The sequence below is a fragment of the Fundulus heteroclitus genome, chromosome 9 (assembly GCF_011125445.2).
Source record: "Fundulus heteroclitus isolate FHET01 chromosome 9, MU-UCD_Fhet_4.1, whole genome shotgun sequence".
Lineage (NCBI taxonomy): Eukaryota > Metazoa > Chordata > Actinopteri > Cyprinodontiformes > Fundulidae > Fundulus > Fundulus heteroclitus.
The window spans coordinates 19,464,642-19,608,820 of NC_046369.1; the positions used below are offsets into that span (position 1 = coordinate 19,464,642).

The following is a 144,179-nucleotide window of genomic DNA, read 5'->3' on the forward strand; positions in this document are numbered from 1 at the left end:
CTTTATAGTTGACAGTTTTAGCTCCTATTTTAAATGTTACAAAGAATAACTTTTTTTCTTCTTCTTTTTTTTTACCTGAAGAATATCACTAAAGTTCAGCTCATTCTCTCTCGAGCTATTGCAGAGGTTTTAATAGATGCTTAGATAACCTTCAGAATAGATTACAGCAATACTCTGCTTTCTGGTCTTCCCTTAAAACAAGGTCTGCAAAATTGTAGGTGGAAATTCTCACGAAAACCAGAGAGAAGGCTCTCAACCCTTTTTGAAATCTCTGCATTTGCCTACCCTTGCATTTTAGAACTCATTTAAGATGATGTGTTTAATGTTTTTTTAAAATCCATTAATGCCATTTAACTGTCGCCGGTATTTGTCAGATCTGCTTTTATTGTAAAAATCCTTTCCGGTCCCTCTGGTCCTCTGAAAAAGGGAAATCAACCTGTGGTGAGGGGTTGTTTTCTTATTGCAGCCTTCAGCTTTCTAAAAAAAAACAAAAAAAAAAAAAAAAACTTCCTCCTGAAGACCTCAGGGCTGTAGAGACTATTAATAATTTCAAAAGCAAGCGTATATTTTTTCCCTTGGTTTTTAGCAGCCCTTGAAAAATCAATACTGTTTAATGTCACGGTATCTTAAAGGTATAGCGCACCATTTTTTCCGGAAATGTTGGTAAGAAACACCCTAGAATCTCCCAAATACACTGGTCTTATTTATTTTCTTCTGAGGCCTTAATCTTCTCATAAATCTGTAAGACAGTTTGCTTGTCACGACTCTCAGCCATTTTCAAAGTATACGGTGAGAACAGCGGAGCTACAATGAATGGCTAAAATCAAAGCCAACCGGATACATAAACGCTAGAAGTGCCCCGGAGCTCGAAGTTGAAAGATCGTCCATTGTACCTTTAAGTTAATCTGTGCTTTTAGCTGCATTTCAAACAAAGACGCTTAGCCTTGTTTAGCTCATTATTTCTTTCTTCTGTTTTTAATTGCTTCTTTTTCTTGCGTTAATAAAACCATTTTAGCTTACCAGTACTGTGTCTCTAAATAGTGCTATATAAAGCAAAAGTTACTGGTTAATTTTTATTTTTTCAATAGTAAGGTAGGTATATTGTTTGGTTGGTTTTGTGAGAATAGTCTTTATTGTGGCAGAACCAAATTAATTGCAAATGTAGGTAGGGTCTGCCTGGACTCCTCGCAGACATCTGCTTTCTTTACACATTTTTTCTTTCTTCTTTTGTTCTGACTGTAGAGTAGAAAAAAGATCACATTATTGCCCCCCTATGGGGCTGCAGTCAAAGCTATGTTAGTGGAACGGTGAACTTTAACCGAGATGGTCCCAGTATGGGAACGTGCTTGTTGACAAGGTCCAAGCAGTGTACGTTATGTCCACCCTAAGCCCGAACGAGAACAAAAGTTTACTCTTAAAGTTGTAGACTTGTCAGGTAACAGGGGAATTCACTTTTATAAAGGGAGCAATGTAATGTTTTTTGTCAGTAAGGCCATTTGGAAAGAAACCATCTCAAACCGTGGCTTACGGCACACATTTGACATTTACAAACACAATGAAAGGAACTGGAAACCGGAAACTCTTCTAAATAAAGGTTTATGGACGTGACAAACCGCTGCTAGCCTACCGGTTCAAATAAACAAATAAATAAAAAAACGATGTGCTGTAATGCTGACTGACAGAAGGCTGATAGTCATCATGTAATGTTCTGTAATGAGAGGAGAGATGGAGACGGAGGGGGAAAAACATCGCTCCTGACCTCGCTCCCTGTCAGCATATAGAGCATTACACGGAGCCTATTAGAGAATCAGGTTCTCTGGCACACGGCTATCTCGCCGTGTCACCGCCAGTCTCTGTTATTAGCACTGATATCGGATATCATTTACTCCGCTGCTTGCCGAGGTGGATGTTTTATTGCATTGTTCGGCTGTCGTATAAAAGCAGTGGAGTGAGGAGGTGAAGCCACTAAAGTGTCTTTGCCGAATCAGTCTGACGCGTTTAATTTAAACGCCGCGCTGCACACGTCTCTAATGACTTGTCATACGCGCAAGCGTCACCTGCAATCTTTGGTGCTTTCGGGTTTTAGTAACCTAAATTGTTAGCGCGTGATAGATTTGGTGTGGCACAGTTTAGCTCGTCATTATTTGGCACGCAGAGCAATAAACATCCTTGTTGATGTCCCGAAGTGCCCTCTCCTGCGGATCCACCAGGGGGAAGGAGTCGGGGCGGGGCGGGCTCTCATCAAAATGACTTTAGTGTCAGTGCAGAGGGGATGTAACAAAGTCATTCAGGGCTTTCAACCTTGACGGGGTGGTCCTGTAAGTGGTTTTGATTTCTTGTTCAAGATAAGCCATCAAATATTTATCAACTGTTCATCTATCAGGGTTCGGTCGGTGACTCAGGGTGTGGGATTTATTGTCCCTTTTTGGCTCGACGGCGCAGACACCACAGCAGCCTATCAAACATATGTCTATTAACTTGTTTAGAAGTGCTAAAAGGGGGGAAAAATTGCTGATTCCAGTTGGATTACTGGAAATAAATCTGCTGATCGGCGAGGGAGGGAAGAAAACAGATGATGCCTCCTTTTTTCTCCCTTAGATGGATGTCGTTTGGTCAGACGTGGGCTGTGGCACTGCCTACCCTACCCAGAGGCAAGCTTAGTAGTTATATGTACTGAAGAGGGCACCTTCACTTCTACAAGGTGAAATGTCTGGGTTTAGGGCATGGCTTCTCCTTTGTGTTTAATGCATGCTCAGGAGTCTAACTGGTGGCTTCTTTAGCCTCTTTGGATTGGAGCAGTCAGCAAAATGATTTCACTCTCTGTGCTTGAGTCAGTTCTTTCCCTTTTCTGGTATTTTAAAGTTTGTAGACTGCATTTTCAAGGCATAACACCCTCATACTGTATTTTTCAATCTGTGGGTGTGGTGTATGTTTTTTTTTGCCTCGCTGACTGAAAAGCATTGTTTCACATCCTGGCTCAGGGCTGCTCTGACGTTTCAGCTCGCTTCATTTTACTGTCTGCAGGAAAGTTTTTGACTTTTAAATGCTGACTCTGGGCTCTCTTCCACCTTGGTTTTCAGCAAGTGTTGTGTGGGCAGAGCATGTAATATATATGGCCTCCGTTCTGTCCTGGTGGACAAGACAGAACGGCTGCCTGATGGACAGAAAGTGCTGCTGTCTTCTGACTTCAGCACTGCTGACATCGCCGTGTGTGTGTGTGTGTGTGTGTGTGTGTGTGTGTGTGTGTGTGTGTGTGTGTGTGTGTGTGTGTGTGTGTGTGTGTGTGTGTGTGTGTGTGTGTGTGTGTGTGTGTGTGTGTGTGTGTGTGTGTGTGTGTGTGTGTGTGTTCATTTCTTCTTCATATAGTCTTGTGATTTCACCCCCCTCGGGATTATTCTCATCTTCTTACCTTCACCCCCACCTGATTGATCCTATCTGACCCTTCGTTCTTCCAGTAGCTAGACTTCAGGTGTTTTCTGACTACAAGCATAAATCATGGGGTGTTTAGGATTCTGCGAGCCATCACTGTCCATTCTACCCGTTCTCTCTCTTACTATGGCTCTGACATAACTTTTGACCATGCCTTGCTATTTCTTACCTCGTCGCTCATCTGTCCTCCTCTTATCTTTAAGCTTGATTTGTGGGTGTGGCTCAAACTGTGAACTGCCGAAAGGGGGAAAAAAATGCAGTTGAAGCATTGCGGTTAGCAATACACACAGGAAAAAATGCTTTAATTTCTGGAGAAATGTCGTCTGGTAACAAAAAATGAAAGTGCCAAAATAATCATTGTTCTATTTGAAATAAATGAGGGGGGGAGCTTAAAAGTCCCTTTTGTGGTATATGTGGCAAAATTTGTATCTTTTGATATAGGTAACCCTGGTTTAAATCCTGGCTTCTGGCGTGAAAACATTGCCAAGTCTGTGTGCAAGTTGCAATGACTTGCTGTGGTGATCCCTGAATAAGGAAGCAACTGAAAGCACTAACAAGGGGGAAGCCTACGAGCCTGACAACACTATGCCAAATGCATGGGGGCTGATATCACATTAGGGTTTATTTATTTTATTTTTTTGCTGGAATGGGTCTTGTGCACTTCAACAAATAGTTGAATACTTAATACCTGAGTTCTGCTCTGTGTGTTCTATGTTATTCCTTTAGGTCAGTATTTGCCTATTCCCCCTTGGTTAGTAGTTTATCTAGTTCAGATCCATCTGCGTTAATTAGTCCCCTCAGCTTCTGTACCTTTATCATAATTAGTGTATATTTATAATTAATTCTTACATTAATTTACATTTAATTCTGTTCCACATTTCTAATATTAGCTCTTCTGGTTCCTTTGTCATTTTCCACCCATGCAGCGGTGTTTAAGCTCCTGGCTTTTTAAGATAGTTGCTAGAATCGGCCGTTATTTTCTCCCGTTACGATCTCCCTTACTGTCCATTACACTGCCCAGTTTACAGCCTGTGATCTTGGTCCTGTTCTTTCTACTAACCCGGTTTCCTTTTTATCATGGTACAGTCTGCCTCTGCACTTGGGTCCTTCACACCTTACTAAAAAGGATGGAACCATGAGTACCATCGGATTATAACAACACTCTTCAGTGTTGATGCTGTTCAAAGTTCACTCTTTAAACTTTTTAAAGAATGCAAAATAATATGGGAGGAAGCAGAGAAATGTTAAAAGATGTTTAAAAGAACTCTGTAGTTTCCATGGCCTGTAAAACATGTCTGCATTTCAACCAGGCTCCAAAGAGAGCTCTAAAGCTTTTAACAGGTAAGGGAAAGACTTGACAGCAAAAATTGCTAAACTTAATATTTTTGATCCTTTAACACCTGTTTGTCACGATACATAGGGCTGGGCAATATGGCCCAGAATCAATATGGCAATATATTGAACAGTTCACCTCTAACGATAAATGGACAGTAAACCATTTATATTTTGGTTAAAGTCACAGTAAAACCTTTTTTTAAACATAAGGCTCTCACACAGTGTGACATCACCTCTGCTCCTAGTATAAGAAATAAGCGCTCACAGCAGGCAGGATAGGAAACAGCGTTTTTATGTCTGTTCTCAAGGAGAACAGTAATTTCCCTCTGGGATTATTAAACTATATCTGATTCTGAGAAGTCAGAATCCTGTAAAAATATGTCAGCGGGTCAAAGCTTTACAAAAACTAGAGTGTGGAAATCAGCCACAAACCTCTGACTGGTGCATCAGTTCAGCTGTCTTTGCCTTTTGATCTCATTTTCTGTACACAAATAGATTTCTCCCACTCACTACTGACCTGCTGCTTGTGAACCAGTCTCCTTTCATCCTCATCCTTGAGTGAATATTTTATGTATGGGATTTGTGAATTAAATATAGGGCGGATATGATTGGCCTGACATTTATTCACAGTGACTGGTGGGACAGAAGGATTTTTAGTGCTGATTAAAGTGATGATCTTGAACAGGACACAAAGGTGGGTTTGGTCTTCAAGATAGAAGGCTGAAGGTGATAAATGTCTTGCAGGTCATTGTAGATTAATGCCTGATGAGTCATAGCTATACCCAAATAATCATGATTCTATTAATTAAGTAGTGCAGTGTAAGTTTTGACCCAAGTATTATCTGTAATTCAGATATATTGAATACATTTTCCTGTCAATATACATCACTTGGTGCGTATGGATGCTCAGTGCGAGCTGCCGGTCTCAAAAACTCGCCTATACAACTTGAGAGCTGCGGATCTGGCTCATGCGAGCTAACCTTAAATGCTTCTACTTCTCTCATCCTCGAGTCAAAGTTTGTCATGGCCATGGTTATTATTACAAAATACAGTAAATATAGTTCACAAACCTGCATTTCAGCTGTTCTCTGAAGTTCATGCAGCCTTTCATAATTAGATGATTTAGCCCTTTGTCTGCCCAGTCTATCTCTTCCATGGCTACTGGAGCTCCCCCTTCCTCTCCCACGCCCTTAATCTGGCTCTGTCTTGTCCTCTCCCTGTCCGTTTCAATGGGAGACTGAGTATAATCTAGATGCCTTGTCTTTAGAATTAACTCGATGACTTCTCAATCTGCTATTCCAAAGTGGTCTGCTAACAGATTCCAAAACACGGAGTTGAACTGTTTTTAATTTTATTACAGTGCAGTGTTGGCAGTGGCTTTCAGCAGCTCTAAACCTGAAAGTTACAGGTCTAGTGCCCCTAGTGGGTAAAGTTACACGTTGCAGCTTTAAGTGTAGCACTTCAGCTATGTTTTTTTGTATTTGCAGTTTGAATATTTTCAGTGACATTTATCGATAGGCAGAGTTACAGGAAACTCTGTGGATACCAGACATAAATCTTAGAAAACCTGAAATCATGCTGCTAAATAAATTGAAGATTTCCAGGATCCATTTAACTAAAATTGGGATGAATTAAGCACTTACTAATTGGTCTGGCTTTTTGGTTATTTTTGATTACAGCCCACCATCAGCTGCTGAAATATGTTAGAAATCAGAAATGCAACTTTGCTTATCTTAAATAATCCCCATAACAGAGCCCTTAAAGTCAATAAATGAATTACAAATAAAAAGTAGCAAAAAAGGGTGCTGAAGTGAGCACTGCCCCTGCTGAATCTATTGCTTTGTACTGCGAGTCAGCTGGCTGGAAAAGGGTTTACATGTTCTCTTCACTAACAAAAAATAACAAATTCAGCAGTTTGGATGTATTTTTGGGCTGCTGTCAAGTTCAAGATATAAAGGCTGACGTTCGTGCATGTCTTTTACCCAATATTTACTCTACAAGAGACCATTTGCTTACATGTAAAAGTGGCGGTCTTGAAGTTGTCAGCCGGATTCACACAATGTACGACATGAATACGAAGGATGGTAAACGTAATCATTTATAAATCTTTATTTCTTTTTTTCATAAATATCTTTGTCATTACAACATGCATTCCACTGAAATTCATCCTTGGCATTTAACTAATCCCTACGGGAGCTGCTACTAGGCAGTTTCTTTCTATTTAGGAGAAAGCTAGCTGTTTTGTCCAAAAATAATCTTTATCTGGAATATTGAGTTCTTTTCCCAGTTGCTCCTGAGGGGCATTCGAGTAAACCTCTAAATATGCTGATGAAGACAAAAAGTATTCATCTGGGTTCATCTGTTAAAATGATAGATTGTAGGCACCCTGAAGATGGAATTGCTCAGCCACGCTCACGCTGTTGAATATCACAAGGGGCTTTGCACCCCCCACCTCCCCCGCTCCCTCCTCTGTTCACTTCTCAATTTGTCTCCCTCAACAAGGGGCATGTAAAAGTTTAGGCAACTCGAACAAAATTCTAGTAGTACAGATTACTTACTATTTGTTTGTTAATAGTGCAATTCTTCTGTCTTATTGATCTTCATCTTAGATTGTTAGTAGCAAATCTAAAATAAATATAGACTTTTTTTTAGCATTTAAGGAAGATTTGCGCACAATTTTAACGTCCTGTTCATTTTCATAGAAAGTACAATAAATGCAGAATCTGATCAGATCATGATAGAAACACAAGAAGAAGGTGTTTAAAAAGCTTGCAAATAAAAACCCTAGTGGTGTTTTTTTTTTTTTTTTTTTGCGACAACAGAGCATCTAAGGTGAAATGAGAAAAGGCAAAGAGCTCACTCTTTTTCCTCACCACCTTTTTTATGTGGGAATCCTGAGAAGCTGCATCACTTCTTTGTGCGGCACCTGCAGTGTGACCGAAAGACCCTGAAAATGTGCAAGAATGGTTGTCATGTTCTCACTGCCCTCTATGATTGCAATAGATGTAAGATTTCATGAAAGGAGAACCCTTCATCTAACTGTGGTTTGGTTGCTGGTTATCTGAAGAAGTTGGTGGTACGGGAACATGTAATACAAGAAAAACACAAATGATTTCATAGATTCTGAAAGCAAACATCAAGAAAAGCATTAAAAAAGTTTTCCACATCTGAAGATAACTTGTAACTCAAGGTCGTGCTGAACTCTGCCTTCCTCTGGTTGATAATACAGCACCATTATGTTCAAGCAGAAACTCATAAAAAGACCTGATAAGTCAACGTAAGCAATTGTAATGTCAACAGTTTTTGCACATTTTTTGAATATTTCCTAAAGGCTAACAAATGCATAGAAGTGAAAACTACACTGACAGAGGTTAATCAAGACCCGATCATATTTGTGATCTGCTTATTATTATAGGGGAAACAAAATTATTTCATGAATTGTGAAACATTTTTGTTCTGAGCATTGACCATTAATCCTGGATGCATATTTGTAGCTTCCAGCAATGCACAAAGCTGTATTTTTCATGAAATGTGTTTAAATGTGAATATTTCCACAAGTAAATCTGCACTCTCAGCTTTGGAGCTGCAGTCTGCCCTATTGACTAATTCATTCCTTGCATCAAGGCACATCCATGGCTAAAGCTACACAATGTATTGAATTGCAGTATCAGGGCATGCAATATCACAATAGGAAAGGACTGTTTGGTTGGATCTTAGCTGCCATGCTTATGTGTCCCCTTTTTTGATGTGGCTTATTTGTCAGCAGCATCTTGAACATGTTTTTTTTAATTTAAATTTTTTTTTTTTTTGCTTTTTGTCTGTGCAACCATGCTTAGTGTGGGACTGCACTGCATTTATTCAGCACCTGGATTTAGAGAATTTCCTGGTCGGTATGGTCTTCTCATGGCACCATTAATGCAAGAACCTCCACTGCATTTGTTAGTGTTTAGCTTGTTGGCTAGACTTTCACTACCCTCAGTGCCATTGCTTAATGGATTTCAGTATTTTAGATTCCAAAAATTCAGTTTTATGCCACAGAGCAGTGAGGAGAGTAGTGTGATAAAGTAATAAAATTTCTAGATGCAAAACCTTTGTCTGTTTACTGACTGCTCCTTCATGGCACAGGACTAAATATAACTGCAACAACATATGTGCTTGAATTGTTAAGTTATCTGAATTTCTTTCACAGAAAGGCTGTCAAAAGGCAATTTTTTTAAAAGAAGTTTTCTCTTGCTGCTGATTTTGTTTACCAATTATGTTTTTTCAGTGCAGTGTGGATGTGACAATTCACTATCAACACAACAACGTACAATGACAATCTTTGCTTCAATCTTCTCAATATAAACTCAAATATGGCTGTAAATCTAAGGCATTTTAGGAATCTCACAACTCTCTAAGCTTTTCACACATGAGAACAATAATCTCAGCGAGACAGTAATTTAATCAAAAATTTTAATTAAGATATTTACTCCTTATTTAGTTTTTCATCATTCAAAAGATGTTGAACAGTATTTTCAAGGACATCTGGAAGATATGCAACGTTGTAATGCTTACAGTAACAACAGGAACTTTACATTGTGATCTCTGGTTTAACCATTTCAGACTATCAAATAATTTTCTGCATTTGTGAAGGACTTTTTTTTCCAAGAATACTTAGTAATGAAATAAAAAACATAAAGTCAATATGTTTTTTAGAAAACCGTAGTAGTATAAAGTCAATCGGATATTAAAATAAGTGTCAGTAAAGCACTGAAACTAGAGAAGAATCAATCCGATCCAATTTTGCATCTTAAATTTTTGTAAAGCGTTGAAATGCCCTCCCAATCTTGGCAAGTCCTATTTTCTTAGGAGCTAAAGCATAAGAAGATATAAAAACAGTATTCTCAATTTTCTCTTGTTGTTCTGTAGTTTATATTTGGAGATGACTTGATGATGCAAGCATGTGCTATGCAGCAATATCTTACTATTCTATAACGCAGACAAAATGATAATGGAGTTAATATAACTGGGTTTAGCATCTTATTTCAGTGATTTTTTTTGTGCAGCCTGCACTAGGAAATGTAGATCCTTACTCAAAACATTGAGATTTTTTAACTGCCAACATTTCCAAATCCGGCATGTTCCAGGACAGACAGGATACAATAGAGCAACTTTGCTATAGTCCATTCAGCCTTCCTGTTATGTGCTCCAAGTTTAGCTTTTTATAGCAGCCCTGATGAAATGGAAAAATATATCCCAGAACACTGGTTCCCAAACTATTTGCCCCTGACCCATAAATGAAAGCGAATAAGACTTAAGGCCCTGACTAGTCAACAACTTATTATTGTCTTGTCCATTTATAAGTAATGTGTTTTTTTTAATCTGTTCCAACACTTGGACCATAAATATTCTTTAACATTTCTGAAAAGTATCACAAGACCCTACACTTAATAATTTGCAACCTCTGAATGCCCCTTTGGGAAGCACTCCAGTAGGAAATATGGTTTCCTTTTTAAATGGCTTCTCTACAGCCTCACACTTCACTTTTAAACTCCCCACTGCTTGGAAAATGGCTTGACTTTGTGTTGCTGAGTGAAAATACTCAGTCTACCAAAGTGCGTTGTTACCATGGTCCATTAGCATTTAAGTACGGCAGGTTCACCGACTGGAAAAAAGATAACATCTTTGAATTTCTGGTCTCCCGTTTATGCTCAGGACCAATAAAGCTAAAAAAATAAAATAAAAAAAAATGCACCCAATCCAGGTTCATGTCAATTTCCTCGTGCTTCTCTAATTAAAACATAATCAAATAAAGCCAAAGCCAAAAACACACTAAGAAGTGACAAAAACATAAACAAGTTGGCTTGATATATTCTGCTCAACTTATATTCTACTCAACTTTAAACAAAAAGCCAGCAGTGAGAGGGACTGGGTGAATAAATGGTTTTCATGTAAAAGCCACCTTCATATGAACTGTGTGGTTGTTAACCTTTTTTTTTTTTTTTCAAAGGTCCATAGTGTATAGCATTTTCTTCCTGCAGCGCTGTTTCTCATTTGCATGCATGCTCAGTGAACGGCTCATACACAAGCACACACCTGTTCACACAAAGTTGCACTCGCGGTTAGAGCCCACTGGCTGGCAATCAAATGCTCAGCATATTTCAAATACGGCCAGACTTTATCACCCCTACAGTAGCTTCCAACTGTCTGACGGCCTAATTATGACCAGGACCGGCTGAGGAATGGGTTAATGGTGACGGGCCAAGCGGACGAAGGAATAATGTGAGTCCATCTTCACAGCTGTAGGAAATACTGGTTATGGTGTTCGGACAAGAGTTGTTATATCTATCTGAATACTCTTGTAATTACAGTTTATGTAAGCATTGTGGTTAGTATTAAAAAAACAATTGTTGTTTCAAACAGCTCAAGGTGACCTGGTCCTTGTTGTCCTCATTAGATTCAGAAGCACCGCGGGGACCAACTCCCCGAGGTGGCAAATGAATCAAGACCAGCACAAGAGGGGAAAACAACATCTAATATATCAATAAGCATTATGACAGGTTGTTATGTTTCCATGAGGGTCTCCCCTCTGTGTCTGCGCAGTTGCTGTGCTCTCATGTCCTCTGAATGCTCCATATTTGCCTCCTGAGCTGCATGACTTTTGTGTGGCTGTGTTGGGAAAGCCCAGCTGAGCTTGTGGATCGCACGGAGCTCCCCCCTCTGCCTTTTCTCCAAGTCCGCTTTATCTTTACAAGCAACAAATTGAAAAGGGTTAATTCAATTCCCCGGGGGCGGAGGCTGAGAGGAACATTTACCATCTCTGTCGCTTTCTCTCCCCACTTGTCCGCTGATGCTCTTTTCCTCCCTTTTTTTTGTTTTTGTTGCTAAAGTCTAATTACTTTTACAAAGCGGCTTCACTCGACCTATAAATAATAACAAATCGCAACTGCCTGCTCAGAGCAACCTGGAGGCGTTGGCTGTTTGCACTCCTAAAGCATCATCTCGCTAATGTCCTGCCAACAGGATGACGCTGGAGTTAAATATCAGATCTTTGTGATTCTTTGAAGTATTTTAGAGATGTAATAGTAGCAGTAGTCCCATCAATGGCTTGGTCCAGGAAAAATGACATAGTGATACTTTCTCTGTGAAGGAAGAACAAAAGAAGAATTTTATTTATTTATTAATTTATTTATTTTTGATTTTTCAAAACTGCAGAAAAGAATTCTAACAGCAACAATAGTTGGAACACCCACTCATGAAATAACCCCCCCCCCAACAAAACATCAACATGATGGAAATGAACACCGGTTATTAATATCGGCCGAGTTTTATCTTGAACGATGGGATATTTGGTAAGATATATCAGTCATCAGGCATTCACTCGCTGCATTTCGATAACCTGTCTGGAAAGTTGGATAAATGGTTACTCCTCCTAATCCTCGCACCAGATGTAACTCTTTAGTGTCTGAGATGACAAAGCTCACTGAGTGAAGTTATGACTGATCTCGAAAACGAGATCAGTCATAACTGATATCTTAAATGCAATTGTCAGCAGTAGTAATTCGTAATTTTGCACAGCTCAAATTTACACCATCTGGTATCAGGAGTCCAAAAATGCATGTGATGTCACGAGGTGAATCAGAAATTGCATTTTTGTTTTCCATACTCTTATTTTTATAATGGTGCACATTTAAAAAGTTCAGCATTGGCAAGTAAAAAAAAAAAATGCAGAATATATGCCGCATTTCACTTTATCTTACAGCAAATAATATGATTTGCATTGCATCTCTACTTCGTTTCGTACCATTTCTGCACTTGGCTTTGTGATTACGATGCTGTACAGCAGTACCGCCTCTAAAGAGTCTAAGAATTGAGTTCCAAGTTTATTCTTTCAATAATAGTTGGTCTTCTGTATGAAAAAGTAAAACTATTTCCTTCATAGTTTGTATTCTTTTTTTTTTTTTTTTTTTATGCGTACCTCTTAAGACTTTCTATCCCGCAGGGCTGAAAGTCAGTGGAAATCTGGGGCCGGCTGCACGTAACGCAGCAGGTCTATTTTTGCTCCAATGCAAAAGTTGCACATTCATTCTCACGGTGAGTGTCTGCTCTCAGGTGTGTCATCCTGCTGCCAGCCAGCCTGGTGCAGAGCAGACCCTGGAGACTCTAGCTGATGAAGTAGCAGACAGGAAACCTTTGAACTGAACACGGCGCAGAGCGTGTGTGTGTGTGTGTGTGTGGAGAAGGCATTTTGCCATGGTCGTGCAGAGGAGAGTCGGTGCAGACCGTGCCAGTGAACTTCTCCTCTTTCCTCTGAACTGCTGCCCATTCGCCGCAGGAACTTCTCTTCGTGTATCTTTAGCTCATCTGCCTGTCTTTTAACACCCGCCCTCCTCTGCTCTCCTTCTGCAGGTTCCTCTTTCACTTTTTAAGACACGTCGGTCATGAAACGAAGCCCCACACGGAGCGCTGGCTGTGTTGCGTTACATTTGTCTGAACAAATGGCTCAGTCATTGCTCTGTTCAGACCGGTGGGCAGGTGTAAATGGTTTGCGTATCGCATTCCTTCAATGATTCGAAACCTGGTCCGCCGCAGGTGATGTGATTTATGCATTATTTATAACAGCCCACAAGACTTTGTCTTTCCATCTGTAATGTTGCCAAATATACAAAAGGGATCAACCAGGGAGCCAGTGCTCCTCTTTAACAATGCGCTGATAAATGGGAGTGAGGTAATGGGGCTTTGTTTGTAATCATGCTTTCATTACTGTTAATGCGGCCGTAATGACACCATAATCAGCTTCCTAATTGAGTGTCATTACAGGGAGTGCTGGTGCTGTGCTCTCCACGCAGCTGGTTAATGTCACTGTTGCTCAAATAGCAGAGGGTCGCCATAATCACACAGTATTAAGAAACGATGAGGAAATTACTTCATCGTCCGCTTATGGATCGCATTAAATCCAGTCAGAATATATAATTTTTTTTTTATAGAGCTGATTTGATTGTAAATTTACAGTGTGCATAATTTATACGGTAAATTTTAAGAACTGCTGGGTTAAACACAACCCATTGTTGGGGACTAATCCATGCGTGGCTTGATCGAGCCTTGGGTTGACCCAGCATTTAAATTTTCATCTCAAAACATCTTAATGTGACTAATATCTGAACATTAAGGCTACCAAAAAGGAAGCTGAAGAGAGATACTATATTCTGGAATACCTTAGGAGTAATTAGATCATCAGCAAGTTAAGTTAAGTTAAATATATCAATGTATATAAACCAAATCAGTCTTGGAATGTCAAAAGGTTTTTGATAGGTCACGAGCAGACGATGGATGTCTGTATTTTTTGTCAGACTAAGATTTTTCTTTTTTTTTTTTTTCAGCATTCAGTCTAAACATTTGCACCTCAATTACCCAACAGAATCTTGCCAGCCCTGGTTCTTTTTGTGTCTGTATTTCAGAACTCCAGTATCTCTGCAGGAGCTACAACTCCAGGAAAGGAAAGGAGACACCACAAGGGGCTGAGATGCATCACGCTTGACAGCAAACAATAAAAATTTATAATTTTTTATCTCCTGCGATAGACTGGTGACCTGTCCAGGGTGTACTCCGCTTCTCGCCCATTGACAGCTGGAGATGGGCACCAGCACACCTCGAGACCCTAATAGGGATAAGCGTGTAGGAAGATGGATGGAATTTTTTTTTTTATCTCCTACCACATTCTTCAGAGGAGAGAGTTCAAAAATCTATCATTAATTTTTTTTAAAATACCCTTCTAAATAAATCTCCTGAAGGAAGGGTTTTTCATATTCAAGGTTTCAAACATCATACATTTGTGTCCACCAAAAGCTGTTGGGCATTGGTGAAGGGATTTGGCAAGTTTTTCATGTATGCAAGTCACAGAGTCAGCCATGCTGTTTACACCACACATGTGTTTTCCTTTTTGAAATTTGGCTTTAAATGGGAGTTAACAGGTTTTCCAGTATTATATTTATTGACAAGAAACCTTATAACAAAAAAGTAGTAATAAACCCTATGTAGACAAATTCCCTTATGGGCTAATTATGCAATACTGCAATGCCATCTTGTAGTTATTTTGTGAGTAATGCGTTTGTACAATGATATTATTCTGAATCTATTTATTTATTTATTTTCCCAGTGTCTTGTCTAGCAATGTGGCAATAGGAATTGATGTCTCAATGCCAGATAGAGCTCGACAGATTTTGCTTTGACAAGTGGAGCGAACAGCTTTCGCCATAGTGCTCCAGTTGATTTATGCTTGTAAATAGTTTTATTATGATTCCTGCAATTTCAAATTATATGGACATGACAATGGGAGAGTAAAGGAAGAACTAAAAGTGAAAGAGAAAGAAAATAAAAAAAGAGTAGAGGTGAAAGAAAGAGGAGATAAAAGGGAGAGAATAATAAAACCTTCTCCGTCTGCTCCGTCACCTGGAAAGAGAGATGCAAAAAGAACAGCACAACCAACAGACATAAAGCAACAGATACAATCGAATAACACGTAGATGCCATTGCTAAATCATATATATTATTATGTAAGCTGACATGTGTAATGTGATACTTGAAAAAAGAAAGTGAAAGAACATAAATAAATAAATTATAAGATTACTGTATATAAGTGAACACTTAATACCTGGGACCCAGGACCTGTGGGAGTTTGTGAGAGTGCACTAGTTTAGGTGAAAATTATCCAAAAGGAAATAGCTTGATAGTGATTGTGGAGAACCGAAGACCCACCTTCCCCGAGCACAGAGGCAGGCGTCAGGGGACCCGTAACCCTGGACTCCCAAAGGGGTCCCTAAAGCAGGTCGCCCAGGAGGGGCCGACACAGGATATCTGCAACCCCCCCCCCCCCCCCCCCCCCCCAAGGAAGGAGCAGAGACGACCCCGAGGAAATCCCCCAGCCACCGCAATGCCGACGCCCTCAAGAGCCGCGGGGACAAGCCCGTGGGCTCCGCCGGCAGCTAGCCCCCGCTGAAGTGGTCCCGGCCATGGGCCCTGAGGGCCAGAGGCCCCAGGGGCGCCCCCGCCCAGGCCAGGCCCCACGAAGAGGCCGCCGGGAGTGGGCCGGCGCACGCCCGGGAACCCACCCCAAACCCGAAGCCAACCAATGTGCCAGAGGCCCAAGGCGCCCGCCAACGAAGTGGAGGAGGGCAGGACGTGGGGGGATGGGCTCCGCACCTAGCGGAGACTTGAGATGTTTTTGGGAGGGGGAGCGGACCACACCCATACCTGGGGAGAAGAAAAAAAAAATGGAAAACTCATTCACACCATCCCTCCCTTTTGCCCCACCCTAAATCGACTGTACGACTGCTTGTGCCTGACCCCCGGCCCCGGACCAGACGCCCCCCGGACCGGGCCCCCCCAAGAGGGCGGGCCAACACGACCCGCACGAGCCACCCAGCCAGAGCCCCCCTCACCCCCTAAATACCTAATAAACCCCCTCCCTCCCCCACCTTACCCTTGCCATCCCTGCCCCCCGCCCCTCCTGGGGGGAGCGGAGGCATCAGCCCCAGACCTGGCAAGCCGCTGACTACGCACCGCAGCCCCCCGCCAAGACCCCGGACACAGTGACCTGCACCTCCTCCAGGCCCCAGACTCCTTGCCGCCATCGGAGAACGGGGGTGTGCAGAAGACCCCGATCCTCCCTACGCCTGCTCAGATGTTGTGTTGTTGCATGTTGTTCTCAAGTGCGTTTAAAAACTGGGAGCGCCGAAGGGGATGCACGGCACAGCCCACCCCCCTTCCGGAAGGAAGCTGTTGCCAGCGCACCCCCTCCGGGCGACTGCCCAGAACCCTCAATGTCTAAGTGGGAGAGGAGGTGAAGGGAGCCGTCCGAGGTGAGGCTCACACAACATAAGCCCCCCCCCCACCATGGCCTACATGAGTGTGCGATGTGAAAATGTTTGAAGTGAAAGTGTCTAAGATGCATGATAAAATTGAGGTGAGGGGTGTCACCAGAAAGTGGCAACCTCCAGTGACGCCCCCTCCCCCAGGACCTACATGTGTGGCGGCGTGATGGAGCAGGCAGAGGGAGGAGTCCGAGGATGGGGAGCAAATGACTGGGAAGCTATCCCAGGGAGCCAGCTCCCCTACTGACTCCAATAGGCACCCCCGCTCCCCGAAAGCCCCACCCAGAGAAGGGGGCCTCGCCAGCGGCACCATTGTAGCCCGGGGGCCAGGGAGAGGCCGCAGGGCCCGCCAGCCAACCAACACCAGGACCAACACCTCAACCCCCCCCCCCCCCCCCCCCCCAGCCCACCCACCAAGCCTACTGGCTTCCCCCCCCCAAAAAAAACCTAAATAAATAAATAAACTAATAATAATAATAATAATAATAAATAAGGGGGGGGACCCTGGCCAGCCGGCCCGCACGAGCCATCCCAAACCCAACCCCCCAAGCGAAACCCGCACCGGAAAACGACAAGGACCAGGACCGGGACAGGGGGCCGGACACAAGCCCACCAGAACGTGCACCCCCCCCCCCCCCCACCCCCCACCCGTAGATTTAATCCCTCCCCAACACTAACGTTCAAACAACTCACCATACATTCAACAGTAGACATCCAGGCTGGGTAGGTCCCTACTCCCTCTCCTTCCCCCTCCCCCCACTGGCAGAGTGCCTATCCAATGAAGGAACTATGGCTTTAGTGGAAGGATGCAAACAAACAAGTGTCAGGAAAAATCCTGCTTGAACAGCTGAGCTTTATTTCAGTTTAATTAGATTCAGATAAATCTGAAAATATTTTGAATAAAGCATTCAAGTAAGGGTGTGGAATTAATGCAACTAGGTTATTGTATTTTTTTTTTTGGTCCACCCCCCTTAATACATTTGTTTGGTTTTCTCTTCAATTGTGCAGAGTATATGTCAAGGTTTTAAAATTATTTACCAAAGTAAATCACAAAAACCTGCTGTCTTTACAAGGGTATGCACTCTTTTGACCGCCACTGTTTGTTTTCTGCGCTAAATAGAGGAGTAAGGACTAAGTTTAAATAGGCTTTTATAGAGAATTTTATGAATGGTCAGGATTTGGAAGGTAGTATCTTCTCCACCTCAGACAGCCAGGTAAAGGTTTTTTGACCCAATGCTTGGTTAAAACTACCCAACCTCTGTCCCACAGGTGTAAACCCAACATTTCACTTAAAGGCCAGGCTTAAAACCTATTTATCCAGACTGGCTTTTAACATTCAGGAGCACGGTGTCATATTTTGGATATTATTTTGTAACTTTGGTCACCCTGTGTTTTTAAAGGGCTATATAAATAAAGGTTGATAAAGCAATAAGCCCTGCAGTGTTTTTGTGTGTCATTATAAAGTTGTATTTGAGTGACTTTGCACAAATTGTAACCAGAGGATTCTGTTATTTTCAGGCGAGAAAACCTGGCCAAGCTTCACCCGGAACATCTGATGGCAATTCGTCCGTTAACGCTGCGCTGACGGCTACTGCAACGAGCGTTTTCAGCGGATTCTCCTTCTGAAAACGTTTTCTGCCTCTTGTTGCCTCTCTACTCGACACAAACGGCACTTTTTGAAACAACCGTCCGGAAGGGGGAGACGGCGAAAGGAACTTATTTCGATATTTGACAGTACTGACCCACTTTTCATGCTCCAGCTAGCTGGGGGCGAAGGGGAAACTTTGCATCGAGCAGGCGGCAACAACAAATAGGGCTGTGGAGCGTTTAACATTCAGGGCCATTAATCAAGTGACCTCCAGATCTAATTAGCTGCATACAAAACAGCCACACACGTACGCAAACAGTTGCCCCTGGCTGCTGAGGTGGTCTGTTAGTAACTCGAGCTCTTACACTAGCCGGCCCCGGTCAGGTGTTAGATCCCCGCCTGCACTCCATCATCCCTTTTGGACGACGCTGCTGACCTTGGCCGAGAACAGACATGCTTGTTTGTGTTTGTTTGCATTAGCGGAAGATGGCGGCACGCCCCGTGTGCTATGACTGAGAGTGACAGAGACACCTGATGGTGGCTGCGTGGCTCTGATAAACAGAGGGGGAAAGAATTAGTGCCTGAGGCACGGACGCTCTAATAAGAAAGGTGGCTGAGCATCATCAGACTTGAGTCACATCCTCAAATAAGTGGCACACAAAACTAGTCTCCGCTAATTGAAAAGTGCACGTGTGCGTCTGTCTGACACGTTGTCTGAGCAGATTAAAGTCAGACCTCCTGTGGGTCATGTCGCTTTGACTTACTTAGATTTGACAGCGACAAGTGGTCACCGGAAGAAAATGTGACGCAGCAAAAATAGCAACACCTTTAGTCGAAAGCATCGCATCGGTCTGCCCTGCCCGTCAAACATAAAAGTTGCATGCTGACTTCCTGAACACCCCCCCCCCCTCATGAACGCCTTCCCCTTCTTCTCCACGCCTCAACCCAACACACCCACCATCCAGTCGGTGTGTAAGCCCTGTCTGCGGGCCCCGTGGAGAATGAACGATGTGCCCACACTCGACTACGAGTCGCTGCTGTCCCCGGCCAGCTCCTCCCTACCCAGCGGCCCCGGCGGCGGCGGCAGCAGCTCGCCCCTGGCCCTGGTCGCCGTGGACACGGAGCAGCGTACCGCCTTGGCCTTCGTAGGCCTCCTCATGCTCTTCCTGGTCTTCCTGCTGGTCAGATGCTTCAGGATCCTGCTGGACCCATACAGCCGTATGCCCGCGTCATCTTGGACCGACCACAAGGACGGCATAGAGAGGGGCCAGTTTGATTATGCACTGGTGTAAGAGGGACAGATTTGGTGTTTATTGCACACAGACTTTGTAGTTTTTCTCAGACACTGATACATGGTGTAATGTTGTAAATGCACTAGAGGATGGGTAAACCTTTTTGTTGGTGTAAATTCAATGCTGCAGGACTCCATATCTCCAACAGATGTTGTTCAGCACGGGGCTCACCTTGACGGGCAAACGATTACAGTGCTTGGAAATGGTATTTTGTTTCCCCTCGCAAATTGAACCTCTTTGTTTTTGTCACACTTAAATGTTTCTGGTCATCAAGCCAATTCTAAGATCAGGTAACCTGGAGAAAAATACAAAATAAACTGTTTTCAATGTTGTTTTAGAGGGAAAAAAAGCTGTTAGAAGTCGTAACTGGCTCTGCTAGCCTCGGAGGCAACCACTGCCACTGAGCATTAACGATAACCAACAACGAGTCTTTATGTTGACCCATGCTTTGCCGAATTGTTTTTATTCAGCCACACCGGCGGGTTTTCAATCATGAGTAGCCTTTTTGAGGTTGTGCTTGGTTGGTCATGTCAGAGGAATTTAAAATCCAGACCCCTTTTTTGTTTGTCTTTGGAGCCATTCAGAAGTGGACTAGCTGGTGTTTTTCATGCCATTCTCCACCCAGGTGGCCCACACCATTACACTACCGCCACCTCATTTGACTCAGTATGACGCTCCTTCTCTGAAATGCTGTTTGTTTTGCACCAGATGTAAGGAGGTGCACACAGGGGCGGTTCCAGACAGGGGCCAACAGGGGCCAGCGCCCCTGTAGAACAGGAACCTGATATTAAAAACATTTCTTACAATGATACATGCTGACAAATATACCATAACTGATAGGTCACTTGGACCAATTGTATTTTTTTTTTTTTACCTTTACAGTTTTACTCTAACAATAGAATAAAAATGAAGCTGTTTCACGTTTAGCTCCAGCCGTATTCAGATAGGATCAGGGACCTACATCCTGCAGTTCTAGAGCCACATTTGGCTCTTTGGCTCACTCAATATATTAAACGATGAAATATTGACCTGTTTTGGTTTTTCCCCAAATCTTTTGTTCTCTGCTACCATGAAAAACACTGGCCCCCCCACTAAATTTGGTGTAGAACCACCACTGGATGCACACTTTCCTAAAGTTGGGTGTGTAATTTTTAGTCAGTAGGAGTTTTGTCTTGGAATTCCTCCATGGATGCCATTTTAAAGACAGTCTTTCTTACTCTTAAATCACAAACTGTTACCTTAACTAAAGCAAGTATGGACTGTGATGCGTTAGATGTGGTTCTGGGGGAACTCGTGGAGGACTTGTTTGCTCTTGGAGTTTTTTGATACTCGGGTTGCTTTAGAGGTTCCTAACCTCACCATGTTTTCTCCATTTGTTGATAATGGCTCTCACCGTGGTTTGCTGATGTCCCAAAGCCTCAGAAATGACCCCTTCCAGACTGAGAGCCCTCAGAGACTTGCTGATCTGTTCCTGAATTCCTCAGATTGGGGCCCATTGTGATGAGATTTTTTTTTTTTTAGTTTTGAGAAGAAAAAAAAAGGTTAGTCATGAGTAATTTAAGATATGAAAGTATGACGGATAGGGTAAAATACTTTTTCACATATAGGACCAGGTTGGTTTGGTTAGCTATTTTTCCCTTTAAAAACAAAATTGTAGTTTTTTAAAACTGATTAAAGTGTGACAATAACAAAAAGCAAAGACAAAACAAATCTGTAAGGTTTTTTTTCACAGTACTGTAGATGCAGGATTTTGAAAGACAGACAGCATGATCTGCACGGCTGCCTTAACATGATCTACTGTACCAGTCGGCGACACACTCCTACAGCAGCATTATTGTTTTGATCAAAGCCCAGAGGTGCTTGCTAGTGAGACACAATATGACTTTCCTTCACAAGCTGCATTTTTAATTCACTCTGTGCTTCGTGCAGGCAGATAAAAGAACTCAGGTGTAGGATGGATGTAGAAGTTTATTGTCTAGCAGATGTCCCTTTAATGAACTAGGTCCAATATTGTGTCCTAAGTTTTTAAATGCTGATCCAGGAGCTCATCTGTGCCGATTCTGACTTCTCAAACATTGCTGCAGCTCCACTTGCTTTTTAAAAGTCCACGCCGATCGTTTCCATAAAACCCTGACAGTGTATGTTTTATTGTCTATATTGTGTCTATATTGAGAAGCCATATTAAAACAACAACAACAAAAAAAAACTTCTTTGTTACTGCAAGCAGAGGGTTATGTTGACTGGTTGTGCTCCTCATTTCTTTGGTGGCAATGAAGCAAACTGCATTGTTTAGAATGAAGATTATTTTTCTATTCTCGACTCAAGTTTTGGGGTCGTCTTTTTTCTATGCTTTTCTCTTCCTCCTAATATGCCAATTTTTAGACAGAAAATTTTATGGCTCACATGCAGCCTTGTTTTTGACTGAGGCACAACTAACAGCTTTGCTTTTTGTGACGGTGTTTTTGTGTTGTATGTTTATTTTTTGTTTTTATTTTTATTTTTTCCTGACCGCCTGCTTTCTTTATTGGTGCTGTGTCAAATCAGTGCGATAAACTTTCTTTCTTGCAGGATTAATATTTACTGATTTTGGCTAATTACTGGAGATTTCAGTCAATGTTGGGAATAAAATAAATATTTCTTCAAGTTCTCTTTGCTGCTTTTTCCCCTGTTGTTCTTACCTTCAACTTTTTTTTTCTTTTTTTTTAACACATGTTATGTTGCAACTACAAATATCAATATGTTTTAATGGGGTTTTATTTGCTAAACCAACAGAAAGTAGTGCATGGCTGTGAATATTTCCAAGTTGTTTTACAAATAAAAACATAAACAGTAGTATTGATTTTTAAAATGATTGTTCAGGCCACCAGTGTCAAATTTTTTGTGGTAGCATGTCCCACTTGGGGCTTCTAATTTTGTATATCTAGACTAGAGAATGATTTTTTTTTTTTTTCATATTCTTCAATGCAAACTCAGATGGATTTGATGGCTAGCATCTTTTTTTTTTTTTTTTTTTTTTTTTTTTTTTTTTAGCATATGTTTCAGTTTAACTATTCCAGTGTATCTCTGGCTATATGTTTAATATCTGGTTGAATGGTGATTATTCATGCAGGTTCTAAGTATTTTACCCTGGATTTAGCTCCATCGATCTTTCCTGGCCCTGCATAAGAAAAGCTTCCACTCAGCATGATGCTGCCACCACTATGTTTCCCTGTGGGGATTGGGTTTTCAGGGTTATGTTCAGTGTTGATGATGTTTTGCTTCCTTTTTAACAATTACTTTCTTTTTGCCACTCTTCAAATAAAGGCGAGATTTGTTTTGTGGCCAGTAAGCAGGTTCTTGCTCCTGAGCTGTGGATCTCTGCAGTCCTTTTTCAGAATTTCTATGGGTCTCCTCTTTTCAGAATAGCAATCGCCTTGTCTGGCCTGTCGGTTTAGATTTACCGCTGTGTTCTGGTAGGTTTGTGTCATATTCTTATTTTTGGATGATGAAATAAACAGTTATCCATGCTCAGGATTTTGTTTTATATCAAAACCTTGCTTTGAAGTTCTCAACAACTTTGTCCCTGACCTCTCTGCTGTGCTCCTTGGTTTTCGTGAAGCTGTTTGTTTGCTAATGTTCCCCAACACACCCCCTGACCCCTTCACAGATCAGCTGTTTATAACTAGATTAAATTATACATCCTGTTTACTATCTAGGTGACCTTTGAAGGCAACTAGATTTCATTTTGGAGAATCAGACTTAAAGGAGCTGAATCGAAATGCAAACCAGAATTTTCATTTGTTTTAAAAAAAAAACACACACATTGAAAACAGTTTTTTTTGTAGCACACCAATGTCCTTCTTTATGTTGGCTTGTCACATAAGATAGACTAAAGATGAAGAAATGAGGAACAATTATGTTTATTCTGCTGGAGTTTTTGGTGTGCCGTCCTCGAAACAGTGTCTCCCACTTTGAAAACTTTAAAGGGGGGAATAAAAGGAAAAAAAAACTGTGGAAAACTTAAAAAATATAACAACATTTTATTGCCATGATCGTCACCGGACAAAAGGGTACAATGTGAATAATTTTTCTTTTTTTTTCTCACACCGGTTGTAAAGAAAATTCTTTGGTTTCTATCGTCACACAATCATTCAGGACATGGACAGTTCCTCCATCAGGACTGAAAGTTGCTGTAGGTGCGACAGAACGATTGTCATCAGCTTTTAGTTAAACTTTTCCATCACAGGGTCTCAAGTTGATCATTTTAAAAAAAAATATGAAAAAAAAAAAAGAAACCCACCTTCCTGCTGCTTAATCTCTTTTTACTAAAAGGGATGGTGATGGCAGTATTCAAGTTTGACATTGAAGATGTGTGACAGTAAGCACACACCGTTTAACAATCAAAGTAGCAAATAAAAGAGGAAAAAAAATTACAGACAGACAGTAAAGATACAAAGTATACAGATTTTTTCCAATTAGAAAATGGTTATGTGTTATAAACATGGGTTTGTTGTTAGCTGTGGTGGAGTGCAACAACCCTGAATGTTTAAAGAGAAGGATTACTGTAGCACCAAGTAGATCCCAGCATTGCAAGTTCGCCCCATCCTCTTTGGCATCAAAACAGACAGTTTAGGTTTAGCGAAATTACAGATAACAATAAAGTTGTTAATCACCGATCACCGATATGAGAAACGATCATCAAATATTATGCTTTTTTTTTTTCTACCTTGCTTTTTTTTGGGGGTGGGGGGATTTCCTTCCAAAATAAAACAGACCGTCACAGTCGCTTAAAGCCTTCAATGTTTATGTTGCTGCGTTGACAGTATTAAAAAAAAAAAATCTACTTTTCATTTAAAATATACAATTTCATTTTCAAGAAGGATGTTTGATAATATGTTTGTCAAGACATTTCAAAAGGCAGACACGACAAAACCTAGTTTAAAAAAAAAAAGTTAGCAGATTCAAGACTGCAATTACTTTGTACAGCAACACGGATGGCATATTGTAGCACCTTTTTTCTTTTTTTTTTCTTTCAGAGACATAACATGTATGACCTGACAGATATTCTTACTTTTTTTTTGTGAGGTTTTGTGTTCACCTGTGTGTGCCCATCCTCCTCTCTAAAGCACTAATTTACAGTGTTGTGAAAACATTTTTGCCCCCTTACAGATTTCTTCAGTTTTTACATTCTTGTGAAATTTTAATGTCGCAAATAAACAAAGATGACCCGAGTAAATAAAAACTCCAGTAAAATGTTTTTAAAAAAATGTTAATGAGGGAAAAAATATTATCTAAAACTAATCAACTTAACCTTGTGTGAAAATACTATTGCCTCCCATGTTAAGTGATGAATTAACTGGGATCAACCACGTTTTTTTTTTTATTTATTTTTTTTATTAGATTTGTCAAGCTACACCGAGGCCTAATTACTACAGCACCATAGAATCATGAAACCACTTGAATAGCATGCCTGCCAACATGAAGTAGGATAAAGGACCTAAAAACCAACACATCAAGCCCTGATTTAAAGCCCTGACATCTATTAATCCAGAGTTATAGGTTATAAACCATTACTAAGGCTTTTGAGCCCCAGTGAACCGCAGTTTCTGCCTTTTATCCACAAAGGGAGAGAACAGGGGTCTGTGGGGAACCTTAATATTAACGATCACCCTACCAAATTACTACAATAGTGCATTGATGACTCGTCCACTTATCATTTTCTTCACTTGAACCCACTGTTAATAATCGAACAATAAGAAGGACACTGGGCAGAAATGGGCAAATAAAGCTCTGTCTCGCACGTGCCATACATCTAGACAAGACTTTGCAGGAAATATTCTATGGACTGACGATACAAAAGTGGTACTGGTGATGTTGGTACATTTGGCATGAAACGAGCACAGAATTTCAGAACAAAAATCCACAAATCATACCAACAGTGTCACGGCCCGGGGCTGTTTTGTTGCTTCAGGACCTGGACGACTTGCTGTAAATTATGGAACCATAAATTCTCCCTCTTAATGGCTAAAAGAAAAAAAAAATGCTATAAGGGAACATGAGCCCAAATCCCTTCATAGCGGCATAAAAGGCTCCCTACAAGTTATTAGAAACGCTTGTTTTACAAACACCTATTCAGTGTTTACTTTTTTTGCGTGGGTCTAATGTGATTTGCATAGATTTCTGCCTTAACAAATGAAATCATTCAATACTGATTATTACATTTACTCAGGTTATCTCTGTTAGGAAAATCTGTTTTTAGTTATTCTAAAAATTCAAGTGTGACAAAAAAACAAAAAAAAAAACAGAAGAAATGTGTAAGGGGACCGATGGTTTCCCACAGCATTGTATGTTATAGCTGTCATGTACCTTTGAGATGGTTCCTGCTGCGTTGTAAACTAGGCTCAGCCTTCAGACGTCAAAGAAGTCAGATAAAGTAAGCTTAAGTTCAGCTAAAGCTCCTGAAGCACTTCAGGAGGCTTCCCACTCGACGACAAAGCGGGCTCTCAGGATGAGAATCAGTACACCTGAAACAAAGATATATATAAAAAAAAAATTCGACATGATCTACCTTCTTTAAAAGCCTACGAGCTGCTGTTTCCCTGCCCAAGATGGATGCTGAGGGACGCTAGCCCCCTCTTTTGTTTCAAAGTCAGCATTACGGCAAGGCGTCCACAATCCGCAAGAGGTACTGAGGTAAGCAAACATGACAGCACACACACGCACGCGCAAACACGCCAATCCCTGCTTTTGCTCTCGGCCCGCGGGCGCGAGCAACGACCGGCCGCGGTCGGAGCAGAACGTAGCTTCCTTGTGTCTGCATCCGAGGACCGGTCGACACGGGGCAGCAAAGAGCAGAGTGCTTTGGACGTATGAACCTGAAATGCTGTGTAAATGTTGCAGTCCTTCGTGGTGACATCTTTCCAAAAAAAAAAAAAAAAAAAAAAAAAAGCACAAATACAAAAAAAAATGGCACACTTGAATACTGAGAGGGGTTAAAATGTGGCAAACCTTTATCCCCAGTGTTGTGATTTCTGTTTTTTTCTTTAGATCCCAAAGAGGACAAAGAATCCTAGACCAGGTACTTTTACACGATTGAACAACAAAAACAAAAAAAAAAAACAAAGTTTTAGCTGAGCCTTTGAAACATTAAGACACTGTGAATAAAAAAAACCTATCTAGCCTAAACAGACCTGCTACGCTTTCTGTATGGAGTGGCAGTGGTCCGAACACAAGAGCACCTCTTTGCCATCTTTTCTCCGCTGTCTCTCAGCGGAGAAATGAGTGCTAGGTCAGGTAGAATTACAGTCATGGTACATAAAAAAAGGAAAAAAACAACAACAACACATCAACATATAACTTGAAGAGTAACAAAGTGGTGGTAGAGGTGGGCTTATTGACTCTGAGTTTTTAATGGCCCGTCATTCTCCCCCTTATAGTCTGATGGTCCTTTCATGATAGTGGTGGGGAGTTACTTGATGGTTGAAAAAGAAGTCCAGAAAAAAAAAAAAAAAAACACATCGCGCACACACACAGACTAAGCTCAGTGCAGGTGAATTTGGAGCTTGATGCGCAGAGCATCTCCCAGCTCCCCCTGTAGGTAGTCGTAGTCGTGCTGCTCCTCCAGCTGATGTAGCCGGCGCGGTCCGAACAGAGGCAGGCTGGTGATCTCCAGCCGGTAGGACCCTGGCGGAGGCGGTCTCTTCCCGAGCCGCAGGACGCTCTTTCCGTCCCGGCGCTCCACGAGGCGGAAGTGTTCGCCGCTGTTGCCGTGGGTTATGATGTAACGCACGTGATGCTCCAGGGGCTCCAGGGCGGGGAGAAGCTCGAGCAGAGGCTCCTTGTTGAGCAGCGAGGCCAGGGAGAGGTTCATGGGGATGGAGGCCTGGGTGTCCACGCTGGCCATACTCACAGCCGGTTCCTACAGGGAGGCGGGCAAAGTGATTACTTAGATCAGGGGTGTCAAAGTCATTTTGGTTTAGGCGCCGCATTCAGCTTAATCTGATCTCAAGAGGGCCACACGAGTTAACTCATTGCAAGATTAAATAGAACTAATAAATGTGGACTTGTTGTTGATTTTTATATTAAATTAATTTCACTTTTACACAATATATTATGAATAACCTCAGCGTTTTTAAGAAAAGTATGTGCAATTTCAACAATACTTTTACTCAGTTAAACATTTACTTAAGTGCATTATGCATAAGAACTGATCACAGTGATTGTACAATGTTGAAAAACATTTATTCACATTTTTTGGAACTTAAAAACACTGTCCTGCATGACAAAATACATCAAACAGATAAAAATTAAGAAATGATTTAAATTTTTTCACACCTGAAGCTTAATCTGCTGATTAAAACACAGCATGGACAATTTAGGAACTGCAGATTTTCAATTAAACGAAGTACATGTTTTTTTCAATAATTGTTTTATCATTCTCTTCCTTTTATCTCCTCTTCCTTTCACCTTTTGTTTTTTTTCTTCTTGTTCTTCCTTTCCTCTCCTACTTTCCCATTGTAGTGTCCATATCATTTGAGATATTCCCCGCATGAATCATAATAAAACTATTCACATTCATAAATCAAGCGGAGCACTATGGCAAAAGCAGTACTGCTCCACTTGTGAAAATCAAATCTGATGAGCTCTTTTTGGCATTAAGACAACAATTCAACTAATCACTTGAATCGTTTTGCCAGACTGGACACTGTCTGGCAAAAAAAAAAAAAAAAAAAATAAGCATTTTTTTTTTTTAATAATAATATTGCATTTAGCCACAGGGCCGGACTAAATTGTTCGGTGGGCCGGATCCGGCCCGCGGGTCGTATGTTTGACACCCCTGACTTAGATCGTCACTAAAAGCAGTGGCACGCATTTCTAGAAGCTATTGTACTTGTTTTGCCCACGCTCACTCTGATTGGACGTCTGCAAACAACTATTTTCAAGTCTTTTTAAGTTACAGATTTTTTAGATGGATTTAGGTCTGGACGCTGAATGGGTCATTCCAACACTTGATTACGCTTTGATCTGAGTCATTTCTGGATTTAGCTCCATCCATCTTTCCTTTAACTCTGACCAGCTTCCCTCAGCATGTCCACGGCACGACGCCGCCACTACCATGTTTTATCTTGGGAGTGGTGTGTTCAGGAAGATGTCCGGTGTTAATTTTTGGCCTCGCACGGCATTTTGCATGTTGGCTAAATAACCGCATTTGGTTTTCTCTGACCAGTTGTTGACTGCAGCACGTATAAAAATTGCATTACTCTTCTTGTGCTTCTGCTTCTTGGATTAATGCGCTTCTTGCCGGTTTAGGTGGACAGACATTTATGTGTATTTGTGCCATAAGTTTTTCATTTTTAGAAAATGGATTCAAAAAGGCTCTATTAAATGTTCAAAGCTTGTGATTTAGTTTTTTTCTCTCCGTCTATTTCTCTACACCCCTGTCCCTAACCTGTCTTATGGGTTCCTTGTAGACTTGGTTTATTTATTTGGTGACTTCTGAAGGGAATTGTTTGCACCCTATTTTATGGATGAGTTGCTGAGTAAAGCTGAATACACATCCCTGCCACAGATTTTAATTTTAAACCTTTTTCACTCATTTTCCTCCTACCTCAGAATTATATGTTAATTGGTGTTGGTCTACGACATAAAATCCAATTAGAAATACATCGGTGCCTGTTGTTGTAACACAGCATGTAAACTGGATCAGGGATATTAATAGTGTCGAGTCTTTATGTCGTACGTACCTGATTCAGTTCATTTTCATCGGCGCTGCGCCTGTGCCGTCCGTTCTTTCCTCCGCCGTTGATCTTGCACTCATAGCAAGCTTCAGGAGACAGGCTGTCATCATCCTCGCCATCACTGAGCTGGCCTGGGAACCCTGAGCCTGAAACACAGTGGCTGCATGGAGACAAAAAGAGAAATCCTCTCATGACTTTTTATATCAAACACATTGAAACACGGTCGAGCTTTTTTCCTGATGACGTAATTCCCTCACCCCTGTCCGGCTCTGAAGAATCCTCCCGGACAGCCGCACAGGTAGCCTCCGTCAGTGTTGGAGCAGCCGTAGATGCAGGGGTTTGGGCCCGACGTGCATTCATTCACATCCTGGCAGCCCCCGGCGTTCTGCTCAAAGTCGAAGCCCGAAGGACAGACGCACTTGAAGCTGCCCAGGGTGTTGTAGCAGGAAGCGGAGCCGCAAACAGTCCCGCCCTGACACTCGTTTTCATCTGCAGATAGAAACACCCTTTTATACTTCATATGGTGTTTAAGGTGATGCTGTGTTACAGTTAATACTGAAAGTGATTACTTTGCAGTTATTTTCTCCTGAGGCACTATTCTCTGAACTTAACTGAGGGGGACAAATTTTTAGGACTTTATTGTTTTGCAACCTAATGAAGACAATTCAAATTCAAGCTTCTGGTGTTTTATTTATTTAGCACAAGAGAAGTAGAGAGACAAATCAGAAAACGTCATTAAACACAGTAAAGAACAGCAAAGAACTGGGGCCACACACACACACACACACACACACACACACACACACACACACACACACACACACACACACACACACACACACACACACACACACACACCTTGGTATATACTTCAAAGCTGTGTCAGTGTTTATGATTTCTTGAGATCTGCATTTGCACTTTATTTTCGGCACTATGATACCATGTGAAATGGTGGTCAAATCTGGTTAAGAAAATGGCAATCTATTGGTTATTTTTATGACTTTATGCTCCGTTTATACATAAATTAACTAAACTAAATACAATTAATTAACTAAATTGATTAATTCTGAACTGATACTGATTTCAATATTAAAAACAAGTATTTTTAATGCATTAATGCAAGTACAAGAATAAAAAAAACAAGACACTGACTACTCATAATTAAATCACACAACCTCGCGTCAAAAGAACAAAACTACCTCTCTCTTTTTTTCTTTTACAAATAAATCCATACTTGTCCTAATCTTGCCAAACAAATGAATGGAGAAATGTGCTAAATGAAAGGTCAATGTTAGAAACTAAGCTCTAATCAGATAAACAATGGGTAAACAGTCAAAAAGCTCAGTGTATCGATGTATAGATGTTAAGCTGATGTATGTGTGCATCCCTAAAGTTACATCATGGCTACAGAGGCACTCAAAACTCAAATGGGGGCAATGCTCAAACTTATTTATCTACACCCAATGCCCACCTGTCACAGGTCGCAACCTTTGAATTGTATTATGGCTTTCACTTTTCATGCTCCCCCACAAGATTATCGGTGGATTACAAGAGTGATAAAGACTCTTGAAGGCTTTCAAACAATTTCCTCCTTCTGAAATGCTCCTTGTGGAGTTGCTGTACTGATGGCCCTCAATCAGGCCAAAAGAGCCGACAGACTTTAAGGCGCACGGACTCACCCACACACTGGTTCCACTGGTAGTGCTGCACGTAGCCCTGAGGACAGCCGCAGCGGAAACCTCCCAGCATGTTCTGACAGCCATGCTGGCAGCGGTGGTTATTGCTACACTCGTCCACATCTGAGGGGAAAAGTCAACTTGTTTAAGTCAGTTATTTCACATTATGTCGGCAGTAACACCAGCATTAGAGTTCTCAGTCCAGAGTTAAATGATTCAGAGACGAACAATGAATTTCCTTCTGATTTTGCATCTGTTTTCAAACTTGCAAACACATTCATGGATGGGGGATGGATGGATGGATGGATGGGTGGATTGAAGACTGTAGGAACTCCTGCACCAAGAATGATTCCTTCAAACCCTTAGATTTCAAACAGCTTAACCTCAACAGATGTTTCCATCTAGACTTAAGGAGCAGAACAGGACCCATCCCCTCAAGTTCAACTGTGCCAAATGAACTGTACGCATATTCTGTGTCTGAGCCGGCTCTACAGGACTGTCTGAGAAAATTAGAATATTGTGATAAAGTTCTTTATTTTCTGTAATGCAATTAAAAAAAACATGAAATGTCATACATTCTGGATTCATTACAAATCAACTGAAATATCGCAAGCCTTTTATTGTTTTAATATCGCTGATTATGGCGTACAGCTGAAGAAAACTCAAAAATCATATCTCAAAATATTAGAACATTTCCTCAGACCAAGTAAAAAAAAAAATTATAACAGCAAAACAAAATCAAACATTTGAAAATGTCCATTAATGCACTCAGTACTTGGTTGGGAATCCTTTTGCACAGATTACTGCATCAATGCGGCGTGGCATGGAGGCAATCAGCCTGTGGCATTGCTGAGGTGTTATGGATGCCCAGGATGCTTCAATAGCGGCCTCTAGCTCATTTGCATTGTTGGGTCTGGTGTCTTTCAGCTTCTTCTTCACAATACCCCACAAATTCTCTATGGGGTTCAGGTCAGGGGAATTGGCAGGCCAATCAAGGACAGTAATGCCATGGTCAGTACACCAGTTACTGTGAGAATCTTATGTCGTCTCTTAACCACTACCATACTTGTGATTTAGTTTACTGAACCAAGCTGAGTGTTTTTCAAGGCTCAGGAAACCCTGTAGTGTTTCGAGTTAATTAAACGATTCAAGTGATTAGTTAAATAGCCTACTAGTATACTTTTTCACGATATTCTAATATTTTGAGATAGGATATTTGGGTTTTCTTCAGCTGTACGCCATAATCAGCGATATTAAAACAATAAAAGGCTTGCGATATTTCAGTTGATTTGTAATGAATCCAGAATGTATGACATTTCATGTTTTTTAATTGCATTACAGAAAATAAAGAACTTTATCACAATATTCTAATTTTCTGAGACAGTCCTGTATACCCAACCCTGCCTATAGGTGAGATTTTCTACTGTGCCTCCTTCCATCTGGGATTATACTCTTACAAAAGAAATTGTCCAGCATCGTTTTTACCCAATTTAAATGCTTCACAAATTAGAGAAAAGGTCACACTCTTCCCTCCCTGAAAGACCTCTTCAAAACTCGCTGTCTCCAAAGGGCAGAGGCAGCTTTCTGAGGGACTGTACACACCCAGGACACCGGGTGTCTGAGCTGCTGTCCTCGGGTCGCAGATGCAGCCTGCTGAGGTCACGCACTAATAGACTCAGGGACAGTTTTTACATTAGTCCTATACCTCCAATCAATACCTCGCTTCTTTGAAGTGCACCATGAATACACAAGTGCAATTTTTATTTTTCTGATTTATGACTGCACTATTTATGTATTGTATTTTTTTTTCCTGTACATACAGTTGAAACCAGAAGTTTACATACTCTATAGAATCTATCTTTCCTGTCTTATGCCCCTTAGGACTAGCAAAATAATTTATATTTTTAAATGCCAGAATAATGAGAGTCATCATATTTTAGTCATTGTTTTATTACTTTCTTGAAGGTCAGAGGTTTAGAAACATTGTTGTTAATATTTGGTACCCTTCCCTTTAAACTGTATGACTTGGGTCAAACGTTTTGGCCTTTGCCTTTGTTGTCCTTAGGCCACTTTGTAACCAGTTTGGCTGTTTGCTTTGGGTCATTGTCCGTTTGGAAGATTAATTTGCGCCCAGGCTTCAACTTTCCTGGTGACATCTGGAGATGTTCCTCTAGAATTTCCACATAATGTTCTTTATTCATGATGCCATCTTTTTTGAGAAGTGCACCAGTCCCTCTTGCAGCCAAAGCAAGCCCACATCATGATGCTGCCTCCAACATATTTCATAGTAGGGATGGTGCTCCCCGGCCTGAAAGCTTCACCCTTCTTCTTCCATATGGTCATTGAGGCCAAACAGTTAAATTTTATTTTTTCAGACACCAGTTTATATGGTGTATGTAAACTTCTGGTTTCAACTGTAATTTTTTTGTTAGTTTCTCTATGTATCTGTCTACATGGGTCAGTGGAGTATTTTTGTTGTTCCACCACACATTGTAGGTCAGTCCAGTGACAAAGATTTATCTTATCTTAAATACAAACAAAAAACTGAAAAGCAATATACACACTCTTAGCACAATATAAAATTCATGTAAATAATCAATAATAATAGTAAATTATACATACAACAATCAACAACAGACATAAAATTTCATAGTACCTCTAGTATTATGTACTAGAGGTAGATAAAGCACCACTAGAGGTGCTTTATGTGCCTCTAGTACTATGTATCTTTTGTACTATGAACTAGAGGTATATAGTACCTCTAGTACCATGTACTAAAGGTACATAAAGTACCTCTAGTGGTGCTAGGCATTGCTTTACATTTAAATTTATTTTAGATATTTTAAGAGATAACAGTAATAGCTAATTTCAATATAATTACACTGAAGATGAGTTATTTTTGTCGGTTTTGTGGCACCTGCTGGAAGCCACAGCGCTCTCAGCGTTGCCTATATTGCCTAATGAGCCAGCTGGCTCTGTTCTGTCAGCTTACCTTCACACTCCAGGCCAGAGGTGTCCAGAGAGAAACCTTTAGAGCATTCGCAGTTAAAGCTACCAGGGGTGTTGACGCAGGAAGCTCGAGAGCCACAAACACTGTTTTGGCCCGTGCACTCATTGTTATCTGCAAGGAAGAGAAAAAAGCATGCGCTGAGAAGTGTATTTCAGTTGTAAATTACTTTGATCAGTGTAGAGAAATTTGCACATGAGCGACATCGCCCTGCAATGAACCGGCCATGGACTCACCAATGCAGGCGGTCTGATGCTGAGTGAAGCCAGGAGGACACTTGCAGCTGAAGCCTCCTATGGTGTTAACGCAGAGGAACTGGCAGTTGTGCTGCTTGGTTGAACACTCGTCCAGATCTTAATGCGGAAAAATGAAAGCATGCAAACTGATTGAGCTTAAAATATCCAACACAGCAAAATATAAGCATAGCATCAGAGCAATATTTAATTCATAGGATTAAATATTAATCATATTTTTTAGCAAAGGAGGCTGCCGGATTTTCATAGAACGTCTAATTAGCTGCAGAGGCTTTACTGGCTGATAGACACAGCTCCAGAGTGCAGTCACCTTTGCAGGTCTTTCCATCTGGTTGTAGGCTGTATCCTCTGGGGCAGGAGCACAGGTAACTGCCTTCAGTGTTTTTACACAGGAAGTTACAGGGCTTCGGAGATAAGGAGCATTCGTCCACATCTGAAATACGCAGCAAAGTTACATGAAGACAAACAAACTTGAGTCGGGATGCAAAGGCAAATCTTAGTTAAAGTGGGGTAAAAACTGCAAATCGTCTGGCAGATATTTATGTTTTTTTTTCTGCATGACGCTGTCAGCAAATGGAATGAAAATAAAGCAGGGATCGGCCTTACCAACACAGGAGGTGCTGGTGAAGTCAGTCTTGTATCCTACATTGCAGTGGCAGCGGAAGGATCCTATAGAGTTGATGCACTGACCATTCTTGCACAGATCTGGCAAGACCTGGCACTCATTGATGTCTGGAACGACAAAGATTGTTAAAGCATATTCTTCTATTAGAATGGTGCGGCAAAAGCCTAGAACTAAATCCAATAGAAGATCGCTGACAGGACTTCAAAGTTGCCATTCACAGATGCTCTCCATCTGATCTTACTGAGCTGCTTCACAAAGATGAATGGCAAAACTCTGAATGACCTGTGGCCTGTATGGGTTTAATACATGCATGCCACACTTTTCAGATTTCTAAATGTAAAACTTTTTTTAAAAAAATCCTTCCGACATGCTTCTTAGTGTCCATCTTCTATGTAAAATTCACATAAAGCACATTAAATACATTCAAGTTGGATGTTGTGTGAATACTTTTGCAAAGCGAACACGTTGCTCCAATCTTTCTGACAGTGAGAGGTCTTCTTTTGATTCATCTATCCTGTTTCCAGGTAACATATGGTGAGTGCAGATGCAGTTTCTCACCTCTACCATCTGTGGTGTAGCCTGGTCCAAGAGGGCACATCTTCTTGTACTGCACTGTGCCCGGTAGAGGGCACAGCTCACACTGTGACCCCCAGCCTCGACCCGCGTTGCAGCAGCACTCGGATTTGGTCACAGTGTTCCTGTTGGTCGACAGCTGCTGGCACATCGTCTGCAGGACCTCTGTGTAACAGAAGCCCTTTCTGTTGTCTGAAAGAAAAGAGAAGTTTGTTTGGACACGCGAATGCATTTATTGGATTTAGGGTTATCGATGGTCGAAAGGACGCAACAACTGTGGTGAGGTCTCAAAAGTCATAGGGGTTCATAATAAGAAACATAGAAAATAACTGCCATTTGATTAAAAATTGACTTAAAAAATGAGGCCATGTTTACATAAAATCTCACAAAAACCTTGAAACTAAGACTAATTGGTGTTAACAAATTGATGGCGCTCAGAGGAGGTCTTACCAATACATTCAGTTCCAGATGAGCTTGGCTCAAAGCCGTCGTTGCACTCGCAGCGGTAGCTTCCCACCGTGTTGATGCAGCGACCGTTCTTACAGATTCCTGGTTTGGCGCGACACTCGTTCAAGTCTGCAGCAGAACACAGAGATAGAGGGATGAGAAGGGGAAATTCTGGTGCATCAACCGGATGGATGGATGGATGGATGGATGGATGGATGGATGGATGGATGGATGGATGGATGGATGGATGGATGGATGGATGGATGGATGGATGGATGGATGGTAAGACCAATGGGTGACTTGGTGGATGGATTGATAGAATAGAGTATGGATAAATGATAGATTAATGCATAAATAAAGTTATTGATTGATGGAAATGTATGGCAGTGTAAATGAATACAACAGTGTGATGTGTTGTTTTTTTAAATAAAATAACCCATTTCATTACTTGTTCCTAGGTCACCAGAATAATATTTAACCAATAAACCTTTAGAGGGGTGTAAAATTGCATACATCTCAGTGTTATCAGTCAGTAATTAACACTTTGCCTAAAACATCAAATTCATGTCTTAAAGTGCAGATGTTGTCAAAGAGGAAACACACACCATCTTTACACAATGCACAACATAAAATCTATTTATTTTTAGTAATTTGGATATTCTCATGTAAACCACGGGGCAGGGAATTGTTACCCATCCAGATCCTGATTTTGAAAACCCTTCAATCAAATCCCACAGTTTTCCAGACCCTGTAGGAACATGGTAATTTACAACCTGGAGCTTTTTTTTTTCTTTTTTTTTTTTTTTTACTGACCCATGCATCCCTCTCCATCTGGTCGGCGCTGCATGCCAGGAGGGCAGATACACATAAAGGTTCCAATCAGGTTCTTGCAGGTCATGCCTTTAGAGTCACAGTCATCCAATCCCTCTGAACACTCGTCCTGATCTGTTGAGGGATGATGGGAAAATGGCAACTGGTTAAAATCCACTGTTATAAAGTATAATTGCTTTTTTATACCATGCAACAACAACAAAAAAAATACAGAACAGAGACGAAGAGGTAAACACGAGATCATCATCCCTGATCTGCTGTGCCATCTCACCTCTGCACATGCGCTGGTCATCTCGCAGCACGTACCCGGCAGGACACATGCACTCGTAGGACCCAAACGTGTTGACGCAACGGAAGGCACAAAGGAGGGGATTCTGGGAGCACTCGTTGATGTCTAGAGCCAAAAAGAGGCGTAGAGAGTCATTACAAAAGCTTAATTATCTTATAATCCTATTAAATGTTTTTTGGATGGGATCCACTGACCTTCACAAGTCATCATGGGTCCGGGTTCAAAGCCCTCCTGGCACGAACACTCGAAGCCTCCCACTACATTGGTGCATGTCCCATTTCCGCAGGGGTTTCCAATGGAGCACTCATCCGTGTCTGACAAAACCAGAAAATAGGGGCAAACGCAGACAACAGAAACAAGTTAAAGCTTTATAATGAATTGTTGATATTGCAAGCATAAATTAGCACTCCAAAAACCTACATTGATCACATATCCATGCAGGGAAAAAGTCTACAGCAAAAAAGTAAAAAAAAAACAACAAAAAAAAAAACAGTAGTACTAGTGATTTTAGAAATGTTGTTTGTTGGACAAAAGCACTAAACGTCATGGCTCTGTCCTTTGTCTTATGAACTCCACATCCTTTAGTGTGAATAATAAACAACTGTGAAAGAACTTTACACCACAGATGACAAAAAAAATCAGCGAAAGCTGGAAATCTCACCAACACAGCTGACTCCAGTGTAATCCAGATTGTATCCGAAGGGGCATTCGCATCGGAAAGAACCATCTGTGTTGATGCATATTCCATTCTGGCAGATTCCAGGATTATCCAGACACTCGTTCATATCTGCACGCGGCCAGGAAAAACTAGCTCATTTAAACAAATCTGTAAACTATTTCCCTCGTCACCAGGGCATCAGCTCACAGTCGGAGCCCTCACCTTCTCGAGTGTCACCCAGTCCAGGCAGGACTCCGTGGCCGTAGGGGCACAGCGCGTTGAAAGCGGCTGGTGAAGCATCAACAAAATGTCAACGTTTACGGTTGATTCTGCATAGAGATGTCTGTGTGAGTGTGAGTATTCATGTTACACACCATCCGTTTCTCGTGGACACAGCTCACAGGGAAGTCCCCAGCCCTCTCCGGCCATCTTGCTGCAGCAGCACTTGGCCTTGGTGGTGTTGTACACTTTAGGGACTGAGCATTTGCCCGCCTCGAACTTGGTGAAACAGAAGCTCTCTCTGGTGTCTGCCATAAAAATAGGAAATCATGTATTTTGTAGCTATCGCCACACTGCTATCGTCTTCGGCACGGCGGCGTCTCATACCGTAGCATCGGCGTTTGTTGTCTGAGAGTACAAAGCCGGGTTGGCAGGAGCACTGGAAGCTGCCCGGGGTGTTGGTGCAGGTGCCATACTGGCAGATGTTGGGTTCTACCTCACATTCATTGATATCTGGCAAGATGATGTGCAAAGGTAACAAATAAATTGTAAGTGAAAACGTGTTTTGTTAGTCAGGATCTAAGCACTTTAAATACACAGCAAAAAGGGAACAAAAAGTAAGTTGAATTTTCTTGAAATTAGTGTAGTTGTCCTTGATTTGAGCATGTAAATAAGATTGTTAGGCCCTAAAATAAGATAATTAGACATCCTGCACTTGAAATAAGATGATGGAGATGAGCTTCTCCTATTTTAAGTGCAAACAATCTTATTCTTATTAGCAGATAATCTTGTGTAACTGCTCAGATCAAAGACAAATACATTGATTTCAAGAAGATTTTACTTACTTTTAGTTTCCTTTTATCAGCATATAGGCTGATATAATATTTTAGACTTTTTTTGGCTGTGTCTCCTTGTGCTAGCCTTTTCATTTCAGTCATTTTTACATATTTTTAAAAAAAAAAAAACTTGTTTTGACTATATATAACTATTATTAGCTGCAGGTCTAAGCCCACCTGAAAGAAAAGAGTTCCCTTAAATGAACCTTTTGTATTGCAAGCAGAACATTCAGGATGTATTGAAGTTTTTCTTCCTGTTACCTAAACACTGGTCATTTTGCACCTCGTAACCCGGAGGGCAAATACATCTGAAGGATCCATCCAGATTCTGGCAGGTTCCGGGAGAACATGTTCCAGGTAGACTAATACACTCATTGATATCTGTGGAGAATGGAACATTATTTTATCTCAATGTGTCAAACGTTCAGAGGGAGTCCTAATGGTTTACATTTATCTTACACATCCATTATGACTTGGGACTTACCAATGCAGTTCTTTCCATCAGGGGTGTTTTCGTAACCCTCGTGGCATAGACATTGAAAGGAGCCAATGCCGTTGATGCATTGTCCATTCCTGCACACTTGGCCCTGCAGGGCAAAGCACTCGTCTATGTCTGTGAAGGAAATGTGACGGTGATAAGGAAAAACAGTGTGCAGAAAAGAATGTTGACAAAAATAAAAGAATGACAAAGGTAAGCTGAATTATTTATTTAAAAAGAAAAGTGTAATTGCATGTCCAAGTATTATTTTTTCCTCTCTGGCTAGACACAATTTTTTTTATTAAAATATTCACAACAAGACGCAATCTTTAACAATGTGACAGCTGCGTCCATTTTGTCCTCTAAAAGAAACAGCTACCTGCTGTTGGCACTTTTCAAACAAAACAACGAACAGTTCCTACCCATGCAGTCATTGTTGTGTGTGAGCTCAAATCCTGGGAAACAGAGGCAGTTGTAGGATCCCACCGTGTTTTTACAGGTACCATTACCGCAGGGCTGCCTTTCACATTCATCGATGTCTAAAATACAGAAAATATTCATTCATTTATGAGAAGCACCGTACAACACTGTAATTAAATCATTAAATGTTTTAAGATTGCCCTCTTTACCCATGCACATGGTCAGATCAGCAGTGGCCTTGAAGCCGTTGTGGCAGAGACAGCGATAACTGCCCTGAGTGTCAATGCACTCTCCGTGGCTGCAAGCATTAGGAATCTCCTGGCACTCATTTCGATCTGCAAATAAATTAATTTAAATGTCACAGCTGCCATATAATGCTTGTTAACATTTTTGGGGCTTGCTTTAAAAATTACTTGTCCAGAACTATTAATATTATAATATCAGTTGCACCTCTTATCTTAAATGCGTTTCAGACTAGGTGTGTATTATGTTTGCATTGGCACACACATCTCTTTTTCTTTCATATTTAAGGATCACATTACAGTCTGGGGTTGAGCGTTTAATCGTCTATACATGCCCCCAAGTGGTCCAATAATTGCTAAATAGAAGAATTAGAAAGTTAATTGGATCAGAAGGAGCATCTTCGAGCACTCAGCATAGCGAGGTGAGTGAACCTTGATCCGTGCAGATGGAGCATCTGCATAGAGAAGCACGAGATTAAGCAATGTTTTTTTAGGGTCATTTCAGCAACATCTGAGTAACACTTGCGTAACACTTCCTTATTGATGGTGCATATCTGCTGCATACACAGCATGTCAAAGGGGTGAACTCGTTTTGTTGCATTTTTTTTCAACATAACCAAATATTCTCTGGCAGCATGACTCAGCTGGTGATCACAGTGCATGTGATACAGTATCAGATGTGTGGGAAAGTGATAAAGGCGCATTGTTTATCTAAAGAAGCCCTTCCTGAGCTATAAGAAAAGGAAAACATTTCATCTCGCAATGATACACATGTCATATCACGCTATACATAATTATTCACGACAATGCTTGTATGTGTTGATTTATTATTTTCCTTCTCCTAACTTGACAATAAACTATCGGATGTTTTTGTCCAAAATTATGTGTAGGCTGTTTATGCCAAATTAAAGTGAACATAGCTGTACATCAGTTTCCCTGATCAAGTTTGTACATATTTGTTCATTTAGAAAAAAAATCCTAGCAAATGTCTTTATACTTTGCTCCTAAAGAGTAAGAACTCTTGTAAGATTTTTAAGTGGTACACAAATAGTTTTCTTTTTGAGTAATACAACTAGGGCTGGGTGATGCAACTTAAAAAAAAATAAAATCTCCAATTTTATTATATTTCATATTTTATTATTTTTTATCTCATGTCGTACGGGTCACGCCTCCATCTGACTTAAAAATAAAATCTCCAATTTTATTAAACCAAATCCGATTTATTTCTCAAATTTATTTCTCTAATAAATTGAATTTGACGTTGGGTGGTTCATGCCTCCACGTCGTCCATTAATTTCTGAAAATGGAGGTGTCCATTATCCTTACTTATCGCCCAGCCCTAAATACAATACACAAAACCTTTTCTGCATAAACACAGTGGTAATGTATTTTTACTCCAGGTTTTCATACCATGCAGATTTCAGACCCAGCCATGCCTACTGGTAATTTATGAAGATAAGCATCGGCTCAGCCGATCAGAGAGGCAGGACTCACCCAGACAGGCCCCGCTGGGGGACAGTTTGAACCCCGGGGAGCACTCGCAGCGGTAGCTGCCTGGAATGTTGATGCAGTTTGCGTTGCGCTGGCACAGGTTGTCCCCGCTGTTGCACTCATCAATATCTGTGATGGAAGCAGAAAAGCACAAGCAGTAGACATCAATCATCAGCTCTATAACTCTGCTCAGATTTGGCTGTGAGATTGTGTACAACAGGACACGAAAAATATTTCAGAGTTCTGGAGATCAGGAAGCTACTTTCAGTGTCTGAGTGACTTATGGTTTTGTCTGGCTTGTTGGTCTTTACAAGAACATAATTCATTATAATTAAGGCAGGAATTTAATGGGACGCTTGTAAACATCTCTCTTAGCCAGAGAGGGAGAGTTGCTGCAGTTATGTCCGTGTACCTGCATGCTTTAACTGCGAGTGTGCTGGTATGATCTGATTAATCACTGACATATTAAAACAGTACTGCTAGAGGGAGTTCTTTGTATTATATGTAAAATGCATTAGTGCATCTATTTGTTCTGTCAAAACAGGAATGATCGTATGGGAAGGTGACTGCATGCACACAAGGCTAATATAGTTACGTCTTCTGACAGGAATTTACACAAAAAAAAGCTCTTTAATATCAAAGTGAAAATAGTGCTTTATTTAAATTATGGCAAATATTAAAACGTTCACCCCATTCGTGTCAGTGTTCAGTAGATGCTTTGGCTGAAATCCCAGTACTGAGTGGATGTGCTTCAATCTGGCTCATGAGGACGGTGTCGTTTATCGCAGTGAAACATCTCAGCCTGTCAGTGTGATCGGGTGTATACAGCTGTTTACAACTCCAGGCAAAAGTTATCACCAGAGCTGAGATGTGGGCTTTGATTAGGAGCCTCCAGAACATTCACAAAGTTATCTTTGGACCATTACGGTGTCATTTTTTGATGCATGCTTGTGCCTAGCTTGAAAATATATCCTCTCCAAAGTTGTAGTTATTCACTCAGCGATGTATTGCTGTATTTATGTTCCCCTCTACATTTACAAGCCTGTCAGGCAGAGCATAATGCTGCCACTACCATGCTTCCCAGTGGAGACGGTGTGTTTTTGTCTCTTCAGACAAAATAACTGTCTTCATCTCTAACATACACTTAGTTGAATTCCAAGCAATATTTCAAATTAGCTTTTTGTTGCCCTTCTCTCACAACTTTGAATGGCGAAGCACCTGGACAACAGCCGTTATTTGTACAGTCTCATCTAAATCTAAATCTAAATCAAGCAAAGGTATTGTAACACACATCAACTGCTCTCTAATTTCCATTTCGCTAACTCTGACATTGCTGACATCGATTAGCTTCTGTCACTTTAAAAGGGACAAATATTTATGCGTATTTATATACGGTAATTTTCAATAAATTAGAATACGTGTTACAATGAGGCTCCTTTGTCAGTTTAAAATTAACTTTGGAAAACAATAACCTTTAAGCAGGTGTTGAAGCTACTTTCCACGTGGACCAAATTTCTGGATGAAACGGTTGTTTTTATTGACCTGATGTAATATTTTAACCTTAAATGTTGCGTTTTCATTAGCTGCAAGTGAATACATCATCATAATGAACAAAAGTAAATGCTTGAAAACATCAGTATGTGCGTAATTAATCTATGTAATGTGTTTCACTTTGTGAAGTAAGTTATCACAATAATTTTTTTTCCAAAAATATTCCAATTTATTAAAGATTCTTGTAAAAAAAAATAGGCACCTGGGTTTTTACAGCACTAGTGGCTCACTTTTCACACAGTCGGCTGACAGGAAAGGAGGTTTGAGAGAGAAGAAGACATACGGCAAAGATCCTCTTGGTATTTTGTCCCAAAGAAAATGAACAACGCCACTGATGGAGGGATGAAAGAAGGTCATTTCTGAGCTGAGACTAACCTTCACAAATCAGTAGTATGTTGTTGTAGCTGAAGCCCATTGGACATTCACAGCGGAAACTCCCGATCTGGTTGATGCACACGCCGTTGGCGCAGATACCGGGGATTTCTCTGCACTCATCAATATCTGCAAAAATAAAACACAACCAACTTTGAATGTGAACATTTGAAAAAGTCCCGTTGGCGTCCACTGCTGGATTCGCAACCACTCACCAACTGGCTTGCCCGTTTTGATGTCGATGATGAAGCCAGGAGACAGGTTGCCGCACAGCGTCCGGTACGCATCTGAAAGAATCAGCGCAGAGGAGACTCAGCGAAACCTAACTCATCAAGTCGCGTTCCAAGCGTCCGATTCAATGCACGTTGCTGGGATTGTGTTGCAGCTCACTGGTAGCAGGCGTGGGACACGGCTCGCATGGCTTATTCCAAGCTTTGCCCACGTTGTAGGCACAGCAGCACATCTTCTTGGTCATGTTGAACGACAGCTCGTTCTCGCACGTGTCGTTGAAGTTGCGGTAGCACACGCTCTTCCTCATGTCTGCAATACCAGGCAGAAAATGAGGCGTTTCTAACGCTGTTTTGCGGCAAAGCTGTTCGTTTGAAGGAGCTTCTACCACTCACCCATGCAGTTGTTTCCTCCATTGACCTGCATGTATTCGGGGGGGCACACACAGGTGTAGTTGCCCAAAGTATTGTAGCAGGTGCCAGGTCCGCAGATCCCAACATGAGTTGTGCATTCATCAATGTCTGGAATCAAAAAAAAAAAAAAAAAAAATCACATTAAAATAAATGAACATCACACAATCGCATTCACTTTGTAATCTCTGTGACAAAAAGGAAGAACAGTTACCTTCACAGATCCGCGTCTCTTCATTCAGATAGTAGCCCGGTGGACACTCACACTGGAAGCTACCGAAGGTGTTAATGCAGTTTCCGCCCTGGCAGAGACCTGGTAGCTCCATGCACTCATCGATGTCTTAAAAATGAGTCAAGCAGAGAGAGATTTGTGTTAATTGACTGCTTCCTCTCTGTTGAAGTGCATTTCCCAAACATGAGAACGCTGTGTTTTACCTTCCAGAAGAACAGTGATGGGGTTGGGTCTAAACCCCTCCCCTCCTGGACAGAGGGTCTTGTATTCGGCTACAATGGAAAAACAAACAGAGAATCCCTGTGACTTTGGGAAATAAAACTGTAATTACAGCGCTAAAGAGTGGATTTTTGGTCCTGGTGATGCGTACAGGAATTGGAGGCAGGGCAGAGTTCACAGGGGCTTCCCCAAGCTCTTCCATCGGAGCAGCAGCAGGAAGCGCGTGTAACACCCACGCCGATCTCCACGCTGCAGGAGATTCCTCCGTCACCCCGGGGAAGGATGTCCAAGAAACAGTTGCCGACACGGGTATCTGACGAGAGTGAACCCGTACTGTTAGGCCTAAATACGGTTTAGACATATTCAAACTCCAAACACCACAGATCCTAGAATTTCTTCAAGTCTTATCATATGTGGTTATGTGACGGGATATTTTAGCAACATAGTCGCCTAAACTAACTAAGGAGCAGGTAAATAACTTCCTTCTAACATAACTGGGTCGGTCTGTGTTGGTACACAGTAATAGAAAAAAATATATACATATATATGAGCAGAAGCCGAATCAGCATTCAAAGAGTTTCATCTTTATTATTGTCTTGAGCAATCTCACTGCCTAGCTTGTATAACTGGCCCTTTCTGGTGCCAATCAAACATATCCTATAGAAATCTTTTGAACTTCCAAAACTCTGACCAATGTGTCCCACCGCCACCGCTGTGGTGACTCTGTGGGACAAACAAATAATACCTAGCACATATGATTTGTGTTGGTCTTGGTAAGACCTAAGTGACAAACAGGCTTCCAAAATATGCCAGAGTCCATCAAAGGGTACCTATCATCCCTGATAGGGGATGATAGGTCCCTGAATCAAACAGAATGCACAATAAAAAAAAGAAGAAAAAAACGTGCTGCATTTTACTTTCAGGTATTACTTTACTGTGTTGTCATGAGAGCTGCAATCAATGTTATTCAATGATGATGCCCAAACTTTATATTCCTCACAGATGGTATTTTTTCACCCAGGATTTCCTTATACTTCATTGAATCCATCATGCTCAGAACGTTTGCTCCTTATAGCAGAGGAAGCAAAAATAAATCTCCAGAACATCAATGAGCCACGGCCGCAGAGTTTAGCCCTTCCGTGCTAGCGTGTACCTTACTATGGAAACGAATACTTCAGTGGTTCCTCCCATCACGTCTTAGAGCAAGTCTTTTAAAATCAGTCCCTTTTTTCTTCAGGAATATCACAGCAGCTGCTGTGTACTTCCTTTTTCTGCCACCGAGTGGCACACTTTAAAAGTGTGAACTGCACTTCCAACTGCATCTCTTCAAGCACTTTAACACGACATAAAATGTCATCATCAGCACCAGCAGTTTTAGGTGATCTATCTGAAGCAACTAATAAAGCCCCCCACACCTGATTTGCAAATGTGTGCAACACAAAAACGTATTCAGGAGGCTGAATAATTTTAAGACTGGAGTACTGAAAGCAGAGTTCAATTTTGATCAAACTAATGTTAGTTTTATCTAGCTATTTAAACTGTTCTCGTATCTTTCACTTATTACAAACGAGTGAGATTTCTTCTTTTCTTTTTTTGCTCATAAACAGAAGTTGTGGTTTGGGTTGAATAGCCAGCATTTCTGCGCTCTTTTAATGTTAATTCACTAATTCCTCATCGTATTGGAAGATCGCACTGGCAGCACGACACGGTTGTCCGGATTCAAATCTTCCTTTTCTGCAGAACGGCTGAGTTGGACTCACCCACACAGCCCACCCCGGTGGGGTTGAGCGTAAACTCAGGTGGACAGTTACACATGTAGCTCCCTGGTATGTTCACACAGATTCCATTGAGGCAGTTCACATGGACGGCACACTCGTTGATATCTGCAGGACACACAAGGAGAACTTGTTTTTGAAAGAAATACAGACTTGATAGATTGCATGGAGAGTATTTATATCTGTAGATTTCTCCCAATTATCTTTATTAAAAATCTTGCCATGCATCTAATAATAATTTATAAAAAAAATAGTTGTAGAGCACTTGCTGTAATGTAGACGACATAGATTGTTTCATTTGGTTTATTACTAATCTTATTAGACTTGGTCAAAGAACACCATAAATATAATCTGAAAAGTAATACATGAAGCTCAATATCATACTGTGCATATAAACCTACGTATGAAAATAACAAAAGCTCTATGGGCTGTTCTTCAGAGTGACAATTACCAGTGCAGTTCCCTCCACTGCGGTCTAGTTCGTAGCCTTCATCACAAACACAGCGGAACATCCCTGGAAGGTTCTGACAGGTTCCAAACACGCAGATGTTCTGGAAATTACACTCATCGATATCTGTGTGGGAAAAAAAACAAAAATAAAGGCAGGGTTACATATATGCTAGGTTACTTGAATGCAAAAAGAAAAAAGAATAAGTGCTGCACCCTCGCAGGCCTTGCTGTCCTCTGTGGGAGTGAAGCCCATCTCGCACTCGCAGCGGTAGCCTCCAGGAGCATTCAGACACTGCCCGTTCTCACACAGGTTGACGTTGTCCGCGCACTCATCCATGTCTGAAACAGTGCAAACAAATCCATTACTGAATATCATTACCAAAATGACTAGATTTAGGTGAACTATAATTTATTCCTTGAGCAAAAACATGCATATTAAAACCATAAAGTGCCTTTCACATTGAAGTTTGCCCTAAAACTATTTTAGATTAGTCCACCTTTATTTTCAACAACAACTGAAATCCTATTTTTTTCTATTCTTCGCTTCAAAATTTTCATATCATGCCTAAATATAAGTCCTTTGTGGTACCATTGACGGAAGTCATCTCATCTTCCAGCACTATGATAAAATTTACAAAATCTAATAAAAAATAAGAAATATTTTACTTAGATAACACCTTAAATTATAAGACCTTACAATATCCCTTGTACAGCCATAGCCCTCACAAGAAATCCCAAAATTTGTTCATCTGAAACTGACTTCTCAATGTTTTTCATTGTAAGAGTTCTGATAAAAACAACCATGTCTGGCTAAGCACACTGGTGATGGATGCAGCAACAGACAAAACTTTTATTTTTATTATTATTATTATTATTATTATTATTATTATTATTATTATTACTACTACACTGGATGGAAGCCATCCGTTGTAAGTACTACATTAAATTTTTTTTAAATTCTGCCCTAATAGAAGAATAAAACATCTCTATCTGCATCAGCCACCTGTGTAACATTTGCATCGTTCTTGGAATTGCTATCAGCGCTGCAATAGAAATCTGCCCAGTGGCCATAAATGACTCCTGGGCCGCTCTTTGGACAGCCCTGATTTAGAGGTATAATACTCAAATGCATACTTTTTGTATTTAATCAAATTCAGATGATAAGTTTCTATCTGAAACGGAGGTACACTCAGGTTTGCCTTTTGTGTGCTGAAAGTCGTCCAAAGATTTCCATTAGAGACACGTGAAAATTTATTACAAAACCTACTATCTAGTATGAGCATCCATCACATATACGTAGTTTTCATACCAGAGCATGAAAAGCCGTCTCCATTGAAGCCTTCTTTGCACGTACACCTATGCGATCCTGGTGTGTTGACACAGTCTGCATTGGGGTGGCAGCTGTGGTCCTCTGAGAAACATTCGTCATAATCTGAAGGGCAAAAGAGAAAGGTTGACCAAAACCGTTCTCGATTTTATTAAGAACAAAACAGCTCTAGACAAAATAAAGCAAATAAATGACATTTAAAATAAATAATTGGGGAATTAATCATCGGATTTTCAACTTAACTGAGTAGCTACTCACCCACACACTTGATGCCGTCTCCCACCCAGCCATCTCTACAGCGACACTTGAAGCTCCCCGGCACATTAATACAAGCGGCGTGCATGTCGCAGTTGTGCGCTCCAATCTCACACTCATCAATATCTGGAGGGGAAAAAAAACGACACAGTTGAAGAGCTGAGGCCATAAAAGTGACTTTTTATTTGATGCAGCTTTGCAAAGAACTACCACGAGCACGGGCATCAGTAAAAAGGGGATCTGACGTTTTTGAAGGCATCAGCAAAAACACTGAGATGAAACGTGCATCTGTAAGGGAGCTTTATTTGATTCTGCTAAATGTTGCAGATCTACTTTAATACAGACTAAACCACTTACACCACCGCCCCCCCTCCTAAGGGTCACATACAAAGAAAATATTTTCCTAAATATCGTAATAAAATGTTTAAACCACAGAACTGTTAACAGAAGCAAGCTCCTCATTTCAATCTTTTAGCTACCTGCGACTATTATACCTCTGTTTATTGTGTTTATAAATGTGTCCCATTAACTTGTATGGTTTTCTTATCTCTTTTACAAAGAATAACAGTTTTTGGTAAAGAAAAGGAATTACTAGCATATCTGCAGCGGCTGCTCTTGCTTCAGGAAAATCATGTGTGTGTACTTGTACTTGCAGCTGGGTGACAACATTTTTTGCTCGTTTTACTAGTAAAGTGAGGACTTTGATATAAAATGAAGATCTTTCTCAGGTCCTCACTTTTTTGGCGCAGGGGTTACGAGGTGTCGATAGGTTTAGGTTAGCTATATACTGGAGGGTTAGGCCATATAAACAAGGATGTGTTTGCGTGTGTGTGTTTGTACCTGTGCAGCCTGTGGATCCCTTTTTGACAAAGTATCCCAGTTGGCAATGGCAGATGAAGGAGCCTTTCGTGTTCTCACAGTCACCGTGGAGACAGATGTTTGGGTTCAAATCACATTCGTTCACATCTGGCCAGACAGGGAAGGATAGAGACCGGTCACACGAGTATCGCTTTCTCAACAGAGCTTAGGGTGATATAAAGCGAGTCTGACAGAGAAGGTCCCACAGTTAACTAAAACTGAGTCATAACATGTCTGAATCTATATATAGGTCAAAAAGAAAATAAATAATGTTGCAGAGAGGAAAAAAAAAAATAAAATGACAAAAGAACTTTAATGTATGATCCCCTTACCGATACATGTCCTCATGTCCATGGAAGCCATGAATCCATCAAAACAAAGGCAGCGATATTCCCCAGGAATATTGGTGCACTGGCCTCCATCACAGACATCTGGAGTCTCTTCACACTCGTCAATATCTATCAGACAGCAGGAATACTTTTCTTTACTATGTTACAAGTAACCACACTGATAGTGGAATATTTCTAACTTTAGTAAAGCATCTCCAATGTTTTATCACCTGCACACGTCCTGAGGTCCGGCATCAGAGCATAGCCCTCGCTGCAGCTGCACTCATAACTCCCCTCCGAGTTGGTACAGTGAGTCTCACAACCTCCGTTCATGATGGTGCACTCGTCAATATCTGCGAGAGGAGGTCATCGTTATAAAAAAAATGCACACACACACACACATCTCAGTCTCAGTGAAAAAAAGAAAACAAATGCATAAACTTGTACTTCAACTTGTATGAAAATGTTACTCAATGTCAGAATGAATTTTTGCACTCACCAACGCAGCCCTGTCTGTCAGGTGTGGCCTGGTACCCGATGTTACAGGAGCACTGGTAGGTTCCGGGCATGTTGACGCACTGCCCGTTTCTGCACAAGTTGTCACTCAGCTGGCACTCATTCATATCTGAATAGGCAAGCAAGTACAAACAGATGCACATTACTGAATGTAATGCTGAGAAACAACTTGCCTCTGACACATTTGTAACAAATTCTTAAGATTTAAGGATTTCCTGATTATTTCTAAATCCTTCATGGGTGCACATTAGGTTAAATTTTAGAACTTTATTGAACAAATAAATGGCCTCTTGGGCAATATTTGTATACTTTGTGTGCATTTCCACCTACCTTCGCAGACAGATGCGTCATTGCTGAGCACATATCCTGTGGGACATTCACACTCGAAGCTTCCATCTGTGTTCAGACAGGTTCCTCCGTGGCACAGCAGGGGGTTTCTCTCACACTCATCAATGTCTGTCATTGATTAGAAATTCCATTTTTAAAAAGAACAGTTAAAAAGGGGACGTAAAAAATGTCAAAATGAAGGTCAAAATGAATGTCAAAATGAGCTCTGTAGTTCAAACTTACCCATGCAGTTTTTCATCATCATGAAGCCACTTTCATAGCCTTCAAAGCACTCGCACTCAAAGCTTCCGGGGGTGTTGACACATGTACCGTGGCCGCATAGGTCAGGGGAGATTCGGCACTCATCAATATCTAAAGCAAAGGCACAAAACAGAAAAGAAAACGTTGTTTTTGTTTGATGGACTAATTGCATTTTAGTTTACATGAAAGTCACAGCCTCTGCCTCCGAGGTTCTGACCTGTGCAGTTCCTCTCTTCGGCCGTGAGAGCAAAACCGTTGTTGCACCGACACTTGAAGCTGCCGATTGTGTTTCTGCAAGTTCCATAAGTACACAGGCCCTGGAAGACTTTACATTCATTCACATCTGTAAAAAAAAAACACACATAAAAAAAAAAGCATTGACAAAGTGATTAATAAATAATTCACACTGTTGGACCAAAATGAGAACAGATGGTTCTATCACAAAGTAGCTCAGTTCACCAAATAGCATTGAGTACCTTTGTAGAAGGACCTGCCGGTGAGAATATCTCCTCTGTTGGCAAAGCCGCGACCTCTGGGACAGATGGTGCTGAACTCAGGTGTCCCTTGTTTAGGACATTCCTCACAATCGACCCCCCAAGCAGCGCCCACAGAGCAGCAGCACATGTCCACGCGGTACCTTCCCGGAAGGGGCTCACCGCACTCATCCTCGTGCCATTTCTTATAGCACTGCTCGCTGCGCATGTCTGGAGAGAGTTGGCAAAAACAAACTGATTCATAGTTCTGCAATCAGGCATAAGGAAGTTAAAGCCTTATCGCCCGAGCTCCTCTTACCCACACATAAGCGACCACTGCTGTCCAAAGTCAGGCCTGCAGCGCACTCACAACGGAACGAGCCCTGGGTGTTCACACACCGGCCATTCGTGCACACTCCAGGGAACACTTCGCACTCGTTAATGTCTGCGGAGGGAAGCGTTTAAGTTAGATGTGAAATACGTGCATAAAACATGCAAACTTGAGGGTCATTCTGTCTCCTTAGGGACTAGGGATGGAACCTAGCACTGGCTACAATCTTGAATATTTACCTTGTGCTCATTATCTCTTTATAAACAAATAAATACAAATACAAACTTTATTCTCCAGAACAAAGGGAACTCATAATACTGTTTACGACCATCAGTGACAGCTAAAGGGTCCATACAAAGTCATCACACCTCACTGTGATATGAAATATACGCACCTTCACAGACGAGGCCATTCATGCGAGCAAATCCTCGAGAGCAAGCCGTGTCTGAAGAAAAAAATACGTTATACTTCTATTGTCCGTATATATATAACGTATACATTTGTATTTTGTTAATAGTTACACCAATATGGATTTACAATATTTTATAATACTTCTGGTTGTAAAACATTTCCATACACTGATCCTTAATGTCTGAGTGAACGCTGATGGGGGACTAGCCAGCATTATGGACAGGACAACTGTCCTTTGTTGTCCAGCTTTGCGCTGTGCTGGGTTCTATTCAGGTTCAAAAAGGACCATCAATAGATTATCAGGATGGACACTTGGTGTATATAACCTTATTTTATCATGAGAAAATGGTTTTTGGTCTTTATTTTAAAGGCATATAATGTGGCTATATACCTTTAAGAGGCAGATGCTAGAAGTCATTGTGTGGAAGGGACGTTGTGTAATATAAGGAAAGACAATTTTCCAGAAACTGAGGGTTAATAATTATTGTCATTTGCTGTTGCAATTTTCAACAACAGAATTGGAAATGACGATTTTCATGAAGCCCTGCTGCTCTTCTGAATAAACCAGTGAATGTCAACTTTACACCAAATCTAAATAGCGTTGAGGGAGACATGTTGTATGAATGAGTGAACTAACCGATCTCGCAGGGTTCACAGGGGCTGCCCCAAGCGGCTCCCAGCGTGGAGCAGCACTCCGACTTCAGCGTGGCTCCGTTGATGTTCACCTCACAGCGGTTGTCCTGTATCGTGAGCCAGCAAGTGCTCTTCATGCTGTCTGTGGAGCGGCAGTGCAACAGAGAAGGCTTCATTTAAAATGTCCCAGTGGGGGTTTTTTTCAGGCAAAGAAACTGTTCTGTTTACACTCAGCATTTCCCAACCAAAAAAGCCTAAACAACAGGCTAACAAATGTGGTGAGAGAGCATTTTGTAATCCAAACAAAACGTTTGCCAAACCAGTTTCTCTCTATTAAACACATGTTAGTGGAACACAAAATATAAACCAATCTGCTGATTAAAAGATTATCCTGGCACATCAACATTATCACATAAACTTTCGCAACATCATGTTAATTCTGAAACTAATTAACCGTTCCTATTAGACTCTTAAACGATAACAATTTATCTCTGAGGCTAAAGATTAAGCTAGGTAAACTCCATAAATCAGTACATTTAGTCGTGATCTAATCCCAGACTCCTGCCTCCCTTCCTCATGAATTGAGGGAGTAACGATTTTCCACCAAATCCAGAAGACCACCCAACCACAAAAGCACACTTCACTTCCCTAATCTTGTTCCCCTGGGAAATATAGAACAGGAAACAGCAAAGCCTAAAGAATCTGTAGACCTCTGACTGAGGCAGCTCCTGCAATGTGTGAAATTTATGACTAACATACCAGTATGTGGCAAAATCTCTGTTCTAGTTGCATTCCCTGTCAGCCACATAGAAATTGATTACCTTAAAGTAGCAAACCGAAAGAAATGACATTTTAACTTCACAATATAATCTCATATTTCACTTCATGTTTAACCTGTTTCAGTTAATGCAATCTCCTTGTGAACCAAGGCTAAACACGGAGGAGTTCCTCTAACGAATGAAGAGGGTGTCTGCCTGTGCGGTGCCTCTTTGAAGCGTGAACTGCTCCACTGCTTGCTTACAACTTTATTAAAAAGAAATGTATTAAAATTACTTGAAAGAAAAGCCTTTCTGGTAATTCGTTTCTATGGATATAATTCACAGGGCATTTGCTATTAGAGAGGCACAGATAAATACCCACAGAGCTTCTTAAGACCCCAGTTTGCTCAATTTTAGGCTTGATTGGCCCAGATTTGGCCAGAAAGAACCAAGTTGTACTGAATACTACACTGATCAGCGTGGAAGTTACTGCGGGGATAACAAAGCTCTGGGGTTAGCTTGTGAAGTTTTAGGAAACATAAGAAACTTAAAAGCTATTTAAAAGGGAAACTTTATTTTCTGTGCGTTGAGGCCTGTCTGCTTTTTGTTATGGCTGCAAGAGTGAGAAGGAGCAAGAATTTTAACAGATAACGGGAACAATGGGTTAAGATACTTAAAATGACTTTAGGAGAAGCACAAAAGGCTATAAGTAAAGTTTCTAGAAGGTAAACTTTATTTTCCTTTGGGTTACTTAAAACAAAAACAGCTGTTGAGATGATATTAAAAGCCTCATCTGGTGATATGGCGCATTTTTAAAATTCGAGGCGTGCAAAGACCGAGGAAAATTTAGGGAGCTATGACTCTTTCATGGATTCCACAGTGCCACCATAATTTGCATTAAATGTTTGTCTTACCAACGCAGATGGTGTTTGTGGAGTCCAGCTTGCTGCCATGGGCGCACTCACAGTTAAAGGACCCGGCGACATTGCGACATATTCCGTTGATGCATGGGCTGGATTCACACTCGTTGATGTCTGAGACATGCAGAGACACACTTAAAGTCAGGGCGAAATAACCCCCAGCTTTTAGCTCGGTCAATGTGTGTGCACTTTTTTTTTTTTTTTAATCAGAAACACATCTGACTGTAAATCAACTCAACACATCTGTTAGCAATGCCGCCAGCAAATGATCTCCATAAATAGAAACAAAAAAAAAGATTAAAAAAACAACAACAAGACTTTAGCTGTGTGAGCGCTCACCCTCGCACGTCTCGGAGTCGGGTTTGAAGACGAACCCTTTGGGGCAGGAGCACGTGTAGGAGCCGGGGGTGTTTCTGCACAGCCCGTTGTCGCAAAGCAGTCGGTTCACCAGACACTCGTTGATGTCTGCCGACGAAGAGAAAACTCACGTTAACATCAGTATGATTTCTTTACATTGTTTGCTCATCATCACCACCCCTGCTCGTCACTTCAAACTTATTGAGACCCATAGTAAAGATGCTGGTGAAGATTCTCAGTCATCCAGGTCATGGTCAGTCCAAAAAAAAGTAAAAAACAAAGCAACTGGACTTGTTTTTCGTAGTTGAAGACGTATCGCTTCCTCTCCAGGAAGCTTTCTCAAATCAAAAAGTCTGGAGTAAGGTTACTCCAGACTTTACTCCAGACTTTTTGAATTGAGAAAGCTTCCTGGAGAGGAAGCAAAACATCTTCAACTATGAAAAACAAGTCCAGTTGCTTTGTTTTTTACTTTTTCAGGAAAGTAGTAAAGATGCGTATTAAGACTCACAACGAATCCATCTTTTTTGAACTAACATAATCTCACACTTAAAAAAGTAAGAAAATGAAACCTTGATTGGAAGAATTTTAGTCTGTGGGAGAAAAAAAAAAATCAAACGTTAGGAAATGTTGTTCCCCCGAGGCCCCTAGTGGCCATAAAATACGTAGATGTAACAGAAGTGTTTTTCATTGCTTGCTTTTCTTGTTAAAACTAAACCCCAAGTTGTCCTAGGGTATGAATATGACATTGAACTTCACGTTCAAGTTAAGATGTGTTGATCTTAATTGGTCATGAAGTAGCTACAAGTAGCTACACATACCTTGTTAACTTAATTTTCTAATAGCTATTGTGTAAGGAATATTTTAACAGTTTAAAACTTTTAAATTATGTCACTGTTTAAATTAAGCAACAGTGACAAACAAGGCTGGGCAAGGACTCATATTTATCTTGTGAGAAAGATGGTCAAGGATCTAAAAAATATCCAAAGTTCACTCCACTGTGCTCTAAAATTGCAGCAATCTTTTATATCTTGCAGCAATGAAAGATTTTATGAAGGCTATTTAAGCATCTCTAACACATGATTGTGATAATTACTTGCAAACAATTAATAATCACTTCTAGAAAAACCATAGGTCCATTTTGAGATGGTATACAATATAAGATTAAAGACTAAATACAGTGATTACTAAATCCCCATGACAGTCACATAACTTACTAATTGTTTACAATGTGCTGTCTACAAATTTCACAAAACAGTCATCTCCTGATGGTAACGATGTACCCAATTACTAGTTTTTGAGGTTCTGAATCTGCCTGAAATTCAGATCTCCATGAAATATAAAAGGGAAAGAAAAGGAGCCCCTGAAATGCTTTAATAAGACAACAATATATTTGCATTCATAGTGCCTAAAAGTGTTCATACAGGGGCATTTGTACATGTCTTCAATGTTTAAATGAAACCTAAACCGTTAAAAACATGATATATTTTTTTTCCACTGTAAAGTTAGGCACTCATTTCTGCTGGTTTGTCACATAAAGTCCCAGAAAATTAAAGTTTACAATTGTAAAGTAAGAAAAATTCAAAAGGGATCCAGGGGTTTGAATAATTTTGGCCGGCATACAGCTGTCCGAATGTGCAAGTCACAGACACAGCACTTAAATGGACCTAAGCAACGTGACTTTGACTAACTTTTGCAGCAAACAGCGGCTCTGAAACATCTGTGAATCCTCCCATTACAGGAAGAAATGCCACAACCTCGCCATCCAGTTCGCCCTCTGAAAAACAAACACAGACTCACCAACGCAGTTCTTTCCACTCGTGTCAGACTCGTAGCCAATGTTGCAGATGCAGCGGTAACTTCCTCTGAGGTTCTCACACACGCCGTTCTGGCAGATATCTGGGTCCAAGGCGCACTCATTGATGTCTAAGAGACCATCAAATGCAATTCAGACGATGTTGGAGACAAGCACGAATGAGGTAATGAGCTTTCAAAGGAATACGGACTTACCTCTTCCATCGGTTGTGATACCAATCCCACTGCTGCACACAGCCTGGAACTCAGCTGAACAACAAACATCAAACTGTTTAAACAACCTGATTTTGTGCTGTTTTTTTTTTTTTTCATTTCATTTGGACACAAAGATCCAACCTGAGTTTCTGGATGGGCAGGGTTGGCAGGGTTCTCCAAAGCCGTGCTCGGGATTAGCGCAGCAGCACTCGGACTTGGTGACTGCTCCCGGAAACGGACGCGAGCAAGTGCCCATTTTTATGGCCCCGTAGCAGGTGGTCCTCATGTGCGTGTCCACGCACACCCGTCCGTCGACGTCGACGGCCAGGCCCGGCGGGCACTCGCAGCGGAAGGACCCTTCACTGTTGATGCAGCGGCCGTTCATGCAGATGCCAGGTGTGAGACACTCGTCATTATCTGATGGTGAGAGGGTGCATGGGAAGACCAGAACATCACAACCACAGTATTTCATCATTTATACCAATAAATTGGCATACATTTATTTAGACATCCTTTTTACAGACAGGATTTGTCATATTATTTATAACTGTAACCACAACTGTAACTATAACTGTAACTGTAATAACCAACGTGCAATAACTAATGTGCAATTCTATTTAATACACTGTGCAATAAAAGAAGTGACTTCTGCTGCTATTACACCCGAATATATGTCAATACACACGCGTATAAGTCACCGTGAATGTACAGAAGACATCCTCTGCCTTATTTCTATTTTGTATTTTTATTTTCTTATCTACTTCTTTTTGATCCACGGTATAAACGAGGACACACTGTATATACCTGATGCACCTTGTCCTACTTTGGCACCTTCTTCTGATTACTGAGCCGATGTGACATGTGAATTTCTCCAATGTGAGATCAATAAAGCATATCTTATCTTATCTTATCTTATCTTATCTTATCTTATCTTATCTTATCTTATCTTATTTTGTCCCAACCTACTTTCAGATCAGAATTCTAGGCTTCTGGTTTTGTGCCAATGTACATATGCATGTCATTTTATTTCCCCTGGTAATTAACGTATTTCAGAAATCAGAACTTCAAGCGCATGTTCTTTTTTAAAAGAATGGTAACATTGAGATTTTGGCTAAATTGTTTAGGAACAAGTTTCCACCACTTCATTTCTCCTCGCTAAGTCGTACCGATGCAGTACCGCCCGCCCGGTGCCAGAGAGAAGCCCGGCTTGCAGATGCATTTGAAGCTGCCGTCCTCGTTGATGCACATGCCGTTGAGGCACATGTTGGTAGTGGCGCACTCGTCGTGATCTACCGGGACCAAGAAAAGTTTGGTGATTTCCATGAAGATGATTTTTTTTTTTTAACATGAAGCACAGCCTTGTTTTTTTTTTTGTTTTTTGTTTTTTTGCATTTGCTCCTCCTTACCAACGCAGTTCTTCCCGTCCGGAGTGAGCTCAAAGCCAGCATGGCAGATGCACTGGAAGCTGCCCTCCGTGTTGACGCAGCGGCCGTTGCGACACATCATTCCGTTTACGATACACTCATCGATATCTACACAGAGGTGAGGCCGTGTTCTGGTTGTGTTTGTGAAACATTTTTTGATCTTGTATCAATTATTTGTGCATGCTGACGGCATTCTCAGACATACCAATGCAGGCCTGTTTGGTAGGGGTGCCCTGGTATCCCTCGTGACACTTGCAGTGGTACGACCCAGGTGTGTTGACACAGTCGCCATTGATACATGGGTTACTCACACACTCATCCACATCTACAAGTGCACAGTAAAAAGCAGGAAGAAAATCACCACGACCCTAAGTAATCGACCAGGACTGTGATTAAGTTCCTCAAACTCACAGGAGATGGCAGTGCAGTGCACAAAATAAACTTCTCACTTTTGATTGCTTCGTGTTTGGTTCTACTCTTTAGTGCAGAGTGTATGAGCGCGTCTCTCACCAATACATTCCCCGCGGACGTCCTGATTGTATCCCATGTTACACTCGCAGCGGTAGCTCCCGCGAGTTGGGATGCAGCGTCCATTTAAGCACAGGTGGGTGAAATGTTGGCAAAAATCAAGGGTCTCATTCAGAGAAGCGGTGCCTTAGAGAACATAGCAGACACAAAAACACAAAAGAACAAATAAGAAACAGTTATCACAGAATTTAAATTGTGCAGACACAAACTTTTCTATTTCGCTTGATCACACATGCTTAATCGGATCCCCTGAAGCGACTCACCGATGTTCCGGTGGTTCGTGCCTCCTCCGTTATTGTCTCCGAAAGCCGTCGCCTCCTCCGTTGGTGTGTGGCTTTCCATTCCCATTACCATGGGGTATAGTGGGGAACTTGAATCCATAGTTTCCATTGTTGCTGGGGAAGTACCCGTTGGGGAAGGTGTGAGGGAGTCCTTGTGGGACACCCACGATGCACAAGCGCCTGAACTCATCTGGTAAAGAAAGAGACAAACAAACATTAAGTCAGAGTTTGCTGTGATTGTTTTGTTTCGCTCAATACAGGCATGAAACAAAATGTTTCATGTAAATCCTTACAAAGTAATACCAACTAAAAGTGTGATTAATGACTCAGAACAGTGGAGAGCTTAGTTAATGTTTAATTAATGTTTAATTAATTAATTAATTAATTTTATGGCAGCCAAAACATTTAATTGTTTAGCCCTGAAAAATACATAAAAAAATTAGACTTTTTTAGGCCACAGATCCCATCAAAACTTCCACACAACTCCTTTGAAAGTTTGTCTGCCCCTACCACCTATTTTTTTCTGCCACAACCTCAGTTGGTCATATGAGGGATTGCTGCAAAGCCATCGACAATGCAGACGACTGTCCCTGTGGCTCTACGCTCTTTCATGATGAGTGAATGCTGCTTGTCAAGACTTGATGCAATCTGCTGGGTTTCCTTAGATAGGAAAGTTTTTGACCAATCTGTCTGTATGAAGTGGCTTGAGATGACGTGTTGTGAATTTGTGCTATATAAATAAAATTAATTTGAATTTAGACGTCAACAGATGTCTTTCTGCGGATGTCTTTTTAACCTTTAATTTTTCAACCACTATTTTATTTTATTCAGACAGAAAGGCAACATCCTCTTTTTTATGTCTATTCACCAAAAATCTCCTGTGGTGGGAATTTGGCAATTTAAAGTAACATCCACTGTCTGATGATAAGAAATATACATATAATGTTCTGATTTGTTCAATAGATAAATCATGTCCTCCACAATTATTTGTGCAGGTCTGTGCAGTTTACAAGTAAAACAGGTTGTGTTTGTTCTCCATTTGGAATAATTGAAAACACAGTTTTAGGTGTGAGACAGTCTTGCTTCAAATTCCTGCCTAAATGAGGAGATGATGGGTGTCTGAATATTTTCCATCTCTCTCTCTTTTTTTTTGGACTTTTATCATGACATTATGCTTTTTTTTCAGGTTGAGTCAATGCTCCAGATCCAAATGTGCTAAATCTGTCTCGTCTCATTTGACATTAGTGCTGTTTTGGTTTGACCTGACAGCTACGGCAGCGTCAAGTCAGAGAAATCTATTATGGAGGAAAACCAAAGAGAGTTTGTACTGTCTGTCAGTAGCTGTGCGTACCTTAGCCTTAGCATAATTCATGTTCTCTCTTCTGTGTATGGCTCATACTCACCGGAGCCCCTGACAGGACACATCTCGGGGATCTGGCCCAAAGCCCAGCAGCGTCCTGTTTCACAGCAACACTGCATCTTTGTGTGCTGGCCATTCAGCTCTGCTGCACAGCGGCCATTAGCAAGAGCGGAGAAACAGGTGCCCACACGCTGATCTGGGAGCAGAGGAAAGAGATTAAATAGCAAAATTACTGAGCAGACCACTGCAAAACCAAGCAAAAATAAAGAAATGCAAATAAAATAAAGGAAGTTCATTTAGAAGTAAAGATTTCTTAATCCATAACTTTGATCATGTGTGAAGTTCAGTTTTAAAGAATGAGAAATCCTTTGTGAATAAGAACCAGCAACTACCGGCGTGTCCGTTGCAATCTTTTTGGGGTCTAGTCTCAGTTTCTGCTTTTATGTATCTAGTTGAATTCAGTTGCTTTTTCCCAGGTTTAAAAAAAACAATACAGCAATCAAACAGGCACACAGTGACCGTTACGGCACGTGCTTGATTAATTTTAAGGAGGTACACACAAGCCTCTGCACAGGTAAAGTAGTTAATTAGCACATGTTTAGGTGCCTTGCAAAAGTATTGATGCCACTTTAACCTTTTCACATTCTGTCCTAATACAACCAAAAATGTCCATGTAATTTTTGTTGGGGGAGGGAAAATTAAACAAAATTTTCAGGTTTTGTTTTCTTAACAAATAGAAAATCTGAAAAGGGTGGCATGAAGAAAGCCAATGTCGAAAACCCCCCATAAAAACAGTCAAATTTTTAGTTACAGTCACAGAGAAGACACAGTAAGACATTCTGGTCAAATAAGACCAAATTTGAACCAACTACGAGACATCACCCTGAACCCACCCTTTCCAGTGTGAACCACAGTGGTGGAAGCGTCATGCTGTGGGAATGTTTTTCTTAAAGCCTCAGTGTGTAAGATTTTCACACCGGCACACCATCTAAATGAATTACAAACGACTTTGCTGTAATAGCTAAGACGGAAGTGTGATAATGTAACCATGTCCTCGATGTATTAGCTATTGCTGATAGCTACAATCACTGTGTGAAATGGTTTTTGGCATTGTTGCCAAGCCTGCTTGTTATTTTCTAAAGTCGCTTGTAAAAAAACTTTTGGGCTCGTTTCTGAACGTGCAGTCGCTTATTTGGACTCTAAAATAAGCGACTATAAACAACATTAAAGTAGACCCAGCCTGTCGGGTTGCTGTACTACAGGCCGATATCCCTCTGCGTACTGTACATACATTCCCTTCCTCTGTCTCTCTCTGAGAGGGAGAGAGACGAACAAAACGACCTGTTTCTGCCCGGGAGGACAGAGTAGTTGCTGGACTACACTGTCCTGTTTCTAACAAAACAGCAAAAATAAACTTCACCGTTATATTAAATTAAGTTACCTGCCCAGCAGAAAGCCTGCAACCTCCGCATCAGTTCTGAGTCCCCACTCCCTCAGAATGATCTCGTTTCCACCTGGTAATAATAGCTACGCCAATATAGACTCTGCTTTTTTCCCGATTATTCATTTTTTTCTTGGTTACCCTCTCTTCCCTCTCGCTGGGCAAAGAGTATGGATGGTCCTCTATTTAAACAGAAAACAGCAAATAGAATGATCTACGGCCGTCTTTGCTTGTTTATACTCCTCCACCGACAGCATGTCTTTGAATAGAGGACAGATAAGGGAAACGCGTATGGCCGACAAGTTTGTCCCCTTTCAGCTTCTGAAATCAGAAATGGCGACGCAACATGATGCCTCCCAGGGGGTGCATTGACACCTATGTATTTATAAACTACTAACTCTAAGTTATGAGAACGCTTTCATTTTTGATGTGATGTTATTAGACTTTTCCAGAAAATGTATTTATGAAAGCAATACTTGATTTTTGCTAATTCAAAGCTAAATTAGTTGCACACTGTTTTTTCTTAAAGCCTCAGTGTGTAAGGAAAAAAAAACGCAGGTAATAGTTGATGGAAAGATGGATGGAGCTGAAAACCGGGTAATCCAGGAAGAAAACTGGAACTGGAGCTGAGATTGACCTCGTAGCAGGAAAATAACCCTAAATATCCGACTGGAGCTACAGAGGCATAGCCTGGAACAAATGTCCTGATGCATCACAAGCATATTTATGTAAATATTTCTGGTGAAATCGCTGCTGCATCTTTATCCTGAAATTTATTGCAATTTACTGTGATATTTCGAGCTGTACGCAAACTAAATTTTGTTCTGTACGCACTTTGTGCATGCAAAATGACAATAAAGTTGTCCAAGTCTAAGTCTATGTCTAAATGGCCCAGTCAAAGAAAAGATCTAAATCCAATCCTGAATAAAAATTCTCAGTACAGGTTTCACTTATGTTGTAAAGAAACATTTTCAACCATTTTCCTTCCACTTCTTAAGTATGTACCACATTGTGTTGGTCTATCACACAAACTCTTGATAAAACGCAATGAAGTTTGTGGTTGTAACATGACAAAATGTGGAAAAAGTTCAAGAAGTATGAATGAGCTTGCAACATACTGTTGTGAACCTTGAGTCACATTCAATCAAACACCTAAAAGAAAAGGCAACTAAAACTATAAAAACCCTAAAGGTCCTCTGACTGGCTTGCCCTCTCTATGGACCCAAGAAGGAAGCCTTTTTATGGGCTCTCAGCAGGAACGGTTGCTTGGGGCCTCGCCTAAATACCAACATCTAAAGGGCCCCCAAAAAAGGGGTCGTATTTGTTACGGTTTTCCAGGTCAGGGTCAGAGGGACAGGAGAGGGAGCTGGTGTTCAACAATGTGAATTAAGTAAGTAGAGAGTATGAACTTGAGTTGGTATGTTTGGGCATGGACAATTTTTAAAGAAAAAAAATGTAAAGTTTAGCAGTGAACATGTGGGTATTAACATGGAAACTGAAATAAAGTTAAAAATGGAGAAGAAAAACTAAAAAGAAGAGTGAATGGGGACAGGAGGGAGGGGCACAAGTCGATTAACCCACTAATGAGCCAGCAGTCTGGAATTAATCAGCTCCATGTGGAGCAATTCCTGCCTATTAGATTGAACATGAGGGGCTGTGCTGCTGTGCCGGGGAGCAGTGCACGTACACATGTACAGGCGAACCGGCGTTTGGGTACGCATTCCCCATATGCATCCACCAGAATGTACACAGACCACAAAATGTCCCAGAGGAATGACGGAGCTGTGGGCAACGGTGGAGGACAGGGGGAACAGAGGAGGTGAAGCTGTGGTCGGTGGGGTTTTCTCATGAAGAGGATTATGACTTCGATTAAATCCAGACCACCGTTTACTCCTTTTGTGTTACTCCGTCACATAGGGAGATGCTTTTGCTTGTGTTTTTAAAGACTGACTGTCTGGACAGGTCTTCCCCCACCCCCTACCCCCCTATCCCCCTTTTATCCATCCCAACTCTAAATAGCTCCCACTGGCCCACTTCAGCAGAGAGCAGAACATCCCTAAAAACACAGAACACACAGAAACATCTCCAGGCCAGAACAAACTTCCTGCTTCAAAAACAAGAGACGGAGAAAGCCACGAATCAGTCTAATTTTTTTTCTGTTTATGTAAGGATGTCAAAAAAAAAAGGAAGAGGACTTTCAATAGGAACCAGCGTGCATTATCTGCCATCAACTTCTTTAGACTCCTTTTAAATGCAGCTTTACGGTGTCTTCCAAACTATGCAGACCCAATTAGCTTTTCTCACGTTTTATTATCACAAACTTCTGTGTATTTTGTTCAGGTTTTGCCATAGATATCCAGATCAAGTTAGATTTCTACTTTGATCAAAAATGCCATTCTTACACATGACTATGCACTGAGGTAAACCACTCCATTATAGCTCTGGCTGTATGTTTGGTTTGGACTGTATGCTTTTCCCTGTTAGTGAAAAGTTGCTGCTTCTCAGGTTAACACATCACTGGTCCATAATTTCATGGCTAGGTTTGCAGCTGTGCCATATCCTGTTTTAACACATGTATATTCTTTCTAAATGATAAACTGTAGCTTTGGTTGAAGGTTTGGTCTTTTTGTGCTGCTGGAAGGTGAACCTCCTCCCCGTTCTCAAGTTTTTTCTAGTCTCTAACTAGGGTTGGGCAATATATCGAGATTTAAAACATATCGAGATTTTTAAAATATTGAGGTATTTTAAAAATAGATATTAGATGAGACTGATTTGATTCATGGATGCCACTTTATAATTACTTTGAAAAAAAAACCCCATAATGTTGTATATCGCCATTGAGGCTAAAATGCCGAGATATTATTTTTGGTCCATATTTCCCAGCCCTAACAGCTTCTTTTTTTCCAGGATTGTTATCTGTGTTGCTCTATCTGTCTTTCCATCATCTGTCACCAACATAGATGTGGGCCAAAACGTTACATTTTGGTTTCATCTGTCTAAAGCATATTCTTCCAGATATAATAAAATACCTTGATGTTTATAGTTGTAAAGTGACCAAATGTGGTAAAGTTAAATGGGTATGAAAGCATTTGCAATGGACTATAGCTGTCATTGATTTAAGCATTCCTGTGTATTATTATATATTATTTTTCTTGAACAGTAAGGTAAAGGAAGACACCTGTTTAATTCCCTAATAAAATTGTATTTTCTCTTTCTATTTTCTTGGTTGCACCAGAGCTATCCAGAAAAGAAAGAAGATAGAAGATGGAGAGAAAGCAAGCGCGAGTGAGCACTGAACAGACAGACACCAAACATTAACTCAGTGGGAGATTGTGAGAACGTTTCAGTTTTGGAGGCTAAATGCAGCACGGAGAACGTAAAGGAGATGGAAATTTGCTCATGTCTGCAACGAACAATAGCACTCTCTGCTGTAAATCACTTGAGATGTTCACAGAGGGAATATTTTGTTGCTTTCCAAATTACAAAGATTGGAGCAGAACGACGGAAACAATTGACAGAAATACATCCACCAAGGGAAAAGACAGAAAGAAAAAACAAACTATCATAGACCTCAGTCAGATACAGAAGAGACGCTTTAGGTAGTTTTATTTCAGCTCTCCTTTCATTTCCTTTGAACGATCGACTATTGTATTCTTCATCTCCGACATCTCTAGATCTCCTGTAAAGGAAGCTCTCTTTAACTAAGTCCAATTAAACTGCTTAAACAGCCGAAAACCCAGCTGGCAGCTAAAAATCTTGTGCTGGTGTTGATCACCAATACCAAACATTCAAATACCGATTTGAATGTTCATCAACAAAAGCTGAAAATAACCATAGATCAAACTGAAATAACCTCTTCCATTTTACCAATATACGGAGCATATAATCTCCTCAGTTGTTATGCTGGGTCTGCACCGGTGTCTCCTCTAAGTGGGAAGACAACCTCTAAGATAAGACATCTGAACCGCCTCATGTGACCCCTTCGGATGCAGAGAAGTAGCGGCTGTACTACGAGTTTGTCCCAGACGATGGAGCTCATAAAATTATCTCTACATGGGAGAAGCCTTATTTTAGATGCTTGCATCCAGGGTCTTCTTTGTCATGATCCATGTTTAATGACCTTAGCTGAAAGTCAAAACATTTGCAGCCTGGGAAATCTAAAACAAAGGTTTCAGGGCTTAATTTATTTAGATTTTGCTCATATAGGAACTGAAATATTTCAGTCAAAATCTCGAATCTGAATGCTATCTTTTAGCCAGTATTGCACCGTAGTGTCAACACAGCATTAATTTTTAATTATTATAACGATTGGTGCAGGCTGTTTGACCTTTATGCTCTTCTTTCAGTCTAAACAAATTGCAAGAAAAAAGTAACATCTGTTGTTAACAAAAATGAAATAGCTCTTACGTTACCCTTATATCCTAATTGAGCTTTTGAGGAACACTAGTCCCTCCTGACTTCTCCTTCTTTCTCTTTCAGAAGATTGAATTGCAGAGTTCTTTTCTCTTTTTCTTTCCATTGTAATCTATGCTACATTTCCCAGTTTTTGTGTGAAGTTCCTGCAAGATCTTCATTTTTTTTCTGCCACTTCTTGGACCTGTGCTCAGGGTCACTAAGTACTTTTCTTTAAGGGCGGTTCTGTGAGTGATCTAAAGTGAGGAACCTCCCGACATCCAAATCCTGGGCCAAGGCTGAGTTTGTTGAAGCAGAAAAGCTGACTTTCACTGCTGCTGAGAGAGACAGGGGTGGTGGGAAAGCCTGAGAAAAAAATAAAAGCTGGTTCTATGAAAGGAAACGGCCACATCTGACCCAGTAAACCAAACTTTCATTTTATGCAGGACGTCATATTCCTTTCACCTCTTCGACCAAAGAATAGATTAGAAACAAAATTATCCTCCAAAAAAAACTGTTTCTTTAGACGCTGATAAAACACTGATAAAACAGGTTTGCTCATTAAGTTGTGTGTTCAGGAAAAAAAAAACGGTGAAGGTAAGTTTCCGGCCACAGGAAACGTACAACAAAGAGCAAGAAGTGGTTTAGAAAAACCCGTCATTTGATGGGGGACTCACCCACACATCTGGAGCCATCTGTGCTGGAGATGTAGCCTCGTGGACAGGTGCAGACGTAGCTACCAGCAGTGTTGGTGCACTCTCCTCCGTCACACACACCAGGAATGGTGCTGCATTCATCAATGTCTGAAACACAGAGTTACGTGGTGAACTCCTCGGTTCGTCCCAACATAGGACAAAGGGTGTTCATTTAAAAAGACACAGCAGCATGCAGCCAGAACTATTGATGGACGTTTTATCAAATCAACCAAATAGATACACTTTTGTGTGGTTCTTTATGACACATAAAGTAAAGCTAAGTATGCCGCTGGGCATCGATGTCAGTGAATGGATTAAAGCACAAATAGCAGAACACCCGCTGAATGTCTGGTGTTAACAAAATAATCAGGCAAAATAAATTAGACAAACATTACTGTATGATTTACTTTGTATTAAATGGTTGTCTGGGGAAAATGTAAAATAAAAAAAAATCCTTGTGACATGAAGGCATGGGCCAATTGCTGGTATCAAAGTATACTAGGGGGCCAACAAATGCTGACATTCTCCATCATACTGTTCCTACACTTTAAAACATTTTTTCATTGAGATGCTAGAGGAAGAGCAGTTTTCTTCAGCCATATGAAGCACAGAGTAGCAAACATTTCCCCTATACCACCCATTCATGAGCACTGCTGGCCAGCTGGCTGTAAGCAGGTTCCAACACGTTTCCCTCATTTATCAAAGGACAAACGTGGCTGTTTGGAAATATTTCCCATGGCTGTTATAAAATTAACCTTAGGATAAGAGCAGCATGACTGTTAAAAAATTGACAACAAGCTTCGCATGAGCAGATGACCTGACAAATACCCTTTGGGTTCGTTCCTCAATAAAGGAACGAACAATAAAGAGAGATAATAACCTACACAGTATTAAAATAAAAAATGTAGCTGGTGCTTACTTAGTATCTTTGCTTTAGTATTGTATTTATGTAAAAAAAATTAAATATCAAAATATAAATGTTTCTATATATACATTTTATGTTTTTGTTCATGTTAGTTAACATGTAAAGTAAAAGTAAAGTAAAAAAAAAAGAAATGTACTCATTTTTGTTTTGGCGTAACGTTCTGCCTTCTGGTATTTACATATTATTAGGTTGGCACAAGTTTCTAAACGTGTGCATGACAGAAGCCCACTCCGAAACAGGTCAGCACGGGATACTTAAACAACACTTTCAAAAGGCTCTGTCAACAAAAGAAATCAGTCTTGGGTGTTATCCTTGTCTTAATAAATACCCAGATAACAATCTAATGGGATACCAGTCCGAAAAGACTCCAACCCAACATTAAAACCATTAACATGTATGACATCTCAGGGCCAGACATTTAGCGCATTTGCAGGTTCTTTGTTTGGGTCACAAAGGATCAGACATGTTTCGGTACATTTCTCCAATTAGGTCAGCACCATTAATACACATGCCGTAAGTTTTAAAATGAGGTGTGACAATAATCCGATTTACAGAGCGAAATGGATGAAAATATTTCCAGAAAGAAGCTATACATACTGTAATGCTAATGAAGTTTCCTATAATGAGGAACATTTTTATCAAATTTATAAACCAGATTACACCCAGCGTAACATTTTGAAAGTCTAAGACTGTCTGCACAGTTCTTGGCAGGGGCCCCCTCTGTGCGGCGGGCTTTATGACGGCATCGGGTTATATTATTCTGAGAGGGGGTCTTCATTGCTCCACGATGTTTCAAGTTTCCACAATGTGTCCTGTGTTACTGCTGAGCCACTGCTGAGCACAATTGCTCAATTGGTAACGCAGATGAGGGCGTGCCCCGAGCGTTTAGCCTGAAAAAGGAGAACGGCTCCTAACGGGCTCTCTCACTAATGTATATCTGCCTCTGCATCCTAAAATACAGTAACGGCATTTACGTGAAGCGAAGAGGGTTTTGTTCCCCCTGCAGACTCGTGACTGACAGTAGCGGCAGAAGGCCTAGGTAGAGCTGTTAAAGCACAGCCAAATAAAGCCTGTGTCAGCAGCAGCGCCAGACATTACTCCACATGAAGGCTGCGCCGAGGGACAGTCAGGGTGCACAGGCGGAAACGTGTGCCACCTGCATAAATGTCTACAATCACTTTTCTATCTAAAATGAACGTAGATTAATGAAGCTGTCGGCGGCTTTGTCTGTGCGTTTAGCCTGTATGTCAGAACCAGAAAAGTCTGAAAAGTGTCAGCGCAACAGGGAGGTCTGTGTGTGTAATGGTCTCACAGAGGCTTGTAAGTGTTTCTTTGTTCAGCACCAACAGCTGCTTTAAAAAGTCATTATGAGTTCATGGAAAACTGGACATTTTTAAAAAAAACACAGGTGACTTGTGTCCGAATCGTTCAACACTGACATCTCAGACCGCGCTTTATCGTAACTGCTCTGAAACCTTACTAATTTCACAGTAAGCGCTCTCAGTGAGGTTCTTTGTGCATTTGTTGCTGAAAAACAGACATTTCAGTGAGAGCTTCCCCCAAAGGGCCGATGGTCTGATTGTTTGCCGGATTTCGTGTAAAATGGGTTTCCTGCGCATACGTGAGCTTAGAAACAAATTACAACTGCGCTTGTGTTTATGCAGCCTTTAAAAACACTGAACCCTTTCTGCCCTCAGCTGCACTGGTTAAATGAACAAAGAAAAAAAATCATCACTGCTATTTATATTTTCTGAATATAAATAAAGAATCAATCATTTTTAAATCAAAATAATTGGTTCGTCAATCCTCCTCCCAAGGTTGTGAAAATATAAGTTTTCCCTTGTTTTGTGAGGCAGATTTTTATCCCTTTTGAATTACAGCTGATTGCTCGAGAGAGAGAAAACAGAGTCACTACTGTTTTTAGAAGTATCAAAATCACTATTATTTAAAAGCAAACGCTACAACACACATTCTGACACAAAGTCAGAAATGCATTTTCCTTCAACAACCTCTGGAAAACAAAAAACAAAATCTAAATGAAATTACAAAATATATTACAAAATGCTACACCACAAATCAAATGAGTCAAGAACTAATTTTTCAAAGATTAAGGAAATTAATATTTTTCATATTAATAATCAGAAAGTTCAAGTAATTACGATCAAACACATTTATTCACATTTTAGTACAGCTACTAATTGAAATAAACATTTTTTGGCAACAGGGTTCCGTTCAGTGCATGTTATGTTTTTCCAAGAAAACTTATGTTTTATTAACCAAATTCATTGCAAAATGAACAGGTCATGGGTAGAAATAATGGTTTGTACTTAAACTTTGTTCTCATCAAAGAATCCTCCATTTGCAGCAATTACAGCCTTGCAGACCTTTGGCGTTCTAGCTGTTGGTTTGCTGAGGCGATCTGAGGAAATGTCACCTCATGCTTCCTAAAGAACCTCCTACTAGTTTTATTTGCTTGATGGGCACTTCTTATGGTCAAGCTGCTCCCACAACAGCTCAATAGGGTTGAGATCTGGTGACTGTACTGGCTGCTCCATTGCAGACAGAATGCCACACTGACAATGTCTAAACTGTATTTCTGATTAATTTAATGCCATTTTGATGGAAGGAAATGGTGCTTTTCATTAAAAATATAAGGAACATTTCTAAGCGACCTCAAACTTTCGAGCTGTAGCATGAGTCAAAACCCACTAGGAGGAGAATACGTTTGAATATTTTCACAGTCAGAAATAATCTTTTTGTGGAACAAATACTCTCCGTTTACTAGGTCCAGATAGTTTTTGAACCTGAGACTCAAATGTTTCATATTTTCCTGAAAACTGCACATCATATTAGACATTTTAGATGTACTATGACAAATATGGCAGTCTCTTCTCTTTTTTAAATAGCACTTGATCCAGAGAGTCTGTCTGCCCTTTATGATTTGTTCAAGATCAGCTTCCACTAAAGGATGAAGAAACTACTTCCAAATTCTGTTCAAAGAGGGGATTTGTTTTCCCTTTACTGTGAATCAGACATTTGAGAAGGCCCCAGAGTTCCTCACGAAGATTGTATTTCTGTGGAAATCAGGGCTATGCCAATATTCAGTTATAGTTTAGCTCTTTGCTGGCTAGTCAGTCAATGGAGCACTTGGACGCCTGTGATTTAATTCTGTCTTTAATAACCTTAATAGCCTTCTTGATTGCTGTATATTTCTTTCTTCAACACATCTAAAGAAAAGTTTAGTTCTGGGATTGATTCGGACTTTTTGCAGCACAATGTGTTAATCTCTCTGGCACACAAAACCAATTTCCTTCCTGAAAGATATGATGACTGGAAATTCCCATGGTGCTTATAGTTGCAAATAATTGTCTGAAACAAATGAACGTGGCACCTTCAAACATGTGGAAATTGTAACAAAGCATGAAGCAGTCTTTCCTTGATATTGTGACTGATTTCTTTCTGTTGTTCCTTCACGCAAGGAAGGAGTATGTTGATGCGTTGCCTTTAATTAAAGCCACCGGTGTGCTTCAAATTAACTTAAATGCTGTGAATTAACTTATGCACAAAGCCATGGCATCATTATCTGGGTTTCCTCCGAACTGTTTAAAGGCATAGTAATCTATAAGTTTATGTAAACGTCTAACTTTGAATAAACAAATCAAATTTCTCCCTTTCATTATTCTGGCATGGAGCAAACAGAAATCATTTTGGTAATTCTAACCGGTCAAAAGCATGAAAAGTTTAATCTGATTTAATACAAACCAGTGAGCAAGAAAAAACCATGGACATTTTAATACGGAGTATTTAAACAGCTCCTTTCAATATCATCCCTATAATTTATAATAAATATCTCAAAACTCAGAAAAATAAGCTAATATGCAACTGTTTAAGTTAATGGGTAGCAAAGAGTTTATTTATGGGTATGTAATGAAGAGGGATTCAATGACATGGCAATACATACGAATTGAGGTTAGAGACTGGCAAGCCTTGAATTGACCCTTTGAGTCTCAAAGTTTCCATAGAAGTTATTTTGTTTCTGTTTAGCTGACTATAAGCTCATCACATAGCCATTAGCGACACCCTAGAGAAGTGGAAATGTTTTGTTATTACAAGGAAAGGATAACAGCTTCTTATCTTCTCTATTGTTAACTTGTTTCAGGCTTTACTTGGGGTGTTATGCTACCAGCACATCCACACCCAAGTCTCACTTAGCAGAGCTCAGCGTGTCTGGAAACTGTCATCCAATCCAAAGCCACAACTGAAACCAAGACTCTGGCAAATGCAAAGAAGTCATCCTCCCAATTTACTCCTTTATCCGGAGACATAAATCAACCCTGTTTGTCAAAGTAATTGCTTCTCATCAATCTAAAAGGTGGAAACACTATTTCACTGCAAACATGAACATCCTTGCTACAAGCCAATAAAACTCACATTGGGATAATAAGTCATTACTAATACACGGATACAATACAGGCCACCAATTTTTCCAGCAGGCTAAGAGTCATCAGACTGAAACAGTTTAGGAGCTCTCTGTAATCCTCCCAGAAGATTAAGAACCTACTGGTCTCAGTCCAAGAGACTCCAAGAGACTGAGACCAATAGGTCGACTCCTTCCTGGAAAATTATCAGGCTGTTTAGTTTTTGCATTGTTTGAATTCCATCCAATCAACACAGAGTAATGGGAACCCCCTCTGCTGAGAGCAGACACTTTCCCCCGTGTTTTCCTTTAACTCCCAAAACGTCAAATTTGAAGCCCCGGTGAAGATTTGTCAGGCTGGGCCCAGGAAACACGGGGCCTTCACAAAGTGAACAGTTCAAGAATGTCTCTCTACTGAGTCAATAAAGTTGAAATGCTTGGCTGATTATCCATCCGTCTGTCCGGACCATCTACTGTCTTTCGCTAATCTGAGACTGGATTGTGTGGGGGAACAGGTCTAGGAGGTACTTGACATCCCAAGGCGTTCCCAGGTCAGACAAGATATATAGTTACTCTGAGGGATTCTGGGCCTTCCCTACAGTCTCCTCACAGTTGACCTCCCTCTTGAAAACCTTAAGAGGGAGGTGCCGAGGGGACATCCTGATCAGATGCCCAAACCACCTTCACTGACTCCTTCCAATACGGAGAAGCAGTGGCTCTACTTTGAGCTCCCCCTGGATAACAGAGCTCCACACGCTATGTCTTAGACTGAATCCAGCCACCATCCAAAAGAAGGTTATTTCAGCCACTGGTATCTATGATCTTGTCTTTTGGTCCTGGTCCAGATCTCACAACCATAGTTGAGGGTCGGAATGTAGATGGACTGTTAAATCAAGAGCTTTGCTTTTTGGCTCAGCTCTTTCTTCATCACAATAGACCAGAGCAGCTCTGGCATCACTGCAGAAAAAAACCCTAATCTGTTTGTCCATGTCCTGTTCCATCCTGCTACTTCTTACTAAGATACTTAAACTCTTCCACTAAAGACATAGACTGGCCCCCAATCCAGAAGGGAAAGTCCACCTTCTTCTGGTTGAGGACCATGACCTTAGACTTAAAGGAAAAAAGTCTTACACCAACCACTTCACACTCAGAAGTAAACCGCTTCACTGCACACTGGAGGTTATGACCTATGTAAGCCAACAAAACCATATCATCTCCTAAAAGCAAAGACGAGATCCTGATGTTTCTAAACCAGACACCCTCTTCTATGCCTAGAGATCCTGTCGATGAATACAACAAACAGGACTGTGGCCACTGGCTCACTGGCAGAGTCCTACAGACACTGGGAACAAGCTCGACTTTGTGCTCAGAATGCGGACATAGCTCTTGCTTTGAGAATGCAAGGCCTAAATAGCCATTAAAAGCCCCCCAGATGCCCCATACTCCCACAGCACCCCCAGAAATTACCTTGAGGTAATTTCTGGGGATGCTGTGGGATCCACAAAACAAATGTAGACTGGAGACGTAAACTCCCAGAACCCCCTCAGCAGTTCCAAGAAGGTTAAGATCAGGTAAACAGTTCCCAATCAGGACGGAAGCCAAATTGTCCCTTCTGGATCCAAGGTTTGACTAATAGTGAGAGCTTTATCTACAACACTCCAGAGTAAACTTTCCCAGGGAGGCTGACAAGCATGATACCTCAATAATTAGAATACACTCTCCTGTCCCCTTTCTTAATAATTGGTACTACCATCCCAGTCTTGCACTCCAGCGGTGTTGTCCCTCCATCTGACATTGATGCATTTGTTGCATCAAATGCATAAATGTGTGTCTACCAGGACACACATTGATGTGTCTACCAGGACAGCCCCGCAATCTCCAGAGCCTTCGGAAACTTGGACCAAAATTCATCCGCACCTGGTGTCCTACTACTGAGTCCCTAAAGGGACATTGACATGAAATTAAAAAAAAAAAACATTTACTTCCTGGTGTGCACCAGAAAGTATTTTTTCTCTTGAATGTGCCTTTAGGGGCTCTGTATCTGTAACACCAGGGAGTTTCTTTTAATTACGATGGCGACATCTGCCACAGTGATTGCCACAGACATGTAATAGTGATGTGTAAATGTACATTTGCTGCTGAGATGAGACTCACCTTCACATTTGTGGCTGGTTTCACTCTGACGGTGACCAGCAGGGCATTTACATTCATACGATCCGACAGTGTTGATACAGTTGCCTCCAGAACACAGGCCTGGCACTGCCTGGCACTCGTCTACATCTAAAAGAATGGGAGACAAAAGTTGGTGAACCAGCTGTATAGTTACAGAGTTTGTCCATAAAAGATCTACTTCAGATATACTTCAGCTGTCATTTAAACAGAAAATGGCATTTTAACAGAGTGTTTTCCCCCAAAATCGTATTGTGAGTCACATATTAGGGATTTGTAAGTGGAAAAGTTCTTGTAAAATTGTGGATACTTCTGATTATGTCAACAGTGAAACACACAGAGACACACAGCTGGTTTGTGTTCAGCTCCGCATCAGTTCGGGATCAGGATCTTAACTTTTCTGAGCTTTTGTCTATCCTGTCAAAACTGTTTGAAAGCGTTCTGCATGCAAGCAAAATACACAGTTTAAACAGCCTGTTTCTAATCATTGAAACTATAAATTAGCTGCTGATTGTAACAGCTTTAAGCAGTGTCCAGTGTTTAAGAGGGTTTCTGTGTAAGAGTCTGAGAGGGAGAGAGAAGAAAAAGAAAGAAAGAAAGAAAGAAAGAAAGTGACTTCTGGCCAACATTCTGATGTGGAGCCCAGACTGGAATCCGTACATTTGGATTCATGGTCATGTGTGCTTTGTACTGCTGCCAGAGAGACGTTGCTCTTGGCTCTCGGGTGATTAGGTGTCTTTACTGTGTGCATGTGTGTGGAAGCACATGAGGAGAAGAGATAGAAAAAAAGGGGGGGGGGAAAAGACTCATATTCAGAAACACAAGAAAGAACAGATTGTGAAAAAAGACCTTAGGTTATGGGTGTGTAATTGTTTTTAATCATTATAAAAAGCTTTATTTATACAGGTAGCCTCACTGAGACAAAAGTTCTCATTTACAAGAAAGACGTGTAAAATTAGTATCACATGAGCTGGCCCCTGGCAACGCTAACAAACGGAGAATTTGACAATATGTCCAATGAATTACCTTTTATGCACAGTCTCTGCCATGGTCCCTTGTTAGATTCACGTTCAGTGTGCTTTGTTTAGTCAGAATGCTCAATTTTACATCAAGAAAGGTAGATGTTTTCTAACAAAAAATATTTTTTCAAGAGCAACGGGTCTTCATCAAAACGAAAAGACCTAAAACATTAAAAACTTGTGCTTTAAGGACTAAAAAAAAAACATAAAGTCGGCAAAACCCACTTCAAAGCATTATCCATTCCATAACCAATTTTGATTTGTGGCTGGGATCATTGTATCGTTTGAAAGCTGCGACAACCCCTGGTTGATTCTACCACCACCGTGTTTGACAGCTGGTAGGTGTTCTTTGGTTATAAAATATCACACCTTTACTCTTGTGGCCATATAGCTCAGTCTTTGTCTCCTCTGAGCTTAAGATGCATCTGTAGAAGGCATTGGACCGTCCATGGGGACAGCTGCAAACTTCAGTTAAACTTGAAGGTGTCGGTTTTGGAGGAAGAGCTTTTGGAGCAACACCCAAACAAGATGTAAAACCTCCTTCACGGTCATCGGGGATGTTGGTGTCCCAGTAATTTCCAGTTAGCGGCACATTTAAGCATCTGTGGGTTTTAGGTGGTTAGTGGTTATTTGTGGTTATTCCTGAACTTTCCTGAACTTGTGTTACTTCCCAATTTTCTTTCGTCTGGGGGGGACAGTCTGAGTCAGACGGTTGAAACCTTGACAAAAATGGGTGTTGCAAAAGATAATTATGCCAAACACTCATCAAATACTTGTTTTTTGGCACGGTAAGCTCCTAAAATGGGTTTCCCAAAGCCCAAACCCATGGTAAATTAATCAGAATTGCCTTTCTACATATCTAGGTTAAAGCAGTGTTTGTGCAAAAAAAACTAACCAATATAAAGAGACACTGCCAAGAAAAGGGGTCAAATATACAGATAGTTACGCCAGAAGCTTGCTGATGGCTACAAAAAGCTTTTAGGTGATGTGCAACGTGCTAATTGATATGTATCCAAGTACTAGGGTGGATATTTGTATTTTTAAGCCTGTGTGTAAAAAGTGCCAAATACACATGGTATTTAAGTCCCATGTAGGGCTGAACGATTTTGTAAAATAATCTAATTGCGATTTTTTTCGTAATATTGTGATTTAATGCGATTTTTTTTCCAGTTTAATTTATCATGTGTTTCAAAATATATACAAACAACAAATCAATTTGTTTCCTCGCCATGTGGATTAGTTGCTAAAAGACCCACAGCATCTAAACTCGGACCAGTAATTATTGCGTTCTGCCTACAATATATTTCAATCAAAATTGCAATTTTGACTTTTCTCTGCATTAACCACATTTCCACTCTAAGCCACTCTTCTTTATGAGTTTGATTATACAAACTCTAAAACAAGTAATGAAATTAGATTATCTCACTGCTGCAACTGTCTTCCCTTCCATGTGGAGGCAAACCCACTTCAAACATTTTACTGACACCTAATGGACGTGTCTAATTCCCTAAATGTTACAATGTTATAATGCAATTTGGAAATTGCATTATTTTAAATCACGATTATATTGAAAATGCGATTAATTGTTCAGCCCTAGTCCCATGTCAGCCATTCACCCTGATACGGTAATCCTACCCCAACGTTTTATGTGTTCATGCCATAAGTAAGGCTTTTCCTGTCCTTGTTGTCTGGTAACATTATTTAAAATCTGCTTTCAAATGAAGAAACATAATATGTGTATGTTGTTTTTGTGTTGGCTGCTACCTTCCACAGCTTCGATATAATGTCTAGTTTCATATATTTTGTTTAGTATCTTTATCTGTTCATACTTTTTTAGATAACTTTTTCTCAACTGAAATCATTTTGTTGTCTTAAGGACCACTGTAATTTCTATTTTTTGATAAAGTCTTACATATTAGTTTTCTTATTGGTGCGGACTGTTTTTGACAAGCATTAAGAAATCTATGCAGTAACTAGTAACTAGTAACTACCTAACTACAATACTATTTACGGCTCTTGTGTCTGTTTCTGTACAAGAAGCCAACAACAAATAATGATGTACAATGTTGTTGAAATAATTTGTCTTTTTGCAGAGGACGATTTGCACACATTTTTCTTGTGACTTTATTAAATGAAGGACCAAAGCAGGGATAGACCTGAGTGTAGGAGGTCATACTACATTATCTTTCTTGTTATGAGAACTTATGTCCTTAACCCTCATAAGGATACAGTCAAAAGAAATTGAGAAGAGTTTCAATTCAGTTCAGTTTATCTCTATGCCTCAACATCGTAACAAATATTGTTTAAAAATTGTGTAAAACAAAACATCTAAATTACATCTGCTAAAAATAAAAGTTAAAGGTTAAAAGAAGTTGGGTGGAGGCAACAAATGAGCCGCCTGGGATCCCTTAACCAGGGACTTGACCTTCACATGTGGCATAAATTAATTTAATCTTACGCCTTATTTTGGTCAGGGTCACGGTTTATTGGAGAGACATGCTGAGTCTCGAGTCTGCAGATTTCCTTTTTTTTTACTGTTTACATATTTGTAAAAGTATATGTCATACATTGGTGTTGTTTGGGAGGAGGAGTCTTTATACTGGTGTGTTTTATTACTGAAAGTTAAACAGGTGAGTAAAGAACAAACGAGGAACCCCACTGTGAGCGACTAGGAAGCTGAGGGAAAGGAGTAATACCAGTAATCCACTAAAATATAAGATGCTACAAACTGAAAAAAAATACCAAACTAACTTGAAATCTAACAGATAATGACAGCATAGGAAAGATTGTGTAAACACAACTCCTTTACAGGTGTACTGGGTTAGAAAATAGAAATAGCAGGGGGATTCCCTCAGGAAGTTAAAGCTTTCAACACACTGCATATCTAATGTCCTGCATTGAATCCACATATTTGAAGTCCCTGCCTGCTACGCGCCATCTTCACTCTGTAATTTTGGTTTTCTGTTTAGACTTTGGGGTCACCAAGCCACCAAAAACAACCACAACAGGAATGAGGTGATGTCGCTCTTACTTTACAAAACCATTTTTATTGTCTAACTATGACTCCCAAGCGGTCTAACAAAAATAGAATCTGAGCTGGAAAGGAAGATACCAGTGAGTTTATATGACATTATATACCAGCAAGTAGTTCTGAACAGTATTTGATTCATCAAAAAACAACAATAAATAATTCTTCACTTAAAAAACCCCAGCTTAGAGTTGTGCCATGTGCTGTAGCTCCAACAAAGAAGCACATATTCCTGATGCCTGTTAACAGTTTTCTGGAATACGAGATCTAAACAGGAAATCACAGGTCCGTATCTGGCCTGCCGTTTACATCAGCCTTGTTGACACTAGTTCTAGGATGTTATGCAGCACGAATCGCAGCTGAAATGATGATGGATAAAGTAATGGCTAGAATGTTTACCCTGGTGGCGGTGTGCAGTCGTGTTTGTGCTTTTCACCACGTTGTTGACAGGAGGTTAAAAATAAAAGTCAGGCGTGTAATCATGAAGATCTGACCTTGGCAGGCCCCGGTGCGGATGTTGGGGATGAAGCCTCGTCTGCAGGGGTGCGGCTGGGCGGGGCACTGCTCACAGGGGTGGCCCCATGCTCGGCCAATGGTGGCGCAGCAAAGCGTTTTGGTGCAGACAATTCCACTCAGCTGGCCCTGGCACATCTGGTTGCTCACCTGGGTGAAACATGGTCCTGTCCTGTAGTCTGTGGTCAGAGAGGGACATGGTTTCGGTTTTAGGCAGCTGTTGATTTAGCGCTTGATTAATTGCATGAAGAAGCACTGATTCATTTCCTTATTCACATCTGGTGTTTCTTTAAACAAAACCAGATTTGAAAAGAGCTAAAAATAGGATTTTCCTGCAATCTGCATGACACGTTCGGTTTCTTTTTCTTTTTTTCAAGTTTAACAAGGGCTTTGGCAGAACAGAAAGAGCTGGTAGCTGAATTGCAGGTAATGTCTAACATGTGATTTCAGACCTCATTCTATGAAAAATGCTCAGATTAAACTGCAGACCTTCCGCGTTTCGTTCCGCAGTAATGCAGCAATAGGGTTGGAATAGCTCTATATTGATCATCCGTGCTTATAAAAAGCTATTTGTTCCAACGACAACCTTGCCTTGAGGATTCACAAAAGCCTCGGGATCATAATACAAAATGGTTACCAGTCGTAATAACGGTGTTGGTTGCTTCAGGAATACACATTATTTGCACTGCTGTGAGAAATTCATTTGGTTTTAATTTGCCGAAGAGGGGTATTGTGCATTAATGAACATTTTTGAACACAAAATGTATCCATCCTAATGAATCAGACAATCACAGAACTGTACAGCTTGAATCAATTAGCATGTTTCTACGGTTCTAAAATGCCTAAAAGGAAGAAGCATTTCCTTCTTCCTTATATGTCATTAAGAGCATGACCACCAGACACGCTCTCTGTGATGCTATTCCTTGAGTTAAATGAAACACAGGATTAATATTAGCATATATGTCAGCAACTACTTACTGACAGCAGAGTGATGCTAAAAATAACAGGTCTTGATTTTATTTTTTTATCTTTTCATCTTCATTTAAATCTTACAGGGAAGGTTAAAGTGTATGCAATTGGTTATCAAACTCTCATTTCGTACGTCACAAAAAACAAACATTTTAACAGGGGTGTGTACACTCGAGAGTCACTGCAACTTTTTTTAATGAGTTATAAACATGAATAGTCATAAATTGCTTAAATAACAGGTACAGTATTTTCTATTTTCTATTTGTTTTTGGTTCTGACCTCTGTTTGAGCCAGCTGAATTAAATTATGACCCCTGATCAATACACAATAACTGAGTGATCACCTGGAAGTATGAAATGGAGGCTTATAACCACAGTTCCTCTTGTAGGCAAATGTTTTTTTTCAGTCGTGAGTTCTATAACGGGCCACAAAATGACACATGGTCGGTATAAAATGTCCTTTGGCAGGACCCTCTGTTTCTTAGCTGCCTTTTTCAATTATGAAATGACCAAATCCAGCACCCTTTAAATAACTCTTCAATTTGTTTTAAACCTCTGGACATACTTAGTGCACTTAGGTACTTTTCAATGCAACACATATTCAGTCTTGTGTTCATCAGTAACACAAATATCTTACTGACATCAAGCAGGTTTGTAAAACTCCTCATCTTTTTCCGTAAAAACAGCTCAAAACATGTGGTTCCTTTTCTTTGCAACAGACTCTGCATGAAAGCACGCGCAGGAAAAACCAAAGTGCATATAAGTCCGGGATCACCTCTCCTTCTTGCAACGCTGCTGCTTGTCAGTGAAATTGTCAAAATGATGTCAAATGCACTTCACAAATCAGACATGATTACCTCATGCTGAAACCACTTCAGCTACAACAGTGTTCGTCCTTTCAAATCACACAAGACCTAATGATATCATCCCCTTGTGGGGAAAGACTTTATTAAATCCTCCAGTGTAGCGCCAAACCTAATATAGCCTTCATTAAAAAAAAAAAAAAAAACAGGATTGTTAGATTGACTCAGTAGGGATAAAAGGTAAACTTTATGCTTGGCTAGCCAAGGTCTCAAAAGCCTACTCAGCTCCGACGGGCAGAGTGAGATAGAAAGATAGGAGTCAGCAGTGGTGTCTGATGGGAGATGTTTGCTGGACTTATTGCCCTCATTAGTTCCTTCTGGACATGAAAGAGGTCACTGTGGATGGCGCAGAGAGCAAGGAAGGCAAAAAGAATAAAGAGGATTAGAGAAGAAAGTAGGTCAAACTGAGCATGCAGAAAGCAGGCTTAAGCCAGTTCTCCTTCCCATCCATCTGTCTTCATTTCTGTCCACTTTAGGTCTTCCTGTCTGCCTTTTGACTCGGCTTGTCTGTCTGTCAGCTGCTCTCTGATCTTTCATCCTCGTGTGACCTGCTTGACTCCACGGAGAGCAGACTTATTCATACCATACCTACAATATAATGTGCACCCACATATATAAAAAAAACAAAACACACCCGAGTCATTCTGCTAAAACTTTCCATCCGTTTTAATCTAAAAGAAACCTATTATCTTAAACTGGCTTTTTAGGGCCAACCGAGACAACTATATGTAGAAGGATGTTTTGTGATTTAGTTTTGGAGCTGATCCATATTAGTTTTTCTAACCGTAGCTAAATGCGTTTAACATTAATCACTTAGACAAAATAAAAAAAAATGTCATACCTAAATCACACAACAACTTTAATGGTTAAGCTTAAACAAAAATAACAGAAAAGACCAAAAAAGTTATAAACAAGAGAACCCCGAGTTTAGTTAGTACTATAGGGAGAAGATTATCCCAGAACTCAGAGTAGAAGCCTTGGATTACTGTGAATGGCTCCACCATCAACCCTGTCCCACATTGTTCTGAATAACCACTGATAATCAGTGATTTTGTCACTGTTTTTAAAATGCCATCAACCCGTTGCTTTATTGTGTCCAAAGAAAACAGATGTAGACCACAGATTTAGTACAGATCTGTACTTAGGAACAATGTGCTCACTAGATTTCATGTTATTTAAGATTTATTGAGAAGTGATCATGAAACAGTCAGGAGTTCCTAATGGACACGGTAGAGTTATTGACATCAAGGTATAACCAAGGTTTTAAAACGTTCATTCGTAACATTAATGAGATGCCAGAGAAAGTGTCGGAGTGACTGGGGTTTTGTTTGGCCGTGAGGATTGCGGAGTTATGCACAGCTGACCTGACCCACCTGTTGCTGCGTATTTCACTTTTCTACCCTTTACCGTCGCTCTCTGGAAAGATAAAGTTAGCCGTTTGGGAATATTTGCTGTTGCAAAAACAAACAAACAAAAAAACAGTCATGGGGAAAAAGGAGATAAGCTCCACCCCTCACTGTAATTAGGCTAATTTGAAACTAGGCATCCAACAGTTCGATGTCTGTAAACCAGCTGACTGCAGACTGGCTGACGGAGCAAATAGCCAAATAATTACCAGCTTGTTATAGCGGCGGTTTTACTGTATTAACAGCAGCACACCAAACAGGTATAATAATCTACACAATGAGGATGCTTACGTGAAAACTAAAAAGAAAGTCCTTCTTAAGCTGATTCCTTTTCTTTATGTTCAACCCTATTTAAGAAAATCAACACAACAAGAAATACATGTAATAGGCTACAGTAACAATAACTGTAACAGTCAATATGTTATATTATATTGGCAGTGATATAAATAATTGTTGCATTTTTGTTTCAAAAATTAAACAAAATATCATGTTAACCTTGAAATGTTTTTTTTTTCATTTCTCATCGTTGTACGGTAAGAAACTCATAGGAAAGCAGTAAATGCAACAGCGCATGTGATTTGACATTTGAAGTTACTTTGTTTGAATTTTGCTATATTCAAACACAGTTTAAAGCTTATTTTGTTTTAAGGGTTTTGGAAACTACCAAATCTTTAGCTCATTAGAATACACTGATAACCATAACCTTAGTAGGTTTAAATTGTTCATACAGCTCTGACACAGAAAAATGAGTAGTGTGCTGCTTTTTGTTTTCTTTAAGGTCAGAGGAGACATATTGGTACTAAGAAATATTATTAAAACAAAGAATAAAAAATACAGTCTAGCTCTTTCAGGCTTTTTTAAGACTCCACACCGATGCTAAACGTCAACACAAATTCCCAGACAACAGCCAAGCTCAGCTGTCTGAGCAACTGTGCTAAATTAAATATGTATTCACATTCTTTCTCAGACATTAATCCTTGGTGCCCGATGTGGACACAAGAATGTGTGCATATTTCAGTCGATGTGTATTTCTGGGCTGCAAGTAAAATAAAAGTTTGGAGCACCGATCAAAGCTCCAAACACGACCTGTCTGTCCTGCAGTTTTCCGTTCAGAGTAAACGATCATGTAAAAGTTAACGCTTTTGTTTATTTCTGAATGAACGTGTACGTGTGTGTAAATGAGGAAGGTGTGGTGTGGTGTGTGTGTGTGTGTGTGTGTGTGGGGGGGGGGGGTATGGGGTGAGCGGGTGTACATTCTGACAACATCTGGAAGCAATGAAGCAATTTAGTCTCATTAGAGTTTGGATCGCAGAGCAGATCAAACCAATCCCCCTGTCCCTTCGTCATTCCTTTCACCTTAAATCTACTTTTAGGGACCTCTGACTCTCGCGGGTGCCTCTTCTGCTTCATTCATAAGCTCTAAATCCTTCATCAGCAAAGCTAACCTTCCCAGTCTGGTCAGAGTAAAGGAAGTATTCTCACTCTTTATGTGTTTGTAATGCTTTATAGCTTTTAAACATGAGCTCTTCTAAATACAAGAGCCAAAGAATCATGAGCCCAATTTATTTGGAGCCATTCTGTCAGGCATGAAAAAGCTTTCACGGTCAAGCAAACAGCCTATTACACTTTGCTCTGAGGAGAGCCTAAAGAGGTAATATTTAATCCTGTCCAGAGCCGAAAGTGTTTCCCATCGGCCATGTCCGGCTTTGCTATCACAGCTGATGAGACTGGGCACTGACCTGAGCTGTGGGAGGGGAACGACTGGAAGAGAAATGGCACAAGAGCAGAAGAAAAAATAAATCTCAGACTCCGGCTCTTTAATAACTGCGAGGGTATTTATAAAACTCCAAGACGTGGGGGAGAGAGGTCTGGGAAGATAAGAGATGTTAATATGAAAATATAGCGTGAAAAACTGTTTGCTATTGTATGTGCAGACTTCCCAAAGAACAACTTCAACAGGTCAGAAAAATAAGGTGTGTGCACGTGTGTGTTTGTGTGTGTGTGTGAGTATTTATCCGGATGTCCTTCCCAGACTTTATACAGCTGGAGGATTTGCTCTGAGCCTAAACGTCACACAGTTACTCACCTGTGAAGAAATGTTCTCATTACTCTTTAGGAAAGTCTGACCGCAGCCTTTTGTTTTAGCCGCTCCACTCATGTGGCAATGGATAAATGATTCAAATATGTGTGCTTGTTTGTTTATGCGTGAGTGTGTGTGTATGTGTGTGATGCTTATCTCCATCCTAGCCAACCGTAGCGGCCCCTCTTAGTCCTATCAGCGCCACTATCAGCGGGTTTGAGATCACTCTTTTCCTCTGGCTGTAATCGCTCCCAAAACAGTCGGCTCCTTTAGTTCTCTGCGAATGCGGTCGGTCAAACGTGACTAAATGTGTTCCGCAGCATAAACATAAACACACGCATACAGGGGGAAATAACTGTGGGAGAAATCCAACAGAGATTGTAGATGTGAAGGGCTCCTGAGTGGAGCTAACTGCTGAGCAGATCGCATAGAGTGCACATAAAGCTTTGGCGTATCAGTACTCTGAGATACCACGCCATATTGAAAGGCTCCACTTCCTCCCTTATTGTTTCTGTACCTCATCCATTGTGCTCCAAAATCTAACTTGACATCTAAAGTTATTTTAGTCTGTTTTTGGAAACTTTAGCCAACACTCCCAAGCAGTGGAACAATAAAGCAGACCTAACTGGATGCAGACACCGCCAGGCAGTGGGGGCCAATGGGCTCCAGTCTCCATCAACAACAGCCACTCAGGGGACATTTTACATATTCCAACAAACGAGGAGAGAGGCCTCTGTTGTGCTTTCTCAACTGAGGCAAGAGAAAATGGGCAAACCGTCGAGCCAAGATAGCTGCAAGCTCACATAATCATCCTTGTTCTGTGTTACCGTACATGTCAATAATCCAGAGTCACTGAACTTGGCTTAGTGCAGGTGAACGGCTTTCAAAATGTTTGATTTTTAAATAAAGATCTTCAGAGTTCATGTTTGTAGACAATTATCCATCCATTGTCATCGGCTTCACCGGTGTAAAAGTTACCAGGGGAGAAATCCAGACCACATCCAGTACTCCTTCATAGAGCAGCACTCTCTAGGTGCATTCTGGGTTTGGCCATATAATGAATGTAAATACAAAAATGTTTCTTTTATTCATAGGTACTGGTTGGTTGAAGCAATTTACCCTCAAACATTTGTGTTGACTCTTTTTAGTACTTAATGATAATTAATAATACCCAAAAGCTACATAACCTAGTTATTTATCCAATGTTTTGTCCCTTTAATGTCAATGACAAGCTTGTGTGATAGTTGTGGATGACTTTTTTTTTTCTTAGATGCAAAAGCTGCCCATGTCTCTTGAAAAAACCTCCTCCACTCCCTGTAAATTCTTGGGCTGTGTTGCATGAACCCCATGATTGAGATCTTCTTTAAGTGGCTATTTTCCACAGAACGATGTGTGCCTGAGCTTGAGTCCCTCCCACCCATTCAGTAATGTAGCAATCCTTTTTTTTCTCTTTCTCTCTCTTTTCTCCAGAGTCCAAACACGACAACCTCCAACATTTCCACCATATTAAAGCACATGGGATGGCACTAATCTATGCATTTCGAACCACTAAGATTATGCATCTGACTGGAAACTAAAAAGAAGTCCATTCTGATGGGAGCATGAAAGGAGCATTTCTAGTGTGAAACAGTTATGATGAGGATTTACATCTCCAAGCAGGAAGTCAATATTTCTCAGCCAGAACATGAGTTATTGCCTAAAGTACAAAGGTTTTAGTGTCTCTCTGTGTTTTTCTGTATTAAGGATGAGCTAGCATTAAGGTCTTGCCATATTGGCGTACAATCTCTTCCTTTGGTTCATTCTCGATCACAGAAAGGATGCTTAAATATGAATCTCGTATAAAGTAGAAAACATCAACACGCCGGTCTTAAATATGGTGGGTGAGTGGAAGACAGAACTCTCCAAGGAAGGGTCCACCAATCATCGTTCCTCAGCACATAACCCCATCCCTCTGCGATCCTGGGGTAATCTGAACGTCCCACCCCCAGACCAGGACCTTTTATCCAAGAAAGTGTGGAAATCACTCAGGAAAAAAATGTGTCAAAGCCTACGGAGGGCTTTCAAAATCCCAGATAATGGCTGAAAGTCCCTGCAATGGAAAAGGGGGTCTTGACGCTTCAGCCTACTATCTATGTTTTATGTGGAGGAAAAAAAAAAACAGAGAAGAGTTAAGACCCCTGAAGGCCAATGGAAACACTGCACTGTTGCAATATTAAACAATGCCCCCTCCATGTTTTGGAATAGCAGACCACTTTGGAGCAGGAGATTGAGAAGTCATGGAGTTACATGAATCTAGATGCATCAGAGAACCATAAATATGTCTCATCAGGTAAGTTTCATGTCTGTTTTGCTTTTTATAGTGACGCCAGTCTGAGCTCAGACTGCAATAACCTAGAATATGACCTGCAGTGGCACTCTGGGTCATATGACCCATTCAGAGACGGATCTGACCCTCTCAGGTTAGGCGAGGTTCTTAGAAGGGCAAACCGCACAAAGCATCCATTCGAGCTAAGTGCTATATATTGACTTGAGGAATCATTTAATATATCTAAAATTAAGCTGATACTTGGGTCAAAACTTACACGGTACTGCTTTAAAAGCTGGCATAGTTTCAACAGATGCATGCATGTTGAGAAACAAATCATACATATTTATATATATATATATAAAGGAAACATGCCGACCGTAGAGATGGTGGGATCTTTTTTTAAAATCATATTTCTTGCTAAGTCAGCAGGAACCACTAATTGCTGGCTTACACACACGCTGAGGGTTGCTATTTTTCACCCACACCCTACTTCACCCTCTCTGGTCGACTTTCACGGCCTTCATAATCACAGTCTTCCCACTGAATCGCGCAGTAAATCTAATGACTCGTGGCCTCACTTCCACAAACGTTGAAACCACGATATACAGACAGATCTCCAGAGGACACTCTGAGATGGTAAAATGGCTTCATCTCCATCGCTGGGTTTCATATTATACCAGCGAGAAGCTGAAAGTGATCAAAAAATGATGTTAAAGGTTTAAAGGTTATTGTCAAGTCCTGTTTGGTCAGGGTGTGGTGATAAATATGATGGTCTCAAAATTATTGTGTTTGGCAAATCTAGCCAATGACTCTCATTCAATGATGAATATTCCACACATGAAATAGAGATAAACAGATTTATATGTATTCTCCTTGAAGCTACTTAAAAGCGCTTTGGTCACGCTGCCCCTCCAGCATGGGGGAGCGGCCATGGTCCCCTCTTTCAGGCTTTATATACACAGCTGGGGAATCCATTTTCATCTCAACCCTCCTCCCCGTGACTCCCTGTCTCTACCTTGTTCCACTTACAGAAATGTCCCCGACAAGTCCACAAAGAAACAGTACTTTATCTGCCATGTGGGGATTCCCTGTAGCAGGGGGGGATATTCATTACCTGGTGTTTTGAGGGCTTTACACCTTAAAACATTGTATTTTCCAAGAATACTAGACTCAAGAGTTTTGAAAGTGATGATGTCTCACATGAAGCTTAGAAGATTTTATGAGGTGGTAGCTAAAGCCACGTTTATGGGAATGAAGACCAAAAAAAAAAAAAACAGCACAGAACACCAGGTTTCTGTTTGTGAAACTAAGCAGGCTTGAGGCTATTTCTACACTGATAAACTGGACAGTACACATCAGAAGAGAGGAAACGGGAAAAGTGTGAAAAAATAAAAGCAGAGATTAAGCTGCATCCCTTAGGGCCTTACGTAGCAGCTGTGTGAAGGCGGAAGCAGAAAGCTGGAAACTGGGATATCAGGATCTGTGACAGTTACTATTCATAACAGCAACGCTTGTTCTCCTCTGAGATGGATACCACACACATACCAATAACTAACAGCTCAAAATACAGGAGATAAAACACCCACTTGTCTGGCTGAGCAGACTTTATGAAGTCATCCATGACTCTCTAAAAAAGCTGCACTGGGCGCCACTTTCACTGATAGGAAGAGAGCAATGAGGACTGATATCATTCTTTAAAGAAGAGGAGCGTGTGAGTAGGAACTGTGTTGTCCGAAGTTCACTCCAACTTCAAACACGCCGCCAGTCTGACTGCTTGTTGTCCTTGGCGACTGGGAAGTTTTTGGTGTCAGTATAAAAAGAATTTGGGTGCTACTCTTACCTATTTATCTTTAAGAAACAACTAAACAATGGACAACAATTTCTGTCCGCCGTCCCTAAACGTTACTGTCCAAGGAAAAAAAAATTACGAACATAACAATATCAAAACATTATATAGAGATGCTGAAACTATTCAGATTATCTTCAGCTCTAAGATGTTTAAATATAATGTGATTTTCTGACTGATGTACACTTTGAAAAGCCGTTTGGTTAGCAGTTTGGAATCAGATTATTGTTAAAATAGCATTAAGCCAAATTCCGCCACTAGGTAGGCTGTTGAGCACGTTCTGTAGACCAAAGCAAGATGTGTGTCAAGCTACGCCTCTCTACCTCCACCCCTCTTTTCCCCTCCCTTTCTTGTCAAGGATAAATACACAGCAAAACAGCATCACCTTTCAGAGGGAGAAGTAAGTAACTCCTAACTTTATAATGTTGCTAGCAAGAGAACGTTTCGATGCACTGGACGTGCTAAGACCTGAGTGGCAGCTGTTAACATGCACGTACATGCACGCATGACTGGCCCGGCTTCGTAAACAAGAGACTGGAGAACAACACCAAGAGATGGTGTGTGACGTCATACCATATTTCATCTAAAAATATACCTTTAGTTCTTCAAATCACTACTTTTTACTTCTTTCTATCTAAAAGAGTTACATTTTCCTCATTGTTCCTTTAAAAATATTGATTGTGTTTTGAGGGGTCATTGATAAAAGGCGATGTGTTTTGTTTTGAGATTTTGTTTAACTTTTAGTAATTTCAAGTGAAATAGACCCGAGCAAAGCGACAGAATGAGAATTAAAGTAAAAGCCTGGTTCTTACTCCAGAACCAGTGGTACACATTGTTCTGGTTCATATCTGTAAACAAATAGCTGTAGGCTGTGATTGCATGCAGCACGGAGAAATAAAGTATTTGCCCCCACTTGCAACTCATAAATGTTTCACACCATCAAACAAATTTGAATATCAGACCAAGATAACCTGAGTAAATACAAAAAGCAGTTTTCAAATAATGATATCATTTATTAGGGGAAAAAGCCTATCTCAACCAACATACCCCTGTGTAAAAAAGTAATTGTCTCCTAAACTTAATAACTGGTAGGTCGGGCAGTGAGCAGGCCAAGATTTGGCTGGGGAAACTAACCCGTAAAAAAAAAATGGTTAAATCACAGCTAATTAATGATTTAACAAGAGGGGAAGTTGAGTCATGTTGGTTTGGGTAGCTTTTATCCCTGAAAAAATAAAATCATCATCAGACAACTATTTTGATAGCTATAACGTTTCTTTTATGCAATAAGTTAAACGAAAGCAGTTTTTGCATATTTTTCCATATTAAAAGCTGCTCGCCTGTCAAAGACAAAGATGGCTGGAACCAAACACCACATCACTTTGTGTTTTTGATCATAATTGATTAAACCAGAACGAAGTTGATCAGCAATTAGGTCAGAACATGAAACTGTTTCACCAAACTGGATGCCAAAAGCACCAAATAAAACCAGTAAACAAAAGAGTAAAAACAGCAGTAGTTATAGTTCCTTTTTGGTTTTCCAACAATCTCAAGCATAACAAAGGTTTAACGAGACCCCCTGTACCGAACCATAAAACACAGTTTTACACGCACACACAAAAACACATCTAAAGGACGAGCTCTTACCTCTCTCGCACTGAGGGCCAGTGAAACCGTAGACGCAGGCACATCTGTTGGGCCCGATGCAGCGCCCGCCGTTCTGGCAGCCGTTGTCACACACAGCTAGTAGAGGTGAGGGGTAAATACAACATTAGTTTCATAAAAGCCAGATTTAGGTTCTCTAGCTCAAAGATTTTGACAAATATTGGAACAAATTATGCATTGTGTATCAAACATCCATGAGATGTCTTGCATTTTAAAAAACTTTTTCCAATTTGACCCAAAATGTAACAACAATTCTTAACATTAATAAACAAACAAAACAAAGAAAAAAAACTCAAATTAGTTTTTTTTTTCTCAAAAATATGAGCCTGATCAATAATAAAGTAAATACAAACAGGAACCTTAGCAAATTTACTACATTTATTTTGTCTGCTCCTTCTGCTCCATTTTCATGTTTCAACATTTTGCATAGAAATAATGATTTAAAGTATAAATTCACCAAAATGATTGTGCTTTGTCTCCTTATAGTGAAGCTGTGGGTAATATAATATAATATATTTTGTAAAACTCATTCTTTAGAACACTTTTAAGTCTTCTTTATTTCTCCTATAAACATCCAGGTAATAAAAACAGAACCAGCATTCTCAAAAAGGTATTCTCCTAATTAGCAACGCTTTCAAATAGTCCCACCTCAACTTGTAGTATTACTGTGAAGTTAAAGGGGCAGCTGCATATTTCTTCCAGGCCAAACTATGATTCAGTCGTAAATGTGAATGCAGGTATGTTGGCCCCTGCAGAACCGTACTCACGCTGTCCACAGTGGTTCCCAGTGTATCCCTTTGCACAGGAACAGGAGTCCTCCATGCAGCTGCCACCATTCATACACCTGATATTACAGGACTGAACTGTAAGACACAAAATATACAGTAAAAACGTAAATTAGTCACCTATTCTTTACCATTTTAAATATTTTTGGTCCATTTTAAAGATTAGGATGTTTTTTCCCCCCATTTCACATTAGAGGATTTAGGATGACATGCAGATCCATCAGGCCCCAAATTTAACAAAAAGGAGTTGACATTGAGTTAATACATAACTATCTAATATAATGAAAATGTTTCTAGTAAGGAGCATCACTGGAAACATCAATATGACAAGAACCTACACACTAAATATAAAAAAAATCTCATTGAAATATGCTCCAACCTTTTGAGTGGTTTCTGTTTTTTAGGCAAAGATAAATCTGCTTCAGCTACTCGTCTTTTAGGCTTTATACAGTAGGCATTTTAGCTGCATGTTAAAACCAAATTGTTTCTTATTTACTTTTTTGACATTACTTTTAATCCTCAGAGTACCACTAAAGGCTACTATTGGGCCACTATGAAACCATAGGGCTGAAGGAAAGAAGAGACACACTATGAGCAATTAAAATATTGCTCATAGTATTAAAAAAGCAAGGAGAAAATATGGAAATGAGAAATAGGATAAGCACAAGCCCCTTTTGATTGCCAGACTTGCTTTTATAGGATCCATCTGACGATTAGACCAGCAAGAGCAGCTCCTTCACAAGGTTCCCATACGATTCAAAGTTCCATATTTCCCCCAAAAAAAGTGTTTATAGATACAGAGTTGGGTTTTAAAATCAGTGCATCAAATACATTTATCTTTACCAGTGCCTCAAATTAATTTAATTTTCTTTAATGTTCATGTGTTTTTACTTTTCTTCTTTCCACCACTTTCCCTCATAAACTTTGCACCTTTCATGCTCCTCGCTCTGTGTCTTACTCATAGGTTCGACTTTCATTTCCTCTCCTTCTATCGGCTTCCCGCTCTCCAACCATCTCCTTGTTTGTATCCTTTCCTCTCTTGGACATTTCTGGCTTGCAGAGAGGAAATGATCAAGCTTCCATCATAGTGGATTTTGCCCAATAAACATTTTTGGAGTTTGCACACTTGGCAGCAGGAGGTATTTCAGTCACTGTAATCTGCCGCTTCCTTTTGATTGAACTCACTTCTGTGAGTAAGAGAATGAGTACGCTCTCTGCAAGCTTTTGGTTGTGGACGGCCTGTCTGCCTGTCTTACTGGAAGCTCAGACTGAAAAGACTTTTTTTCGTTGTTGCATGAGTCAGAGCAAACTAGCACGCACCTTGGATATGTAGGAGCAATTGTAAGGCAGAATAATAGTCACAGCTTTAATTTTTTCCATGTACTTTATTCAGAACATTTGGATGAAGTTCCAGGAAACGTTCTCATGTGAAAAACTTGGCAGCCTTTGTGTACAGACTTGGATGGACCTACTGCTATCTGGCAATGTATGATGATGAATTAATGCAACTACTTTGGGACTCCAGAGAAGCATGAGTTTATAGGTCAGCATGCTTGTGTCTTTCTCACCCGATTTCTTCTCCCCTCAAATGCCAGACTGAGCACACTTTGTCTTTGGGTTTCGTCCTCAATTTTATATAAAACATGTGGTCAATGGTATGCCATAGGACTCCATTTTGTTTCCCTTTTAACCAGAGATATGGACTGAAAAGGGAAACAAGAAGAATAAGTGCTTCGAATTATTGCAATTTTTGCTGTTCTGGAACAAAATCATGGAGAAAACTGGTCAAGGGTGCCGCAGTTAAGACTTGTCCCGAACAGAAAGCAAATTGAGCAAACTCCCCTCCATAAAAAAATATACTTTTTAATAGGTCAAGGATGTATGGGGAAATACTTCTGTCCAAACTAAACTCTCTGAATCCTGAACAGGAGATAGATAAGAAGTAGGAGGAAGAGACAAAGGAAGTGGCTGGAGAGCTTCCTGTGCACAGCAACTTTACTGGGCCCGAGTATTCATACTACCTGACGTTTGGACATTTCTTTTCACGTTACAACCATAAACTTCGATCTATTTCATTTGGGATGTTATGGTACGGTTCAACATAAAGTAGTGCATAATTGCAAAGGGAAAGTAAATGGTAAAATGGCTTTTACTTGTATAGCGCTTTATCAAGTCCGACGACCCCATAGCGCTGTACTCTACAATCAGTCATTCACCCATTCACACACACATTCACACCCTGACAGTGGTGAGCCATGTTAGTAGCCACAGCTGCCCTGGGGCAGACTGACAGAGGCCATACCACGGCGCCACCGGGGCAATGTGCCACAGCAGGCAATGCGGGTAAAGTGTCTTGCCAAAGGACACAACGACTGAGACGGTCGGAGCGGGGGATCGAAGTGGCAACCTGTCAATTACAGGACGTCCAGTTGGGCCAAAGTGCAGGCAAGAGCTTGGGAGCCACGTGATGAAATGATAAATGATGATTTATTGAAATGAAGAACGCAGAACTTACAGGCAAGAAGGTAAAACAAGAATCAAGAACAAGACAAATTTCAAATTATGACAACTAAATAATGATAGGAGACAAGAAGGAAGGAACAAAAGCCATAGACAAACAAATAATACTAAAATATGAAAGACTGACAGGCTGCATGATCTGTTTTCCAAATGGAAGCTAGTCAGGGTTGATGGGAAGGTGGATGGAGCTAAGTACAGGGCAATTCTGGAAGAAATCCTGTAATAGGATGCAAGAAACGTGACTCCTTCCAGTGTGACACACCAATCCTAAATATACAGCCAGAGCTACAATGAAATACTTCACATCATAAATCATATTTATGTCAGAATGGCCCAGTCAAAGTCCAGATCTAAATCAATTTGAGAGTGTTGATCCTCACAGTAACGATCCATTCAATCAGAGGGAGTAAGTGCCGCAAAAAGGAGGGTCTACAAAGCACGGATTCTGGAGGTTAAATACAAATTCACACCAAACTTTTCAGATTTTCTTTCCAAAAGAATGCTCCCTCTTCTTCACTGTTGTGAGTTACTTTGCATTGGACTATGAAAAATCTTAGCAAAAGACATTTAAATTTGTTTGTGCAACCTTACAAAATGTACAAAGGTTCACTAGCTATGGATCCTTTTGCAAGACGTGGCGTATTCCAGACTTTAAGGTAAGAGAGTTTGCGTTGGCACTATGTTGACACAATGCACCTCTGTGTTCTGGTGCTGTTGTCGGTGAGCTCATGGCATCTGGCTGTTTTTTACGACAGGCCGAGAAAACACAGGAAGCCCCAGCTTGTGAGGGAGAATGTGTGCCTGATGGAAAACCGAAGAGCTTTTTAAAGCATGTGTTTTGTCTCGAATTTGCATAAAACCCAGGGAACAGACGTTGCCTCGGCTCCAACATGAACATAGCATTTGACGACGTCTTAAATTCAAAAAATCTGAAACATGTGGTCAAAGAGAGTCTTTCCGTTGGAAAAAAAACAAAAAAAACTCCACGTTGTTTCTGTGGCGTTAATCCTCAACCGCAAACATATCATTAGTTTCCCTGGTAAATGGGAGTAATGTATTCACTTAAACCGTTTGCTGACCACATACCTAAAGGACTGAGCATTACTTTGTGGTCAAGAAGACAGGCCATGTCAAAGTGGGATGGTTTCTAATTAAAAAGCGTGGTCTCTGCTTTTCCCAGGACTCACTGCTGCTCCCAGTCAATCACCAGTGGAAGCCTGTCAGTCTGAGGACATCTGTTTCTCTGCATTAGGACGAGAAGATCCCCGGTCAGGATTTAGTAATTATGGTTATGGGACGACATTGCTATAAAGACACCCTGATCCGATCCTGAGCACAGCTGCTACGTCCTGAAAGTGTTTATTAGAGGGGTGACTTACAGCTTGAACTCTCGTCGTCTGGGAAGTGACACGGATTTCCATAAAGCGTGACTCATGTACTCGTAAAGCAGCTTTGGCTCTGCAAAGAGTAAACTTTTCTATTTAAAGCCCGCCAGGTCTTCCACGGAAAAGGTTTTTTTTTTTGCAATGTTCACCGGCAAACAGCATGGAATCCAAGAACAAAGAAAAACATACGATAGCCTTGTGCTGACCAGCACGTTGCCAGAGCCAAAGGAAAGAAGGAAATGTGCTTCTGATTTATTTCAGCCTCTGCATTCCACAGGCAAGAGGCAAGACATAAAGATGCCCTCAAAAGACCTGCAAACCAGGGTGCCAGAATAAGGCCGTGTAATTAAAGCAGAGAAAATTGGCGTTTGGAAAATGGATCTACATGGAGTTGCAATTTGTCACCAACTGCACTTAATTATCGTGTTGATTGATGGACTTTCTCCAAATGGGAGTTGGCAGCTTTTCTAGAGGACAGCGGCTACGGTGAAAGTGCTTTCTTTAGTCATGATATAAAGTACGGAGCTAAAACAGTGACAGCTTGCAGCGACATTGAGATTTGGCAGTGTAAAATCAAACATTAAAATATTACACATCGAAAAATCACTTGCAATTACATCAAAAAAGAGATTTGGGATTGACAAATCAGACATTGAAGAGACAAACATTGTTACAAAGTAAAAAATGATGATGATATTCTCATTTTATGCTGCAGGTTTTCTTTTTAATGAGAAATGTTTTCATAGTCACTGCAGAGTTCCTTCATTTATGAATGTCACCGCAGGCCAAGCCGACACTGTTTAGCCGTCGGGGGCGGGGCTAAATTGAAGACCCCTTCATGGGCACTTCCGTTTTTTTCCGGTACTTTTCAATGCCAAATCTCTTTTCAATGTCGCTGCAAGCTGTGACTGTTTTAGCTCCACAATAAAGGCTCTGAGATCAGTACCCGTATTTTACTACTTTATCTATTTGATATTAATGTGGACTCGCCTGTCAGCATTTTACTGGGATCTCCTGTTTGTATAAAGTTGGATTTGGCAAAATGGAGAAAAAAAGATAGAAAAAAAAAAACGAATAGCTGCGCATCTGCCTGATCAGCTCTGGGAGGAGATTAGACGAGTGTTGAGAATTGAATTGGTCCTTGGATCACGGTGTAAACACTCGAACTTTGAAGCGTATTATCGCTGATGAACGCACCTTTTTTTGCGCGTCTTGCCGCTTTTACGCACCAGACTGGACAATGAGAAGCGCTTCAGCAATCAAAAGCGAGGAGATGGCATCATAAGCAAACTTCGAAATGACCTTTTAGGCTACTGACATTATCATGCAATACAAAAAATACTTTAATACCTCTTTTATACAGTATGTATTCATTGTACATTTCTCCAGTTTATATTCCTGATTATCCAACATTTTACCTATTATTTATCTATCCTCAATAAAATCATGGTAGGTAGAGCCGCATTTAACCCGCCTCATTTCCCCTCATTCTGATATGAAAATATCTTATCTAGATATTAATAATTGTATGACTGTTTATGTGCTCATTTCCTCCACTGTTTAGGTGGTAGATCAGCCAATCAGCTCTCTCTGTTTCCATAATCTTCTCTCCTTCAGACACTCTTAGCCTCACTAAAAGTCTTCCTCACTACTCCAATTTTTTGTCACTTTAGGAGATCTCTCAAGGCCTAAGATGCTTTGTGAATAAGTTTTAACTTACCGAGGTAACGTTGTAGGAATCTTAGATATTCTTAGATTTTTCCTAAGACGATGTCAGTAAGAGCCACTTTTAGTCTTAGGATTCTTTGTGAATACGGGCACGTTGTGAATACGGGCACGTTGTGAATACGGGCACTTTTACGATAAGTGGGATTAAGATCTTGAATAAAGAAAATGTTTATTTAAAGTAGTGGAAGCGCTATTGTAACATTGACAAAAAGAAATGGACAATAATCAGCAAAAGGCTGACATTTAAAGAGACCACCAGTGAGGTGGCCTGGCGTTAGTATCACAGTAGGTTGAACCCGCAGACTTCTGAAACATTCTATGTCTGAAGCCTTTGTGCAAACACACAGGGTTGGGGTTTTCCCACCAAACTGCTGCCAATGCTTGGTTAGCCACACTTTTTTCTATTTCCACCACTGCTGGCGGTGGAAATAGAATAACTGCAGCGTAACACTGGTGCTACCACCTTTGCCAGCATATAACTGCTCTTATTTTAGCATCACCTCTTAGCTGGACCAGCGTCTGGTCCAGCTATCAGCAGGCTGTTTTAAGAAACCCTACTTGAAACACTGAGTGTATTTCCTTAAAGCTGCACTACAGGAACATTCACCAACACCAACTGTTGTTCAAAACAATCCTAATAAATTTAGCTGCTGATATTACAGTCCCTGCTTAAAAGAAACCAATCAGCAACTAGTCAAAATGTTTTGAGCGCTCTTTTTAAAAGTCAAGTAGTTTGCTTTGTCTTTGGTCTCTTTTAATTAGGACAAAAAAGTACAAACACTGCCCTTTAACATTAACAAAAAGTCAGAATGGCAATGGGAAGACATCCCAGCGTTCGTTTTGATATCACCCAATACAGCCGACATTTTTCCCTAAATCCATAAACATAATTTCTGAGTCAGCTCTGAAACACTGTAAGCTATGTTAATGTCATCATGTGGCATTGATTAGTCCTGCATTTTACCGCTGAATCAATTGATCATCACCCCTTGTTTAAAACAGCACTAAAACTTTTATGTCAATATTAGGTCATCTGTTTGCCAGAGAATACTGTGGTAAACAATATGATTTGTTGTTTTAAACTGCCTCCATACATTACAAGCTTCCTCCAATAAAACAAAGGAAGGATCAAATATTTACTGGATGAGACATTTAAAAGGACTCAATGACATGTCTCTGAACCAAACCAGTTGTTTCATATAACCAGATAAGAATTAGCCATGGCATCATCAATTCATCCAGCTACCGTCTATACCTACTTATCAGTGCAGCAGCAAGCTGGCACATGCCTATTTCCAGCAGCTATTGGGCAAGAAGCAGGGTAAACCCTGGACGGTTTGCCAGTCAAGATAACACAGAGAAACATGTGCATGGACACGTGCATGGACAACTAACCATCCATGCACAAACTTACCACTAAGACATTTAAAGGGAACCTTTAGTCTGGCATCCATGTTTTTGCACTGCAGGAGGAAGCTGGATTTTTGATGAAAGCATGCAAACTCCGTGCAGAAAGACTCTAGAATGGGATTCAACAATGCTAAAAACTGTGTGCAGCCTTGAAATGACAGTCTCACAAAGACAAAAAAGAGTATACACACAAATATATGTATATATATATATATATATATATATATATATATATATATATATATATATATATATATATATATATATATATATATATATATATATATAAAACAGCTAGTTAGACTAGAATATTGGATATTGTGGTATCAAAGTGACTTTCAAATTGTTTCTGGCCCACAAGAAAACAGCAGCTATGACTTCCTAACCAGACTCTTGCTAGCTGCAGTAGACAGACACTGATAGAACAGAAAAGGCTCGACCTCCATCAGACTGTCCATGGAAAAGTTATGCAGTAGAAACTGGAAGTAGCAATATTTTTTTACATCTTTTTTTAGTGCTTTCCGGGCCACGGAGGAGTCCTAAATCCAGCTGGTGTTTTGTTTTAAGGTTTTTGTTGTGCATCCACTCTATTCTAAGAGGGGTTTTTGCTCAAATTTGAACAATAATAGAACATCAAACTTTATCTGCAATCTTCAAACGAATATGGACAAATCCCCACAGAGGGGAAGTCAATTAGGTAACTTGTCGTTCCGCTTTCTGTGGGCGGTCATGTCCCTGAAGATCATGGCTTCACAGCTTTAGCCAAATCACTGGCAGTTCCCTTCCCCCCACACACTTCACCCCCTTGACCCTCTGCTGCTGGTTGTCCTTCCGTACGGCTGGAAATAAATCCTGTTTTACACACTGGGGTCACAGCCAGAAGATTCTCTCCGACTGCCGGCTTGAATTTGAGTGTATAGGTGTGTGTCTATCTGTGCGTACAAATCTCCGCGGGTGAAAGCATGTGCTTTTGCAGGCATGGTGGAATGTGAGCATGAGTAAAGAGCCTGGCTGGGACCTAGGCGTGACTGATGAGGTGACAGTGGATGGCTAAAGCCGTGAAGCTGAACACATTGCACGCGGCACTATGTGCATGCTCCCAACGAAGTTGTCTTCACCATGTCCAGTCCTTATGCCGAAACGCGGCAGTAATCTCGTAAAATTTAAGCTTATTTCCCACACCCTGTAAGAAAAACTTTCCTGCGCTTGAAACACACGTCCTTCGTGGTCTGTAACTAAACCCAGAAGACGGAGCTGAAGCAGCCAGGTTTTTAGCTCCGGTCCTGACAAACCCAGTGACCTCCATCATGCTGTGGTGCAGATCTGACTTCACACATTACCATTAGTCTACTTTGGAAAGGCCCTTTGCAGAGTAAGCTGTTTTAAAGCAGGCTGCTAGATTGTGTTTATACACAGATATGGGTAAAATCGATGTGCCCCTGGTAAAGATGATTTAAAAGCAATTTATGTTTTACTGCAGCTGCAAAATCTCACAATAATCCATATTAATTAAATAATAATAATTATTATTATAATTAATATATTTACATTTACATTTATTTAGTGTGGGTAAATCAGCATTATAAAGTAATCATCATTGGCAAAATTAGTCTATTGATACCCCTAGAAATTCCTATAAAACCTCTCTCAAGCATTTGTATGGTTGTACTTTATGCTGTTCAGAGTTTCTAAGTGCTTTTAATTTATAATCCATGAATTTGTGTTTCTGTAGGGGAGAAATATGCAGAGACACATTTCGCAAAGGAAGGCACTACTAGGAAGGGGAAAAACAGGAGAACATGCTTTTCAAGGTAGATGCTTGACTCATGAGGTTGATCCTCATGACATAGAGGTCCATTTGTTTTAGGCGCTAGCCAAAGTTGCTAAAGGAAGAGCCATATTGATCTTGAGGCCATGTAGGACTACAGTGTGGAGGAAAAATAGCCAGTTCTGAAACTTTTTACAGGATGAACTGCATTTATTACACCAATGGGTGGAAGAAGATTTGGAAAATCAATCAGTACAGATTGAGGCCTTGTCCACAGATAGAAGGATTTATGGAAGAACGAATACATTTATATGCATTTTTGGCCTTCCATCTACACTAAAACTGTTTTACATCACTAAAAAATTTTATTTTTCAAAAACTCCGGCGAAAGAGGAAATTTCTAAAAACTCAGTTTTTCACCCTGCGTGTGTACATGACAAAACGGACTTAAGATCCCTAAATAATGCAGCGTTGACGTGTCACACGTGCGACCACTTGGCCGTGCAGTGGAGGAAAAATTTATGCTGGCAGAGAGGTGCTGATTGTTATGTTATTGTTGCGTCTTTTTACAATGTGTCTAAATCAATGTTAAACTGGACAAAATCAGTGCTACGAAATCAGTGACATCTCCAATCGTTTATCCTGTCTACACCTCGGTATTGAGACTTCAAAGTAAAAGCATACATAGAACATTATAAACATTACAGTTAGTTCAAACATTTGTTGCATGTCTGTTTTTACAATTGCCCAACAGCTTCAATACGTTTGAGGTGCAAAGCAGAAATAGCGCTTGGAGGTCGTTATTGTTTTGAAGAATTCTGATTGGCTCACATAGGTTTTAGCTTTGCGCTACACTGCTCCCTATGTGTTTAGCACGTTTAAAACTATGCTCATTGATGTATTTGTGCTGGTTTGTGTGGATGAAAACTTTTCTGAAAATGATCCAGTGTATACAGCATTATTTCTAAAATCGGTATGAGGGAGATACAGGTTTTTATAGAGATCCCGCTACGTGTGGACGCAGCCTTAGTTGTTGTAGTATGCAACAGGTGTAGCGTTGTCTCTTTCTAACATGTCCTTCATCTGTAGTTAGATAATCAGCCACTAGAGTTTAACTTTTTTTTTTTTCTTGCATGATCATGTTTGACGTTCATGTTCCAGTAACTGTGTGTGTTCTGTGGTTGGACTCACTTCCTCCACCTCCACAGCTGGGAGAGAGCTGGCCGTTGGAACAGGTGCACATGTTGGGTCTGGAACAGAACCCATCGCCACACGAATTCCTGCAAATCGCTGTTGAGAAACACAACAGAGCACAGAGTATGAAGGCGAGGGAATCGAATTGTTTTGTTATATTTTCAGCTGTAAATAAAAGCATGGCTACAATTACATTTGAAGAGAATTTAAGGAACTTACGGACAATACACTGGTTCCCTCCGGACAGCGTCTTCCAGCCTGGGCAGCAGTACGAATGGAAGCGAGAGCCGCACACATTGGGTCTGTTGGGGGATAAAAAGGCGGGGACATATTTGTTGAATTTCTCTTTAAAATATGTATATAGCGATGAGTTATCAAATGAGGGATTGGGAGGAAAAGAGATGAGCCTACACATGGAACAGAGTTTTTGTTTTCTTTTAACGGCCAACCTTAAAGTTGGATGGAGCGTTTCCATGCCTGGCTGTCCTGGAAATCGTCCAACACATCCATCATCAATAGGAAGGATTTTTACTGGTGGAGCTACGGTAACTAACTTTAAACCAGTCCAACAGATGTAAGAGTCATCACGGCGCACAGAGCCCTCAACTGGCCTGGCAGGTTAGCCACAAAGTTTCCCTGAGAGGAAATGGCTTAACCGCATCTAGAGATGACTGACTTCTCTCTCTCTCTCTTTCTCTGCAGCTGCTTTACGACATCATGTTTTAATTGTCTACTTTTAATCACTCACCTATTTATATCTCAGTTTGTTAGGAGGCAGAATGATACTCCCAACATGCATTAGTCCCTAACTTTTAATGAGGAGTGTTTGATGGAGCGAAACACCCAAGCTCACCATGTAGAGCAGCTTAACAAACTGGAGGGACTCCAGCTATGTGGTGGCACTAAGGGGCTTTTAAAACCATGTAATGATGGGGAATTGTGGTCATCGGATTGGGTGGTTCATTATTTGCCTTTGCTGATGACGTGACTAAGGACTGCAGAGCAGCTGTATAGTAAATTAGGACTCTTATGTTAAAGCAGTTTGCCAAATTGATCAAAACTTTTAGTGTGCCTGCGTCCTATAATTTATTACGTGCTCAAGGGCAGATAAAGTGTTTGTTGTGATTCAGCTTTACCCAGTTTTTAGACCATGAAACCAGTAAAAGAACAGGCAAAACAGTAAATGGATCTCTGTTAAATTATGCTATTATTTTTGTATCGTTTTTAGTTTAAAACTGGGTTTTCCCATGGAAATGTCTGGTCTTACAGAGAGTGTAACAAAGCTATGGAGGGTTACTTTTTTTTAAAGAATCCCCATTTTATCCTCTTCATAATTTTTCTGACTTTTTTCAGAGGAGGCTTTGAGTGTTGCTTTTTGTTCAAAAGTTTAACTTATCGAAGCTGCTTTGAAAATGAATACTTAATAATATACTAATGTTTTGTAATTTATTATAGAACACTATAGATCTGCAGACTTTAAAGACTTTTTCTTTCTTTTTCTTAAGACTACACAATACTGTGGATTCAAATCCATCACTTTTGAAACAAGGACCAACGATTTCTGAGGCACAAGAAAAGCTTTTATCTTTATTTAAATAACTATTTCAGTTTTAGATGTGACTGCAAAACATTGCGTTTCATTGCATTTTCATTGCAATCTTTTTTTATTAGATGCATTAGACAGGAAGGAAACACTCTATGTATTTTACATTGCTTGTTCTGAACCACCCATGATTTGTTAAATCAAAACAAATGTATAAATCATGAAATACAGTTTATAATTATTACAATTTTGATCAATAATTATATAAAACATTTATGAAGGTTATGAAAGAGAGGCTACTGTTTGTTTGAGTGGATAACGAATATAAAATTGCACATTCATTAAACCCCTATGAACACTTCGTACATTTCACACAAATTTAATTATTTCCAGCAAGCCTTTGTTTCTTCCCCGTTGTGTCAAATTTGGCCCCACAGTAATTCAAAACCCATCCAGCAACTCAAATGCAATAACGGCATGCACAATCTGCGTGCACGGCACTTGAAATGTAACATCCTACTGAATATTGCATCCAAGCAAGGAACTCCATTGTGATTGGGATAATGCATATGTTATTATTCCGAGTCCATTTATTGTGCAGCTCTAAAATAGACAATAGTGTGTGATCAACAATTATTATGTGTAAAAAGTTGTGTTGTAAATAAATCTATTTCTAAAACATAAAACTTGTGCAAAATATTAAAAAACATGTAAAAGATATAGCTTCCTGGTGAGAAGGAATTTTTCCTTCATACAATTTTTCTATACAAACGAGATTAAACGTTTTTTTTATTGTGTATGAATAACATAGTATAACAGCCTATTAATTCCAAAATGGTTTTATTGCGATAGCTTGCTGCCCTCTCTCCACAACTGTCAGAGTTATTAGCGACCAGGTTTTCAACGGGGAAATTGTAACTGGGGCTCGATTCTCTGATGGCTGGAGAGCAAAGCTACCAGTGAAACAAATTAGCAGATTGGTACAGAGACACAGTGGGACTAATAGATTAAGACAAGTGATTTTTTCAAGGTTTGAACAAAAAGCATGAAAAAAGGGACGAAAGAGGAGGGAAATGTGCAGGATGACCTTAGGAATAAAAGTTTATTTTCAAGAGAGGAAGCAAGAGGAGAAGTGGAAGCGGAAATCAGTGAAAAACACAGCAAGCCCAGATTTCTGCGGCAAATTACATAAACCAAACACCGACACTAAAGAAGAAACATGAAAAGTATAACACATATGTTTCATATAACGCAGAAGTTAATGTAGTTGACATTTGGGAATGTAGTCGCACAACAAACCATGCACATTTTGATTGCATGGCACCAGTGAAGCAACATAAGGATCAAAACCTTTCTCATATTTCCACCACATGTAACCAAAGTAAAGCAAAAAAAACTAAAGCTGATGTCCAACAGACAACAACTCCCTGTTTGGCCAGCAACAGGGAGGTGTTCACTTGATTTCTGTATCTAAAACTTTAAAAATCCCTCTACAAAACCCTATCTCATGTCTGCCTTAATTATACTTTCAAAAACATTTATCTTTCAGAGGTTTGGTTGGGTGAAGACTCCAGCAACGGTTGAAGTACTGGAAGACAACTTTATGATTGCTGACCAACGCATTCCGGCTTGTGGCCTTCATCAGGGTCATTACAAATCACCAAACATTTTGTGCTTAGAGTAAATTAAAAAGTATATTCAGAAATAAATTAAACAAATCAGTCAGACATTCACAGGCTGACCAATCAGCATTCAAGAGGATGGTGCTTGCTGATTGAGCCCAAATTATCTTTAGGGTGAACCACTTCAAATTTACCCTCTCAATGCACCTTGGGAGTTGGTGGATCTCTGCTAACAGAGCTTCCCCAGCTTTATACACCTTTCAATTGTGAGGTGACAAAAGAAACACAGAAAAAGGTAACTGGGCTGATAAATACTTAGCATAAAGGAACCTTTTTATATAGTAAAATCAATAAGACGTGTGGAAATATGCCCTGAAGTTGATAGATGTCAGCGATGCCAGGGCCCTCATGTTTTAGGATGTCAAAAAATGAGGTGAAAATCTGTCATGTGCACACACTGAAAGTTTTTTTATGGCCCTTTTAAGCATCAAGGTGTCAACATGAGCAGAAATGTAAACGTTTTGGAGTATACTTGTGGCTGAATCTTTAAATGCTTTAACTGACTTGAAAAACGTGTTCATGTTCCTTCGTGTAATTGATCTATGTATTTGCTGACAGATCTTTCTAAATAGTTCTGCACATATCTACTGGTGTTCCGAACTAATCTGTTGGGTTACTCAAACAATACGTGCAATTTTATGTGTTTTGCGTCACTGAGTATCTTCTTTGTTAATATTGCCCATCTGACTGTCCAACCTTTAGCCAAACGTAAACGTAAACAAAAGGAAAACACCACACCATGATGTAGTCGGACCCACACATTTGTATAAAGCTGTTAGACGAGTCCACTGGAAATCACCTATTCCTTTATTTGTGCCGTCTATCTCTGGCAGCCTGATGTGAAAGACTGGAAACAGATCAAGTGTGCTATTTATTTTGTTTCCTGACATTAACGAAAAGTTAACTTTAATTATAGACCTTGACATTGAACAACCTACATTTTTATTGCTAAGGGTTAGTTTGCTCCAGCAAAGATATACTAAGCGAGTTACTGGTTTCAATTTAAAATCAGGTTTTTAATGGTTATGGCATAAAGTCATTCTACGAGAGAAAGTGACCGATCGCATGAGTCACACAGTTAGTAATTGCTGCCCCACCCCTTGATATTGCTGCACACTGCTGGTCGGCTGGCTCAAAGAAAGCTGTCACATTTTTCATTTGTTTACAATGAAAACAAAGTTGGCTATTTGGAAATCTATTCCAAGTGAGGAATAACGGACACAGTCATATGGAAACTAAAGGACCGTCACCCCTTACAAGTGTTAAGTTGATATTTGTTCAAAAGGCTACAAGCAATATGTCGGTAACTATAGGCAGTCTACCAGGGCAGATAGCGAGACTAATTCGCTTTTGCTAAGTATCATTCTTTTATACTTGTGTTACTCCATAAAGAGCAGAAAGGCAGAAGGTGATTTTTTTTCTGTGTAATATTTTTCATGGCCAATATACTATTGCTTATGATTCTGTAAAACATCCAATCAAGAAGAAATACATTGTATATGATGGAATTATTATAATGTTAGATAATGTTCACAACAGAAGGAATAGTTGTTACTTTTCCATTTTAAGTAAGAGATTGTATCCTATACGAATATAGGATACAATGTGAAATTGTGGTATTTTCATTCAAGGTTATAATTTAAGAATCACATCCTGACCCATATCAACACTAACATAAAATCTATGCACAGAAAGACAAGAAAATCATGGACACAAAGACAAGGAAATGTAGCATAGAGCTCCATTGGTTCAGAAAAAACTCAGCGACAGTCCGGTTCCCTCTGATTTAAGCTTGTTTCTTCTTGCCATGAGCTTGATAACTGGGAATTTGCACAGGCAAAGAAAAGTTGTTTTTTTGTTTGTTTGTTTTTTTGTCCTTTCTATCACATTTGAAAAGATACATTGTACATTTTGGGATTTCCTCCAGGTCTTCAGCAGAATAGTGACATCATCCTGGAAGAGGCTGAAGTGACTAAATGTAATTTTCTTGTTTGGGGCTGACTGTCTGCCAGTTCTTTTCGGATTAGAGCCAAGAAGAGCAAAGTAAAAAAAAAGGGGGGGGGGGGGACAGCTGCAACAAACGAAGAGCTTCATCAGATTTGTAATTCGACATTCAAGTGATCTTATCGACGAGTGAATATATATTTTCCTCTTTTATTTGGCAGTGAACTAGCGACAAAAAGAGGACAGTGAGAAAAGATACTGTTTTCTTTGCCCACACACTCATTCTAACAAGCAGTCAGTCACTGATGGAGTAAAGCAGCCCAGAAAGTCATTAAGCCAGCCTGGGGTCTGATCAAATACCACCCTTGAGTGGACTCATGCCAGCCTGCAGCGTTCTGTGAGAGCCAATAAATCAGAGTCAGTCCGCATCAGACCCAGAGCTACCAGAGAAACACCAGGGAATATGCTCTCTCAGCCAGCAAATAAACACTGCAGCCGAGCTCAAGGCCAGAATAATGACCATCATTAAACCTGAGAAACCCATACCGAGCTGCTGATAGTCCTCCGTGTGCGCGCAAACCCTCAGATGAAAGCGCACGCGTGGGTTTGCAGACGTTATGGTTAGCTGGGGAGAGCAAGCCGTGTAAAAATTCAACAACTCCAAATGAGAGTCTCACTCTTTCAAGACTTCTGTTCAAAGGCGGTCAGGAGAGGCAGACTGACATGTAAATGACTCATTTTACTCAGTTTGAATAGATGCTGATCATTTTCAGCCAATGGCGCTCACACAGAATCTGAGAATAAATTTAAAGCATCAAGGTTGTTTGCTTTGGCTCGGTTGCTACAGTTCATAGGTGGTTCTGTCAGGATAATTCAAGTAACATTAAGCAGACAACGCCACCTACAAATGCAGTAAAAGATGATTTAGAGCTTCTCTTTAGGTATTTCTGATTTATGGCACTCACAGCAACATGAAAGGGGCCTTTTAAAAGCGCCTTTGAGTCTTAGTAATAGATTTTCTGAGACAAAATACATTTACATCTTGACCAAAACCATTTCCGGTGGATTTCAGACAGCCACTGGAGTATTCCTATTCAATTCCTACTCAATAAATTATTTCCCATAAAGTCATGAAACACATGCTAACATGGATTTTATTGGGATTTTGTGTGAACAACACAAAGAAGAACACAATTGTGATGCAGAAGGAAAATCATACATGGGTTTCCAGGTTCTAAATAAAAAATTACTGTGGGTCTCATTTGCATTGAGCCTCACTAAATTTACATTTTGTCAAACCATATTTTATGACAATTCTACCTGCAAGGACTTCCGGGCACATCTCTACAAGCTTTACACATCTAGAGACTGAAAACTGTAAACCATTCATTGGAAAACAGAACAAGCTTTGTCAGATTTAATTGAAAAATTAACTGTGAACAGCACTTTTCACGCCTCATTACAGACTCTTAATTAGATTTAGGTCTGGGCTTTGACTAGGCCGTTCTAATGGATGGATATGCTTTGAATGAAACCATTAGATTGTGTTTCTATATTTACTAGTTGGGTGACTTCCCAAGGTAATTGGTTGCGCTGGATTTTATAAATGGCTTTTCAGAATAAAGGGGTGTGGGTAAGAGTGCATGGCACACATTTCATTATGTCATTATTAGGTGTATTTGTGTCGGTTTCCCACATAAAATATTAATGAATTATTATTTATAAATCATAAATATATATATATATATATATATATATATACATTACAAGGGACCACGTACTAAGTGCTTTTTACAGCTTTACAATGATAAAAGCATTTTTATTTATTTTTTACAAATAAAAATCTCAAAAGTGTGTCCTGTCATGTATTCAGCCACCTTTACTTTGATGACTGTAAATAAAATCTAGTACGCCGTATTTTTGCCAGGGAATGAGGTCAATTGAGTCCAGAGAGTATTTTAAGCTTATATTCGCACTAATAGCATCATGCAGACAGCTCTGGGATGAAATTGTGGAGGCTTAACCCCAACAGACTTGCACCTGTATTTATAGCAAAAGATCATTCAACAAAATTGTATATGAATGAGCCAAAAGCCCACTACACTTTGAAAGATTTTAAAAACCATGTAGGATTTTCCTTCCACTTCACTATCGTTAGCTACTTTGTGCTGGTTTATCACATAACAATCCCAATAAAATATATTGAAATTTGTGATTCCGATGTGACAAAACGTAAAAGAGTTCAAGGGGCATAAATGTGTTGCAAGGTATTTAATTATTTTAATTGTATGACTATTGACCACTCTGACACCTGAGTTAAACACTGGTTAAATTGTTCACAACAGAAACTCATCTTGGAAAAAAACTATATACTTTCAGTTATAAATTGTTATTTGTCCAGATTTCAACCAATAAGATGGTTTATTTTCAACTTTTAACTTTAAGGTAACTTTGCAAAGAAACAGATAACTTGGTATGTATATGTATACAATGTATATGCACGTACATACGCGTAGGTACGTATGTATGTAGGCGCATAGATATATGTATATATTTAAGTATATAGATATGTTTATATATATATATATATATATATATATATATATATATATATATATATATATATATATATATATATATAGACCACTAAGAATGTAAATGAGACATTTACATTCCTATTTCCTTTTTTGTATTTTTACTTTTTTTGGTATTCTTTTTGACCCATTGTATATATGAAGATTCACTGTATATAACTAAATGCACCTTCCCTACTCTGCACCTTCTTGTATGAGCCGATGTGACGAGTGAATTTCTCCATTGTGAGATCAATAAAGACTATCTTATCTTAACTTATATACTACCCAGAAACAAAGTGAGTATGAGTATGACCGAGGCCTTGTGAAAAGTAAAGAATAACATTTACACTTTCAGTGGTGTGCAGATTGTTGCTAACACATGCCGTGGTTTCTAACCTTTTCTTTGGCAAAACATCTTTCCACCACAGCTATGTCCTTAAACACACTCTGGCCCCCTTCACACCTGAGTAAGATCACACCATGGCCTAGAACGACCGAGCCAGAACATCAAGGGTCATTACAGGATCTTGGGCAAGTCCTGAATCCAATGGTTTCCCCCATTTATTTCATGAAATAAGTTTCCCAAATGTACTGAGCTCGCACAAAACGTCTGTGGCCAGATCATGGAGGCAGCATACCTGGGTCATAAACTTCTAAACGTTCTTCCCTTTAAGACAATAATCTTATCATCCATGCTGATAAATCTGTTTTTGTCCTCCACTCCCAGTCGTCTGTACCAGGTGCCCACTTTAAAAGTTAAAACACTTTCAAGATTGTTAGAAACAGTGTCTAAAATAATTTTGCTTACATTGTAAATATTCAGTTTCCTAATATGCTGTATAACCTTTTTTTAAAAATATATTCTGCATTGGCTGAGAAACATACAGTGCAAGGTGTTTTAATTTATTGACCATTTCAACTGGATGATTATTCATGAAAACAGATGAGAAATGCTGACAGACATTGTGTTGACCTGCCACTATTTCTCTAGTCTTTGCATTCACCTGATAAACAAATCACTGGTCTTACACCATTGAATAAGTGCAATAGTTAAAATATAAGCCTTCCAAACTGGACCGGATGGACATCTTTTTTTATGCTATTTAATGCTGGCCAGTCCTCATCTTTATTTGGCCACATAAAATATGTTAAACTTTGACTTTCTTAGCATGACTCCTGTTCAATTCTAACCTAAAGAACGACACTGAAAGATAGGCTTGGTTCGTCCATTTGCTCAATCGCAGCCACCTTTCATGTACATTTAGACATCAATAGGTGACTTCTTGTGGATATCTTTTTTTCCTTTAACTTTACAACCATAAACATGTAGTCCTGTTCTAATATGGTATTTTGCTCAAAACAAATACTTGATCAATAGTTCATCTAGAAAGAGACGGTGGGTTTTGAATTTTCCTTTACTATTCAAGTCAATATCGGCTGAAACAGGTCTATGTTTAGACTTCTAATAAATGCCTAAAAAACTATTTGATTTTTTTTTTTTTTTAAAAAGCCAAACCAAATAAATAACAATTTCAGCCAGTACATCTATTGGCCATTTCCATATTTCTTAGTTGTATTCTGGTCTAAAACATGCTAAGTGGGTTAGGGTAAAATGTCAAGATGCATTCAGTGTTCTTTTCCATAGCACTCCTCAAATTAAGATTTTAAAACGGGTATCCTTAAACTTTTCTAAAATGCTATTAAACAGCCCATAAACATTCAAGACATAGTTTGACAGGCAACAACCCTGTTATTGTCGCTGTAAAGAAAACATCCATCAATTTTCTAAGACATCTATCCCTTGTGGGGTTGAGGGGTGCTGGTGCCTATCTCCAGCTGTCTATGGGTGAGAGGCGGGGTACAACCTGAACAGGTCGCCAGTCTGTCGCAGGGCAACACAGACACAAACAGGACAAACAACCATCCTCGCACACACTCACACCTAAGGAGAATTTAGAGAAGTCATGTTTTTGGACTGTGGGAGGAAGCCGGAGTACCTGGAGAGATCTCACGCATGCACAGGGAGAACATGCAAACTCAATGCAGAAAGACCCAGGGCTAGGGTAGGACTCGAACCCAGGCAACAGTGCTACCCACTGCTCCACTGTGCAGCCCGTAAACAGAACAATAACAGTTAAAAAGAAATGTTTATTCCTAGAAGTTGAAAGAGTATTTTCGCTTTCGATTTATGTCTAAATGCAGAAAGAAGACCATGAATGTACCGCTGAAGGATGGTCTTCTTGATTCATAAAACACGATGGAAGAGGCATCTAAACATGAGCAATTATGCAAGAACTCCCCCAGAACTTCTTCAAAGAGAGTCAACAAAAAGTCAAGCAATTTTATGAGGAGCCTTAAGGGACATTATTCTGAATAGGCCCTCATACACACTACTGAAACACTGCATGCTCTTACACACACTACTGAATGATCTCACACATGATACAGAAACGCTCTTATACACACTACTGAAACGCTCTTATACACACTACACTTGGTGTGTGAGAGCGTTTCAGTAGTGTGTATAAGAGCGTTTTAGTAGTGTAAGAGCTTGCAGCATTTCAGTTGTGTGTATGAGAGCAAATTCAGAATAATGTCCCTTACGGCCACTCATACATTTTGCTTAGTTTAGATTATTTTACTTCACAAGCCAAAGCTAAAACAAATATTTTTATTCTGTTGCTTGCATTTTAACATTCATGTGCAGTTTTCATCTAAATTTTAAAATCCCATTACCTTTGCATTCACATTCATTCATCCAGTTCCAGTTCCCTTTGACTTTCAGGCCATTTTGTCACCCAGAGCGGTGAAACAAATGGCCCATTCCATATCCCCCACTGGTCATACAAATATCTCATTTCCTGTGGCTTGGCATTGGGGGAAGCCTAAGCTGGGACAGATGGGATACTGATTGGAAAAACCGATGGGGACACTGAAAACAGGCTCCAAGAAAACATCCTTTGTTTTCCAAGAAAATGTTACGTTTTTGCTGCTTTGACATGTATCCTGCGAGCTCATTGATTTAGGTTGGCCAACAGAAGTGAAAGAGTTGGACGGGGGGAAAAAAGCTGGGATGTAGCAAGAGACTGGAGCTGGGGCGAAGTGATCCCTGTTTGAACCAAATATTCTACCCACACACTAATAAACATAACCTTTAAAATATGTGTCCATGTGCAGTTCACCTTTCACCTCAATGGGAAACACCTGATCCTGTAATATTAACACAGAGCAGCACAGAACTACCCAACACCTTTAATGCACTGAGAGGAATGTAGGGATTACGTTTTACTCATCAGGGGATGCTGCCCACAGAAAACGCCTGTTTTCATTTTGACTTTCCCATGAAAATGTTTATTTGTAGTGACTACATAGTGAGGTTTCAGTAAGCAGAACATCCTGGTAAGGCCAAACATCTTCTGTTTGTGAGAAAATAATCCAGAAGACAATAAGACAAGACAAGATAATAATAAAACAAGAATAAGACAAGGTCAGTTTTAGTCCAAAAAGAGGGACGGTTGTAATAATGCCAGAAAAGTGCAGAGCGGACAAATAAAATCTCTCAACTAGAATGATGCATTTATATGACAACAGAAAAGGGCAACAACGTTTACCCTTTCAGTGTTTCCTGGCCACGGCGTCGGACTCGCTGCGCTTCCCTCTGGTCCACACTCCCGGTGAAGCGGCTGGCTTGGTAAGGTCCATTTCCAGTTTGAGTACTAGTCGCCTGAACGGCGCTGAGACAAACAGCCGCCCATCCCAGCAGCACCTGAGCCAGCTTCCCTGTTCCCATTGGTCGGCTGGGCTATCCCCCCCAAACTGAAGCTCCCCCTGCTTTGCTGAGGCTCTCCCTCTCTCTCTGATGTGGACCCGCGCGAAGTCGCAGGACCAAATCCACACCCAGACTGGGTCTGGTCTTCACTCCAGTGCAGGGGCTAGAGAGGAAGAGGAAAAAGAAATAAACGTGTCAAACATGTGCAATTTACACTTAGAGGAGTTAAAACTCTTGTTTAGGAAAACAACTTTTTAAATGACCAGATTTATCCCCAACGTCAAATAAACTATCAAACAAGCTTTTCAAAGACAGGTTTGGAGCAGTTCATAAGCTGATAACATATAACGTTACGTATTTCTAGTGTAAAATGATCTGTTAAATAATCCTCTACGGGCAAATTATGGTAATAGAGACAGTATATAAATACAAACATATCACAGCTGGTAAAAAGCCAGGGTACAGTTAACTATGTCAAAGGTAAAATTCCTACTTTCTGCAAATCCAGCTCATAACCTAATTGTTCAAGCTCTTTTCGATGACCATGCTGACCAGGCCCGTATTAAGACAATGTGGTGCCCCTGGGCACTATACCTAAAAGTCCCCCCCTTACCCGTGCTGTCCTCCGGTCAAAACATCAGACATAATCAAGGGGATTTCTGTAATGTAATTTACTACTTACTAACTTACACAACTACATGTAGGCATATGAGCAGTGAGCAATATTCAAATATCTCATTTTAAAATGTTGAAATCAAAAAAATCTTGATTTATTTATCATTTATTGTTATTGTGACATCAATATTCACAAAACGAATAATGCATGGTCTTTCAACAATTTCAAGTAAATAGTATAACAATTTATGAAAAATATATTTTTAAAGCATGTGTCATGTGGTGCCCCCCCCCCCCCCCATGGTTGGTGCCCCTGGGCACTGGCCCACTGGCCCTTATGGATAATCCGGCCCTGATGCTGACACATAACTAAATCACAAAGGGTTCAGATATAATCCTCCAACCTGAAGCAAACACATTTATTTTCAATAAAAATGGGTAAAATCACATTGAGATCTATCACATCAGACACACATGACAAGAACATTACTCAGCATGTAAAGGAAGGTGGCCCTGTCTAAACCACAGACATTTAGCTGAGTTAGGTTGATGTGAGACTGAACACCATGAGGTCCAAAGATTTGTCTGGTAAGGGATTTAAAGGGACCTCAAAAGAACTTGAATGCCCTTCTGTGTGTAAGTCTTTTCGCTCCCTCCCTCAGTCGCCACAGCAAGTCATTACAACTTGTTCACAGACTTGGCTGAGTTTTTCCACCAGATGCCCATTCGTCACCAGGTCCTCCGTATCAAAGATGCTGACTTACCCCACAACAAAATCAGCCACTCTACTGCACAGAAAATAACCTTCAAGTAGGGGTCGCAATATGCTAAACGAAGTCTCCAAAAATGACAAGATGTGATCAGGCGACCCACGAAGAGGTTTTGATACTGTTGATATGAAAGGGTCTGCTCCACCAGAGAAAAACAATGACATTTAACTTTCATTGGAGATGTGCAAAGAGAAAACCTTTGCTCTCTAAGGAAAGCTTGAAGAGCCAACTCAAGTTTTCCACAGAGAACATAGAAGAAGACCAGGACATGGAATAATGGGCAGATGAGTCTAAAATTTAATTATTTGGACACTAGAACAGCGGACCTGTTTGGCATAAACTACATTCCAGAAAAATAAAACTCCAGCGGGGCCTGGCCAGCTCACCACCATAAAATCTACTATGAATTGTACTGGTCATAAATGGTCTCCTATTTACCTCAAGCATACAGAGTGCTTGAGGAAAATAAGAGACCCTTTATGGAAAAAAATGAACTGGACCCTGAAAAACGACAATGACCGGAAACATACCAGTAAATCCACCACGGACTGGCTGAAAACGAATGAATGGAAAGTCAGGGGCCGACTCAAGGCCCGGATCTTGATCTCATTGAGATGCTGGGTGTCTTGAAACGAGACGAACATGAAATAAATCTCTCACAGCAAAGGAGTGAGGAGTTGGGCAAACTTATCTCTGGCCAGTGTCTGAGACTGCTAAATGGTTACAAGAGGCGTCTCACAGCAACTATATCTCTTAAGGCCAGTAACACTAGCTATTAGGGGTGTGCTAATATGTTCTTAGGCCAGAATACACATTTTTTATTAGACCTTTTGTTTAATGAGTGAAATTATGTGAATTATTAGTGTTTACCTGCAATTAAATCACTCTCTTTCCTAGGGTTAAATAATAAATGACATAAGAACTCAATATCTGAAAATGTCTTTGTTTGTTGGGGTTGTCCTAATTTTATTTTTTCACGGCTGCATTTTGATTGCTTTCTAATCAGGACTACAGTGGTTAATGAAAATCCAGCACAAGTTTTATGTATTTTAAAAAAAACAGACTAGAGTTTTTAGATTCCAGTTTGTTTAATTTTCTAAGCTTACATTACTTTTTCTTTGCTGTGTCTATACCAAAGGGCCCATGTGAGCAAAGGGCCACTTGTGCTTGGTCTTGGCTATTCACCAATGATTAAAATAATAATAAAAGTTATATAATTGTTGCTTAAGGGTCCACATTGGTAGTAGGAAGGGACAAAAGGGGAACACTAGGTTATGAAATTGCGGTACACAATTTTTATTCAATGGGCGACCCAAACCAGCCCAAACTCTCAAATAGTCATGAAAAAGATGTTCTTGGATGTCTTGATTGGAAAGAGCCATTCATGTTCTTCCAAATAACAGGCATGTTTTTCGACTGCGGTGAGAAACCAGAGAACCAGAAGAAAACCCAAAATCCTAACAGGCGAATCTGTCAATTCTACACCGAAAAAAAGTCCTGGAGGACCGATATTTGAGCCAGAGACCACCACACCGCTATGTTCATCCCTGCAAATAACTAAGCTAAATGTACATCATAAGCAAGCAGAATAGTAACCAACAGTAAAGAAGTAAAATAAATTTGTGGTGTATTCCAGTTTGCTTTCCCACCGTAGCCAACGAGATTTATTTCCGTTTAATTTGTGTTTCCATAAACCTAATTTAGGGCCGTGCAAAGGAATAAATGATCATTCTGTTAGAAACAATAAAAGCCAGTTAGAAACTCAGACAAAAACCACTGCTACTGCCTTCTGACCATTGAGTATATTATGGTTTTTAACCTCTATAATAGTATCTGTAGAGAACGTTACAATTGAAGCACCCCTCCTTCTAACCTTATTAAGTGTATAAATGGGTTTAGACCAGACAGAATGTGAAAATGACTCCTCATTTATGGTCCAAAAGAAATGATAGGGAGCAGGGGAAATATCTTAATAAGTTTCGCTTTCTAGCAGTAAATTGAACCACTTGAGTCACTGCATGCAGTCAAACCAGTTAATCATTCCCTACACCAGAGCTTCCCCAGCTCCCACTGTTCATAATAACAGAATTACATCCCAGCACCACTGCTGCCGTTCCAGTTTCCTCGTGATTAAGATCCAAGAGGTGCCAGAGTACCTCAATAACCTCAGTACGTAAAAGCTTTCTGAAAAATGGAATAGCTTGACTTAACGTTCACTTAGGATGCTCAAATTACTTGAGCTTGTATTTAGAAAAAATCTCCAGCACATCAGAACTCCTCTCTATCTGGATTTGTGCATTTTTCGTCAGTTCAGAAACGATAGGACTACAATGACAAGACTCTCCTGAACTGCTAGGTTCTATTTTTACATTTTGTAGACGTTAAAGGAAACTTTCTAGTTTGCCAAATCTGTCTAACAGACCTTTCTCTCTTAAACTATATTTTACAGTTAAAAAGCTGGGCCCTTAATGTCTATAAAAGAAAGAAATATTTATGCAACTCATGCTATTCCCATTACCTTCTCAAAGCTTACACGTAATCAACCTATTATTTTATTTTTACTTAAAGGCTTATAAAATGAAAATGGTGAGGATTGGGGATTTAAATTAATGCCTTTGATTAAAGAGAGCCACAGAGGGGAACTGGGGGGAGGCGCCAGAACAATATTTGGTAACGTTAACAACTCAGATCACGATTTCTGTCCACTGCCCTTGGTTGATGCAGATGTAGACTTTTTTTTTTATTACGGCAAAATGATTACAGACAAGGTCAAATCTTCTTCCAACTTAAAATGTTAGGTATAACACCAATTATTTGTCTTTTATGAACCACACTTTTTACATTCTCTATAATTTCATAGTAAATAGGACCATATCTATCCAATGACTTTTATTCAAATGCAGACTTTGGTGCACCAAAATTAGCTTTTAATTCATCTACTAATGGAGGCCAAATACAGCAAGACTGACCCAAATTCTGTTCTTACTGCTGGGAACAGACAACAGTCTTGTCAATCAAAAAACATGTTCATATTTTGTGGGGCAGGTAAAAAAAAAAATATTATTTTATTATTTATTTATCTATTTTATTGGCCCTAGAGTAATTTTGACTTGACAATTTGGCCCATGTGACAAAAGGTTTGGACATCCCTGCATTAAATGGTTAAATTGATTTTATTGTGTTGTATTTCAACTGGATTAGCTGGACTTGATGTAGTTCTGAATCTGACAATATAACTGGAAACTGTTGTAGCGAACTGGACTGGTGTGAAATATGGAGCATGTTGGATTGGGTATGAGTTAGAGCGGCTTCTCATGTGTGCTTTGGGATATTTGTTTTGATCAGGGGTTATAGAAAAGGAACTAAATTTAAGTGAAGTAATTAATACTCAGATGATCAATATCTCCCCTACCAATAGGAATGAAAAGTGTGACATTATTACCTTCCTAAAATAAATGCCTAGGTCATTTATTTTCCAGGTTTTTAAAAAAAAAAAACACGCAAAATAATACGCCAATAATATATTAAGCTACTTGAAACAAAAAAATGTAAACATTTGAATTTTTTTCATTTAAAATAAACAAAAACACCAATTTATTAAAGGTAGAGTGGACGATCTTCTTTCGACTTCGAGTTCAGGAGGATCTTCCTATCTATTGGTTGACCCACATGCCAACCTTTGAGAAGCGCATTGTGAGTGTTCGTTCTTTGCTAGTTTCCTCTTGCCGGCTGCACACTTCTAGTGTTTATAGATCCAGGTCGCTTCGGTGTTAGCCATCCATTGTAGCTCTGCTGCAAGTTTACGAGAAGAAGACGAGGGCCCCAGAAGAAATAAATAAGACCGGAGTGGATTTGGGAGATTCTTTCACGCGATCCCCCTGAGGAGCTGAAGAGCAGGTAGGACGGCCTTGTGCGGTTATTCATAAACTGACTTGGCCGTTTTTTACCTACATTCGCGGAAAACTCGTCCCCTATACCTTTAAGCTACAATTACAGTTTGTATGCTTCATAAAGGGAACATTTCCAAATGTATTTCTATTCGATGTCACAGATCAACTCACTGTTGCAGATAATTGTGAAATCAAGAGATAACTGAGAATTGTATTCAAACTTTTATGCTAATGAAAATCTTAAAAGTGCAGCATGCACCACAGTCCCCCCGAGTTAAGCATTTGAATGAAAATCTTTTGCTGTAATTACATCTGAATATCTTTTGTTATATGTTGTTATACAGCTTTGCAAATATAGACTAAATTCCTTGCCTCTAATTCCTTGTAGCTCAGAGATTGTGTGGAGTTTATATGTGAACATCTGTTTTCAATTCTGGCTACAGATTTAGGTCTAAACTTTGACTGGGCCCCTCTAATTTGTTAATATTCTTTGCTCTAAACTATCCAATTTTATGTCTGGCTGTAGGTTTAGGTTCTGTTGTCCAGACTCAAGTCTTTATCAACCTCTATCAGCTTGTCTTGCATTATTAGCTCTGTTTATCATCAGTGACCAGATGTTCTGTCCCTACTGAATAGAAACATTCCCAAATCATGATGCTACCATCACCATGTTTCACTATATGGCATGTTCAGATTGTTTTCTACAACACATAACTTATGCCTGTGCGCCAAAAATGTCCCTTTTATTGTAATCAAACTCAGATATTTGTCTCTTACATATATGTTTTTATTATTTATATCAGACATGTAATGACTTTAAAAGACTTATGGACATTGTTGATGTGCTTCATTATTTTGAATTAAAGGTTCACAGTTGATATCAGGAAAGTCAATTGTAATGGACTCACAGAAGGCTGAGAAGTCTGTTGTTTTTGTTCACCACCGCCAGTAAATGTATAGTTTTTCCAACCTAACTAAACTGCATTATGTCTTAAACTTTAACGTCATACATTTAAAATGAAAGACGCTCAAGGTCGAGCTGCACTGGAAGAGATGAGGTTTATTCAGCTCTTTTTCCTGCCTTGACATAAAACTGCTGGTTTAAGAGCGCAATGTGGGCCCCTGATGATATACAACCTCAGCAGACCCGAGCTCCAGCTCCCTCACCATCCACCCCAATCAGGAGCCTAACCACATATGTGGCTGGACTGGAGGACAGCACTCAGACTAGCACAGCTACAGTAGAGAAGTGATATAAAAAATACTAACCATAATTATGATTCTGATTGCTCCTGTGACATAATAAAATCCATTACGCTGAATGTAAGTCGTAATATAAACTTTGAGGTCTCTCTTCTGTTCTCGCTTCCTCTAAGTGTAAAAGTTATCTCCAAATCCCCTCAGATCTGAGACAAATGCTTCTGCTGCTTGCAGTTAGGAAGGCACAGGAGGCTGTATCAGCACACCAAACCAAAGACATACTTGATCAATTACCCGGATTTGGAGAGCTAGACAAAATAAATCAGGGAAAGGACCCATTCTTGATAAATATTGTTGCAGCAAAACTTTTTTTCTTCTTTCTCTCTGTGCGTCTTCCAACATTTTCTACTAGAGCAGAGATTTGGATGTGCGAAATATGAGACATCAAACAAACAAAAAATCAGGGAGAGATAAACGAATTATCTGTTACACTAAAAGAAAACACATACATATATGATTCAGAGAAAGTTTTCTGCTGCAGAAACATGACAGGAGAGTTTCCCCTCACACAGCTGGATAATAATCTGAGAATGCCACTACAACTTCAAGAATGAAGAGAAGCGCGACTTCCTCTCCAAGTCGCTAAAACGCAAGATATATATATCCACACAGAAAAAAAAAAAAAAAACACAAGTCTAAAAAGATTTTTTTTTTTAAATTAAAAAAAAGTATACGTTAAAGTCAAAACAAAACAAAACAAAAGTTAACAAGCTGAACCACCCCGTTTCTCTGCGCATTTTCTCAAACGCCGCATTAAGCAGTAAACCTCCCGGGTGTAAAATGTTCAACTTTCTGCAGCTGCAGCGCATCCTGGTCTGGTTCTTTGGTCCTAATCTTGAAAGCGATCGTGCATGAGCGGATAATCGCCACCAAAAAAAAAAAAGAAAAAAAAAAGAAAAGAAGAGAAGAGAAAAGAAAAAAAGACAAACAACGGGGTTCCTGAAACAAAGGTCTCAATCAAAGCCCTTTCACAGCCAAACTGTAAGATGAATATAGAAATCCATACCTTGCAACAGATCGGAGTGCCTTAGCGTCGAGGAGCCCGGCGGTTTGAGACGGGATATATGTGCCCCAGAGTGGAATAATGAAGCTTGTGAGGGGAAAAGGGGAAAAAAGTGAAGGAATTGCCCGGTTTCTGGGAGGGGAGGGGACACAGAGCGAGGCAGAGGAGGAGGAGGAGGAGGAGGAGGAAGAGGGGGGGTAGTAAAGGACTGCAGGACAAACCCACATTCCTCAAGACTCCTGGAGTTGTTATAACAAGGGGCCAAGCAGCTAAACCCACTGTGGCTGACATGGCTTCACTATCATCAATCTGGTGGGGGAGAAAAAAAGCAAAACTCACCTTCAGGCTAACCCAGGGATGAGATAACAGTATGGAAAGGTAAACAATTCTCCAGGTCATTTCTGTTACCATCAAAAAACAAATCCATCTTTTAAAGCATGGTTTATTTAGTTACACTTGGTTCAATTCAAATCAATTAAATTTTATTTATATAGCGCCAATTCATGAAGCATGTCATTTTAAGGCACTTTACAAAGTCAAATTCAATCAGATTATACAGATTGGTCAAAAAATGTACAATATAAGGGAGTTGATTGCATCAAAGTCCCGACAAGCAGCATTCACTCCTGGAGAAGCGTAGAGCCACAGGGAGAGTCGTCTGCATTGTCCATTGCTTTGCAGCAATCCCTCATACTGAGCAAGCATGTTGGAGTCTAAATCCCAATTTCACAGATAAATGCGCTTTCTCTTGCTCAAACAGTCCTCCCGTTTACTGCCTCCGCCCTGCAGTGGTCTGTGTGATTGACACATCCTTGAGGTTTGTTGCGGCAAGCGCTGATAGGAAGCTAAGGTTGAGACAGGGGCCAATCTGGGTGGGATGTGAGAGAGGACAGCTGATCCCATCTGGGACCAAAGCTAGGAGAGTGGAGCACTCCAGATGAAAGTTCATCTCACCTCTTATTTATGTTTTTGCCCACGGTCCTGCCTTCTGGAAGTAGGAGGGCTGAATGAAGAACAGTCTCCCCTGGCGGGACTGCAGAACAGCTGAGAAGTCGCCTCTGCAGTTTGCCGCAATTAGCCAGCAAATACGTGTGGAGGTCGGCGGGTCAGATGAAAAGCAAAACGAAACTTTCAGCTCACGTGCATGTGCGCGTGTCGTAAAACCAACACTCTGAACACACCACCAGCATAGTGAAAAATGGTGGTTTCATCCTGAGGTGGGGGGCGATTTTCTTTAGCAGGGGCACGGATCTGGTCAGAGGCAACCTGTTAGAGGCCAGCAAGAAAGAAAGAGTTGAAATAGGGGAAGCGGATCAATTTCCAGCGGGACCACGACTCTGAAAATACAGCGGAGCGTCAATGATGCATTTTTTACATAAAATAATGGGGATGTGTACAAACGACGTACACCTAAATCCTAACCTGGGGTGATATTTGCTGCTTACGCAGACTCTCCATGCAACTTTTTTTTGCAACAAAAGTTTCAGTGTCCATGTTTTTAAAACTATTCAGTGTCAGTTTAATCTTCTTGGCGGTTATATATTTTTATGAATGATAGAAATAAATAATCCAGCCATCCATTGTCTTCCAACTGTCCAAGATCGGGTCATGGGGGGCAACAGGTCCAGGTGGAAACCACAGACATCCCTCTGTGTGGCGACTTCCTACAGCTCCTTCTGGGGGATCCCAAGGAGGAGGTCCCAGGCCAGATGGGACATATATAGTCCCTCCAGAGAGTTCAAGATCTTTTCCTGGAGTCTCCTTCCAGTTGAACTTGCCCAGAAAACCTCCAGAGCAAGGGACCCTGGGGGCATCTTGATGAGAAACCACCTTGACTGACTCCTTTTCATGCAGAGAAGCAGTGGCTCTACTTCGAGCTCCTCTCAGAATATTTTGGGGGCACTCAGTGGGATAGGCAAGGCAAGGCAAGGCAAATTTATTTATATAGCACAATTCAGTACAAAGACAATGCAAAGTGCTTTACATGATTAAAATATAGCAAAATAAAACAGAATAAGAGCAAGTAGGAATAAAATATAGATAGAAAATAGAACAAAAAAGTGGTGATTCAGTTAACTAGGACAGTTGAAGGCAATTTTAAACAAATGTGTTTTTAATCTTGATTTAAAAGAACTCAGGCTTTCCGCACTTTTACAGTTTTCTGGAAGTTTGTTCCAGATAATTGGAGCAGAGGAACTAAATGCTGCTTCTCCATGTTTGGTTCTGGTTCTAGGTATGCAGAGCAGGCTGGAGCCAGAAGACCTTAGTGGTCTGGATGGTTTATACGCTGATAACAAGTCTGTGATGTATTTAGGAGCTAAGCCATTTAAGGATTTATAGACTAACAGAAGTATTTTAAAGTCTATTCTCTGAGATACAGGGAGCCAGTGTAAGGACTTTAGAACTGGGGTGATGTGCTCTACTTTCTTAGTCTTAGTGAGGACCCGGGCAGCAGCGTTCTGGATCAGTTGCAGCTGTCTGATCCACTTTTTAGGCAGACCTGTGAAAACACTGTTGCAGTAATCAATTAGACTAAAAATAAACGCATGGATTAGTTTTTCTAGATCCTGCTGAGACATCAGTCCTTTAATCCTAGAAATGAATAGGATCACATTCTTCCAGATCTTCAGATTTTGTCCGATTAATAACAAAAAAAAATTTAAATCTCACGTATGTTTAAACTTTATTTTATGTAGACTGTGGTTCTGAGGGCTTACTGGCCCAGACTGAAATAATGAAATAGAACATGACCTGTGATCAGACTAAACAGCTGTCAGAGATCTCCTGCTGGTGGAAGTCAAGTAACCAAATTTCTGTACATTAGGCTTTTAATAAAGATTATAGAAATTTACTGAAAATCACAGGATGTCAAAGCACAAAGTTCACATGGCGAGTATGAATTGCCACATGATCCGGACAAACTGTCCCGTAGTAGACGGCTTCTTTTCATACCTGAAACTACCAAAACTGCAAAAACATTACATTGTTGCAAATTCACCAGCATCTGATCTAAAGTTTACTTTTTGATTTATGAAAATATTTTCCTTTGTTATTAAGGTGCTGATTTTAAAGCAAATATATATATCATAGTTGAAACCAGAACATTAAATCAGAACAAACTTTCCCTTTTTTTTGCTTGGTCCCTCAAGATTACCAAAGTTTTTTTAATTTTTGATAAAACTTAGTAAGAGGAGATACATTTATTCAGTATTTGGTAGAATTACCTTTTAAACAGTATGACTTTGGTCAGTGGTTTTGGGTCTCCCAACAGAACTGGTGCGACTGCGGCAGGGTTGCAGGCTGCCTGACTCACTCACCGTTTCATCTCTGCTTTGACTTCTTGTCCTTAAGCCACTTTGTCACTAATTTGGTGTTATGCTTCAGGTCGTTGTCCCTTTTGAGGACACTTTTGTGTCTAAGCTTTAGCTTTCCAGCTAATGTGATGAGAGTATTTTCACAATATGCTCTTTCCTGATATTTTTTTTCCCAATTCCCTTCAGTTCCGTTCAGTTTTATTTATATAGCGTGTGATGGACCGAGGTAAAAATGCATGAGGAGTCACAGGAAATTATTCAAAAGTTGTTTTTTTATTTTTAACCCAAAAGCCAAAAGTACAAAAATGGTGGGTTCCAGAGTCATAAAAGAGGTCAAAAAAGAAAAACAAACTTTAACTGAAGCAAACTGTGCCCAAACTAACTGACTGCACAACCAAACATAACTGACCTTCTAAGTAATGACACACAAGGGTATATATACACTGGCTGATCAGACCAATAACACAATAGGGGTAATTAAAACCAAACAAACACTCACAAATGACAAAACAAAGCAGTACAGTTAAGTTTGGTAATAAACTAATCTAAGAACAATGAAAAACATACCAACCTCTAAATATAAACCCTAAGTGAGATACAAAACAAAGAAAGAAAAATACAAATTCCCCTTCCAGCAAAAGCAGGTGGAACAGTCCAATCACTCTTCCCCGGTATTTAGGTGCTCTCAGCCCTGGCTGCCATCTTTTGTCTGGCAAAACTTCCAGGCACCATGGAGGGTAAGAAATAAAGGTTAGTAACAAAAACACAAAAAAGATGTGGGTAATTGTACAAAGTACAAAAGTGAACTAAATGTGCGCGCTTACAAATAGAACACATGTACTTAAACTAAGAATAAAGTTTTATTGCAAATTAAAGTGTGCATATACTGATTGGTAAATAAAAGGGCATGTGTGGTACAGACTTTTAAGGTGTGGCCATGGGTTTGGCCATCACATAGCAGCAAATCACAACACATATCACCTCAAGGCACATTACAAAGTCAGTTCAATCAAATAATCCAGAAAAAGTGGTTAAAAGGTTTTTCTATCTAAGGAAACCCAGCAGATTGCATCGAGTCATTGACTCGACAGCATTCTCATCACCTGGATGAACGCGTAGCCAGAGGACAGTCGCTGGCCAAATTTTCCATTTTGTGAAGTGCACCAACCTGCAGCAAAACACCCCAACAACACGATGTCTTCACAAGCTTGACCGTTTTTTTTTTGTTTTCTCCAAATAGTGATCATTGTGGCCAAACTCTTTCACCTTAGTCTCTTACCAGCTTTGGGTTTTCTCCACAAAACACGTTTACCTACGTCTCCTTCCTGATCGGTAAGATGGATGGAGGTTCCTGGGCTGCTTGTGCTTTCTTTTGTATTAGTGTTTCCGAAGAAGAACGTGTCACCTTCAGGCATCTAGAAGTTGTAGCTAAAGATGAAGCACGTGTTTGCCGGTCCATGTTTTTATTCCTGATATCTTGAGAGATGTTGTTTAATTCCCCCATGGCGTTGCACGAGAAAGCGGTGTGTTTGAAGTGTTGCTTTACAATGCATCCTCTGATTTAACCAATCAGAAGTTTGCAAAGCCATGGCAGGATGATCTGGGTTTCCCAAAATATTGTGGTGGCACAGAAATCTTCTGACTTGGAAGAAAGTAATTCATAATTTAAAACACACTCAGTCTGGCCAGTTTGGTCTGATTTATTGTCAGACAGCAAGAAAATATATGGGGCTTGCATCATTTTAAACAGTATCTGTAAACATTTGTCTTAGACTGTATATAACATTGTTTTGTTCTCAGTTTAGCTGTTTTACCGAGATGCAAAAAATAAATAGATAAAATAAAAATAGTTAAAGGGATTTGACTGAATGCCCACCCAGCCTCATGGTGGGGATTGGGTTTCTCCCTAGATTATTAATCTCTGTTCAACCAGTCTGCAGCAAATTTCCAACTCAAGAGTAGACAGAGTAGAAAAAAATATGCTTTGAATATTTTTTTGTGTATTTTCTGTTGTCTTTTGGTTTCAGCATGAATTACTTTGACTGTGGTCTTTTGGAAAGCTTGGCGACTCTTTGACCAACAACATGGTCACAGATTGTGGCTGCCTTGCTATTGCAACCCATCTGGTCTCTTTTTGGATATTTTGTACTTGCCTGAAGAATATCCTAGCCTTTGTTGAGTCTGTATGTCTTCCCTTTCTGTGTTTGTTCTCGCTGTTTGTCTCTGTGGGCGTGTTTGTGATTTTGTTTTCTGGTTGTGTTTCTTTGTGTTTTCATGGGTGGTTGGTGTCTTTTTTTCCCCAGCTTATCCCCTTACATCATTTCATTGTTATGTCTCTTTGCAGTCCTTCTGCAAATCTTCTCTAGGAATTAGTGTCATTTTTCATTTTCTTGCTGTGAAGTTTGTTTTGGGTTTTTTTTTTTCTGTGATGTTTGTGTATTTTATGGTTAGATGGCACTTGATGGGGGAAAAACTGTGTAATATGGCTCTCTTTTCAGAAATGGCATCAAAAGGAATAGAAGTAAAAAGGCTTGTTTTTAGTTATTTGTATTGTGTAAAAAGCAAACAGCATACTGATGCAGAACTTCTCACTTGTTTCTTTTTCTTTCTGTTTTTTTTCCCCCACAGTGCGTGACAAGCCTCCCTGAGTCCTGAAGGAACTTGTAAACAAGCGCCGGTGTTCAGGACGAGGAGTCCGTGTTTGTCACCACAACCTCTTTGGAGGAGGACGAGCAGAGTCATTAAACGAGGTTGGGTCTCCTGCCTGTTTGCACAAAGACGGATGGACTGGCCCCTAAATACTTTTTTTTTTTTTACACTGTCAGGCATTAGGTGGATCAGAAAGAAGCTGTATATCCCATATTTTATTTCCCATGACGTGCCCTCAAGAGCTTTTAACAGAATGAGAAGTTCTGTGGTAACATCTTTACTTTGTTTTCATTAAATTTGGGAAATTACAACCATATGTATGATGGTTTTTAAAAAGAAATCTTTGATCTAGATGTACTAAAATGAAGCCAACGCTCAAATTCCCTGGGATGAAATTATGTCCGTTTCTCCCTTGCTTCCACAAGAGATTTTGCGATAAATGAGCTTCAGGTTTTTTTTTTTTTGCGCAGCACAATTCAAACCGTTGTAAACGAGAAACATTTGTATGAAATCCAAGTTTTGTTTTGCTAATTTCTGCTTTAAAATGAGATTTGCACTCTACCTCACACTAATAGCTGACTACTTACACCACTCTCAGCACATCCTTTTTCACAACTTGTCCTAATGGACGCCACCCCAGCATGCTCTAGAGAAGCAACACGAAGAAAAGTCAGGCACAATGATTTGTGATGAGCTGCATGAGCTCTTAGTGAGTCTCACACTGATAACATGATAAACTCACATGGATAACAAGAAAGAAGTAGATCCTATTGGATCCCAAATCCTTTAGGTTTGTATGTGTGTGTGTATGTCCTTTCTTTCTTCTCCGTCTGCCTCCTAGCAGTCCACCCCCCCCCCTTCCCACCTCTAAACAGAACCACATTTCGCCATGCATTCATCGAGCTTCAGAGGCAGAGGTGCTTTCACTAAAGCTCGATCAATGTCTGGCAAAATGTGAGTTTTGCCAGGCATTCATCTGGACTGTATTGTACTTTCAAGGCTGAAGGAAAAAGTACTTTTACTATCCCTCCCTTCACGTTTTTCTCATTGCACTCTGTCTCTAGCTTATTTCTAGATTATACATTTGTAAACATGTGCAACACGTGCATGGAGCCTGAGCTAATGCCTGGGGAGTGGGTTAACTAAATGGCTGCTGTGTTAGCTCTTCTTCCTTGTGAAAACCTTTAAAGCAAAAGAGAAAATGCGTCTGGGTTCTCGGCAGACTTCATGGCACAAAGGATTCAAGCATGAACTTCAAAGACAAGACGCTGTCACACTATGATTCTGTTACCAAGAAAAAAAAAATGGTCCTATTGTGTCTTGTAAACAGCTTTACTGTGATTACATGGGCTTATGATGACAAGATGAAGGTTTTTGTTTTACACACCATGAATCACATTATAGTTTCTTTTTTTTTTCATGTAGACGTGTGTGAGGCTTTTTCAGATGGTGTGAAAAACTTCAGGGCAGTACAGGAACCAGATGAGGTATGAACTGCACATACTTGCAGCGACAGTCAGAAGTTTGCATACACTCATCCTCAGAGTGAATTATTTTTTTTTTTTAGCTTTTAATTATCATTCTTTTTCCATAGTGTAAGAATTATACAGCATACAAGTCCAATGTTTGTTTGTTTTTTAATCATGAACTGGGTGTATAAGTTTCAACTTTGTTTTAGATTGTTTCTAATCTATATATGGTTAAAAATATACATAAAACAAGCTGAAACATACATACATCCCCACTAATGCTGGGTTAAATGTTCCTCAGCAAGTTGCACCACAACAACAAGCTTTATATAGCCATTTATAACTTCCTGGTGCAATTCTGCCTGGAGAACTTGTGAAGTATATTTATATTGGTTGGTTTTCTGACACAGACCTGATTATTAAGTGTGGTCCACAAATTTTCAATCAATTTAAGGTTAAGAACATTCTAGAGGTTATCTGTTAACCTGCTTTATCCGTTCAATACCTAATATAAATTGGTGATTATTATCTTGTTAAAGCACTTAATTGGGTCTAGGTTTAAAGGGGACACATCATGCTTTTTAAAGCCTTCCTTTTCATATTTAAATTATAAAATTTCGGTCTATATAAAGTGGAATCACAATGATTTGGTCTGAATTCCTGATTGTTGTTGCCTCACAGCCCCTCTATGCTCCTGTTCCGAGGTGAGCAACTTGTTTTGGTGGGACTGCTTTAAATTTGAAGGAGGAGAGCATTGAACTCCACCTCGTTTGGCCATTTTTGTAGTATGCAAGAGGACGGTGTGATGAATTGTGTGGGTTAATATACCCAACTAAACATTTTTGACTTATCCACTTATAGCTTTGGCATCCTTGAGCTTTAAGGGAAAAGAGGGAAACTAAAAGTAAGTAAAGTTTTCTTAAAATTCCTAAAATTTCCCTTTATTTGAGCAGCTAAATAAGACTATTTGTCAATGGAATGAGTAATTTTACCCCTAAGATAAGATGATTAGAGATCCGGCACTTGAAATAAGATGATGGAGATGAAATGTTCATATCTTAAGTGCAAAACTCTTATTCCATTGGCAAATAGTCTTATTTAGCTGCTCAAATCAAGGAAAAAGACACTAATTTCAAGAAAATTTTACTTACTTTTAGTTCCATTTTTGCAGTGCAAAATTGGTAAACTGGAGGTCCATGACCTTGTTTAACAGCTCTGCAGCAAATACTATGACGTCATTGTTCAAAAACATTATAGAGAATAGAGAAAACTGAACAGAATGTGACCCAAACAGAATATAAAGATATCTATGCAACTCCTATACAGACTACATTCAAATTTTGTGCACTCTGAGCACACAACAAAATGCATTTTAGGGCTGAAAACTTGATTTTGGATGATCTGTCCCTTTAAAACATCTGGAACCAGACGTTCCATGAACACCCAAGGCTTAAGCTTGCCTATAATGAACAACAGTTAAGAACATTAACATCAGTATAAACTGGAAGAGAGTTTACCAAGAAAAAAGCTTGGTTTAAAAATCAATTCCTTGTAAAAAAAAAAAAGCCTAATTTGTGCTGGAAAAAAACGACAGTAACTGTACCAGTCTATCAGCAGTCTAGCATGGTGGTGGTTGCAACATGGTGAGGGCCTGTTTTGCTTTAAATACAACAGTTGCATTGTGCAAAATGGTGGAAATGGCGAAAAAGGAATACCTCCAGTTTTTCACTTTGAACAAATTACTACATAATTGACATTTGGACACAATTGGGTATTACAATAGGATGTAAACATTAAACACTAATTTAAACTGGATTTGTAATGGATATATGAGACTGTCATTGAAAAGGATGTTTTTCTGCGATTTCATGGCATGCAAGTGCAGAGTTCTGTACCCATGAGATCAGATTTTTACACCTACTTCTTGTTTTTAAAAAGCATTGGAGTCATCCAGTCCAATCAAGGGTGGCCTAATTAAATGATCTAGCTAAATAATAAAACAATTCAAAGCCCCACATTAAGTGTTTTCCTGGCAATGATGATGATAGGTAAACTTTTTGCCAGAACATTTTACTCTTCACAAAAAAAAACCCTCTTACATCCAAGCCCTCTTTAAAGAGCATGATCATTTATTCTGATGGAAAAGGGATATTGTTTCATTTTATGATTTTCTTTTAGTACAATATTGAACAAATTAAGAGGAACTAACCTTTTGGTCAGTACTTGAGCATTTAATGAGTTCTTCAAGTGATCCCCCATTTGTCTCAAAATGAAAAATTAGAGTCTTTTAGACAGAACATTGGAGTCGTAGGTGAGCTAAACCTCTCAGCAGGAAGAGATTCATGGTCAGTGCATATCTGGGTCCTCACTCAAAGGACTTAGATTTTAAAAGTTTTAAGAAATAATCAGTTCCCCTTACTAGTGGGGTACATTCACAAATATTCCCCATAATTTAAGAGCCAAATGTTATTGCTCCCTAAACTACAATTCCAATAAAGATCTGCTTGGATCCAAGTTTGATTGGTCTATATAACACATGAGAGGACATTAAGGCAATAAATATGTATGGTTTTATGCTGTGTTTAAGGGTGCCGTAACTTTTAAAGTGCCTTGGCCTCAGCATGAACCAAGCCTTAACATTTTGTAAGTCATGCATCTTCATTGCTTGTTTGCTTTTGTAAAAAGCACAAATACATGTAATCTTCAAGTTACCCAACGGAAAGAACAAAAGTGCCACTCTCGCCTGATTATAAGCATTTGGGGGGGAAAAAATGTAGTTAAGAATGTCCAAAATGTCATTTTACACCTTGGCAGAAAGCAAGAATCCATACCATGACACCAAATCCAAAAGCCCTGTACACATTTTAAATTGAGGCAAAAGCTTAATTGCCTTGTTATATGGCCCATTTCATAAACCATCACTGTAAGTAAGGCACGGGAGTTTCTGGAATCGTTCTGGGAAAGGTGGACACATGTGTGATTTTGAGACACTGAAATAATGCCACTGGAGACTATAATAGTTTTACAGGAGAAATACATTTGGATGGAGAGGGTTATTGCAATGGGCACTGCAGCCAATGTAAACAATAGTTACTTGAAATACTAGGCAAGGCAATGCATGTGTTCTGTAAAAGATTAAAAAGAAAGAGTTACTTCAATCATTGTGGCTAAAAAAATTAAATAAAGGGAAAATCTGGTTGTTTTTCTCTCCATGTTCTTCAATAAGCCAATGATAGGGCTTGGAGCCTTTGGGTAATTAAATCGAATCCAAAATGTAAGTTGTGTGACTCATTACTGTAACTTTCATGGTTACACTTCTAGGAGCTGAATTTCCTGTCGGCCTCTTTAGCTCAAATTGTGTTTTGATAGAGGCCAGCCTTAAAATAATCAAAGTATGGCTTGCGTGCAGATAGCTGCAACTTGTGGTTGTGGTAGGGTGGAGCTCCGGGTTTTCAGGTTGGTTTTTCGAGTGTCATCGTGGTCTGATGGTTTGTGGCCGACTGGGTGATCCTATCAGGGAATCCTCTGATCCAGCGTTGATTTTGATTAAGTCGCTGCAAGTATGTTGTCAACTCTGCATACCCAGACGCAGAAAAAACACATATAGGCCCATAAACTGATTAGATAGATTAGATAGGCTTACCCTGCACCAAATTGTTTCCTTGATTGCAAGTCGGGTATTTGTTGCCTCACCTTTCCCGGAGCCGTGCTTTTTTCCCCTCTTTCCTCTGCAGCAGGCTCCGTGCAGCTGTGCTCACCCAGTGATGCAGCGGGAGTGGAATGCAGGTCCAACAAAAGATGTCAGTGTTCACGGGGGTATGAGAAAATGTGATCTCATAAAGCATGAGCACATCAGTGCGTTTGCAAGGTTAGGCTACAGAGGATGAGAAGGAGGAGGTAAAGCTTGCTTCACATGTCATGTCCACAGCTTTTTTTTTTTTTTTTTTTTTTTGTAAACCAAGTGATGAAGAAGGCAGACGTACACGTGATGTTGCTCCCTGGCGATGCGGCAGTCTGTAACTCAGCATAGCCTGCTTGGAAACGGCGAAACGACTGTTAAAACATACAACGAAAGAGCGCCGTGGATTGAGTTTGATTTGTGGCTGGGGCTTGAAAGAGCTTGGTTACAGTGGGCCGTGGAGTCAAACTTTTTGGATATGCTTGTGAAATCCCATATCCCTTGTAACAGCAAAAGACAAACACACACACACACACACACACACACACACACACACACACACACACACACAGAGAGAGAGAGAGAAAACGACAAGAAAAGGACAGTGAATGTAAATGTAGAGATTCCACGTGAGAGGAAAGATTCCTCGGGCTGCTTTCTAACAGTTTAAGGGGCTAATGGCTTTCAGATGTCTGCAAAGTCTTTTGTATTTTCAAAGGAACATAAAACATTCCTTCTTAGAGGAATCCAAACAACGGCAGGAATTCACAGACTCAAAACTCACAACAGCAGCTCCAAGTAATGATGAACTCATGTTAGCTGAAGCTCAGAGTTGTGAGTTTTGTCTTAACACCAGGAGCGCCCCCCCCCCCCCCCCCGCCTCCAGCCATAAAAGAAGAAAAAAAAAATCATCTTTAAAGTGTCTGAGCTCCATAAAGTTTAGCAACGCTCCTGTTTTCCCTTGCTGCAGTGGGTGCGAGGGTCTGGGCGGAGGCTGTGTTCTCCCTGTTTCCTGTTCAAACCTTGGGGGAGCTTGGACTTGGACGAGGTGAGGTAATTTCTTGTTCCAACTGTAAAGTGGGCTGCGATGGAGGAGGCGTGGGGGTAGGGGGCCTAGAGCCGCAGCTTTTCTCTCCGATCTTATTTACATTCACCATATGGCCGCTCTGTGTTAAACCATCAGGGGAGAATCTACAGTTAATAACATGTGTTGAGTTAATGGGTCTGAAATAGTTTGCTTATCGATTTTAAAATTCTGGCATTTTCCTCTCGCTCTAAGTACGACCTGAAGCTGCAATCCACATCAAACGTTGAATATATCAACCATCAAATTTAAAAACAATGTTGCTATTTTTGTGGGTTGTGTATTTTACTGTCTCAAAACCTCAAAAGACCAGACACAAGAGTCAAGGTTGTCCAGAAAGACATAAATTATCACTTCATCCAAGTTTCTGCTCCATTATAAAATCCCCAAAGGGGAAATTACTTATTTATAGATAAGGGATATGATGCAAACGGCCAACAAATGTTATATAAAGATAGAAAATCCATTCATCCACCCACCCATACATCATCTCACTCACCATCTGGTTTCTTTCTAACTGCTATAAAGTTCAGAATTAGACCACTTATTAGAAAACCAACTTTTGAGTTAGGGAAAGGCAAAAAAAAAAATCTAAGTTTACTTGATATTTTTTGGTTTTTGATTCAGTAACAATAAAAGTTGCAATAAAAAGTGATGAAAAACTCGTCTGAGTCTGTTGCGCAATAAAATACTGCCCATGAGATTCTCCTGATCTGCCTTGGACTCACTAGCCTCTTTCACAAAACAGCTCCGTCATAAACCCGGAAAGACAAGCTCCTCTCTGAGCTGCTTCTGTTCCTTTATGGACAACAAATCAAGCCAACGTACCACATGTGAGCTTTCAAAAATCAAGCCATATCTGTGGAGTTGAATTCAGCAAATACGATATGGAGCATTACCCGTGAAACAAACGTCAGCTGTACAGTTTAAACACATCTGTGATATTTGACACCTTTTCTGTCTTATTGTATTTTCAAACCTAACTGCTACTAAAGAAGCTATACAGTACGGTCTTGTGTCACTTGTGTGTTGCACGCAGTCATGCAACAGACAGGTGGCATTCCCCAGGGCTTAGTACTTGGCACAATTCTTTTCCTTCTGTATGTAATCCCCATTGGCCATGTAATTAGACGTTGGTGCTACACTGGTGAGTCTAAGTTATACGTGGAAACTATAGCTAAACTTCACTTTGATCAAACATCCTTCTCCCTTTGTCTTTTTCATCAGCAGATGCCATTTGTCTGAAGAGTATAAAGGTGTGAATGAAGAATATATTTCTCCAGTTGAGCAACTTTGAAACTGAAGTTGGAACCTAAATTTAATCATCAATTTAAGCCCCTCTTCACACAAGTCTTAAGCTCTGAGTTGCAGCTTGATCTTCTTCTCACTTTTGCAAACCATATCTAACACCTCTGTAAGACCTTCTTTCTCGACATCAGATGTACTGAGTGCAAGACGTACCTCCTCATCAGTGCATTTACAGAGAAACTTCCACACTACGGTTAAATAACTTTTCTCCACCCAAACACTTCCCTCTACGTTGACGTTTATTCAGTTGTTTCAGGTAAAGTTGGTTCATGTAAATGCTTAATCCAGATCTGTGTTTCTGGTAGAGTACTTCAGGCTTTAACAAAGATCTTTGGTCAGTATTACAAAACTGTTTTATTTATGTAATCCTAAGAAATAGCAAGGATCATGGCTTTGGTACTTTTTATACTCCTACTGTCTTGCCTCTACTGAATGTTTGCAAGTAATCACATCATAGTCAGGTTTACCAAAGAAAATTTGTAATTTCATCCTTGCTGATATACAGATAAAAATAATATAAATATGAAAAAAAACACTTTTATTCATGTGCTTAAATAAAATGAACAATCTCTACTTAATGTAGAACCTGCAAAACCTCCATATTTTATAATTGCATATAAATTCAAACAGCAAGGGGTTAATTTGCTTATGATCAGATTGCTCCAGATAGATTCTCTGTTTTGGTTTTAATAAACTAAAAGTCTGTCCATCAATGTATGATCACTGTCTGCAAAAGTTAATCTTAAGAAATAGCAAGGATCATGGCTTTGTTACTTTTTATACTCCTACTTTCTTGCCTCTACTCATTGTTTGCAACTAATCGCATCATAGTCAGGTTTACCAAAGAAAATGTGTGATTTCACCCTTGCTGATATACAGATAAAACTAATATAAATATGAAGAAAAAAAACTTTTATTCATGTAAGACTCTATTTCATCTCATCATCAGCAACAAGAGTTGCTGACCACTCTGTTTTAGTTGGAGCTCAACGCTTTTCTTAATTTGCCTCATTTGAATTAAAAGCTCTCATATTTTTTGCTTCGTTCACTTATTCAAATAATGTTTTTTCAACACGTTCGTGAAAAAGCTGATGACAGAACATGGCTTGAGCTTCTCCAGTCACTGGCAATATTTGTTCCGTGTAACAGTCTGGAGTGGGGATAACCTTAGGAAGAAAGAGGGTTTTATTTGAGAAAAAGTGAGTCACGGTCCTGCTGTCAAAATGGGTTTTTGTCGTGTGGCAGCACTGCATGGAGACCGTTATTTGAGAGGTGCCAAGAAGACCTTTGGTGGACTGAACTAATGCGTGGTACTTTGCAAGCGTTTAGATCAAGCCTGATTTCATTATACCTTTCTTTCGTAGAGCTGAACTTAATTCTATTTTCACTTCTCTTTTTTAGATGGCATTTATTATCCTAACCCAAGAGTAACACTTTTGACTCACACAGTTTCTTCCAAAAGTATTCATATCCCTTACACCTTTTCACAAATCGTCATCTTACGGTTAGCTCAACATGAAACACAGTAGTGACATGGAGCTTTTCCCCGCTGAAGAAAAGGATCCAGACAGCATGATGCCGTGACCACCATCAGAATGAGAATAAACTTTGTGGAAACAAGTTTGTGGATACAAACAAGGAATTTGATTCAAACTCTCACATTGTGTAAAAAAAAAAAACCCACAGCAGACAAGTATAAGCAAGCAGAACTGCAACTAAAATCTATACCAGAAAATCCATTATTCAGGCGAAATAAAAAAGTTAAGAACAGGGGCAGTATGTACAGGAGAGTTTTTTGTTGTTGTTGCTTTCCTCAGCAGAATAGCTGGCTACCCTGACTCTACAGTGTTTATCAGAGTCACCGTCTGGGGATAGAAACTAGTCAGTTCATTTTAGCTCTGAAGCGCCAATCTGAAGGTAAAAGTCTGAGTAACCTGTGAGTTGGGTCGAGAGCAATTTTAGCTGCTCTTTTACTGGCCCTGGGCCTGTACAGGTCGAGAATGGATGGTAGGCGATAAAGTGAAAGATGTGAATACTTTAAAAAGAAACTCCCCTGTTGACTGTTTTGAATTTGCTTAAAACTACCACACATACTTTATAACACTGCTACATGTTAATGTATATTTAACGCACATGAGGAATCGTATTGGAACCACTTTGCCGCTATATTCATGTTGGATTCATTCTAAATATGACTTATTTAGCTAATTTCCCAAATAACTAAAACATCTATATCTATCACATGTGCTTAATTAAAATGAACAATCTGTACTTAATGTAGAACCTGCAAAACCTCCATATTTTATAATTGTATATAAATTCAAACAGCAAGGGGTTAATTTGCTTATGATCAGATTACACCAGATAGATTCTCTGTTTTGGTTTTAATAAACTAAAAGTCTGTCCATTAATGTATGATCACTGTCTGCAAAAGTTGCAGTGATGACTGCATCAAACTTGTATGATCGACACCAAATGACTGAACTTAGCTGTACTTCCCTTAGGCAGTGGGAACCATGATCTTAGATTTAATTAACAAATGAGAGAACATGATGTCCATCTAGCCGTCTAACCACAAAATAGCCCCTTTTCTGCTGGATTAAGCAAAAATATGTGAAACATCTTGTTTATTCACATTCACTTGAACTCACATTTGTAAAAACAAGAGGAAGTGCTCATAAAAAATATAATGTATGATAATGTATGCTTCTGTCCATGTAAGGATCATAAAAACTGTATGAGACGTAAAAACCGAATCAAGACCCACATTTTGAGGAACTGAGGCTATGCCTGTCTATGTTACATTTGTTTAGAGTCAAACTCACATCTCAGTAAGACATGCGTATACGCTCTGAGCCTTATTAAAGCCGTGCATCAGCAGACCACCCAGGGATTTTACACAAACCAAAATAAGAAGACAGGGGTTTGGAGCAGAAACACAGAGTTGAACATATGTAGCAACAAGAGGGAAGATCTAAAGAGACGACGAGTCAGTTTTCACACTCTGGGCTGCTTACATCCACAATGCAGGGCTGAGACCACAGAAATCTTTCTACTTACAGTCAGTGTGGCCTTGAAACTATCAGGTGACCCGCTGCACTTATCTGTTACAGAAAATTAACACCAGGTTCTGTCCTATCTTGCCTTCCTCTCTCTGTGGTCAGATGGATCTGGTGCCAATATGTCGAGCCAAGGCTTGTCACTTTTGGTTTTACACAGTTTGCACTTTTAACTTTTAACAGTTCTAAAGTTTTTTTCTTCTTTTTTTCTTCTGTAAACTATTAAAAATATTTAAAATTTGCCACATGTGTTGATTATAACTAAGAAATGCTGGGAACTATTTAGAGTGGACAAAGACTGGGGGATCATTCTGTTCTGGATTATTTTTTAAAACTTTGAAGCATGGACATTTATTTCTTTACAATACAAGAATGTTAGTTTTTAGGAGAAAGATTCCGATTCTTTTCACTCTTAGGTAACCTGACCCTCAGAAAGAATCCTACTTAAAGGACAGGGACTTTTTTGTGTCAGTAGGTAACTTTACATCAGATAAATCACATGTAGGATCCCCAAGGGTCCATCCTGGGTCCCCTCCTATTCAATATCTACATGCTCCCTCTTGCTCAGATCCTACAAAACAACATCAGCTACCATAACTATGCAGACGACACACAGCTCTACATCACCATGTCACCAGGTGACTATGAACCCATTCAAGCGCTGAGTAAATGCCTAAAAGAAATCAATGCATGGATGTGCCAAAACTTTCTTCAATTGAATAAAAACAAAACTGAAGTAATATTTTTTTGGACTGACAGAGTTAATGCACAACTTCAGTCGCTTCAGCTAGTAACCACTGATCAGGCCCGAAATCTGGGTGTAGTGATGGACTCAGACCTCCAAAAGCATCTAAACACAATTACAAGGTCGGCTTTATGTCACCTGAAGAACATTTCCAGGATTAAAGGACTAATGTCTCAGCAGGATCTTGAAAAACTAATCCAGGCGTTTATTTTTAGTAGAATTGATTACTGCAACGGTGTTTTCACAGGTCTGCCTAAAAAGTGGATCAGACAGCTGCAGCTGATCCAGAACGCTGCTGCCCGCGTCCTCACCAAGACTAAGAAAGTAGAGCACATAACCCCAGTTCTAAAGTCCTTACACTGGCTCCCTGTATCTCAGAGAATAGACTTTAAAATACTTCTGTTAGTTTATAAATCCCTGAATGGATTAGCACCTAAATACATCACAGACTTGTTATCAGCGTATCAACCTTCCAGACCACTAAGGTCTTCTGGCTCCAGCCTACTCCACATACCTAGAACCAGAACTAAACAAGGAGAAGCAGCATTTAGTTCCTATGCTCCACTTATCTGGAACAAACTTCCAGAAAACTGTAAAAGTGCCGAAAGCCTGACTTCTATTAAATCAAGATTAAAAACACATTTGTTTAGGATTTCCTTCGACTGTTCTAGTTAAACTGTTTTACTGAAACATCATTAGTTTAAGTTTATAGCAAAAAACATTTTTAATATCAGTAATATTTGCTTTTAGTTTCCATTTTCCCATGTTTTACTTTGTGTAAAATGTTCTACATTTTATTCCAACTTGCTTGTATTCTGTTTTTATTTTCCTATGTTTTAATCATGTGAAGCACTTTGCGTTGTACTGAAATGTGCAATACAAATACATTTGCCTTGCCTTGCCTTGCCTGCTTGCAAAAATGCCCCACTTCCTCTCAAAACCTCCAATTTAATGCCTCCCAAATAATATAATCTACTTCTGTTTGAATCTGTGTATTATGACAAGAATAAACTTGTGTATGAAAGCACCTGCCCCCGGCATAGATTTTTATCCACAACAAAGACTTTAGCACAGCTTTCCAAAGATCCTACTGCTCCACTAAACTGTATTTGTTTTCATTCTCAGTTGGAGACTTGGTGGTGAGGTAAGGATCATTGCCTTGTTGCCTGAATTAATTTTGGTGAAACTGTGGGAAAATGCCTAAATCCTGTGTTTTGTTTTCTCGCTGGGTGGCCTAATTAGTAAGAATGTAAGCATTTGCATATTAAGGCTTTGAAGCATGACATTTTATAGGAGTTATTTCTTAGTCCACCCTTAGACACACTGTACTTGTCCAGCCGTTCTCTAATTTTGAGGTAATGGATTTTAAAGTTTCCCTTGCGAAATAATTCCTGTAGAGATGTGGCTCATATATTTATTATAGATTTACATTTCTCATGGATGAAGTTGCAGGAAACACTGACCACGGTCTTGTGTATTCTACGTATGAATACATTTCCCATTGCAGCAACTTGAGGACTCAAAAGACAGACCAAAATTCCACATTTATCTGGAAATCCAGGAATTGATGTTTTTATGTTATTAACAAAGATACAATATAGCATCACTTATTGTAAGCTATAAAGGTATACTTTACTTAGTAAAGTCTGGTAAGCGCACATCTTGTTCTTTTTGCCTTAATTTATAAAATATTTTAAATAAAGGAGCTGTACTTACCTTTTATCATGACCGTATTCGAGTTGCTTTTGAGCCGTTATGCCACTCAGTCAGAGAACTTCATTGTGAGCCTGAAGTTTTGTTGGTATTCCAAGTTTCCAAGGGTCTGCACTTATATTTCAACATATTATGCAATCACATTGTCGTCTAAATGATTTTATACATGAATTGTTATATATATATTTTAGTTTAATCTTAAAAGCATTCCAACACCCTACCCAGAATGTGCTTATGTTCATATGTGTCAATTGCTCACTTTCTAACTCAGTCCAAACCAGGAGTTGCTCGCAGACGGCCTCGGCATGTGTTTCCTCTGCGTAGACAAGTGCGGTCCTGCTCAGCTGGGCCGTAGCTGCTTGTCACCCCAACCGGAGCTCCAGCCCTCGGCTCCTTTGATGTGTCGAGGGCCCCCCACATGGAGAAAGCGGTTGTGTAGGCACATAAGCAGACAGAGCCTGGAGGGCAGGAGGGGAGGGGCTGTCACGATGAAAGACGGTGCTGCGGCCATCCAGCTGTTTGGTCTCTCAGCCCAACACTAAGCAACTTAAGAGTCAATATTTGGTGCTTTGAGCGTGTGGTTAAGTCAGACCCTGAACACTTATGAGCGCTTGTAAGGCTACAGTGCTGCTAGTTCATTGTTTGTTTTTGTTTTTTGTGGGTTTTTTCTGTTTTTTTCTGTTCTTTTTTTCTTTTTCAAGGCTATTAGAGACACCTTTGATAGATAGATTCTTAATAGATACTTAAATAGCAGGAAAACTTGCCCATGAGCTTTCCAATTTGTCAACCGATGTTAACAGGAAGTTAAAGAGGCAGAAGGAGGACGGTGGAAGTGGGTGGTCTACATGAGAGAGTATGTTTAAGGCTTTCTATAAAATCTTCTCAAGCATCTGCGCACTTCATAAAGACTTCGAGCTTAATCACAAAGGAATCGGTGCGGATTAGTTTAACTGAGGAAGAGTAATACTGATATCGGAGAGGGAAGAGCAGGATGGCACAGCGACAAGAAAAACATTGTGTTTGTGGAAGAAATCCTAACTGGAGGAATGCAACTACGACTCTGAGAGCTCCCTCCAGCCTGTTAGTCTTCCCTATGGCCATACCTTAATGCTGAACATGTGATTTACAGCTAGGAGCCCCGACTCTTGAGAATGCAGGGCGAATTCCTGAAAGAGATCAGTGAACCTTTGGACAAAGCAGGGGTCAGGAGGAGCGTTCAGGACACGAGGGACGTACTGTAGCTTTGGAAAAGGGAGAGAGAAACAGAGAAAACGAAGCAAACGAAACTATTTCAGTATCCATGAAAACATGGAATGATTTTTCCAAATCTCCTGTGCATGTAATGTAATTAACATTTACATGAAAAAAAAAAGTTACATTTTACTGCAAAAAGGGAACTAAGTAAAATTTTCTTGAAATCAGTGTATTTACCTTTGATTTGAGCAGGTAAATAAAATGATAGGCCCATGCAATGAGTAGTTTTGCCCCTAAGATAAGATAATTAGATAATTAGCACTTGAAATAAGATGATGCAGATTAGTTCTTCCCATTTTAAGTGCACAAATCTTTTAAGAAATTTGCACTTACATTTAGTTCCCTGTTTGCAGTGCTGGAAACAATGAAACAACGGTTTCAAAAAAAGGACTCCTATGCAAATGAGCACTGAGAAGTTTATAAAGCCTGATGCCTCTGTAGTCATCTTGTCAGGACCTAAAAGGGTGAGAGTAAATATTGAAATGAGCTGAGAGAAAATGACAGTGCATGATGTGTAAATAAACCTGTTAGCTGACATGTTTGCCATATGAGTAAACAACCTGTGTATACAGCACCTTGTGAAACACTCACAATCTTCGAACCTCACTGGTTCTTGAACAAGGTCGCTTTTATTTCTCCTAAACAAGAGGGTTGAGTTTTTGCAGTCTTTGGTCATCTGTTTGGTGTAAGTATCATTAAACAACATCGAACAACAATACTACACCCTTCGCTCTGGAGCACATTGTGTCCGGCTGTTTTACACTCTTTTTAAACTCACACAGCCTTGGTGAAATAGACTGAGTGAGTCATAAACCCAAATACAGAAGCAGCAGATGTATATATGAACACATATGTAAAACTTAAACCCAAGGACAAACAACCGTGCACACACACTCGCACCTAAGGGCATTTTGCACAGACCATTTAGCCTAACAGTCATGTTTTGGGACTGTGGGAGGAAGCCGGAGTACCCGGAGAGAACCCACGCATGCACAGGGAGAACATGCAAACTTCAGGAACTTAAACACGGGGCTTTTTTGCTGCAAGGTAACGATGCTGTGACACTTTTTTTTCTTTTGCAATTTGTCTTTGTTGAATAAATTAGAAAAATGTCCCTGGTACAGACCAGAGGTCTCATTCATAAAACATTGTGTAGGATCTATTCTTAAAAGTGTACGACGTAATAGCGTACACGAATTGATGACTTCAAAGAAATTAGATCCGTAATTATTTATTAATTTGTTTTGCCGTTGTGTCTGACATGTCAAACACAAAAATAGAACTTGATTAAAAAGTGAACATTATCGCTGTCTTAAATGCTGCATGACATCCTCACGGATCCGTGCTGAGATTCCTCTTGCCGGGGAGGGTGCTGTGGGTCAGGGTCAGGGAGGAGGGAGGAGGAGGGAGATGGATGCCATGCCTCGGTGCCAGGTTATGGAGCACGCAACACACCTTCCTCTGATGATAAAAGAGTTTCCCCTGCTGACGCATCTGAACACCACCACCTGCGTTTTAGGAGGCCGATGGCTCGCTCCCATAGTTGAGCTCACACAGGATTGAGTGGTATTAAAGCGCGCCTCCTCTGAGCTCTGGGGGTTTGGAAAAGGAGCTAGAAGCCAGTCAGGGAGAGGAATGTGATGATGAGAAAACGTTGATATATTGTGCGGACGTTAATTTAGCAAACGGCTTATAGGTCTTCTATTTTTTTTTTTTTTTTTTTTGGAAGCTCCTTATATATAGCTGTGGCTCATCAGATCAAGCATAGTTAACATGGCGGTTTTGAATGCTTACAATAAAGTTGATCTATTATTAAAGTTTGATATGTAGTCAAATTGGGCGTCTGAGAGGAACCATGATGCAGTGTGGCTGCAAGTGTTTCCCCTGTCTCCAGAACGAGGGTACGCGTGGTTCAGCGTTTGCGTGCGGGAAAGCAAATTCTCCCTTCATCTTTGTTTTTTTATAGACCACAACCTTTGTGTGGAACATGATGTCCACCAGTTTCAGGCCCAGGTTTGGGTCCTGGTCCAGATGCCTTTAAGATTAATTGTCCTGACACAATCGAACCAAGCTACTGAGATAATAAAAATAATTTGGTGGACAACGTTACCAATCAGTTCAATAGGGAAACCTTGTTCTGTGTCTCAGTTAAAATAACTGGATTTTTGAGTGATATATTGCATTCCTATTAAGTATATTTCTTTGTTATTTTTTTTTATTTAATTGACCTTTCAGTAGAAAAGAAATAATGAAATAAAAAATTTGATATTCAATGCAAATATGTTTTGGGACTGTTTTAAAAGATTCCTGACAACAGTCTGATTTCAAATGAATAAATGATAAATACGATGTGCAAATAGTCTTTGTTATAGGCATGCTACGGCTGCCATCAAGTATCGAAAACAAGGTTTAAAGTTACATTTTGACGACTGCAGTCAACAAGAATCAAATCCCAAAGAACAGAGGAAAACACGGAGAGGTTAAAAAAATGTTACAGACCCAGAACCAACTCCAAGTCTGTGGTTTAAAGAGGGTCTGTAGTTTTAAAAAGCCGTCAGTTCTTGTTGACACAAGAGCTCAGCAGAGATTTCAGACGGGTTGAAGAGAACAACCAGCTGTGCAGCCCAATGGCTGTGGGACGGCATGCATGCAGCTGTCAACGTGTGGATTTGTGCTCACACAGTGCCTTTCAAAATTATTAATGCATTTTGATTTTTACCAAATTTTTTTGTTTTAAAAAAAAAGGTGCGTGCCAGAAAAATGCACAAATGTCAATAGGTTGATCTTTGATGGACGAACTCCAACTATATAATTGAAAGTCTAAGGAAAATGGTTCCCAAAAGTGTGGCCTGTGTTAGTACCCCCCCTCTCCCAACCAGCACCGTGGTGAGACAAGGTGGTGACAGCATCATGCTGCGGGGATGCTTCACCAGTACCGGGGAAAATGGTCAAATTTGATGGGAGGATTGATGGATTAGAGGGCTGTTTTGAAGAAAACCGACGGAAGGGGAGGTAAGACAAGTTTATTTGTATAGAACCATTCATACACTCTGAATATATAGAGTAAAAGTTGTTTGTTTAACGTACACAGCAAAGTCAACAAAGATACCTTTTAACAATCTGTCCAAAGGGAGCAGATGATTAAACCTGACAATAATTGCAACCCTGGCAAATGAGAGGGACATATTCTGGGCCCTAAAAAAAAAAACAGCTGTGCCGTTGCTTATGGTTTGGAGTGGAAATCAACACTGGAAAGAGTGGGAAAAGGCTGTAAAGCATGAGCCACTAGACTATACCGCAGTATTTTCTTTGAAAGCTGTAGGATGTGTGTTTAATGGGAGGAGGCGTAGAAAAAACAAATTGTGACCTGATGAATGGTTTTTGAATTTATTTATTTTTAAAGCAAACATTTGACAAAACCTGAAAATGTCCCTCAGCCAACAATGTCAGTGTTAGACATCTTCAGTTTGATTCACCCAGCCTCCTCATAAATGTGCTGCTCAGTTACACTCGAAGCAAACTGCTGATTAGTTCAAATTCTGCAAATGCATTTATTCAAACCCACGTGGATAACTCAGGCAAATACATCGCTCTTCTTTTTGGGATCATCTGCTAAAGGTCAAACCTTACGGAGTCTAATTCATGTCATAATGACTTGAGAATGCTCAGAAATAAGAAATTGTGAAACCTGTAGCGCATGGCTTGCCACAGCAGCCCCACCCTGGGCTGCGTACAACACTGTAAAAAGGTTCAACACATTCCTGGCTGTCGCTGCTGATGCTTGATAAGAGTTTTGCTCTGGAGGGATCTTTCCTCTCACAGCGCCAGCGAAAGGCGATGCTCACGACGAGATAGCGTAAAAGACTTTCTTATAGGTGGTGGGAAAACAAACGAAAACAGCATCTGGTGATAAGGCAGAGATAGGTGCTGTGTGTCTGCTGTGGCAATATAGACCGCAGATAATCGCAATTAGATAAGGTTTACATTCGTGATGGTGAAGGCCAAGTGCGATAAGTGACTGCAGTCCCCAGGTGGCCGTCGATGCTACTTTAGAGCATTTAGCTGCAAAAACTTACATCGATTTTCCACTGGCCACCAAGTATGTGCCTCCCAACACCGCCTCATCCTTCTTTCCATGCTCCTCCACCCAAACTGGGCTTGTTCCTCCCGAGGAGCTGGAGAGGAAGTCGGCCAAATATGATGCATCTGCAGAGGCTGCTGGTATGATAATGATAATCATTACCAAAATGACGATGAAAGATGCGAAGCTGGGTGTAAGTCGATGATGTCAGCGGGAGACAATGAGAAGCCGAAGGTGGGGAGAGGCAGACGTTGCGCGCCCTGACCTGCAAAGCGAAAAGGGGGACGGGGCCAGTGGCCGCTGAGATCAAGGAGGACTCAAAAGGCCGAAGAGGAGGTTATCAAAGGGAGTTATCTGTGCCAGCCTTTTAAATGTTTCTTCAGACATGTATGCAATCAGTCT

The 144,179-nt window shown here is 40.1% G+C and overlaps 2 protein-coding genes across 2 annotated transcripts; one reads left to right on the forward strand and one right to left on the reverse strand.

Moving 5' to 3' along the window:
• The first annotated feature begins 18,060 nt into the window (after positions 1–18,060).
• LOC105936807 (cortexin-1-like) lies at positions 18,061–19,815 on the forward strand. The gene has a single exon (XM_036141191.1). It carries the CDS (start codon positions 19,113–19,115, stop codon positions 19,491–19,493), a length of 381 nt encoding a protein of 126 aa, XP_035997084.1. The 5' UTR covers positions 18,061–19,112; the 3' UTR covers positions 19,494–19,815.
• A 3,677-nt stretch (positions 19,816–23,492) lies between these two features.
• On the reverse strand, positions 23,493–119,515 carry fbn2b (fibrillin 2b). The gene is given in 66 exon segments (XM_012877893.3): positions 23,493–27,390; positions 29,216–29,369; positions 29,467–29,698; positions 30,889–31,008; positions 33,878–34,006; positions 34,129–34,245; positions 34,457–34,579; positions 34,753–34,878; positions 35,330–35,536; positions 35,795–35,920; positions 36,605–36,736; positions 36,894–37,016; positions 37,106–37,225; positions 37,573–37,698; positions 37,792–37,857; positions 37,944–38,096; positions 38,176–38,301; positions 38,886–39,005; positions 39,109–39,237; positions 39,525–39,641; positions 39,732–39,857; positions 41,259–41,384; positions 43,182–43,307; positions 43,394–43,465; positions 43,569–43,718; positions 43,802–43,927; positions 44,031–44,156; positions 44,252–44,320; positions 44,419–44,580; positions 46,028–46,150; positions 46,494–46,616; positions 46,706–46,831; positions 47,802–47,924; positions 48,078–48,200; positions 48,915–49,040; positions 49,265–49,390; positions 49,492–49,614; positions 49,761–49,886; positions 50,108–50,233; positions 50,348–50,476; positions 50,583–50,708; positions 50,842–51,069; positions 51,158–51,283; positions 51,564–51,614; positions 52,218–52,355; positions 53,886–54,005; positions 54,231–54,356; positions 56,046–56,171; positions 56,256–56,309; positions 56,397–56,672; positions 57,422–57,544; positions 57,662–57,787; positions 57,885–58,004; positions 58,190–58,333; positions 58,471–58,514; positions 58,516–58,678; positions 59,892–60,044; positions 66,359–66,484; positions 73,873–73,998; positions 78,429–78,626; positions 89,563–89,658; positions 90,348–90,443; positions 100,368–100,466; positions 100,590–100,672; positions 111,727–112,047; positions 119,426–119,515. Coding segments are annotated over 65 exon segments (8,628 nt in total). The 5' UTR covers positions 111,906–112,047; positions 119,426–119,515; the 3' UTR covers positions 23,493–27,012.
• Between the last annotated feature and the right edge of the window lie 24,664 nt (positions 119,516–144,179).

Excerpts from the sequence above, each read along its gene's own strand:
- LOC105936807 (XM_036141191.1), top strand. The coding sequence starts at position 19,113 with ATGAACGCCTTCCCCTTCTTCTCCACGCCTCAACCCAACACACCCACC.